The sequence below is a fragment of the Salmo salar genome, chromosome 12 (assembly GCF_965601325.2).
Source record: "Salmo salar chromosome 12, fSalSal1, whole genome shotgun sequence".
NCBI classification, from domain to species: Eukaryota; Metazoa; Chordata; class Actinopteri; order Salmoniformes; family Salmonidae; genus Salmo; species Salmo salar.
This window is the reverse complement of record NC_138302.1, coordinates 65,046,167-65,168,062: the sequence shown is the minus strand read 5'-3', so window position 1 is coordinate 65,168,062 and position 121,896 is coordinate 65,046,167. Positions and strand designations below refer to the sequence as shown.

At 42.5% G+C, this 121,896-nt stretch overlaps 2 protein-coding genes across 7 annotated transcripts; one reads left to right on the top strand and one right to left on the bottom strand.

Moving 5' to 3' along the window:
* The first annotated feature begins 1,639 nt into the window (after window positions 1-1,639).
* On the top strand, window positions 1,640-6,616 carry LOC106565475 (uncharacterized). Of its 2 annotated transcripts, none has more exons than XM_014132694.3 (3): window positions 1,640-1,801; window positions 4,637-4,739; window positions 4,895-6,616. In XM_014132694.3, the coding sequence occupies exon 3, from the start codon at window positions 4,899-4,901 to the stop codon at window positions 5,835-5,837; it is 939 nt and encodes a 312-aa protein (XP_013988169.2). In that variant the 5' UTR covers window positions 1,640-1,801; window positions 4,637-4,739; window positions 4,895-4,898; the 3' UTR covers window positions 5,838-6,616. The 2 variants fall into 2 exon arrangements, with proteins under 2 accessions (XP_013988169.2, XP_045547592.2); XM_045691636.2 differs by having other exon boundaries at window positions 1,647-1,833.
* A 1,336-nt stretch (window positions 6,617-7,952) lies between these two features.
* Window positions 7,953-50,622, bottom strand: LOC106565474 (leucine-rich repeat neuronal protein 1-like). 5 transcript variants are annotated; one of them, XM_014132690.3, is made up of 4 exons: window positions 50,153-50,622; window positions 42,537-42,672; window positions 36,736-36,843; window positions 7,953-11,160 (listed from the first exon to the last, which is right to left on the bottom strand). In XM_014132690.3, the coding sequence occupies exon 4, from the start codon at window positions 10,869-10,871 to the stop codon at window positions 8,733-8,735; it is 2,139 nt and encodes a 712-aa protein (XP_013988165.1). In that variant the 5' UTR covers window positions 10,872-11,160; window positions 36,736-36,843; window positions 42,537-42,672; window positions 50,153-50,622; the 3' UTR covers window positions 7,953-8,732. The 5 variants fall into 5 exon arrangements, with proteins under 5 accessions (XP_013988165.1, XP_013988166.1, XP_013988164.1 ...); XM_014132691.3 differs by lacking the exon at window positions 36,736-36,843; XM_014132689.3 differs by lacking the exon at window positions 42,537-42,672.
* Window positions 50,623-121,896: the final 71,274 nt, after the last annotated feature.

Genomic DNA, 121,896 nt, shown 5'->3' with positions numbered 1-121,896 from the left:
TCATCGGCACCGTCAAGTAGGTCCTGTGGGACACAAGAAACATCAGGGTCTACTAAGAACAAACCATGGAATGAATGACCCTGAGGAGGAGGATCACAATCCTTCTCAGGGATCACGCCATCACAGAACTCCATAAAGACCCGGACCAGGCGAAGGAGGTACGGGGGGTGGCAAACTGGAAGGAAATCAACATCTATACCGCCCAGGCCAAGACAAACCCCAGACCTGTCCTCCGGTCTTCAGTGTCCAGTCAAACACCAGACCTTCACTCGGAGCGAGCTGACCACAGGGGAGTTCCACAATTGACCTCCGGGTCTAGGGCTTCCTTGAGTGGGTGCTTTCTCCTCAGGTTGTCCTTCCTCCCCTCTGCAGATGCAGCACCAGTCCCAGCACCAGACCCAGCACCAGACCACCAGACGAGGCGCAGAGGAGAGACCAAAGATCACACCTTCACCCTAGAGCGAGCATGCCACAGGGAAGTACCAACATTAACCTCTGGGTCTTAGGCTCCCTTGTGATTCTGCTTGCTCCTCAGGTTGTCTTTCTTCCCCTCTACAGATCCCGGCCCAACAACAGTTCCCGGCTCTTGGTTCCCAGTTCCTGTTCTCTTCCAGGCCCACAGTCCCAGCACCAGCACCAACCCCTGGTTTTCCAGCCCTGGTACCAGCACAATTTCCAACCCGGCCCCAACACAAACCTAGGTTTTCCCAGTCCCAGCCCCAACACCAGCACCAACCCTGGACAAAGCACCAACCAGCCACAACTGCCTTCTTCATCCAGCAAATGCCAGCTCAGACCCCCCCCCCCCCCCACCCATTTCGTGACAGAGAGCTGAGGTCATTCAGAACATCATATGTCATGTGAGGTGTTTATAATGGATGCTATTAAGTATTTATTACCACTAGCCTGGGTTTTTCAATTATCTTTATTCTTCTTTCATATTTGATGTAGTTATGTATAAACATGAGGTTATAACCCATTAATATATTAGCTTTTTCAATTATATAAAAATATTTATGCCTATATTATGTCAAAGCAAACATTACGTGTTGATGTGGTTTGCCTGTTGATATGGTGGAGCTCTTTTTCCCCACTCTCATTATTTATACCCCACATAAATGTTGATTGGTTAACACATATTTTGTATCCTTGCTTTTATTAAGATAGGTTAAATCTGAAAAAGATGTCATCCAATCAGCTAAAAGAGTGCCGGTATGTTACTGATCCATCGCCTGGCAGCATCTTGTCACATTTTCATGATCTAGTTTCACTGAATTTCTTGTGCAGGTCCACATGAGCATGTTGACTCACCCAACATATTGCAACCATAAAAACACAAAGATAGCACCTTATTTTACAGTACTGTTTCCACAGTTTTTTTACCTGTGGATACTTTCTGGTACTACTAAAAATGAATCACAATTGATAAACATCTGCTGCTTATTTCAATAGATCCAATGAAAACAAGGTCCATTTTTACTTTGAAATATCTCAGTAAGAACCTGATAACTACATACTGTAAAGTGCTGTCTACTGAGACAGCTCACCATGATAAACAAATAAGGACCGCCAAGAGACAGGTAAAACAGCTACCACTAGTGGCTGTTCAGGCGACATATTAATCTGATCTTCAGTTCTCAGGAAATGAAACTAGATTTCCTGTAAGTGGGATGTGGTTATGGGAATTAGGCTCAATAAATACAGCTACACACATACAATTTGGACATTTCATCAAGGACCTGCCATAAAGTAGTGGGGAGCCATTCACCGAAGGCAACCAATCTGAAATTCTACGAACAAAGTAAGTTACTGGGCTCTACCTTCGGCTGGCACGTAAGTTTGCAATTTCATAATGTAAAAACTGCGCACTGTAATGATGAGCGGCTTGACTCAACCCGGTACCCAGTGGGGCGGGCGGGTTTAGGGTCACAAAATAGAGACACTGGATATTTTAGATAGCCTTCTCGCTCATCTACCTGTTGATGGGCGGAAAGAGATGGTGGGTCTGATTCGGAGATTTCCAGGTTTGTTTTCTGATACCCCTACACGTACAAATTTAATAGAACACGATATTGACGTTGGAGATACTGACCCCATTCGTCAGCGGTTCTATAGTCTCTTTAGAGAAACTGCGTTGTCTGGATGCTGAGGTCAGGTACATGCTGGAGAGTGCGATAGCGGAGCATTCTTTCTCCAGTTGGGCTTCTCCCTGTATCTTGGTCAGTAAACCGGATGGGACAAACAGATTTTGTACGGACTACCGTAAGGGAAACAGTGTCACTAAGCCAGATTAATCAAGTCGGCGCAGCTAAGTTTGTGAGCAAATTTGACCTGTTAAAGGGCTATTGGCAGGTGCCACTGATGAGTAGGGCACGGGAAATCTCTGCGTTTATTACACCCTCTGGTCTGTACTCGTATTCGGTTATGAGTTTTGGCCTGCGTAATGCACCTGCCACTTTTCAGCGACTTATGAACAGGGTTGTCGCCGGTCTGGCCGGGTGCGCTGTTTATCTGGACGATGTAGTGATATATGCAGATACTTGGGAGGAACATTGTCCCGTATTCAAGCCTTGTTCGACCGCCTAGCTGCGGGTTGCCTCACGATCAATCTGGCTAAATGTGAGTTTGCTCAGGCGACCGTTACATACCTTCGAAAGGTGGTTAGGCAGGGTGAAGTGCGTCCTGTTTGGGCTAAGGTGGTAGCTATTGATGCTTTTCCACCACCAACTACTAAAAAGGAACTGATGCGTTTCTTGGGAATGATTGGTTATTACTGTAGTTTTTGTAGGAACTTCTCTACTGGGATTTGCTGAAAGCTAAGGCTGTTTATGTATGGTCTTGTCATTGTCAACAGGCTTTTGAAGATGCAAAGAGGTTGCTTACCTCAACTCCGGTGCTGGCTGCTCCTTGCGTGGATTTGTCATTTACCTTGCAGGTGGATGCTAGTCATGTGGGGGCAGGTTCAGTTTTGCAGCAAGCGAAAGTGTCTGGTGTTGAGAGGCCTGTTAGTTTCTTTTCCAAAAAGTTTAACCATTATCAGTTGAACTACTCGGTCATTGAAAAAGAAGCGCTAGCACTCATATGGACGACCCTCCCACTCTGTCTGCCGAATTCTTTTTTATGCATGCAAAACACTCACTTACACTACTGATTACTGATTACACACACCATTGTTAATTGTATTTAGTTTATTTAATAAATATTTTGTTATTCCTTGTCGCCACGTTGTCTCCCTTTTGTTACGAACTTCGAGCCGGTTCGTGACAAGTATAGCAGGTTGAGAGCTTCAATGCCCACCCCACACCCTGACCTAACCACATAGAGAAACAAACCCTCTCTCTCAGGTCAGGGCGTGACAGCACCGTACTTACAAATATAGTTTGGATTGTATACATGTATTGTAGTTTCACCTGACTGGTATTTTAGCAGGTAGAGTATGGAACTATGGAACAATCAGGGATGTGAGGGTATGAGGTTGAGTCCTTTAAAAGGCATGCTATTTTGAAAATGTATTTTATGTGAAACCACACTTTCTGCGCTGTTCAAATAATTTGGTTTATTTAGTATATTATATATGTCTGTCTTAAGCATCCTAAATAATGCCAGAGATTCCATTTGGAAAAATAGTAAACTTGAAGACAAAAAAGGGAAGATGCAAACGACTCCAACTTACCACTACGAAATAGAGTTTTGATGAAAACAATGGAGAAAAAAAAGTATATCTGATAATTCCAGTAATGCGCATTGTGAACAGATAATGAAGCCCTGTGTTATGAACCGTTTTTCAGCACAATTTGGGTGAACGCTCCAAAGCATTCAGAAAGCCTCGGTTTCCCATCACTAATGATCACCATCCACATGAGCGTGCCACCCGCCTTCAGGCCATGGATGAGGCATGCAATGACATCAACCCAGACCAGTGTCAGGCTTGCAATGCTAAACGTTTTTTCCCCAGGTGCATGAACAATGAAGGCATGCTTGATGCAAACTAGTGCCTACTAACTAGTTTCTTTCATTCATTTATTTTGTTTCATTTCATTTGTTACATTTGATTACTGTACACCTATGTTGTACATGTAATTATATCAGAAAAATGTAGTACATTTGTTGCATCAATGATTGTGGAAGATGTCATCAATGATCACACCTTTGATCACACATGGGATAGAAATGATGGACATTTTGTAGTACAACTGTATAGCCTAATGTGAAAACAGTGTAAAGTACTGTAATTTACTGTACTGTAGCATATTACTTTCAGCACTTCAAAGGGCAATTTAGAAAGAAGTATCTTGCATTGTTTGCTATTGGATTAGCTGGTTGTTGAAACAACTAAATTGAGAAGATATCATTATGTTGTATTTTGGTGATTAAACCAATTCCTTCATATTTCACAGCAAAGTCATATTTTCAATCAATGGTTGTGTGGTGAAAGATGTGGCCAAACAAAATTAATGCACAAGGAAAGGCTTTGAATGTGTTACCCGTTTTGTATTTAGAGTTTTGTAGATTCACCATATACTTGTGAAAATAGAACCAAAGCAATTGATTAAAAAATACAAAAATTACTGTTCTGTTTGGATACATACTGTTGTTCAGATACTTTTATTGAATGTCTGATTTAACTACTGTACAGGTAATTCACTCATTGTGGAGTGAGAAGAGCTATCTACATCTACCAGGCAGCAAGTCTTCCATCGCCTCCACCAATCAGCTATCTTCAAACTTGAAAAAAAAAGGTAGATCATGGTAGCAATGAAAATCTAATTCAAGAGTGAGTATGTGTGTGTGTGCCTGTATGAGTGCGCATGTGTGTGTGAGAGAGGCCTTATTTGTAGCCTCAGAGAAGAGAGTACAGAATTGAATGTTTATAAATGTGTTATTTCTTTCTTAGGGAAATGGAGCGTACTAATCCAAGAAATATAAAGGAGATTTATTTCAGTGGAGAGCATAGGAATATCACCACACTGAAAAATGAGGCGATCCTTTATACAAATGGGTACATTCATAAACCCATTCCACTATACCCAGAAGAACCTGAGTTTCACATATCCAAAGTGGCCCATGTCACCGAAGAATCTAAAATCGATGAAATCTTGGATTCAAATGGATTTAGGGGCAGGGATAGGAGTCTCCTGTGGTGGAGCCTAGCCATCGAGCATGATGATATCAGAGCTGCAGAAGACCGTTACCTGGAGAAGATCTTCCCAGACAGAACACCAGAGCAGAGAGAGGTGCAAAGAGAGAGAGGATCCTTCCTGAATCAGTTCACCACCTCACCTGCCTTTAGGCAGGCATCGCGTTATGGGAACTTCAGGTTCACTCTCAGTCTGTCTGATCTCCTGAAGATGTACAGAGAGCAGATATGTGGTGGAGAAAAGCCTGTCCTGAAAGTGTATGAAACCTCTGTCTACAAACTGGAGATAATGTACTCTGTGCTTGTTCACTCTCCAAGTGTGGATGAGTTTGAGGAGTACCCATTTCTTGGTGATGGTAGTGATGACGCTGTCTGTGGTTACAGGGAAAACGATGTAGAGGGGGAAGGAGAAGGACACATTGTCTGGCGAGCACAAGCCATGTCAGCAACACAAAAAGTTGGGTTAACCATAAATGACATGGACAAAATAGTAGAAACAGATGGTAATGTTTACAAAAAATATTACATGTGGGACCATGTGACCCTGGCGCTCCACCTGCCAGAAGGCCTGTTCCTAAAAGTTGATAGAGAGAATCTGATCAAAAACCTCACTGCTTGTGAGGTTGATGAACCGTTTCTTGGGGGTCATCGCCTGTCCCTCTTAGATGCCCAGACAAAAGTTCAGAGCTTAAACAACTAACTCTGGAACTGATTAACAAAATCAGTCAGGCAGGTTACATTAAATGTTTAAGGATACTCAATTAACAAAACATAAAACCATTATATTATGGTATACCATTAACCATTTTCCTTTTTTTTCTTTCTTTTTTGTACTCAAATTAACTTTTTAGGGGGAAATATTTGTCTCATTCAATATTTGTCTCATTCAATATTTGTCCCATTCATAATCAAATGTCATGCAAATGTAATACAATTTAAAACGCTTATGCCATATTTGTAAAAGCACCAGATGTCAGGACTTTGTATCACCCTATGTAGTGTGACGGTTTAAATCATTTAAGCATCTGTGCAGTTCTTATGAAGAAATTATAAATGCCTTATAAAGCCTTTTTAACTTGTTATTTTTGTGGGACCAAAATGATGTTGTGTTATGTATTTTTAGGTTACTGTGTCATATTGGGGTCATTTATGGTCACTAACAGATTTTGTGTGATGGGACTGCAGTGGCAGTATTTACCACTCATTCCCACTTTCCTCTATACATTTTTGCATGATGTATGTATATTACAGCTTTTTGTTTACACTCTTTGAGTCTCTGTATTGCTCCATAACTATGAGCATCATATAATATTTTCTCTCATCTAATTGAACACAAAAAAGAAGGTTTGAAATGAGAAGGTAGGGCTAATCAAATGAAATGCAAGATATGAACCGTTCTATTAACTGTTGTTTGTGTGCAAAGTTACCCATCAAATCCACACGGTTTGCCTTCTTTGGGAATAAATTATGTAAACGTCATCACAATATTTTCCTGTCATATGTTTCCCTCTTCTGTGTGGAAAAGTTTTATTACACCATTCTGTGACAAAAACAAACAGAAAACGTAATGTATCAGTAGAGCAGAGTTATCAACAGACTCCTACTCATACCCTCCCAGATGGAACCGTTCCAAAAAAAATCATATGGAAGAACTTTATATCTGCTGTTATATATCATTTGGATTTATTGAATAATCTTCATCTATTGTTTTCCTGAAAAATCACTCCTAGTCAAGTATTCAATTTTAGGGATTTCTGAGGCCTTAAAACATCCCCAGTCGCACATTAGTTCTCATGGTCATTTCTTAGTGCCCACTAGAGCTGTCTTGTAACACCCACTAGAGGGCAGCACAGACTCAGAAGTCTATTTGATACGGTGTATGAAAAATATTATCAAGCGCTGCACTGGTCTCTGTCATTTAGATCAGAGCAGTATTGGCTATTCTTCTTGCACCGTCAAGTCATAACCCCTCGCTTAACACATTGTCACCTCATCTACTACTTGCATGAAACTCACAGAGCAATACGACACCTATAAACAGACAGAAGGGGATTGATGGTGTGCCACTAGTGCATAGTACACAGGACACAGGCCTACATCAACAACCCACCACATCTACGACCTCCTGCTACCCTCAATCTGGTCATATCCATCTTCAGACCCTTCCTCACTTCCCCCTCACATCGTCTCTACAGGTATACTACTATTCTCTCTGAGATCTCCCCTGGCATATTAATAGCTGTTTCTCTCTGCATGTTCATAATGTGGGCGTTGTGAGAGGAGTGATTTAGTCAGACCAGGAGGGAACAGTACAAACACCATCTGTAGTCACATGTTAAGAGTCATGTGGAGTGAAGGTGGCATGTTGTATGATATTACCCCAGTTCCTTCACTAGTGAAACATTGATTGATGATGTGTAATGTGGTAATATAGTGGAATAACATGTTTATTCTCTCTCACTCTGATATAGTGTGCACACATGCACTCACTCACTCACGCACACGCAAACACACACGCAGAGCAGACTGAGAGGAGGGGTTAAGCTGACAAGATCTGTGCTCTCTGTATGGCTGATTAGACTCAGGGGAGAGGGCTCTGCTGCACAGTGTGAGTCTGAGCCGTGAGCTCCATGCTAAGATACTGCTTATATTCTGCTGAAGCACATTGGAGGTGAAGTGGAACCGTGTCCTCACGGAAAAATAACCAGAGCCAGGTGATCAGAGGTCAAACAGAGGTATAGTAACAGGTCATGGGCTGCACAATATCATTTCTACTGAGAAATTACTATAACAGCAGAAATAAATATGCAACAACTGATTGAGAGACATTTATATAAAACAAAGCAAAATGTTATTTATTTAAACTTCTTCCTCATATACAACATTTTGCATGTTAAAATCACAACAAAAGTAAGTGGTCAGCAACAGATTTTAGCAAATAAGAAAGAAATAATTCAGAGTAAATAAAAAAGCTACTACTGTACCTAGTTATGTTATCAAACATTCACATTTCTACCTTTACAGCACATTTATCAGCAAACTAATTCCAAAAAAAGAGTTTAAAATGATAGTTGATACAACATTACTGTACAATCGCTAGAGTTATTCAGTAGACAGTATTCGAAGTCTAATCCCCTTAGTCAGCTTTTAATTGAAGTCCATACAAACTCATTTACATTTCAGTGCACAACAGATTACCTGTTTTACAAAAAGAGAGAATAAGCACTGCAATCCCTAACAACATTGCCAGAGGAACCTTTACCTAGACTAATAGTACCTGCTGCATCATCAACAAGACAAAAAGCTGTGCTATCAAAAACGCATCACAGAAATAAAATTCAGCAACTAAAACAATCTGGAAGCTAGACACAGCTGCCATCTTGGAATAGTCCAAACGATAAAAGAGAAAAAGAGAGAGTCAAACAAAGGCGATACGCTATACTAATAAAAATCCTGTCCTTTATCACTCTGCCATGTGTTAGCAAAGCTGAAAAATACCCAAAAAAATTTTTTATGACTTTTATACGACTTTTGCACCAAAATGGCAAAAGTGTGTCTGTGTGCTGGTGGAGGGGTGGCCTGGGCCAGGCCCGCTTCACCACATGTAGTAGCTGCGTGTGGTGTCCACGGGGGAGGGCTTGCTCTCTGTACCGCCCTCCTTGTCCTTCTCACTGTCTGCCTCCCATAGGTTGATGAGGGGCGGGTAGAGCTCATTGAGGGGGATGGAGGAGGTCTTCTGCATGTACTTCTTCAGGGAGTGGTGGTAGTTCTTCCTCTTCCAGCGCCGGGCCACGTACACCCCCACAGTAGCCAGGCTGAGGAAGGCCAGCATGGTGGCCATGACGGCTAGCAGGGCGGCGCTAGGTCTCTGGTCCAACACGTCCAGGGTGAAGGTCACGCTGCGCGTGGTCACGTTGACACACGACTTGTGGGTCTGCAGGTGAATGTTGGACACAGTGAGGCACACCTCGTACTCGGTGGCCGGCTGCAGGTGGGTCAGGTTGTACTCGTGCACGTCAACGGGCACGCGTGCAGTGTAGGTGATGTGGGGGTTGTCAATCTTCATGGTGGCCGATGCCCACTTGAGGTTGGAGGTCATGACGTTGGAGTTGATCTTCCAGGAGACCAGAATGGAGTGGGATTCGGTCTGCTTGACGTAGATCTTCATCACCTCGGCGCTGTCCACCAGGGTGCCATTGACGCGGATGGTGGTGACGCGTGTGTCGGCGCCCTCTGTGTTCTGGGCTACGCAGGTGTAGCGACCTGAGTCCTCCACCTGGACGTGGGACAGTCGCAGGGTGCCCTCACTGCTCAGGTGGTACCGCTCCGACACCGTGTCCACCGTTATCTTGCTCCCCATAGGAGACACCCAGTATATCTCCGGCTCGGGCTCAGCCATAGCCCTGCAGTCCAGGCTGACACTCATGCCCAGCTCAAGACTCAGGTGGCTGGGGAAGGTGTCGTGGGAGATGAAGGGCAGGCACTGCTCTGGGGAGTCCTGCAGCTTCACCTCTCTGACCCGCTGGCCCCGGAGCTCGGGCGGCGAGGTACACAGCATAGCCAGGGGCTCCATGAAGCGCACGCTGGTCCTGTTGGAGCTCATCCATTGGATGACACAGTCGCAGCGCAGTGGGTTGCTGTGCAGGCTGATCTCGCGGAGGTTGGGCAGCGTCTCCACGGTGTGCTGGTAGACAGAGTTGAGGGCATTGTTGTTTAGCATCAGGCTCTCCAGGGAGGACACGTCCCTGAAGGCCGTCCGGTGCACGTAGGACAGCTTGGGGTTGTTAGTGGCCTCCAGCTTGGTCAGCTCAGGCAGGTTGTCCAGGGCGTAATGGTCGATGGATACCAGGTCAGCCATGTTGTTGATACCAAGCTCCTTCAGACGCAGCATGTTCCTGAAGTCTCCCTCATGGATCTTGTGCACTGGGTTCTTGTTCAGGTCCAGGAACTTCAGGTTGGGCACTTTCTGCAGGGCCAGCTGGGGCACCCGGACCAGCTTGTTGTCGTAGAAGGATAGGCTCTCCAGGTTATCCAGGCCCACCAGAGCATTCCCAGGAATGTCAGTGAGGTCCATACAGGCCAGGACCAGGCTCCTCAGGCTCCCCAGGGGCTTGAAGTTCATGTCCAGGATGCCAATGACAGGGTTCTCTCCGATCATCAGGATCTCCAGGTTGGGCGTTGCCTCGAACCAGCGGTTGTCAATAACCCGGAGCCTGTTGGAGTTGAGGTGGAGGCGCAGCAGGCTATGTAGACCAGAGAAAGCCCCGGGGGCGATGGTGCTGATCTGGTTGTGGTTGATGTAGAGCTCCTGTAGGTTGCTGAGGTCCTGCAGGCAGTGGTCAGGCAGCTGGCTAATCTGGTTCTCCTCCAGGTGAAGGGTGGTAAGCTGGTTCATGTTGGCCAGGCCCACAGCCTCCATTGTGCTGAAGTTGTTCTGGGACAGGTCCAGCTCCGTCAGGTTGAACAGGGCCTCTAGCTCCCCGCTGGTGTGGGCGATGGAGTTGCTCTGGAGCAGCAGCACCTGGGTGTCAGAAGACAGGTTGGAGGGGATTTGTGTCAGCCGCAGGTCGTTGCAGTCCACCGTGGCCGCCTCCCTGTAGGTGGACTGGGGGGTGAACCAGGGGCGCACCTCACACACACACAGCCGCGGGCACTCCCCACCCCGCACCAGGGGCAACAGCAGCCCCACACACAGCCATGCCAGCGGGGGCCAGAGGAGGGGGCTTGGAGCCATGTTGTCTGCTCTCTCTGTCTGGTCACACTGAACTTAGAGGAGAGGCAGGGTTCCTGAGGACAGCCTGGAGGATAGGTGTGGGGTCATGGGCATCAGTGTCCTCCCTGTACAGGCTTGTAGTGTTTTTTTTCTAGAGCTGCGGTCCATCCACAGTTAGTGTGAGAGTGCGAGCAGTCCGCGATGATTGCGAGTGTGTGTGCGTTTCAGAAGGGGGCCAGGGGATGTTCAGGGTTGTCCTCTTCCTCCACTCACGTGTTTTTCTCTCTTCTCACAATTCAGCTGAATAAGTCTGCAACACACAGAAACCAGGAGAGGTATTAGAAGTCTGCAACAATGGTGAATGCATTACATTGTTCCATTATCATCCCAGAAACAGATGGTGATTTAGATAAAGAATAGATATAGAGAGGGAGAGGGAGACTGCGAGATAGAGGGGGGCGGTGAGGGATTGAGAGTTCTCGGTGAGAGATAAAAGCCATAAAATATATCAGACAGTGAGTTGCACTTCATTAAACACAGCTGATATTGACAAGGCTTCCCAGCTAGCACATAACATTCTGAGAACCTCTTACATCTTGGTGAGAGCATGGTTGTTCTATAGTTATTTTGCATACAATCTTCCCACAACACTCTGGGGTACAAGATAGTTGCTTGGCTGTGGAACATCCTTAGCCCATTTAGGGACTTTTCAAAAAACATTATTTTCTTGGTATTTCATTACTTTAACAGAACGTTTCTTAAAAGTTCAAACATGGTTACATTTAAAATAAATGTAGGTTATGTTCCAGGAACGTTTGCCAACTGGTTTGACAATGGGAATGCTCTCAAATAGCTCAGAGACCATAACGAAACAATGTTCTTCTGTGGGAATTGTATTATTTCAGCATAACGTTTCCTCATGGTTCTATTTAAAGTCATGTTCTCAAATTGGACGTTAAGAAAACATTCCATAAAAACCACAAGAAAACTTCAGTTATGTTCAGAGAATTTTCTAAGAATGTTATTTAAAAACATATACCATTCTCAGCATTAACAACAACTCTTTCTATTATCTTGTTAACGATGCATTATGCAAAAATTGCTCCGCCATTTCCTGGTTGCTAAAATTCTAATAGTTCGCCTAATGTCACGTCCTGACCAGTATAAGGGTTATTTGTTATTGTAGTTTGGTCAGGACGTGGCAGAGGGTATTTTGTTTATGTGGTTCGGGGTGGTGATTTATGTAGTAGGGTGTTTGATTTATTATTTCCGGGTTATGGTCTATGTTCTATGTTTTGTATTTCTATGTTCTTTTTGGTTTGTTGTATTTCTGTTTAGGTTGATGGGGGGTTGGACTCTCAATTGGAGGCAGGTGCTTTCTCATTGCCTCTGATTGAGAGTCCTATATATGGGTAATTGTTTGTTTTGGTGTTGTGGGAGATTGTTTCTTGTTTTGCCTGTGTGAGCCTGACAAGACTGTTTTGTTGTTCGTGTGTGCTTCGTTTTTGTTATTTTGGTGTTCTCTTTATTTAAAATAAATATCAAGATGAGCATCCACATTCCTGCTGCGTATTGGTCCTCTATCCCCGACGACAACCGTTACACCTAATTTCAGTTTATGTGACAAAACCAACAAGTGTAGTGTAGAGAATTATTGTACCATCTAAACCGCTGTGAAATATATTTTTCATAACCAAAAATATTGCATTTTCAGCTGTTTGAAGCTGGTGTACAAAACCGAAAGAAAAAGCTGCAAAAATTAAACATAAGCACGGCAAGCATATAAATAACGCACATAGAACAGATTTGACTGTTAATAACCTCTTACATCTAGACGTTCCGCTAGCGGAACACCTGCTCCAATATCCAATGATGGGCGTGGCGCGAATTACAAATTCCTCAAATCCAAAAACTAAATTTTTCAAACATATGACTATTTTACACCATTTTAAAGACAAGACTCTCCTTTATCTAACCACACTGTCCGATTTCAAAAAGGCTTTACAGCGAAAGCAAAACATTAGATTATGTCAGCAGAGTACCCAGCCAGAAATAATCAGACACCCATTTTTCAAGCTAGCATATAATGTCACAAAAAACAAAACCACAGCTAAATGCAGCACTAACCTTTGATCTTCATCAGATGACACTCCTAGGACATTATGTTATACAATACATGCATGTTTTGTTCAATCAAGTTCATATTTATATCAAAAACCAGCTTTTTACATTAGCATGTGACGTTCAGAACTAGCATTCCCACCAAACACTTCCGGTGAATTTACTAAATTACTCACGATAAACGTTCACAAAAAACATAACAATTATTTTAAGAATTATAGATACAGAACTCCTTTATGCAATCGTTATGTCCGATTTTAAAATAGCTTTTCGGTGAAAGCACATTTTGCAATATTCTGAGTAGATAGCCCGGCCATCACAGGCTAGCTATTTTGACACCCACCAAGTTTGGTACTCACCAAACTCAGATTTACTATAAGAAAAATTGGATTACCTTTGCTGTTCTTCGTCAGAATGCACTCCCAGGACTTCTACTTCAATAACAAATGTTGGTTTGGTTCCAAATAATCCATAGTTATATCCAAATAGCGGCGTTTTGTTCGTGCGTTCAAGACACTATCCGAAGGGTAAAGAAGGGTGACGCGCCCGGGGCGTTTTGTGACAAATGTCAAAATATTCCATTACCGTACTTCGAAGCATGTCAAACGCTGTTTAAAATCCATTTTAATGCGATTTTTCTCGTAAAAAAGCGATAATATTCCGACCGGGAAAGCCTGTTTTCGTTCAAAGACGAAAAAATAAAAACATGGAGTTGTCTCGTACACGCGCCCCCAGTCTCATTGTTCTCAGATCGACCACTATCCAAATGCGCTACTGTTTTTCAGCCATGGCATGCAAAGTCATCATTCAACATTCTGGCGCCTTCTGAGAGCCTATGGGAGCGTTAGAAAATGTCACGTTACAGCAGAGATCCCCTGTTTTGGATAGAGATGATCAAGAAGGCCAAGAAATAGTCAGAGAGGGCGCTTCCTGTTTGGAATCTTCTCAGGTTTTGGCCTGCCAAATGAGTTCTGTTATACTCACAGACACCATTCAAACAGTTTTAGAAACTTTGGAGTGTTTTCTATCCAAAGCTAGTAATTATATGCATATTCTAGTTTCTGGGCAGGAGTAATAATCAGATTAAATCGGGTACGTTTTTTATCCGGCCATGAAAATACTGCCCCCTATCCATAACAAGTTAAACAGTCATCAGTAGCCGGCCTCCGCCCAGTACTCTGAACCTTACACGGAACCCAAACCGGCTGCGCGTGTGCGTCTCTTGCATAAATGTATTTTGTCCCCCTACATCAAACGCGATCACAACACGCAGGTTAAAATATCAAAACAAACTCTGAACCAATTACATTAATTTGGGAACAGGTCGAAAAGCATTAAACATTTATGGCAATTTGCTAGTTAGCTTGCACTTGCTAGCTAATTTGTCCTATTTAGCTAGATTGCTGTTGCTAGCTAATGTGTCCTGGGATATAAACATTGAGTTGTTATTTTACATGAAATGCACAAAGTCCTCTACTCCAACAATTAATCCACACATAAAACAGTCAACCGAATCGTTTCTAGTCATATCTCCTCCTCCCAGGCTTTTTCATCTTTGAACTTATATGGTGATTGGCATCTAAACATTCATAGTATTACTACACCGACCGGCAACTCAGTTCGTCTTTCAATCACCAACGTGGGTATAACCAATGAGGAGATGGCACGTGGGTACCTGCTTCTATAAACCAATGAGGAGATGGGAGAGGCAGGACTTGCAGCGCGATATGCATCAGAAATAGAAAGGAGTTCTATTTTAGCACTTGGCAATGCAGACGCTCGTTGACGCGCGCGAGCAGTGTGGGTGCAATATTTGAATAACTTAGATCTCAAAATTTATTTTGCAACGCTCGCACACGCAACGCGAGCGGTGTGGTCAGCCTATTAGACTGCTGCCCTATGTACATAGTCATTGAACACTATGTATATACTGTATTCATGTTATATAACTACTGCTGTACACACCTTTTCTATTCACATACTGTCCATATTGTCTATACATACCATTCACATACAGTACATATATACACTCAGTGGCCAGTTAATTAGATACATCCATCTAGTACTGGGTCGGACACCCCTTTGCTTCCAGAAAAGCCTGAATTATTCGGGGCTTGGAAATGTTGCTCAATTGGTATCAAGGAACCCAACGTGTGCCAGGAAAACCTTCCCCACACCATTACACCATCGCCACCAGCCTGTACCGTTGACATCAGGCAGGATGGGGCCATGGACTCTTAAGCCAAATCCTGACTCTGCCAGCAGCATTATGAAACAGGAAGCGGAATTCGTCGGACCAGGCTTTGTTTTTCCACTCCTCAATTGTCCAGAGTTGGTGATCACATGCTCACCGGATCCACTTCTTGTTTTTAGCTGATAGAAGAGGAACCCGTTGTGGTCATCTGCTATAATAACCAATCTTTTTCAAGGACCGACGAGTGCATTCCGTTCTGCACACCACTGTTATACGGAGCCGTTATTTGCCTGTTTGCAGCCCGTCTGTTAGCTTGAATGATTCTTGCCATTCTCCTTCGACCTCTCATCAACTAAATGTTTTTGCCCACAGGACTGCAGCTGACTTGATGTTTTTTGATTGTCAAACTATTTGTCGGTAAACCCTACACCCTATTGTGCATGAAAAGCCCAGGAGGCCGGCCGTTTCTGAGGTACTGGAACCAGTGTGCCTGGCTAGCACCGAAGATCATGCCACGCTCAAAGTCGCTTAGGTCACTTGTTTTGCCCAATCTAACATTCAATCGAACAGCAACTGAATGCCTTGATGCCTCTCTGCCTGCTTTATAAAGCAAACCACGGCCACGTGACTCATTGTCTTGTAGGAGTGAACCATTTTCGTGAACTGGGTGCTGTACCTAATAAACTGTCCACTGATTGTATATTTATATTCCGGACTCTGGTCTGGAAGGTAATTTCCTGAAATTCTATCAATTTTGCCATGGAGTGTTGTACTGGGTATTTAAAGGGTAACTGCACCTGCTGATTTGGCCTCAATTCTTGGCTTGCTTCTCAAGAAATGCTGGTGGCCATGACAGAAGCCAAATGTGAGTTGGCTTGGGGGTGTGGTTTGATATCTGTGTTTCTTGGATGTGTCCTTGCCATCACCAAGACACACCTATCTGTCAGACCTTTCCCGCAGCTGTTTCCCTCCACTCAATCATAACAAACAAACCTCCTGCAGGTTGAGTTCAATACAGTGAGTGAAAAAAGTATTTCATCCCCTGCTGATTTTGTATGTTTGCTCACCGACAAAGAAATGATCAGTCTATAATTTTAATGGTAGGTTTATTTCAACAGTGAGAGACAGAATAGCAACAAAAAAATCCAGAAAAACACATGTCAAAAATTTTATAAATTGATTTGCATTTTAATGAGGGAAATAAGTATTTGACCACTCTGCAAAACATGACTTAGTACTTGGTGGCAAAACCCTTGTTGGCAATCACAGAGGTCAGACATTTCTTGTAGTTGGCCACCAGGTTTGCACACATCTCAGGAGGGATTTTGTCCCACTCCTTTTGCAGATCTTCTCCAAGTCATTAAGGTTTCGAGGCTGACGTTTGGCAACTCGAACCTTCAGCTCCCTCCACAGATGGTCTATGGGATTAAGGTCTGGAGAATGGCTAGGCCACTCCAGAACCTTAATGTGCTTCTTCTTGAGCCACTCCTTTGTTGCCTTGGCTGTGTGTTTTGGGTCATTGTCATGCTGGAATACCCATCTACAACCCATTTTCAATGCCCTGGCTGAGGGAAGGAGGTTCTCACCCAAGATTTGACGGTACATGGCCCCGTCCATCGTCCCTTTGATGCGGTGAAGTTGTCCTGTCCCCTTAGCAGAAAAACACCCCCAAAGCATAATGTTTCCACCTCCATGTTTGACGGTGGGGATGGTGTTCTTGGGGTCATAGGCAGCGTTCCTCCTCCTCCAAACACGGCGAGTTGAGTTGATGTCAAAGAGCTCCATTTTGGTCTCATCTGACCACAACACATTCACCAGTTGTCCTCTGAATCATTCAGATGTTCATTGGCAAACTTCAGACGGGCATGTATATGTGCTTTCTTGAGCAGGGGGACCTTGCGGGCGCTGCAGGATTTCAGTCCTTCACAGCGTAGTGTGCTACCAATTGTTTTCTTGGTGACTATGGTCCCAGCTGCCTTGAGAACAGTTCTTTTGTGTTTCTTCCATTTGCGAATAACCGCACCAACTGTTGCCACCTTCTCACCAAGCTGCTTGGCGATGGTCTTGTAGCCCATTCCAGCCTTGTGTAGGTCTACAATCTTGTCCCTGACATCCTTGGAGAGCTCTTTGGTCTTGGCCATGGTGGAGAGTTTGGAATCTGATTGACTGCTTCTGTGGACAGGTGTCTTTTATACAGGTAACAAACTGAGATTAGGAGCACTCCCTTTAAGAGTGTGCTCCTAATCTAAACTCGTTACCTGTATAAAAGACACCTGGGAGCCAGAAATCTTTCTGATTCAGAGGGGGTCAAATACTTATTTCCCTCATTAAAATGCAAATCAATTTATAACATTTTTGACATGCGTTTTTCTGGATTCTTTGTTGTTATTCTGTCTCTCACTGTTCAAATAAACCTACCATTAAAATTATAGACTGATAATTTCTTTGTCAGTGGGCAAACCTACAAAATCAGCAGGGGATCAAATACTTTTTTCCCTCACTGTAACTACAGCCTGAATGTAAAATTGATTACATTTCGATATTTTTGTCACTCTCCTACACACAATATCTCATAATGTCAAAGTGGAATTGTGTTTTTCGTAATTTTTACACATTAATGAAAGGCTGGAATGTCTTGAGTCAATAAGTATTGATTTTGTTATGGCAAGCCTAAATATGTTCAGGAGTAAAAAGGTGCTTAGCAAGTAACATAATAAATTGCATGGACTCACTTTGTGTGCAATAATATTTTTTAACATGATATTTGAAGGACTCTCACATCTCTGTACCCCACACATACAATTATCTGTAAGGTCCCTCGGTCGAGCAGTGAATTTCAAACACAGATTCAATCACAAAGACCAGGAAGGTTTTCCAATGCCTCGTAAAGACGGGCACCTATTGGTAGATGGGCAAAAAAAGCAGACATTGAATATCCCTTTGTGCATGGGGAAGTTATTAATTACACTTTCAATGGTGTATCAATACACCCAGTCACTACAAAGATACAGGCATCCTTCCTAACTCAGTTGTCGGAGAGGAAGAAATCGCTCAGGGATTTCACCATGAGGCCAATGGTGACTTTAAAACAGTTACAGAGTTTGATGGCTGTGATAGGAGTAACTACAACAACATTGTAGTTATGCCACAATACTAACCTAGTAGACCGAGTAAAAAGAAGGAAGCCTGTACAGAATACAAATATTCCAAAACATGCATCCTGTTTGCAACAAGTCACTAAAGTAACACTGCAAAATATGTGGCAAAGCAATTTACTTTTTGTCCTGAATACAAAGTGTTATGTTTGGGGCAAATCCAAGACAACGTATTATTGAGTACCACTCTCCATATTTTCAAGCATAGTGGTGGCTGCATCCCGTTATGGGTATGCTTGTAATCGTTAAGGACTGGGGAGTTTTTCAGGATAAAAAATATATGTAAAGGAGCTAAGTACAGGCAAAATCCTGCTTTCCACCAGACACTGGGAGATGAATTAATCTTTCAGCAGGACAATAACCTAAAACACAAGGCCAAATCTATACTTGAGTTGCTTACCAAGAAGATACTGAATGTTCCTGAGTGGCTGAGTTACAGTTTTGACTTAAATCTCATTGAAAATCTATGGCAAGACCTGAAAATGGTTGTCTAGCAATGATGGACAACCAATTTGACAGAGCTTAAAGATGTTGTACATTCCAGGTGTGGAAAGCTCTTAGAAACTTACCCAGAAATACTCACAGCTGTAATTGCTGCCAAAGGTGATTCTACAAAGTATTGACTCAGGGGTGTGGGGATATTTCTGTATTGGAAATTTTTTTTAAATGCTAAAATGTCTAAAAACATGTTTTCATTTTGTTATTATGAGGTATTGTGTGTAGGTGGTTGAGAAAAAATCTGATTAATCCATTTTGAATTCAAGCTGTAACATAACAAAATGTACAATAAGTCAAGGGGTATGAATACTTTCTGAAGGCACTAAATGTATATTAGTAGATTAGAGAGAGGTAGACTAAATGTTTGATGCATATTTGATATGTATATTTGTTCCTATCAGAGGTGTATTGGATATGAACTCGGCCACTCTGATGTACAGTATTCTGTGTCTATCTCTTCAGAGATTACCTACATGTTACTCTCTCCCAGGGGAATATCTTCCTATGCTACCGGGCCGGCACAGTGACAGAGGAAGATCCTTTTGTTGTGGCAGCAGCAGCCAGTGCTCGCTGATATGACTGTGGGCACATTACTTACACAACCAGGGCGGGTAGAGAGAGGAAAAACGCTTGGCTCGACATCGTTTTAAAGGGAGACTCGATTTTCGAGACATGTCTCTGGAAAGCACCGGCAACACAGGTGGGTAGAAATCAATTAGAGGCCTGGAACCTCTGAGCTGTGACTTTGCCAGCACCGGGCTGGGCCCAGGGTGATGGGATGGATGTGGGTGGACGGGCAGGGCTGAGGCCAGCGTGTTGGTACTGGCAGGGCTGGTCTGACAGGTCTAGCCCCAGAGGACAGGGAGCATTCAGGAGCCCTTCACCGCCACCATGCTAGCGCCTCACATCTATTTCAGATGAGCCACTGGCACTGCTGCGGCCTCCCCTTTCCCCAACACATTTATGAGGTCCAATTATGGAAATGAAACACAGCAGTTTATTCTTCCTCTCCATTTAAACAGTCAATATGGGATCGTAAGGCCTGTCAGGGGGGAAATATGTTTTTCCTCTATCAGTTTGGTGCTGTCAGTGATAAGGGTATTTCCACTGTAGTGGTGAAATCCACTGTGCTGCTGTGAGAGTAGTGTTCTCAGCAGGTGACAGGTCAATGTAGGTATGATGGGGATGAACTACCATGTACAGTATGATCTGCACATGATCTATGACTATGCCTCTTCTCTGCCTGCCCTGCCTGGGGATATTCAAATCAGTGACAGTGGAAAATAACACTGCATTATCATAAACAGATATGACAGTGATGAGCACAGAGCAGGCCCTAGTAACTCCTATCCATTTGAGCGTATCAGAATATTTCTCACAAATGAAACCAAATCCATCTCTATCCAGGCTAATTTGTTTTCAATACTGGGGAAAAGGATGATTAAATCCCAGCCTTTTAGGCAAGGTGAAACACTTTGTATCTGTTCAGGCAGGATTCAAGTGGGTGAAGATATTACAGCTGAGGATGACAATATATCTCTTCAACCTGGAGGAATAATCAGCCTTCCATAACTCTCCTGGTCCTGTGTTCTCTGGGTCCTGCAGCTCCTACACTGAGAATAAATCCCAGTGTTCCTCAGCCTCCAGTCTAAGTCAGATACTCATAAAATAAGACATTTATCCTCAAAAACACACTCTGCACAGCCTGAAATGGTGTGTGTGTGTGTTTACACATCAAAACCTGACAACCATGTCTCTGAGTTTCAATATTAACATAGAACAGGTTTTGTTTGATTTCTCTCTTTTCTTTCATGTGTGATTTCTCATCTACATTCAGTGCAAATCTGGCAGAAACACAGAGCACGGGGATGTGTGCCTGACAGGAACTCACAGCTTTGATTCAGGATATTGCAGGTGTGGTATTTATACTGAGAACAAAAAAAAACGTAGTAATACAGAAAATATAACAGAATGTCAGTCCCAGTGTTTCATGTCTGCATATTTTAACAATGATAACGACATGGAATCTACATAACCATAACCCAACGCCTGATCAAAGGCCTATCTGCCAGTACAAATTCTCAATTCGTTTTTCTAGTCAGTGTGGGAGAAACAAGGTTCAGTACTATATACTGGATACAATATATGATGTGAAGTCCATTAGAGTATCCATTATCTGGTGAGTACCCTATTTTTATGGCTGTTACCGTGAGAAACTCCCATACCTCTTAGATACTGTTCCAATAGCCATGATGATCTATATCATTATTCAAGTAAAATGCCCCGGGCATACAGAGAGCCATCTCAGTGATTCATATACTGTGACTGAACTGGAACATTGGGGCTTTATATCCTCTTCCTCTTCTCAGGGCTCAGGGCCTGGGAATGGACAATCTAGAGATCTGAAAGTCATCTCTCCCCCTCTATCCATCCATCAACCTATCTAACCATCTATTCATCTACCTATCTACCTACCCATCTATCTGCAGTGAGAGAAAAAAGTATTTGATCCCCTGCTGATTTTGTACGTTTGCCCACTGACAAAGAAATTATCAGTCTATAATTTTAATGGTAGGTTTATTTGAACAGTGAGAGACAGAATAACAACAACAAAAAATCCAGAAAAACTAATGTCAAAAATGTTATAAATTGATTTGCATTTTAATGAGGGAAATAAGTATCTTATGAACAAACTATAGTTTTGGCAAGTCGGTGAGGACATCTACTTTGTGCATGACACAAGTCATTTTTCCAACAATTGTTTACAGACAGATTATTTCACTGTATCACAATTCCAGTGGGTCAGAAGTTTACATACACTAAGTTGATTGTGCCTTTAAACAGCTTTGAAAATTCCAGAAAATTATGTCATGGCTTTAGAAGCTTCTGATAGGCTAATTGACATCATATGAGTCAATTGGAGGTGTACCTGTGGATGTATTTCAAGGCCTACCTTCAAAATCAGTGCCTCTTTGCTTGACATCATAGGAAATCAAAAGAAAATCAGCCAAGACCTCAGAAAAAAAATTGTAGACCTCCACAAGTCTGGTTCAACCTAGGGACCAATTTCCAAATGCCTGAAGGTAACACGTTCATCTGTACAAACAATAGTACGCAAGTATAAACACCATGGGACCACGTAGCTGTCATACTGCTCAGGAAGGAGATGCGTACTGTCTCCTAGAGATGAATGTACTTTGGTGCAAAAAGTGCAAATCAATCCCAGAACCACAGCAAAGGACCTTGTGTAGATGCTGGAGGAAACAGGTACAAAAGTACAGTGAAGGGGAAAAAAGTATTTGATCCCCTGCTGAGGTTTATTTGAACAGTGAGAGACAGAATAACAAAAAAATCCAGAAAAACGCATGTCAAAAATGTTATAAATTGATTTGCATTTTAATGAGGGAAATAAGTATTTGACCCCTCTGCAAAACATGACTTAGTACTTGGTGGCAAAACCCTTGTTGGCAATCACAGAGGTCAGACGTTTCTTGTAGTTGGCCACCAGGTTTGCACACATCTCAGGAGGGATTTTGTCCCACTCCTCTTTGCAGATCTTCTCCAACTCTTACATCTAGGCGTTCCGCTAGCGGAACCCCTAGCCAACAGCCAATGGGATCGCATGGCGCAAAATACAAAAACCTCAAAAATCCAATCATTTCAATGTTTCAAACATACGACTATTTTACACCATTTGAAAGATAAACCTCTCCTGAATCCAACCACGTTGTCCGATTTCAAACAGGCTTTACAGCGAAAGCAAAACATTAGATTATGTTAGGAGAGTACATAGACCAAAATAACCACACAGCCATTTTCCAAGCAAGCATATATGTCAATAAAACCCAAAACACAGCTAAATGAAGCACTAACCTTTGATGATCTTTATCAGATGACACTCCTAGGACATTATGTTATACAATACATGTATGTTTTGTTCAATCAAGTTCATATTTATATCCAAAAACAGCTTTTTACATTGGCGCGTGATGTTCAGAAAATGTATTCCCACCAAAAACTTCCGTTGAATTTACAAAAATACTCATCATAAACGTTGACAAAATACATAACAATTATTTTAAGAATTATAGATAAAGAACTCCTTTATGCAATCGCTGTGTCAGATTTTAAAATAGCTTTTCGGCGAAAGCACATTTTTCAATATTCTGAGTACATAGCTCAGCCATCACGGCTAGCTATTCAGACACCCGCCAAGTTCGGGGCAACCTAAACTCAGAATTAGTATTAGAAATATTGTATTACATTTGCTGATTTTCGTCAGAATGCACTGCCAGGACTGCTACTTCCACAAGAAATGTTGTTTTTGTTCGAAATAATCCATAGTTATGTCAAAATACCTCCGTTTTGTTAGTGCATTCAGGTCACTATCCAAAGGGTAACGCGCGACCGCAATTCGAGACACAAAAAGTCTAAATGTTCCATTACCGTACTTAGAAGCATGTCAAACGCTGTTTAAAATAAATTTTTATGGTATTTTTAACGTGAAATTGCGATAATATTCCAACCGGACAATAGTGTATTCATTCAAGGAGGAAAAGAAAAAACAGCGTGCTCGCGGGAACGCGCATATCCAATCTCTTTGTCCTCAGGCAGACCACTCAGTAACTGAGCTCCTATACTCTGCCCAGAGACAGGAGAAGGCTCAATCCACTTTCTGAAGGCTTTAGACAGCCAATGGAAGCCTTAGAAAGTGCAACGTAACAGCACAGATACTGTAGTTTAGAAAGGGACTAGAAAGAAGAACATTTCTCAGATCCTACACTTCCTGGTTGACTTTTTCTCAGGTTTTTGCCTGCCATATGAGTTATGTTATACTCACAGACACCATTCAAACAGTTTTAGAAACTTCAGAGTGTTTTCTATCCAAATCTACTAATAGTATGCATATTCCCATTTCTGGGCAAGAGTAGTAACCAGTTTAAATTGGGTATGTTTTTTTCATCCAGCCGTGAAAATACTGCCCCCTATCCATATCAGGTTAAAGCTTCGAGGCTGACGTTTGGCAACTCGAACCTTCAGCTCCCTCCACAGATGTTCAATGGGATTAAGGTCTGGAGACTGGAAAGGCCACTCCAGGACCTTAATGTGCTTCTTCTTGAGCCACTCCTTTGTTGCCTTGGCTGTGTGTTTTGGGTCATTGTCATGCTGGAATACCCATCCACGACCCATTTTCAATGCCCTGGCTGAGGGAAGGAGGTTATCACCCAAGATTTGATGGCACATGGCCCCGTCCATTGTCCCTTTGATGCGGTGAAGTTGTCCTGTCCCCTTAGCGGAAAAACACCCCCAAAGCATAATGTTTCCACAACCATGTTTGACGGTGGGGATGGTGTTTTTGGGGTCATAGGCAGCATTCCTCCTCCTCCAAACACGGCGAGTTGAGTTGATGCCAAAGAGCTCCATTTTGGTCTCATCTGACCACAACACTTTCACCCAGTTGTCCTCTGAATCATTCAGATGTTCATTGGCAAATTTCAGATGGGCATGTATATGTGCTTTCTTGAGCAGGGGGACCTTGCGGGCGCTGCAGGATTTCAGTCCTTCACGGCGTAGTGTGTTGCCATTTGTTTTCTTGGTGACTATGGTCCCAGCTGCCTTGAGATCATTGACAAGATACTCCCGTGTAGTTCTGGGCTGATCGCTCACTGTTCTCATGATCATTGCAACTCCACGAGGTGAGATCTTGCATGGAGCCCCAGGCTGAGGGAGATTGACAGTTCTTTTGTGTTTAATCGCACCAACTGTTGTCACCTTCTCACCAAGCTGCTTGGCGATGGTCTTATAGCCCATTCCAGCCTTGTGTAGGTCTACAATCTTGTCCCTGACATCCTTGGAGAGCTCTTTGGTCTATCCCATGGTGGAGAGTTTGGAATCTGATTGATTGCTTCTGTGGACAGGTGTCCTCTCGTCTGATGAAACAAAAATAGAACTGTTTGGCTATAATGACCATCGTTATGTTTGGAGGAAAAAGGGGGAGGCATGCAAGCCCGAAGAACACCCTCCCAACCGTGAAGCACGGGGGTGGCAGCATCATGTTGTGGGGGTGTTTTACTGCAGGAGGGACTAGTGCACTTCACAAAATAGATGGCATCATGAGGGAGGAAAATTAAGTGGATATATTGAAGCAACATCTCAAGACATCAGTTAGGAAGTTAAAGTATGGTCGCAAATGGGTCTTCCAAATGGACAATGACCCCAAGCATACTTCCAAAGTTGTAGCAAAATGGCTTAAGGACAACAAAATCAGGGTATTGGAGTGGCCATCAGAAAGCCCTGACCTCAATCGTATAGAAACTTTGTGGGCAGAACTGAAAAAGCGTGTGCAAGCAAAGGAGGCCTACAAACCTGACTCAGTTACACCAGCTCTGTCAGGAGGAATGGGGCAAAAGTCACCCAACTTATTGTGGGAAACTTGTGGAAAGCTACCCGAAACATTTGACCCAAGTTAAACAATTTAAAGGCAATGCTACCAAATACTAATTGAGTATATGTAAACTTCTGGCCCAATGGGAATGTGATAAAAGAAATAAAAGCTGAAATAAATCATTCTCTCTATTATTATTCTGACATTTCACATTCTTAAAATAAAGTGGAGATCCTAACTGACCTAAAACAGGGAAATTTTACGAGGATTAAATGTCAGGAATTGGGAAAAACTGAGTTTAAATATATTTGGCTAAGGTGTATGTAAACTTACGACTTCAACTGTATCTATCGGTCTGTCTGTCTATACACTGCATCTTTCATATACAGCCATATATCAGGAAATCTACTTTTTTGTCTCTCTCTCCCCTCATCTCTCTTTCTTCCTCGCTCCTTCCCTCTCTCTTCTCTTAAATTGGAGGAGACAGGCGAGGTAATCGCTGTTTTCAATCTGAGGCCATAAAACTCAGACACCTGCCACCAGGCTCCTGGAGGGATGGCAGCTCTGTGGGGGGTTGTATCCGGTCTGACCGAACGCTACCACAGTGTGTGTGTTCATGCGTGTGCGTGCGTGTGTGGGGGGGGGGGGTAAATTGATAATGACAGGTCACCTCTAGGGTTGTTTTGGTGACTGTTTTGCCGCCAGACCGGCAGTCATGAGTCATGACCGCAGTCAAATTCCATGTGACCGTTTAGTCATGGTAACTAGGCTTCTCCAAGCTCTGATGCTGCTGATGGTCATTAGTAGCCTACCAAACTTGCTAACTGCCTGGTACTCGGCACTCTATTGTCCCTCGAATCACTCTGACATCAATGCAAATGTTTTCGAAAATCTAATCAAACACTCCATGAGAGCCCATGAGCTCATGTTGTGCCATATTTCTATTTACATGTTTTTGTCTTTTTTGTTGTTGTTGTTACTTTTACCCCTTTTTCTCCCCAATTTCGTGATATCCAATTGGTAGCTACAGTCTTGTCTCATCGCTGCAACTCCCATACGGACTCGGGAGAGGCGAAGGTCGAGAGCCGTGCGTCCTTCGAAACACAACCCAACCAAGCCACGCTGCTTCTTGACACAATGCCCACTTAACCCGGAAGCCAGCCGCACCAATGCGTCGGAGGAAACACCATGCACCTAGAAAATCGTGTCAGCGTGCACTGCGCCCGGCCCGCCACAGGCACAATATTTCTGTAGTCTATGCAATTGCTTGAGAAAACAGAGTTTTGATAGCCTCTATTAAAAAGAGAAGGATCCCATCAGCTTTCTATAGGCTAGGCCTACTATATTTATTTATCAACTTTCTTAACAATAAGCACATTGCTTTGCCTTACAACAGGAGACTAGCCTACCTGGCTGGCATGAAAATGAACAATGGGAAAAGTATCCTGCATTCACAATTTAGGTGCATAGATGACATGTATTTGTTTACCCATGCCCCTGTTCCCGAGACAGGTGCCAGATAATGTTCCATTCTAAATCAAAACAAATTTCACACATATATTATTTAGTATATGTAAAGACAACATTAAATTAAGAATAGTCTGATGGGTGACAATATTGGCCTATCAGTTGTGACTGATATATTATCACTTGTGAATGATGCCCAGCATGTGCAGTAAGATAAGAAACAGTGCATTACTTTTTTTGCAATTTTTTTCAAATCATAGTCGCACAACTCATGTAGCCTAGCCCATAGGCCAATATGTTTTGATATGGTTTGTATCACAACTAAAGTGGCCAAATAACTTCTTAAAATTAAGCACATTAATCTGCTTTACAACCGTTGAAAAGCCTAACTGGCAATCATAGGCGACGCGTGAGTTTCAAGTTTGGGGAAGATCATTTTCACCATAAAAATGCACCTTTACAATAAAGCATTACATGTATAATCGCATTAGCGGTCACTTTTGAGAACAGTGTTTTCCTGCTAATTGATTGCATTTGGTAACGTTCACGCTTATAGCCTACTGTTGTGTGCACATTGCTGCACTTATAATGTGAACAAATAGCCTAATAGTTTAGCAAAATTTTAAGCTAAATGTCCTGATCTGTTGCATCAGCCTCATTGCTTTTAAAACGTTTTTTTGATGCGAGTGGTTGTATTCATTTGGGATATATACAGTTGAAGTCGGAAGTTTACATACACCTTAGCCAAACTCAGTTTTTCACAATTCCTGACATTTAATCCTAGTAAAAATTCCCTTTCTTAGGTCAGTTAGGATCTCCACTTTATTTTAAGAATGTGAAATATCAGAATAATAATAGAGAGAATGATTTATTTCAGCTTTTATTTCTTTCATCACATTCCCAGTGGGTCAGAAGTTTACATACACTCAATTAGCATTTGGTAGCATTGCCCTTAAAATGTTTAACTTGTGTCAAATGTTTCGGGTAGCCTTCCACAAGCTTCCCACAATAAGTTGGGTGACTTTTGCCCCATTCCTCCTGACAGAGCTGGTGTAACTGAGTCAGGTTTGTAGGCCTCCTTTGCTCGCACACACTTTTTCAGTTCTGCCCACAAATGTTCTATGGGATGAGGTCAGGGCTTTGTGATGGCCACTCCAATACCTTGACTTTGTTGTCCTTAAGCCGTTTTGCCACGACTTTGGATGCTTGGGGTCATTGTCCATTTGGAAGACCCATGTGTGACCAAGCTTTAACTTCCTGAATGACGTCTTGAGATGTTGCTTCAATATATCTATGTAATTTTCCTCCCTCATGATGCCATCTATTTTGCGAAGCACCCCCACAACATAATGCTGCCACCCCTGTGCTTCACGGTTGGGATGGTGTTCTCCGGCTTGCAAGCCTCCCCCTTTTTCCTCCAAACATAACGATGGTCATTATGGCCAAACAGTTCTATTTTTGTTTCATCAGACCAGAGGACATTTCTCTAGAAAGTACAATCTTTGTCCCCATGTGCAGTTGCAGACTGTAGTCTGGTTTTTTCTTCCTTGCTGAGTGGCCTTTCAGGTTGTGTTGATATAGGACTCGTTTTACTGTGGATATAGATACTTTTGTACCTGTTTCCTCCAGCATCTTCACAAGCTCCTTTGCAGTTGTTCTGGGATTGATTTCACTTTTCGCACCAAAGTACGTTCATCTTTAGGAGACAAAACGCACCTCCTTCCTGAGCGGTATGACGGCTGTGTGGTCCCAGGGTGTTTATACTTGCGTACTATTCTTTGTACAGATGAACGTGGTACCTTCAGGCATTTGGAAATTGCTCCCAAGGATGAACCAGACTTGTGGAGGTCTACAATTATTTTTCTGAGGTCTTGGATGATTTCTTTTGATTTTCCTATGATGTCAAGCAAAGAGGCACTGAGTTTGAAGGTAGGCCTTGAAATACATCCACAGGTACACCTCCAATTGACAAAAATTATGTCAATTAGCCTATTAGAAGCTTATAAAGCCATGACATCATTTTCTGGAATTTTCCAAGCTGTTTGAAGGCACAATCAACTTAGTGTATGTAAACTTCTGACCCACTGGAATTGTGATACAGTGAATTATAAGTGGAATAATCTGTCTGTAAACAATTGTTGGAAAAATGACTTGTGTCATGCACAAAGTAAATGTCCTAACCAACTTGCCAAAACTATAGTTTGTTAACAAGAAATGTGTGTAGTGGTTGAAAAACGAGTTTTAATGACTCCAACCTAAGTGTATGTAAACTTCCGACTTCAACTGTAACATCCCACAAGTGTCCCAGAGAATGTTTGGGTTATTTATTTATTGCACAGAAGGACAAGTTGACCAATAGAATAGGTCAACTTTTGTACTATGGGGGATAGTAGATTGACATAGGCTAATGCTTTTGCTGTTCGTTAGGCCTACTCATCTTGTTGGCTGACAGAAAGTTGGCAAAATGTGGACAGTTTTTCTAACATCTTCAATTTTGCAATGTGAGTGAGTGTGCTTCGGAGCACAGCAGCCGGGAGAAGGGCATTATAATTATTATATTCATCCCAAGGGCACAACGGCCACTTTGGCCGCAAAAGGAATGGATTTTTTAGGGGGCACTACGGCCACATAAGGGGGATGACGCCGGTAAATTTGAGGCATGGTGAGAATATTATCAAGTGCTTGTCAAATTGTGAATGAGAGACTGATGAAGTGTGTGCAGCCTGCACAAGAAACAAAATCAGAGCTCATGCCTTTCATGCAACTTTTTCCAAATCATAATTAGAGTTGCATCATGCAGCCTTAGAATGAATTCAAAATCAAAACATATAGCCCAACTTTTGTATCACAACTAAAGTTGCATAAGTAGCTCTATTTCAAGCATATAGGTGGACCCGTTTCTTTGTTAACTGCTTAACACAGAATAACCGCATGTGTGCACTTCCTTGGAAATCATTTGGAGAATATATTATTTATAATTTATTCAGCTATGTTCAAATGTATTTTTCATACTATAAAATAATAAAAAATAATGCCATGGAATTCTAAGCAAATCTTGTCTGCTAAATGAACTAGTATAGCCCATAGCCATATCAGGGCCTAACATAAGGAAAACTCAGAGTATGCTATTCTGCTCTTCTGAAATAGACTACATTTTCTTCATATCATGTTTCTTTAGACCTGTCTGAAAGAAATAATGGATTTATTGGGACGGTGTAGGCTATATTAAATGGATTTTTAGACTTTTTAAAATGTAGGATGTTCCAAAGGTCTGCATCAGTGACTAGTAGTCTATGCGTCGAAGCCAGGAGAACGTGTTTATGTTAATTGACGGTGAATTACTGTGAGACCAGCAGTTATTTGCTTGACAATCACCGGCACACAAAATGTCATGACCGCCACAGCCCTAGACAACTCCCATGGAAACTGGAGGCAAACAAGCCCAGAGGTGCCCTCCCTAATCATCAAAGCCCTGAGAGACTACCAAGCTGTCCATTGGGGCCTGAAAACAGAACACTCTGACTGTCAGTGGTAAGTGTAATGAAAGTTGTCACACTAAGCAAAATGACATCTCCCCAACCCACAGAGTGGTCTGAATCAGGGGAACAGATGTTCCTCACACTGACACAGCAGCACTAGGCACTGTTGACAGGACCCCTTCCTCTCAGCTCTGCTGCTTTCAGATATGGCGGCTAAATGCTGTTTAATCCTGGATGGAAAAAACTTTATCGCTTCAAATCCTACAAACTATCCACATTCTGATGGTAATCCTTCAGTCAATCCACATGTTTTTTGGGGTGTGCTCTCTGTCACAGTCTTACCCACTAAAGTAAAATATATACTGCTCAAAAAAATAAAGGGAACACTTAAACAACACAATGAAACTCCAAGTCAATCACACTTCTGTGAAATCAAACAGTCCACTTAGGAAGCAACACTGATTGACAATAAATTTCACATGCTGTTGTGCAAATGGAATAGACAACAGGTGGAAATTATAGGCAATTAGCAAGACACCCCCAATAAAGGAGTGGTTCTGCAGGTGGTAAACAAAGACCACTTCTCAGTTCCTATGCTTCCTGGCTGATGTTTTGGTCACTTTTGAATGCTGGCGGTGCTTTCACTCTAGTGGTAGCATGAGACGGAGTCTACAACCCACACAAGTGGCTCAGGTAGTGCAGCTCATCCAGGATGGCACATCAATGCGAGCTGTGGCAAGAAGGTTTGCTGTGTCTGTCAGCGTAGTGTCCAGAGCATGGAGGCGCTACCAGGAGACAGGCCAGTACATCAGGAGATGTGGAGGAGGCCGTAGGAGGGCAACAACCCAGCAGCAGGACCGCTACCTCCGCCTTTGTGCAAGGAGGAGCAGGAGGAGCACTGCCAGAGCCCTGCAAAATGACCTCCAGCAGGCCACAAATGTGCATGTGTCTGCTCAAATGGTCAGAAACAGACTTCATGAGGGTGGTATGAGGGCCCGACGTCCACAGGTGGGGGTTGTGCTTACAGCCCAACACCGTGCAGGACGTTTGGCATTTGCCAGAGAACACCAAGATTGGCAAATTCGCCACTGGCGCCCTGTGCTCTTCACAGATGAAAGCAGGTTCACACTGAGCACATGTGACAGACGTGACAGTCTGGAGACACCATGGAGAACGTTCTGCTGCCTGCAACATCCTCCAGCATGACCGGTTTGGCGGTGGGTCAGTCATGGTGTGGGGTGGCATTTGTTTGGGGAGCCGCACAGCCCTCCATGTGCTCGCCAGAGGTAGCCTGACTGCCATTAGGTACCGAGATGAGATCCTCAGACCCCTTGTGAGACCATATGCTGGTGCGGTTGGCCCTGGGTTCCTCCTAATGCAAGACAATGCTAGACCTCATGTGGCTGGAGTGTGTCAGCAGTTCCTGCAAGAGGAAGGCATTGATGCTATGGACTGGCCTGCCCGTTCCCCAGACCTGAATCCAATTAAGCACATCTGGGACATCATGTCTCGCTCCATCCACCAACGCCACGTTGCACCACAGACTGTCCAGGAGTTGGCGGATGCTTTAGTCCAGGTCTGGGAGGAGATCTCTCAGGAGACCATCCGCCACCTCATCAGGAGCATGCCCAGGCGTTGTAGGGAGGTCATACAGGCACGTGGAGGCCACACACACTACTGAGCCTCATTTTGACTTGTTTTAAGGACATTACATCAAAGTTGGATCAGCCTGTAGTGTGGTTTTCCACTTTAATTTTGAGTGTGACTCCAAATCCAGACCTCCATGGGTTGATAAATTGGATTTCCATTGATTATTTTTGTGTGATTTTGTTGTCAGCACATTCAACCATGTAAAGAAAAAAGTATTTAATAAGATTATTTCATTCATTCAGATCTAGGATGTGTTATTTTAGTGTTCCCTTTATTTTTTTGTGCAGTGTATTTCCATTTCCTCTGGTTTGAGTGAAACTCTTCCATATGTGGCTCCGTGTGGCTCAGTTGGTAGAGCATTGTGGGTTCGATTCCCACGGGGGACCAGTACAGAGAAAAAAAATGTATGAAATATATGCATTCACTACTGTAAGTTGCTCTGGATAAGAGTGTCTGCTAAATGACTAAAATGTAAATATAAGTAACCAATAGACTGATATTCCTGTGAAAGTGGCCAAACTGCTAAAAGAGTAGAACCATTATGGGGGGATTAAGGCTAGTCTACGATATCATCCTATACTGTTTATACTCTTAATCTACAGGATATACATAACAATGCCTCAGGAGCATGTTATGTCCTGACCAGTAAAAGGGGTTATTTGTTATTGTAGTTTGGTCAGGGCGTGGCAGGGGGTGTTTGTTTTGTGTGTTTCGGGGTTTTTGGTTTATCTTCTACATTTTCTATTTCTATGTGTTTATCTAGTGTTCTATTTCTATGTTGGGGTTTTGGTAATGACCTCCAATTAGAGGCAGCTGGTTGTCGTTGTCTCTAATTGGAGACCATATTTAAGTGGGTTAGTTTTCTCTTGTGGGTGGTTGTTTCCTGTATAGTCTGTGCACCTTACGGGACTGTTTTCGTCGTTTGTTTTGTTTAAGTGTTTTTCTTAAACCAGATACACAGAGATTTAGTGTTCACACATTCTTTGAACTTAACCCAGAACAGCCCAAAAGAGGAAAAACAGGTACAGGTGAGGGATAAAGGACAGAGTGCAGAGATGCAGAGCAATGTAGGGCAGCTAGAGCGGTTAAACCGTTGGGCCAGTAACCGAAAGGTAGCTGGTTTGAATCCCCGAGCTGACAAGGTGAAAAATGTGTCGATCTGCCCTTGAGTAAGGTACTTAACGCTAATTTGCTCCAGGGGTGCTCTACTACTATGGTTAACGCTGTAAAACAACACATTCCTCTGTGCCTATCTGGTGTATGTGAAAATAAAAAAAATTGACTTGAATTTACACTCACCTATCATATCTCACTACACAAACAAATGCCTTCGTCACAGAAGGAATCCCAAGCCCTGTTTTAAACCTAGTTCAACTCTATTCCTAATGTGAGTGTCTTCGGGGGCCCTGGCAATTTGTGTGAGAGCTTGAGGCATTCGGGTACAGCAAATTGTCCAGTGTTCAATAAGCTTTGCTGGGGTGCAAAATGAAGTGTCATTCCTATTGGAATCCAGCCAGGGTTGGAACTTGTATTCACCTGCAACCTGCACTCAGAATGACCGCCAGGTTAAGGATCATTGAGAGGAAACTACCTACGACATTTAAACTGGAGCAAACAATTCAATAATGGGTGCAAAAAGTATAACTAACTGATTGGATTAGTTTAGAAAAATGCATTCTATTTATCTTTGTGTAGCATAAGATTAATCAATCAATCAATGCACATGCACAAACATAGATGTTGAAACAAACAATTCTAAAACTCAACCTGCAATAGAGCATGCTGAGAAATATGATGATGGATGTAGTTTTGGTTCAAAGTGATGTGTATGAGTTTCAGGCCCCTGTACTGGAGTAAAACTGGGCCTCAAAATATAGCCTTATGAAATACATATGTTATTGGGTTAAATAATAATAAAATATAATAACATATCTGCTTGGGATCTCACTTAGTGAAGTCCATAAGACTGAAAACGGAGGCACGCAACAACCATGCCTCTGTCACTAACAAATACAGTCATGGCTGGTAACTCTACAATTTACTTGAAAGGCAAGGCACTGGGAAATATGTGAATAAGGCTTTACACTCAGCAGTGTGTTAATTTAACACTGTTCTGGTGTCTATATGGGTCCACAGACTCAACACTTTCAGTGTTGATTTAACACTCTCAGTAGCTAGGTTTCTATCCTATTGGTGACAGATTTTCATGTGAATATTCAAACATCCTCATAAAAACAATATGCCCATTTTCCCACCAGAGATGCTTCCATCAAATTGACTTGTTGCGGATAGAAGGCTGAGTGTGATGACGTAGTGCACATAAAAATAAGTTTTGCGGTTAAATTCCCATGTACCAAATAAAAAATACAAGTTAAATGGGTTTCCATCGCATTTTCAATTCTACTGATGGTTTTGTCACAACAAATGTTGTGTTACATGGCGAATGTGCCCACTCTGGTCTTACGCTCTAGCCAACAGCCCGCAGACAGTGTGGGAAGGCTACCTACAGTGAGGGAAAAAACGATTTGATCCCCTGCTGATTTTGTACGTTTGCCCACTGACAAAGAAATGATCAGTCTATAATTTTAATGGTAGGTTTATTTGAACAGTGAGAGACAGAATAAGAACAACAAAAATCCAGAAAAACACATGTCAAAAATGTTATAAATTGATTTGCATTTTAAAGAGGGAAATAAGTATTTGACCCCCTCTCAATCAGAAAGATTTCTGGCTCCCAGGTGTCTTTTATACATGTAACGAGCTGAGATTAGGAGCACACTCTTAAAGGGAGTGCTCCTAATCTCAGCTTGTTACCTGTATAAAAGACACCTGTCCACAGAAGCAATCAATCAGATTCCAAACTCTCCACCATGGCCAAGACCAAAGAGCTCTCCAAGGATATCAGGGACAAGATTGTAGACCTACACAAGGCTGGAATGGGCTACAAGACCATCGCCAAGCAGCTTGGTGAGAAGGTGACAACAGTTGGTGCGATTATTCGCAAATGGAAGAAACACAAAAGAAACGTCAATATCCCTCGGCCTGGGGCTCCATGCAAGATCTCACCTCGTGGAGTTGCAATGATCATGAGAACGGTGAGGAATCAGCCCAGAACTACACGGGAGGATCTTGTCAATGATCTCAAGGCAGCTGGGACCATAGTCACCAAGAAAACAATCGGTAACACACTACGCCGTGAAGGACTGAAATCCTGCAGCGCCCGCAAGGTCCCCCTGCTCAAGAAAGCACATATACATGCCCATCTGAAGTTTGCCAATGAACATCTGAATGATTCAGAGGACAACTGGGTGAAAGTGTTGTGGTCAGATGAGACCAAAATGGAGCTATTTGGTATCAACTCAACTCGCCGTGTTTGGAGGAGGAGGAACGCTGCCTATGACCTCAAGAACACAATCCCCACCATCGAACATGGAGGTGGAAACATTATGCTTTGGGGGTGTTTTTCTGCTAAGGGGACAGGACAACTTCACTGCATCAAAGGGACGATGGGCGGGGCCATGTACCGTCAAATCTTGGGTGAGAACGTCCTTCCCTCAGCCAGGGCATTGAAAATGGGTCGTGGATGGGTATTCCAGCATGACAATGACCCAAAACACACAGCCAAGGCAACAAAGGAGTGGCTCAAGAAGAAGCACATTAAGGTCCTGGAGTGGCCTAGCCAGTCTCCAGAACTTAATCCCATAGAAAATCTGTGGAGGGAGCTGAAGGTTCGAGTTGCCAAACGTCAGCCTCGAAACCTTAATGACTTGGAGAAGATCTGCAAAGAGGAGTGGGACAAAATCCCTCCTGAGATGTGTGCAAACCTGGTAGCCAACTACAAGCAACGTCTGACCTCTGTGATTGCCAACAAGGGTTTTGCCACCAAGTACTAAGTCATGTTTTGCAGAGGGGTCAAATACTTATTTCCCTCATTAAAATGCAAATCATTTCAAAAAAAATTTGACATGAGTTTTTTTCTAGATTTTTTTGTTGTTATTCTGTCTCTAACTGTTCAAATAAACCTACCATTAAAATTACAGACTGATCATTTCTTTGTCAGTGGGCAAACGTACAAAATCAGCAGGGGATCAAATACTTTTTTCCCTCACTGTACATGATGAGATTATTATGGATAAGAGCAAGATTATTTTTATTTGTCAAACGGCAGCCAAGCATCATTCATCATCTGGTTGGGCAAACAACAACAAAAACATTTGGGGATGCATGCCAGCAAAGCCACTACACAACACTAAACAAGATATTAATTGCACTATAACGGTGACAAACGGTGCCCACAAACTCTTAGGGCCTACATAAAGCTGTCCCAACAGCAGAGTCCCTACAACAGTCCCAACACCTTCCCATTGCTACACCTGGCTATCAGCGGAGCCTTGTCTGGCATTCAGCCTCATTTACTGCCTTTAAAATAAACATAGCTGATAAGGCTGACTTGCTTAAACAAATGTGGTTTCTAGTGACAATTGACATGTACAAACTATGACATAACGGGACGACAAGCATAAAAGATGATCGAGCTAGGACGGACGTAGTCAATATAACTATTTGTTCAGCACTTTTGAAATGTACAGCGACAGAATTCAGAACATGGGCCGTTCTTACAGTGTTATCCCTGTACACCAAGTCAGAACCGTAGGATAAATAAAAGGGGCATATAAGCAGACAATGAAAGCTCTTACAATATTCGATGACTACATATCTCTAAAACAGGTTATATGCTACATGTGCACCACCAAGTCAGAACATTAGGCGAAATTAATAGGGGACAATATATCAAATTATTAGGGTGAGGCACATGGGCTACTAACAGCTTACTACACAACATACACTTAGTATTACTTTCTTAGCCACAGTATACATATCTCCCTGGCATATTAGATAATTTATGCAGCAGCATACAAGACATTTTTGGGCTCACCTTGTGCTGTGCTCACTTGAACAGGAAGGTAGCGCGGCGGTCCTTCATTGGCTAATTTTGTCATCAAAGTCTGGCATTCTCTGGATTTATGGTGCTTTCAAGACAACTCTGAAAAAAACAAGGTCGAATCATGATGACGTCAGTAATCTTCAGGTCGTAGCTCTAGAAAGAGGCCTGATTTCCTTGCTTGCAATTCTGAGTTGGATGACCAAAACATATTTTCCCAGTCAGAGCTAATTTTTTCCAGAGTTCCCAGTTGTCTTCAACTCACTGAAGTCAGATTTCCCAGTTCCGAGTTAACAGTTGTTTTGAGCACGGCAGAAATCATGCTGGATTGACAGCATGGCCAATGTTGAATGTTTAACATTTTAAACTTGGAAAAGAGACCCTTAAACCCAGACTTGGGAACACAAACCCACTTAACTGAATAGCAGGCTAGTGATTGCTTTGCAATGCTTGCAGTTAGCCACTGATTCTTTCCAAACCACTCATTGTTGAGTTTGCGATTTCCAACTTGTTGTGTAATGTTTATGTCCAATACGTTGTATCTATAATTTCTTTTCATTATTTATCTTCATATGACAAGGATTAAAAAGGATTTGCCAGTAGATTGTTGACTTGATTCATGATGATGACTGCTAGCTAAGATTTTGAAAGTATGATGTTGATATGATCAGTCCAATCAAAGCTACTGTAGATATAAAGTGATTTGACGTCATTTTATCTGTGACCAATAACCTTGAGCCTTCTTGGATGGGCACTTCTAATGTAACTCTATGGCAGCACCCAAGGGACTTGAATTTTCGAGCTCTACCCTTTTGGCGGTGACATAGTGTCCCCATGAGTGACAGAACACCGAGCCAATCACGGCGCAACTAGAGAACATTACCAACCCCTACACTCTGTATCTTCTGCTGGCTGCTCCACCACCACAGAAAGCACTGAGCTGGGCTGAAACACCTGCATTTTGGAGCTGCCATCCTCAATAAAGCAAAACAGAGACCATGTTTGTATGCCGCTTTATTAACTCAATGATTTTAGATTTTTTTTACATTGTTCGAAAACTGATATGTGACACGTATTAATGCCAAAATAAAATGCTAAATAATTTTTGGGGCTAAAATTGTGGGGCTCAAAACAGGTGAAGCTCTGCCCAACCTTCCGTGAATGATGGGTCGCCACTGCCTGAGTGCCTGAACCATGAAGCTAATCTCACAGCCTGGGGAAGCACAGAACAGCACACTCAATTGCAGTTTACACTGAGGTACACACACAGGCACGCACAGACACAAACACACCGATTATGCTCACACACACAAGCTCACAAAGGCCCGCATACACACACACACACATAACTCACTCAACAATACACACACACACAAAGAGTTTAAGAGCTATACATACAAACACACATAAAGACGTATACCACAACATGAACACAGGCACCTCATCAGCAAAACAAGTGCCTGCGAATCATGAACACCACCACCCACTCATACTGTACATGCTGTGGATGTACATAAATTGCATACATAGTCCTGGTCCTAGTACTGGTGCACAAACAGTTTCTTTCACACACACTCCTACTCACACCTCCACAAACCAGTAGTACACTGAAAGGGCAGATATCCCTCATCATCCAGGCATTATCCAGCTGGTTCAGAGCAGGCCTCAGGCATGCAGGGGGGGGATTTACTCTGCCTCTTCATTCTGTCACAGCCTTTATGTGTTTTAGCTTCCTTAAAACACACATGCATGATCACGCGCACCATACACAAAACCTTACAAACTCACAAAAACAAACAAACACTCAACACAAACACACAACCATACTGTACACAAAATCATACACCAAACACACACACATACACACCTCATACCCCTGTAAATATGTTCACCCAGCTTAGTGCCTTCCCGACCAGAAAGGATAAGGCAGGCAAGTAGGACGAGATGTCATTTAGGTATCATCAGCCCTGTCTATTTGATTCCAAGGCCTCATAAATGCATTTATTACCCGAGTCTCCAAACAGCACAGGGACTAATGAAGCTCATCAAAGCCACAGCAGCAGCACACAACCAGGAGAAGACAGATCTGGTCCCTTATACAGGGTTAGGCTGTGTGGGTCTCTCTCTGTACCCACATAGAGCTCAGCTCATTGGTTCTGGGGGTAATAAGTTAACAGACACCCTGTTTAGAGCTCTGAACAGAGGTCAGGAAGTCTTAGACCAAAGATGGATGCTCTTTTTCCTGCCCTGGTGAGCTTTTCGTGACAGCATTAGGTTTCCTTGGGCTGAGTCCACTCTGCCAACATAAGCACTCACTGTTCCACAAAGACATCAATAGCTAAAACCTTCTCAATCGCCGAATCTGGACACCAAAGTACAAAGGCTAGCATATGAATAAAAATGAGCCAAATTGCTTTTTATCCATTGGGGAGGAGACAGTGTATACAGAGTGCCTGTCTTCAGTATCCGTTTTGCTCAGTGACTTAACCCTCGGCTTTCAGATGCTGGCTGGTACCAATCAGCAGCCACACAACAGGCTCCCTCACATTCATGCCGTCACCATGGTGACCGGCTATGCCACATGTCTGTTTCATACCCAAATGAGGAGACAGCTGTGTGTGCCATTAGGTGTCGTAGAGCGAAAAGCAAACAAGAACTGCCACTAGCACGAGATCACAACCATAAACATCCATATGCAATGACCGAATTAAACAACAGACACCATCAAACGAAAAGGCTGATAATTGCTATACCAACAGACAATGGCTCCCACTATAGCGTCGCTACTTTCAGTCTCCCGCTACCACAACAAAGAAACAAGGGACTGCTGTTACCTAGTAGATTCTACTGCCTACATCTACAAACGCACCGCAGCATGTCTCCTTCCCAAACAACAACTATTACTGATGAAACACAGCATATCACAATACAGCAACCACAGCCAAACCCACCATTCCATCACTATTATTAGTTTTCAGTCACAATACTCCTATATTACAGCTCCATACACGAGTCCCCAGCTCCGCCATGTGCTGCTGACAGCCGGCCTGCCAGGCGTGTGTAGCTGATGGGCACTGCATGTCCTTGCTGGGCAATTCCACGGAAACAGAATTAGACGTTGACTCAGATTTTTCACTTTAAAATGTATGCCAAACAAAAACCATTGATTTCAAAGTTTAACAAACCATACAACTCTATGCATAAGGGCTACTTTGAACAATTTACACCGAAAATGCCACAAAAACACATTGACTGTAAGAACTATGCTGATGCAAAGTTTGGTAAGATTAAGATTCAAAGATGTCTGCAAAAACAATGGGGTGTCAGCTGTGCTATGATATGACACCTTGAGTTAAAAAAAAAACGTTTTGGGGTTATTGAACTACAGTAGGGGAAGTGGATTTACATCCGGTGATGGAATTACGGTAACAGAATTACATCATGGGTCCCTGATCTGTACTATATAGAAATGCATAATTATGGATATGAATATTATTCTCTTCATGGTTATGTATCCTGAATAGGTACACAAAAGTAGAAATATGCAATATCCTTCTTTTGCATATTTGAGTATTGTTCTACACACTGGCTAGTATTGTAATGAGCTCGGCCCCCAAACAAGAACACATTTGGTTGGTCCGTACCAGACCTAATCTGAAACAATCATAGATGTCTATGCTTCACACGTTTGGACACCCCAGTACAGCCCAGTAGAGCACAGTAGAGTACAGTACAGCACAGCAGAGTACAGTTCAGTAAAGTAGTTAAATACAGTACATTATACTGTAGTCTATGTTAATGCCCTATAATGTACTGTACTCTATTCTACTGTACTTTACTGTTCTGTTCTCTACTATGCTCTACTGTATAGTACTGTGCTTTCCAAATCTGTGAAACATAGATGCTGGTGCAGGCTGCCAGTGCAGGCTGACCAATTTTAAACTACTTTTCACCTGCTGTCGGTCGGTGCTCAGTGGGTGAGGATGCTTGTAACAGTAAATGGAAAGAGGGTAGGTGTCAGTAACAGCCGGGACAGGTGACATTAACTGGAGAGAGTGAGAGAGCGAGCGAGACGTCTATACTGTTTTCACAGTCTTGGTTTGACCACCAGATAACAGAAAGAGAAAAAAAACTGTTATGAGCTAGGCTTGGGCAGTAAACCGTATATATACCGTATACCAACAGGGTATTTGGAAATAGCCATGGGATGGTTTTTCAATATCGTCAATACCGTTGATAATATATGAAGTGTTTTCATAAATGTTAATATTTGTAGCTAGTTTTTAAGTAAATACCTGCAGTCAACTTGTGCAATACGTTATGAGATGAAGAAGATTGCGTTCTTCATTTCACCTGTCACATAATTTTGTATTATGAAGTATTGTTACCGGTAGTCCACAGGCGCATAGTTTGTTTACAAGCACACAACGACAAGAGACCAGAGTCTTGTGAGTCACTCACTGTTGTGCAGCAAACGCCAGGTGATCTAGTTGCAGTATGGAATTCACAACTAAATGTTTGCCAGCTCGATATCTTCTAACTATTAAGTTAACTGTCTAAAATGTGCTAAAAGCTCTGCAGTTGTACATTTGGTTTGCTAATTTAGTAGTTAGTTAGATATCTAAGAAAGCTAAGAAGTTGGCTTCTTCCAAAATCAAGCTTCGCTTGGTAACACCAAAGAATCACCTCCTGGATCAAGAGCCTTGCTGTCTAATATTTGTTTTGTGTGTGCAGCAAACTGTGAGTAGCATTTCTGAGTTACATGTATAACTTTGTGAGCTAGGATGTCTGTCTTGCAAATAGTTTCGGTCAGAAACTGTATAAAATGTTTGCAAATGCATTCTCTATGGGATTTTACATGTACTTGTTAGCATTGCTAACCTTCACATTACAGAGGCTATGTGGGGTTTGAAAATAGCACCCCTTGTGTTCAGTGCTGGTATGACCGGATATCCTGGTATGGCACAAGGTTGGTATGAAGGTATGACAATCTGGATACTGCCCAAGCCTATTATGAGCTGAACATACAGTAACAGTATGCCAGTGGAAGGGAGGACAGTAGCAGGTGACCCAACTGTGGCTTGTGACTACTATGATTTCCCTTTGTAGCCAATTCAACTGCAGTAATTCCGTTACCGATTTTTCGGTAATTCTGTTACCGATTTTTCAGTAATTCTGTTACCGATTTGGTAACAGAATTACGAGTTTGAATTATTCATAAAGAAACTTGATATAAAAAAACTATAACTAATTGGTGGGTCTTCCTTTACTTGCTGCTTCTGTGAACGTTCATTATCCTTCCTCATCATGAGGGAGAGAAATTAGAACTACAAGGTAAAAGGAATTGTGTTGTAAACTTAATTAATCCAAAACAAAATATGTGTTGATATTAGTTGGCATGGGTCTTTGATTCAACATTATTGTGTTTTGATGTATTTCTAATACCTTTTAAGACTTTTTCTGTTAGATGTTGTCTAAGACCCCTTTTCCATGTTAGACCAGAAATCAAAGCCTTTGCTTATTCCTGGGAAATGGTTGAAAAATGTATATATACCTTAAATTCTCAAAAATATACACTCTTAGCTTTCATTTGACACCCAATTTGACATGTTCCTATGAACTTCACTTGAAGGTGCTCATAGGTTCATTTTGCAGCAGTCATAAAACATACAAACAAAATCACATATTAAAAAGCAACAGCAAATAGCAAGGGATATTTACAAGCAAGTAGCCTGGGTAAGTGCATTTTCATTAGTCTGAGTGAGAGGCACCCTGTTCCTGCTGCATTGGCCTACCTGAGAGGCACGCTGCTCCTCCTGCATTGGTCTGCCTGAGAAGCACCCTGTTCGGGCACCATTAGTATGCAGGCGTCCCGCTCCACATCACACAGGGCTTTGGTGCAGCTGGTGGAGGCAGAGCAGAGGTGTGGAGCTGAGAAGAGGAGGAGGAAATGTGTCTGTTCAGCCAGAGAGAGGAATGAGGGGGAGGGGACTGAGGAGCAATTCTCCTTCTGAGGAGCACTACTGCTTCTGAGCCAATAGGAATCCTTCTCTGCTCTTCCATTAAGCAATTGGTGGCCTCTCAGGGGTGCGTGCTTAGTCCTCTCCTGTACTCCCTGTTCATCCATGACTGTCTGGCCACGCACGACTCCAACACCATCATTAAGTTTGCCAACGACACAACAGTGGTAGGCCTGATCACCAACAACGGTGAGACAGCCTATAGGGAGGAGGTCAGAGACCTGGCAGTGTGATGCCAGGACAACAGCCTCTCCCTCAACGTCAGCAAGACAAAGGAGCTGATCGTGGACAACAGGAAATGGAGGGCCGAGCACTGCCCCATTCACATCGACAGGGCTGCAGTGAAGCGGGTTGAGAGCATCAAGTTCATCGGTGTCCACATCACTAAGGATCTATCACGGTCCAAACACACCAACACAGTTGTGAAGAGGGCACGGCAATGCCTCCTCCCCCTCAGGAGATGAAAACATTTGCCAGATCCTCCAAAAGTTCAACAGCTGCACCATTGAGAGCATCTTCACTGGCTGCATCACCACTTGGTATGGTAACTGCTTGGCATCCGACTGCAAGGTGCTACAGAGGGTAGTGTGTACAGCCCAGTACATCACTGGGGCTGAGCTCCCTGCCATCCAGGACCTCTATACCAGGCGGTGTCAGAGGAAGTACCTCAAAAATTGTCAAAGACTCCAGCCACCCAAGTCATAGACTGTTCTCTCTGCTACCACACGGCACCAAGTCTGGAACCAATAGGACCCTGAACAGCTTTTAACCCTAAGCCATAAGACTGCAAAATAGTTAGTTAAATATTTCACCAAATAGCTACCCGGACTGCATTGACCCTTTTTGCATTAACTTTGACTCCTCACATACACTACTACTACTGTTTACTATCTATCACTTTATTCCTAGTTATATGTACATATCTACCTCAATTACCTCGTAACCCTACACATCGACTCGGTACTGACACCCCTTGTATACAGCCAAGTTATCGTCACTCATTGTGTATCTATTACTACTTTTATTATTACGTGTTTAATTTTTCTATTATTTCTCTATTTTCTTTCTCTCTGTATTGTTGGGAAGGGCCCATAAGTAAGAATTTCACTGTTAGTCCACACCTGTTGTTTATGAAGCATTTGACAAATAACATTTGATTTGTTATGGTGATATCACTTTTAACAAGATACAGATAAAACACATATAATTATGCTAATAGCATCTAATGTGACACGGTTTAATGAATACTTTTGTTAGCGTAGGCTAATGTGAGGCAGTCTTGTATGTTTCAGTAACTGAAGCTATTCAGATCCAACATGGGCGTTTCACAAATGCCTAATTCCCTATGGAACAGAGATGGTGCTGACAGTAACAATTTCTCTCTCTCACACAATCTCTCTCTCTCTCTCTCTCTCTCCTCTCTCTCTCTCTCTCTCTCTCTCTCATGTATATATATATATATATTATATATGAGAGAGAGATATCACAATATCTATATATATATATTCTGTCTCTCTCCTATTTTTTCTCATTCTATCTGCAACGGCAAAGAAAAGCCAATATGTCCTCTGAGCATGGATCAATCATGCTGACTTTGGCAAAGTCCTTCAACATTGCACCAATAGAGAGACGCAAGTCCAATATCTCAAAGTATTCCCATGTGGGACAAAGCCTAAATATATCACCACAGCACAGTCAGGCATGTAGATTACACAATAAAATTCTACTAAGTAACATGACCGAATACAAACAGTGTAGCTATTCCCTCCGCAAGGCAATCAAACAAGCTAAGCGTCAGTACAGAGACAAAGTGGAGTCGCAATTCAACGGCTCAGACACGAGAGGTATGAGGCAGGGTCTACAGTCAATCACGGACTACAAAAGAAAAACCAGCCCCGTCGCGGATCACGATGCCTTGCTCCCAGACAGACTAAACAACTTTTTTGCTCGCTTTGAGGACAATACAGTGCCACTGACACGGCTCGCTACCAAAACCTGCGGGCTCTCCTTCACTGTAGCCAACGTGAGTAAAACATTTAAACGTGTTAACCCTCGCAAGGCTGCAGGCCCAGACGGCATCCCCGGCCGCGTCCTCAGAGCAAGCGCAGACCAGCTGGCTGGTATGTTTACAGACATATTCAATCAATCCTTATCCCAGTCTGCTGTCCCCACATGCTTCAAGAGGGCCACCATTGTTCCTGTTCCCAAGAAAGCTAAGGTAACTGAGCTAAATGACTACAGCCCTGTAGCACTCACTTCCGTCATCATGAAGTGCTTTGAGAGACTAGTCAAGGACCATATCACCTCCACCCTACCTGACACCCTAGAACCACTCCAATTTGCTTACCGCCCCAATAGGTCCACAGACGACGCAATCGCCAACACACTGCACACTGCCCTAACCCATCTGGACAAGAGGAATACCTATGTAAGAATACTAGTCCAATCATAACTTCTCAGTCCATATTCTGATTCTGAGTACCCCAATAACAGTAAGTGCTCTTTGTAACCAGAAATATAGTACAGAGATGCTAGGATCCATTACCAATCCACATACAGTGGTATGAGAGCAAAACCAAGCAGTCAGCATCTCTGAATGCCCATTCTCTCTCTCTGAGATTTGAGTCATAGCAGCTGCTTGTCTCTCAGAATAATGCCCATTAATTCATTCCCTACCCAGACATTAGATGGGTAGAGTTTGATAAACAGCTGCCTCAGACAGAAACATCTTTACAAAAACCTCACAATGGCGTGACATATTTCCCTCACCCCTCAACTTGCAGTCACAATGGGAGAGGGTCGATCCCCAGCTACCCCCCCTCAAACACCCCACAGTCACTAAACCCCAAAACTAGAGCCCACAGTGCAGAGTCAGTCACAGGCTTTCTCAATGGGTCTCAACGACTTGTGTTGTGAACACATGCACACATGCGAGTGCACACACACACATGCTGTGTTAAACACGTCTTTGAGTTGGCTGGTTCTCACGACTCCTGAACTGCTGGCGGAGAATACTGCTTTGCGCGTGTGGGTGGGGGAGGGCACGGCATACTCACTGCCTGTGCCAGGCCTTCTTCCTAAAGCGGGTTATACCTAATAGCTTCTTCCCCCCTCCTCACCACTCTGGCTAGAGTACATCCATATACGTCAGCATTCAAAGTTTTCCCAAGACAAAGCCCTGGTTCAGTTGGCAAGCCCAACGAGGACAGTAGTGAATAACAGGATAATTTAAATCAACTGAGCCTTGGCCAATGAATTTCGCACATTGCCAAATCAGGCTCAATTGAATAAAAATGACAGAAACTGCAATTCCTTGAAAACAAAAGCCTTACAAGGAACCCAAACTGGCTACACCACACGCGATCACGACACACAGGTTAAAATATCAAAACAAACTCTGAACCAATGACATTAATTTGGGGACAGGTCGAAAAGTATTAAACATGTATGGCAATTTAGCTAGTTAGCTTGCACTTGCTAGCTAATTTGTCCTATTTAGCTAGGTTTCTGTTGCTAGCTAATTTATCCTGGGATATAAACATTGAGTTGTTATTTTACCTGAAATGCACAAGGTCCTCTACTCCGACAATTAACCACACATAAAACGGTCAACCAAATTGTTTCTAGTCATCTCTCCTCCTCCCAGGTTTTTTCATCTTTGGACTTATATGGTGATTGGCATCTACACTTTCATAGTATTACCACGACACGCGGCAACAGTTTGTCTTTCAATCACCCACATGGGTATAACCAATGAGGAGATGGCACGTGGGTACTTGCTTCTATAAACCAATGAGGAGATGGGAGAGGTAGGACTTGCAGCGCGATCTGCGTCAGAAATAGGAATGACTTCTATTTTAGCCCTTGGCAACGCAGAAGCTCGTTGGCGCGCGTGAACAGTGTGGGTGCAATAATTGAATAACATGCGACGTGTCCGGTCTGGTCAGCATGTGAAACTGAAAAACGAAACCCTGCTTAACTTTTATGTTGATTGCCTCTGTAACTGTAGGACTGTTCATCAAACCAAGTATGATCCAGCTTTCAATCCAATCCTCAACACTACCAAGACTTGACTTGTGAAGGTTTGATTGAATGTGGCCCTGAGTCACTCAAAGCAACTTTAGCTCTGTGGCTTCAGCTTCAGAGAGAGTAGTAACAGGTGCCACTGTCCCGCAATAGCTGCAACAACAGACCCGATGAGGATGAGGAATCAATTTACAAAGGTGACCCAATTTTTTTTGTCACCGCCCCTACCAGCTCTGCCCCCAATTTATCTTGAGCAACCCATTGTCTTTTTCTTTTCCTCCGAAGACTTCTTGTCGAATTTCTCCACAGAGCAGTCGAGACATCTGCCAGGATCCTCACACTTTTGTATGCAAATTAATGTGATAGAGCATAAGAGACCTTAGCTGCCAGTCAGCTGTTTCAGCTGCTTTCCCTGTGACCGTGTTGTGTGTGTGGCAATAATATAGGCGACATTCTGACAGATTATTTGTTTAGAATTTTTTTCTGCTCTTGTTTACAAAGCGGTTTATAGTGGGTTATTTTACAGTGAGTGCACGTTTGTCCACAGTGTTAAATCAACACTGAGAGTGTTACATTTAACACTGGTTCAGTGTCTATACAGGTCCACACTTTTCAGTGTTAAATTAACACACTGCTTAGTGTAAAGTCTTATTCGCATATTTCCCAGTGCCTTTCTTGTGAATTTTAGAGTTACCACCCATGACTGTATTTGTTAGTGACAGAGGTTGTTGCATTCAGCCATTCTCAGTCCAGTAGCCTTCACCAACTGAGATCCAAGTTAATATGTTATCTTTAAAGTTAAATTATTTGTAACACAATACATATTTCATAAGGCAGGGATCATCAACTAGATTCAACCACGGATGGTTGGGGGCTGGAACATAATTACAAATAATTTGCAATTACAGTCTTGCAGACCTTTGGCATCTTAGTTGTCAATTTGTTGAGGCAATCTGAAGAGATTTCACCGCATGCTTCCTGAAGCACCTCCCACAAGTTAGATTGGCTTGATGGGCACTTCTTACGTACCATCCGGTCAAGCTGCTCCCACAACAGCTCAATAGGGTTGAGATCCGGTGACTCTGCTGGCCACTCCAATATAGACAGAATACCAGCTGTTCTTGCATAGTTTGGAGCTGTGCTTTGGGTCATTGTCCTGTTGTAGGAGTAAATTGGCTCCAATTAAGCGTTGTCCACAGTGTATGGCATGGCGTTGCAAAATGGAGTGATAGCCTTTCTTCTTCAAGATCCCTTTTACCCTGTACAAATCTCTCACTTTACCACCACCAAAGCACCCCCAGATCATCACATTGCCTCCACCATGCTTGACAGATGGCGCCAAGCACTCCTCCAGCATCTTTTCATTTCTTCTGCATTTCACGAATGTTCTTCTGATCCAAACACCTCAAACTTAGATGTGTCTGTCCATAACACTTTATTCCAATCTTACTCTGTCCAGTATCTGTGTTCTTTTGCCCATCTTAATCTTTTCTTTTTATTGGCCAGTCTGAGATATGGCTTTTTCTTTGCAACTCTGCCTAGAAGGCCAGCATCCCGGAGTCGCCTCTTCACTGTTAACGTTGAGACTGCTGTTTTGCGGGTACTATTTAATGAAGCTGCCAGTTGAGGACTTGTGAGGCATCTGTTTCTCAAACTAGACACTCTAATGTACTTGTCCTCTTGCTCAGTTGTGCACTGGGGCCTCCCCCTCCTCTATCTACTCTGGTTAGGGCCAGTTTGCGCTGTTCTGTGAAGGGAGTAGTACACAGTGTTGTACGAGATCTTCAGTTTCTTGCCAATTTCTCGCATGGAATAGCCTTCATTTCTCAGATCATGCACAACAAGGACTTTTCTAAGTGACCCCAAACTTTTGAACGGAAGTGTATATATTTTTTTGGGGGGGTCACTTAGAAATGTCCTTGTTTTTGAAAGAAAATCAATTTTTTTGTCCATTAAAATTACATAATTCACCTTTGTAAATTGATTCCTCATTGGGTCTGTTGTTGCAGCTATTGTGCGACAGTGGACCTTTTTTTTTTTACTGGGGGGAGGGCAAAGTAAAACCACTTGCGGGCCAAATTCGGTCTGCAGGATAACAGTTGGTGAACCCTGTCATAAAGCCTTATTTTAAGGGCTTAGTTTTACCCTAATACAGTGGTCTGAAACTCATGGTTTACAGGCAAAATCAGGCCTGCAAGTCACATTACGCTGGCTTGCAAAGTGATGTGTAATACGTATTGGAATTCAGCCAGAGTGGGGGTATCCAACATTTGGAATTTTTATTCACCTTCAACCTGCATTCAGAATGACTGCTAGGGTTGGGAAGACTAAGATATGAGACTACCTAAAGCTATAAACTGGAACAACCCTTTCAGATACGGGTGCAATAAGTGCAAATAACAGATTATTAGTTTTGAAAAAAATATGTTATGTATATTTGAGTAGCATAACATGAATTTAATTAATCAAAAACATACATATTGAAACAAACAATTTAAAAATCTACCTGCAATAGAGCATGCTGGGAAATTTTATAACGATTGGTGTGGTTTTGGTTTAACACTGGTTATTAACACCAACACTGGGGTTCATTTACATCAATGACTGTTAATTTAACACTTACTGAGTTAATTTAACACCTGAATCAACACTAGAAATGTGACACTGAAAAATCAACGCTAGGTAACACTGTGCAATTTCCTGTGTCAGTGTGTCATCCCTCAGACAAAATCGACATGAATTCGCATTCTCAATTGATAGTAATGAATTAATTATATGCACATACATATCAGACTACATCCTCCATATTATTTGCCACATGTGGGCTACTGAATGCGGATCACAGTGCCCTTGCAAATCCAATGGGTGCACTGATGCTGAAGCTAGCCCTACCATTTGATGTGAGATTCAGCCAGCTTCTACAATATTAATATCAACAGCAAGGGTTCCATATACCAAAATAAACAAAGAGCTTAGCCTACATATAAGACCATAGCCTACATATTTTATTTGGACGATATGCCAATTGTGCTGTCACCACCACATTAGAAAGAATAATGCAACATCTTTCCTCTCCTCAGTGACAGTCGCATTCACTTCAATAAGTGAGGAGTGCAGTGAATATAGGAGGCATATTTGTTTGAATCCTTTGGCAAGGCGCAGATAATTTCAGAAATAAAATATTCAGACCATGCCTAACTATTCCGTAAATCACCGTTTCCAATTAAATTCATGATTTTATATCTGTGAATAATATTCAAAAGCTAAGCATGCGATTCTCATTAATTGACTTATTTCACAATGGTTAACCAGATATGTAAATTGTAGCATAGGTCCTACATATGAAAATGAGCCATTGGTCTCACCTTAGCATTTTATCAACCACAAGAATGCCTCTCCCCCTGTACACACACTTAGCTGCTCCAGGCAAAACAGGCAATTTGAGCGCTCAGTCTTGAAAGATAATATTACTATATCTATGAAAAATAAATAATACAATATTTAACTTAGCAAAAAGCAACGTCTCTTCACAGAGGATTAGTTTTGATTTCTTCAGCAGCCGTTCTTCTGTCCTCTGTGCTTCGCCCGCGGCTGACTGAATAGCTTTATCATCGCCACTGGTAACCCGGGCACAGCGCTTGCCTTGAGCTCGCGCTTCTCTGAGCTCGTACCCTCCTCCAAGTAAACATGCAGAGAGCACCTGGCGCTGACCAGAGCAGCGAGTCCTGTCAACTGATTTCAAACGCGAGATTGGTCGTGCGGCAGTGTATGTCATCACTGCCTGGTGCCCAACTAGACGACCTCACCATCTGCTCGAGTTCTGCTCTGATGGGAACAAAAGAAACTCGCTGGGGGAAACTACGAAGCAAGGGTGAGGTTGGCGTGGCAAGGGATAAAAGGGTTTACTGAGTGTCGAATGGACATTTCTGACACTCATTGTTTAGAAGTTACAGTGTTTGTCAGAAAGTGTCCAATGTAAGGTGAAGTGAGTCAATGACCTCTAAAAGGAACTAATCTCGCATGAATCCAAAACCTAGCCTACAATGAATCTACATAATGACCTTGGAAAAGGTTTGGTGGCATGAGGCTCTGTATCGGGCTACTGGATTTGAGTTATGTTGAGGTGGTGTACAGTAAATCTAGGGTGTGGCAATATTTTGATGTCAAATTGTCTGGATGTGTGATGTTTTGGTAATCTGTGACTAAAATATCCCTACACAGCTATGATATATAACCTTACCAGCACACAATATAGAGAACATGCACCCGTGTGCCAAACACAGTAAAATTACATTTATGTGCAGTTCAGAGGAGAGAATGTTGACAGGTGGAGAGAACATAATCTCTCTTTCTGCTTCCTTCCTTCTTCTCCTAGGATAGCTTTGAAGTGACAGTGCTTCATCACATTCTGTTTCATCTCTTAAAGCTGCCTGCTTCCACCTGAGCTGATGCATTGAGACTGAAGGACCTTGCAAGGCACAAGTGGGATCATTCTTGTGCTTGAGACAGACATGATAGGATGAGTGCAGCTTTTCTTCTGTCTGTTGATATTGTACTGGCATGTTGCACTGTTGAGTGGTAAAGGGTCACAGACTTCGGTGGAGAAATCACATGAAGTCAGAACTTCCTGACATGTGTGAGAACATAAATCTGATAATAGACCATTTCAGCGATTGTCACACTTTTTCCGGTCATTGATTCAATGTCTTGAGCCCTCATACTAACTTTTATTCACATTGAACATCATCGTCAAATCAAATGTTATTTGTCACATGCGCCAAATACAACAGGTGTAGACCTTATAGTGATGTGCTTACTTACAAGCCCTTAACCAATAATGCAGTTAAGAAAATACCTAAAAAAAGTAAGAAATAAAAGTAACAATTAATTATTTGAATCAATATTGCACTTCAATGTATGATCAACAAACGGATCCATACGAGACAACTTCAGAAAGGAAGAGCAAGAGCGGTGGTTTTCACATCCCTATTTAAGCGCCCACACCAGCAGAAATCCAATTTTATGAGCTGAAAGACAATGGCCAGAGCTTACCCATCATGTTGTATAACGATGTACGTCAATAGGTCATCGTTTTAGTCAAAGTATTATGTATTTGGTCTTGAAGAGAGAAATCTGAAGTGGGACATTCGTGGAAATCCGTGTCAATGCCATGTCTTTTCCTATGAGATGATGTGCAAATTCTTTTCAGCCAAAGTTTCATTTCAGGGCTAGGTTTTATTTGATTGTTACCAGTTACCACCCACCTACATGGCGTTGTTTTTTAATCAGAAACAGCTGCAATGTTCTTCCTCTTCACAACTGAGCTGAACCAAACAGCCTTGTGTCCACTTGGCCGCCTGAGCAATGGAGTAAATACAAATAGGGGGTCCAAACGTGTTTTTCACTTATTGTTGAGCTAGTCTGTATAAAAAATATATACAGTATACCTGACTATTTTATAATTGGTATAAATGCGTGATATGATTGAATTTTGCAAACCCCACTTCCCCAGTCACCCCAAGATGAATGGTTTTGACCACTAAAGTTTTGCTTCACTACACCCTTGGCTCCACTGCTTTGATAGGTGCAGCTAGAATCCACAAGTATCTATATCCTATAATGAAAAGACACAGTGGCGTCATTAGGCCTGAACTTTCAAGGCTTCAGACCCAGATGTTTTTGGTTTCGACCCTTTTGATGGTCTATAAAAAATGTATTATAATTTAAAAAAATATGCACAAAATCAAATGTGTTTTATATACACTACCGGTCAAAAGTTTTAGAACACCTACTCATTCAAGGGTTTTTCTTTATTTTGACTATTTTCTACATTGTAGAATAATAGTGAAGACATCAAATCTATGAAATAACACATATGGAATCATGTAGTAACCAAAAACGTGTTAACCTCTCTAGGGCCAGTGGGATTTCGTCCCACCTACGTAACAGCCAGTGGAATCCCGTGGCGCGTTATTCAAATACCTTAGAAATGCTATTACTTCAATTTCTCAAACATATGACTATTTTACACCATTTTAAAGACAAGACTCTCGTTAATCTAACCACACTGTCCGATTTCAAAAAGGCTTTACAACGAAAGCAAAACATTAGATTATGTCAGCAGAGTACCCAGCCAGAAATAATCAGACACCCATTTTTCAAGCTAGCATATAATGTCACATAAACCCAAACCACAGCTAAATGCAGCACTAACCTTTGATGATCTTCATCAGATGACAATCTTAGGACATTATGTTATACAATACATGCATGTTTTGTTCAATCAAGTTCATATTTATATCAAAAACAAGATTTTTACATTAGCATGTGACGTTCAGAACTAGCATACCCCCCGCAAACTTCCGGTGAATTTACTAAATTACTCACGATAAACGTTCACAAAAAACATAACAATTATTTTAAGAATTATAGATACAGAACTCCTCTATGCACTCACTATGTCCGATTTTTAAAATAGCTTTTCGGTGAAAGCACATTTTGCAATATTCTAAGTAGATAGCCCGGCATCACAGGGCTAGCTATTTAGACACCCACCAAGTTTAGCCCTCACCAAAGTCAGATTTACTATAAGAAAAATGTTATTACCTTTGCTGTTCTTCGTCAGAATGCACTCCCAGGACTTCTACTTCAATAACAAATGTTGGTTTGGTTCAAAATAATCCATAGTTATATCCAAATAGCGGCGTTTTGTTCGTGCGTTCAAGACACTATCCGAAAGGGTAAAGAAGGGTGACGCGCCCGACGCGTTTCGTGACAAAAATATTCTAAATATTCCATTACCGTACTTCGAAGCATGGAAACCGCTGTTTAAAATCAATTTTTATGCCATTTTTCTCGTAAAAAAGCGATAATATTCCGACCGGGAATCTGTGTTTTAGTACAAAGAGAGAGAAAATAAAAACATGGGGTCGCCTCGTACACGCGCCTCAGTCTCATTGTCCTCTGATAGACCACTTACCAAAGGCGCTAATGTTTTTCAGCCAGGGGCTGCCTCGACATCATTCAGCTTTTTCCAGGGTTCTGAGAGCCTATGGGAGCCGTAGGAAGTGTCACGTTACAGCAAAGATCCTAAGTTTTCAATAAAAAGAGTCAAGAAGCCCAAGGAATGGTCAGAGAGGGCACTTCCTGTACAGAATCTTCTCAGGTTTTTGCCTGCCATATGAGTTCTGTTATACTCACAGACACCATTCAAACAGTTTTAGAAACTTTAGGGTGTTTTCTATCCAAAGCCAATAATTATATGCATATTCTAGTTTCTGGGCAGTAGTAATAACCAGATTAAATTGGGTACGTTTTTTATCCGGCCGTGTAAATACTGCCCCCTAGCCCTAACGGGTTAACCTGTTATGGCTAGGGGGCAGTATTTTCACGGCCGGATAAAAAACATACCCGATTTAATCTGGTTACCACTCCTACCCAGTAACTAGAATATGCATATACTTATTACATATGGATAGAAAACACCCTAAAGTTTCTAAAACTGTTTGAATGGTGTCTGTGAGTATAACAGAACTCATATGGCAGGCCAAAATCTGAGAAGGTTTCATTCAGGAAGTGGCCTGTCTGACAAGGTGTCGTTCTTCTTGTCTCTGTTTATTGAAGAGTGAGGATCTTAGCTGTCCCGTGACACTTCCTACGGCTGCCATAGGGTCTCAGAAGGCGGTAAAAAGCTGAATCGTGGCTTTGCAGGCTCTGGCTGAAACAAAGTAGCGCGTTTGGGTAGTGGCTGGTTACAGTACTGTGAGACTCAGGCTCGTGCCCGCGTCGACCGAAAGCTTTGTTTACTTTCCTCTGTTTAGCTAAATGGACATTCCCGGTCGGAATATTATCGCTTTTTTACGAGAAAAATGGCATAAAAATGGATTTTAAACAGCGGTTGACATGCTTCGAAGTACGGTAATGGAATATTTAGATTTTTTTTGTCACGAATTGCGCCATGCGCACGACCCTTATTTACCCTTTCAGATAGTGTCTGGAACGCACAAACAAAACGCCGCAATTTGGATATAACGATGGATTATTTTGGACCAAACCAACATTTGTTATTGAAGTAGCAGTCCTGGGAGTGCATTCTGACGAAGACAACAAAAGGTAATCAAACTTTTATAATAGTAAATCTGATTTTGGTGAAGGCTAAACCTGCCGGGTGTCTAAATAGCTAGCCCGTGATGCCTGGGCTATGTACTTAGAATATTGCAAAATGTGCTTTCACCAAAAAGCTATTTTAAAATCGGACATATCGAGTGCATAGAGGAGTTCTGTATCTATAATTCTTAAAATAATTGTTATGCTTTTTGTGAACGTTTATCGTGAGTAATTTAGTAAATTCTTAGCAAATTCCTCCGGAAGTTTGCGGGGGGTATGCTAGTTCTGAACGTCACATGCTAATGTAAAAAGCTGGTTTTTGATATAAATATGAACTTGATTGAACAAAACATGCATGTATTGTATAACATAATGTCCTAGGTGTGTCATCATATGAAGATCATCAAAGGTTAGTGCTGCATTTAGCTGTCTTCTGGGTTTTTGTGACATTATATGCTAGCTTGAAAAATGGGTGTCTGATTATTTCTGGCTTGGTACTCTGCTGACATAATCTAATGTTTTGCTTTCACTGTAAAGCCTTTTTGAAATCGGACAGTGTGGTTAGATAAAGGAGAGTCTTGTCTTTAAAATGCTGTGAAATAGTCATATGTTTGAAAAATTGAAGTTTTTGTATTTTTGAGGAATTTGTAATTCGAGCCACGCCTATCATTGGATATTGGAGGAGGTGTTCCGCTAGCGGAACGTCTAGATGTAAGAGGTTAAACAAATCAAGTGTTGCAGTCAAACAAATCAAGTGTTGACTGTGTTGCAGTCATTTCAGTCGCTGTATTAGCTGACATGTATAATGTTGAGTCATCCGCATACATAGACACTCTGGCTTTCCTCAAAGCCAGTGGCAACTCATTAGTAAAGATTGAAAAAAGTAATGGGCCTAGAGAGCTGCCTTGGGGAATTCCTTATTCTACCTGGATTGTGTTGGAGAGGCTTCCATTAAAGAACACCCCCTGTGTTCTGTTAGACAGGTAACTCTTTATCCACAATATAGCAGGGAGTGTAAAGCCATAACACATACGTTTTGCCAGCAACAGACTATAATCGATAATTTCAAAAGCCGCACTGAAGTCTAACAAAACAGTCCCCACAATATTTTTATCATACATTTTTTAAATATATAAGGTCCCACAGTTGACAGTGCATGTCAGAGCAAAAACCAAGCCATGAAGTCGAAGGAATTGGCCGTAGAGCTCCGAGACAGGATTGTGTTGAGGCACAGATCTGAGGAAGGGTACCAAAAAAATATGCAGCATTGAAGGTCCTCAAGAACACAGTGGCCTCCATAATTTTTAAATGGAAGAAGTTTGGAACCACCAAGACTCTTCCTAGAGCTGGCCACCAGGCCAGACTGAGCAATCGGGGGAGAAGGGTATTGGTCAGGGAGGTAACCAAGAACAATATGGTCACTGACAGACCTCAAGAATTCCTCTGTGGAGATGGGAGAACCTTCCAGAAGGATAACCATCTCTGCTGCACTCCACCAATCAGGCCTTTATGCTAGAGTGGCCAGACGGAAGCCCGGACATGAACCTGATCAAACATCTCTGGAGAGACCTGACAATAGCTGTGCAGCAACGCTCCCCATCCAACATGATAGAGCTTGAGAGGATCTTCAGAGAGGAATGGGAGAAACTCCCCAAATAAAGGTGTAGCCAAGCTTGTAGTGTCATACCCAAGAAGACTGTAATCGCTGCCAAAGGTGTTTCAACAAAGTACTGAGTAAAGGGTCTGAATACTTATGTAAATGTAATATTTCAGTTTTTTTATAAATATAAATATGTTTTTCTAAAAACATACATTTCTACAAACCTGTTTTTGCTTTGTCATTATGGGGTATTTTGTGCAGATTGATGAGGGAAAAAACAATTGAATCAATTTTAGAATAAGGCTGTAACGAAAAAGTCAAGGGGTCTGAATACTTTCCGAATGCTCTGTATGTGCCGCCCAGACAATATTACAGTAGATTAGATATTGGTAAATTTAGCTATAGTATCGAGTTAGGAAGCAAGCCCGATGAACTAAACCAATAATCTTTCTGATGACACCAACAGATTTCATCACTTTGCTGCAGACAAATACCAAAAGATCATTTTTGGGTGGAATTTTCCTTTAACAAGTCACATTATAAATTGCATGGATTCACTCTGTGTGGAATAATAGTGTTTAACATGATTTTTGAATCACTACCTCATCTCTTTACCCCACACATACAATTATCTGTAAGCTCACTCAGTCATGCGATGAATATCAAACACAGATTCAACCACAAAGACCAGGAAGGTTTTCCAAGGTCTCGCAAAGGGCACCTATTGGTAAATGGGTAAAAAAGCAGACATTGAATATCTCTTTGAGCATGGTGAAGTTATTAATTACACTTTGGATGGTGTATCGATACACCCAGTTACTACTGGTGTCCTTCCTAAGAAAGTTTTGATCAACAACATTGTAGTTACTCCACAATACTAACCTAATTGATAGAGTGAAAAGAAAGAAGCCTGTACAGAATAAAACATATTCCTACAAGGCACTAAAGTAATACTGCAAAAAAAATTGGAAAAGCAATTCACTTTATGTCCTGAATACAAATTGTTATGTTTGGGGCAAATCCAATTGTCTCGTCCTGACCCTAGTAAGATGTCATTTTCTATAGTAGATTAGGTCAGGGTGTGACAGGGGGTGTTTTGTGTTTTTCTATGTTTTCTATTTCTAGGTTTGTGTTCTAGGTTTTCTATTTCTATGTTGTTGTTTTTTGGGTCGATCTCCAATTGGAGGCAGCTGGTCCTCGTTGCCTCTGATTGGAGATCATATTTAAGTAGGGGTTTTTCTTCCTGGGTTTTTGTGGGTAGTTGTTTTCCGTTTTGTCTATGTACCTGACGGAACTGTTGGCTGTCGTTTTTGTTATTTTGTTTAAGTGTTATCATTAAAAGGAAATGCAGTGGGGGGAAAAAGTATTTGATCCCCTGCTGATTTTGTGCGTTTGCCCACTTACAAAGAAATGATCAGTCTATAATTTTAATAGTTGGTTTATTTGAACAGTGAGAGACAGATTAACAACAAAAAATCCAGAAAAACGCATGTCAAAAATGTTATAAAATGATTTGCATTTTAATGAGGGAAATAAGTATTCTTTGTCAGTGGGCAAACGTACAAAATCAGCAGGGGATCAAATACTTTTTTCCCCCCACTGTATGAGCACTTTACACGCAGCGCCTTGGTCCCCTTTATACAACCCGCGTTACACCTATACAACACATTACTGAGTACCACTCTCCATATTTTCAAGCATAGTGGTGACTGCATCATGTTATGGGTATGCTTGTGATCGGTAAGAACTGGGGAGTTTTTCAGGATGAAAAGGAATGTAATAGAGCTAAGCACAGGCAAAATCCTAGAGGAAAACCTGGTTCAGTCTGCTTTCCACCAGACACTGGGAGATGAATTCACCTTTCAGCAGGACCGTACTCTAAAACACAAGGCCAAATCTACACTGGTGTTGCTTACCAAGAAGACAGTGAATGAATCCTGAGTGGCCGAGTTACAGTTTTGACATAAATCTGGTTGAAAATCTATGGCAAGACTTGAAAATGGTTGTCTAGCAATGATCAACAACCAATTTGACAGAGCTTGAAGAATTTTGAAAAGAGTAATGGGCAAGTATTGTACAATCCAGGTGTGGAAAGCTCTTAGAGACTTACCCAGAAAGACACAGCTGTAATTGCTGACAAAAGTGATTCTAACATGTATTGACTTTTTATTTGTTAAAATCCATTTTGTGGATAAAATTTTGAAGCTTAAAAGCTTAAAATATTTCTTCACTAAGCGATTCAAATAGCTCTGATGTCTTTCCTTGCATTTATTATAGAAATGTTTTTGTTATGATGGAGTCAGCATAATTTACCATATATTGAGCTGACCCTAGTTGACTAATGCACGTCCGATCAAGGACATATTGACTGAAATATAAACATATCACTCCCACTCTCTCCAGTTTGGTAAACATTGAGAGCGTTCTGAGTGGATTCAGCGGTCACTCAGTGATTGCTGACCTCTCGACCTATAAGGTCAAACAAACCAATCATAATTTCACCCCATTATCCTGCGCAGTGTGTGTGTGTGTGTGTGTGTGTGTGTGTGTGTGTGTGTGTGTGTGTGTGTGTGTGTGTGTGTGTGTGTGTGTGTGTGTGTGTGTGTGTGTGTGTGTGTGTGTGTGTGTGTGTGTGTGTGTGTGTGTGTGTGTGTTTATGGGCATGTGTTTATGTGCTACCAGGAAAGGCGTTGTGGTATTTCGTGTGGTTATTAGATTTCAGATCACAGAGCTGCAGCTCCACATATCCCTCTGGGAACACCATGCACAGATAAACATGCACCCCTCGCTCTCCTCTTTTTCCTCTTTCACCGTCTCTCTCTCTCTCCACCCCTCCATCCATCTCTATTCATTCTGTTGAAGGGAGAGACAGCATGTAATTAGCAGCGAGTCCGTTTTCAGTGAAGGATGAATAAAATATGAGTAAGGGATGATTAGATGACTGTTTAAATGAATGAAAAGGATCCAGAAAGAAGCCAGGAAGGAGACTATCTTATGTGACTCTTATTATGCAGATATGATACAGTATGACCAGGCGAATTGGGTTTTATCTGGCCTACAGATATTTTGATGCACAAACATTGTCTTGTCATGTTATTTCATCTGGACTAAATGGAGAGTAAACTCTTTTGCACTAAGAGCAGCCGGTATGAGGCGGGTGCTATAGGGACACTGGGCATTGGGTACTTGGATAAGATCATTCATTTAATCAGTCTAATTGGGTCATGTCATGAGTCAGATAAAGAATAGATCCCCAAAACAGCACAAGGCTAAAAACACACACAAACACGTTAGTATACTCTGTTCTGCACAACCACAGTCTACTTGGACTGGACAGTTCATTGTGGTTAGGTTATAGCACTTGTTATAGTAAAATTATCTAGAATTGTAAGATCTGATATTTTTCTCAAAAGTCATCATAAAATGCAACAGCATTACTCCACCTCTAATTGAGACAGGAATCTGAAAATGGAAATGTGGTTCTGAGAAACTTAAATCAGCGTGACAATCTGCACACACACTGTGTGATTCTGGGCCTTAATGGAAATGGATATAAACGTTTTTTGATTGCACTCCTTATCTTATCTGATTGAATTAGCTAATTGGAGACAGCTTGGTGGTGTCGTCAGCTGCAACTGTAGCAGATGCCTCCTCCTACCAACATGTTTAGCACATCGCCACCTTGTTGTGACATACTGTCACACACCCACGCCACCCGGATGCCAGGAAAAATAGCTGACGACAGTTGACTGATGTCGCTGCAAACACACACACACCCCAGTAAACTCTGTGAGTGATGTGTCTGTGTCCGTCTCTGTCATCATAGTGAGATGTAGTTAGCAGTGTTGGGGGAAGCTACACTAAAAATATAGTTTACCAAGCTACCAAGTATGTCATACTAGAAGAGTTTTAAGCTACATTAAATCTACACTTAAGAAAAATATAGTTTACTTAACTAAAGTTACTTTGAAAAACTAGTTTGTGAACAATTATCATATCTGAAATGTCAGATTACAAATTGCAAGAACAGATCACTCGAGAGTTAGATATTAACAGAATGTGTCATTTAGCCTATTAAACACAAAAATCAAGTGAGTGAGAATTAGGTTGCCTGGCTGCCCATCCACATCAGTGGCGGTCAGTGCCGTTTAAGTGCCGTTTAAGATGAGGGAGGACGATTTTATTTTCATGAGCATGGCCTTATTTCTATTACAGCATACTGGATGACTCTTATTCATATTTCATTCACCCAGCTCAATGTAACAGTGATAGGTTTAGGCTACTACATGATACTCAAATTTTCCCTATAACCAACATGAGGTTGCTACAACCTAACCTATGATTGAAATTTTACAACATAGGTGCACACAGGTCGACAAACAAATTTGAGATGACAGACAGGGACACAGGAACAGACAGTGACATGCAATACCGCCTTGCACACTCTTGCCTGCATCTAGCTGATATACGGTGCAATCATTAATCCAACAGCTGCAAACGAAAGTTTCTATTGGACAAATTCAGGTATGTTTATCCCCGTTTTGTTCCGTTTGCTTCCGTTTAAGAAATGTTTTTCAACAGAGTCGGCAAATTAATACACCCCTGATCACGCGTAAACACGGTTTACAGTTTCATAGCAGCCACGTTGTATTCCTTATCACATCTATGCGCTCTCCTCCTGTCACCTCTTCCGTTCCCTTGTGGACTTCAATGCTCAACACATCAGCTGTAATATGGCGAAAAACAATTCCAAGCCAAACACACAGCCTACATTGTTGTCACCATATTAATTAAAGTAATGTCATAGTCAGTATAGCTAATAGAACTAATGCATTAGTAAACCCCCTACAATCATGCAGTAACATTACAGTGTACAGTCGGTAAGCAGTGACACCAGCGGTCCCCAGTGGCAATAAATGAGTAATACCAAACGCTTACCTTGACTTGAAAGAGTTCCAGTGTTGTGTTGGAAAGTCATAGCCAGCTAGCTAACATAGCATCCCTCTATTTGAGCGGAGTGTTTGAGTAGGCTAAACTAGCTAGCTGCATTTACTTGCTAAGTAAGTGAAACTGAGTGAAAAAAAGATTCTCTTTCGCTCTTGTTTCTCCTTCATTTTGGAAGAAATTAGTTTGTTAAAAACTGTTCAACTATTGTCTTTCTCTCTCTTTGAGTCAACTACTCAAAACATTGTATACACTGCAATGCTAGATAGCTATAGCTTATGCTTTCACCCTAGACTCATTCTCTGATCCTTTGATTGGGTGGAAAACATGTCAGTTCATGCTCCAAGAGCTCTGATAGGCTGGAGGACGTCCTCCGGAAGCTGTCATAATTACTGTGCAAGGCTATGGAAGAGGGTGAGAACCATGAGCCTCCTAGGTTTTGTGTTGAAGCCAATGTACCCAGAGCAGGACGGAAGCTAGCTGCTACACATGGTGCTACCCTACAGAGTGCTGTTGAGGCTATGTTTTACGATTTGAATTTGTATTAAATTCACTGAGGAGGATTGTCCTCCCCTTCCTCCTCTGAGAAGCCTCCACTGATCCACATCGTTCCTACCAAATGTTTGTTGCTGTCAATAGAGCAGCGTAATAAGTCATCAGGCAAAGAATAAGGCAGGTTTGATGCCGAAAAATAAAAATGATTGCCTACTTTACCATATTTTCTCTTCTTTTTGCAAAAAGTAGTGTGTAGTTTCAGTAGTTAGCTACACCACTGGATGGCAAAAAAGTAATTAACTGCTGAAAACACTACCAAGATTTGAATTTAGTTCAACTACCATCAAACTACAGCAAAATTAAGTTACTAGTTGAACTACATGTAGTTCACTACTCCCCAACACGGGTTGTCAAATCTCCATTGTTGAATGTGGCAAGGAAACACACAAGGTACTGTAAGTACTGTACAAGTATATCATGTCCTGTCTCCCAGCTAGACAATCAGCAATCACCCAGAGAGAGAGGTCTCTGAGGATGAGCTGGATATTTGCCTTAGTTCATGTTTAAACAACAACAGGAGTTCTTCTTATGCTCGCTGAAGACTTAGTGTGACAGGGTATTGTCTCAGTATGAATGTTATCAGTGTAAGCTGTCCCTGTGTATTACCACTGTGTGTAAACTGTGTCATAGAGAGCTATTTTAGTGGTATTGATGTGTGTGTGCCATAGAGAGCTATTTTAGTGTTATTGATGTGTGTATGTATGCCTGCAAGTGTGCGTGTGTGTGTGTGTGTTAATCCTGTGTTGAATGACAGTATCAGAGTGAGCATCAGTGTGAGCTGTCCCAGTGGTATTGATGTTAATGGCCGTTTAAGTGAGGTCCTCACTGCCGTTCCACCAGTCACTACGTATTAGGCTTCAAATTAGACCCTTCCAGTCTCCAACCAATCTAAGCCACTTAACAAGAAAATCAACAGATCCCTTTATAATTGCTCCTGAGCAAAGCAATTTACCAAGGACTCTTGGGGTTTGATTTTCATTTGCGTTTGTCAAACACCCGCCTCGGTTCATTTGTTTTAGTCCAAAAAGTAATTGAAATAGTTTTCTAAAAGTCACACGCACAAGCGTATTTAGCCGAATTGGCTGTCTGTGGCTGTTTGCTTGATGTGAAATAAATTGATTAAATGATGTTAAAAAAGTGGAAGTTAAGGAATCTGGTATAGGGCCATTATTTGAATGGCAAATTAGAATAATAGCAGCCATTTGCAAATTACACTGTTCCCAATATTTATCCAGGCTAAGTGGCTGCAGGCAAATGTGTAAAACCTTCATTTTTTTTCAATTTATCCTCAATAAACAGAGCATAAATATTTAATTGGCAAGTGGGAACAGTAGCATTGTAGAACACTACTATTTACGAAGGAGGGGAAACAAACTGTCTGTGACTCCATATGTAATAGAATTACATCCTGTGACATGTCAAGCAGTTTACTTGGCATTACATAGCCTACTGCCTAATCCAAGCATATGTGTGCACCGTGCACTCTTGCTGATGTCAATGCAAACCAAGTTTGACCAGAGGCACATACCACGACTGAAGACAATTGCAGTTCTATTTAAGTTGAAATCTGGAGAGGTAATGGAGTTATGTTGGAGACATGATGTGATATTTTCTCCAGAGGACTTTTAGCCATGCAGAAATGGGCCATGTTAATTAGGGCTAGGCCCCTTTTTTCTCCACTTCCTGCCTGAATGACGTGCCCAAAGTAAACTGCCTGTAGCTCATTGTTATTCTCCTACATTATTTTAACATTTCTACACTTTGAATTCCTTTCTCTGCATGTTGAACAAATGAATTACTCAAATCGATGGCGCCAACTAAACAGACTTTTTGGGATATAAAGAAGGATTTTATCTAACAAAACGACACTACATATTATAGCTGGGACCCTTTGGATGACAAATCAGAGGAAGATTTTCAAAAAGTAAGTGAATATTTAATCGTTATATGTGAATGTATGAAACCTGTGCCGGTGGAAAAATATTTTGATGTGGGGCGCCGTCCTCAAACAATCGCATGGCATGTTTTCGCTGTAATAGCTACTGTAAATCAGACAGTGCAGTTAGATGAACACGAATTAAAGCTTTCAGCCGATATAAGACCATTATATGTACCTAAATGTTTAAAATCCATAATATTTATGATTATTTATTTGAATTGCACGCCTGTAACAGGGTGAGTGACTGGTTGCCGGGAAGTCAGGCGCAGGAGAGCAGAGATGGGTGATAACAGGAGAACTTTAATTTACACCCTGGCCCAAAGGCACAGGCGAGGCAGCACAAAACACAACCACGGTAACATGAACCGGATTAAACAAAACAAACAAACCTAGCGCAAGCCAGCCTGTAGCGTAACACCCTACACAAAGAACAAGTCCACACACAGACTTGGGGGAAACAGAGGGTAATATACATTTAGTCTGGTGAGGGAATGTGAATCAGGTGTGCGGGAAAACAAGACAAAGCAAATGGAAAATGAAAGGTGGAGCGGCGATGGCTAGAAGACCGGTGACTTCGACCGCCAAATGCCGCCCGAACAAGGAGAGAGACCGACTTCAGCGGAAGTCGTGACAGCGCCCTCCAGTTTCACTGGAAGTTGTCCTGCTAGTGGGACACCGATCCTTAAGAAGTTTTAATAAAACAGCACTACAGTACTCTGTAGACTGCAGAGACAGTCCTATCCAGCTCTGTCTGCCCTTGGCCTAGCCGTCAACTGAATGCAGGTGGTGAGCACATTTGAACACAAGAGGCACTAGTTGTAAATGTTGACTGATATAGAAAACTGACCTTATTTGTCCTTGTAGGTGTTGACTGGTTTGTAATCTCAGACAGAGAGATCTTGAAGACCACGCTCCTCTAGGGCTGAACTGAAAATACTTCAAAGCACTTTGATAGAGATGGCATAGGAAAAGGAAGCAGAGCCAAATCAAATAGTAAAATTTGATAATAGCTGTCATAGTTGAAACCGGTAGGTTCTTAACTCACTCAGTGTACGTAACAGGAACCACATAGAACAGCGCCCGTTGCGCACACCATGTCACTTCAACATGGAAATGTGGGAATATTTGGTTGAGACGTTGAGCAATGAGATTTCATCCTTCAGTCACCCACTCAAAAAGACAGCCAGAAGTTTGTTGAATTCCCAAAGTGTTATCACTATGCTTTCAACCATTTAAAAGCACAACAAAGTTTAAATGGGAATACAATGTCAGATATTTTGTATTTAAAGAACTTCATGTGTTATTACTATGCTTCAGGTGATAGCACAACCAAATTACCTGGATTGCAGTTGAGATTATATTAAAGTATACAACATAGTGCAAGTGATCAATGCTGTTTGATTATTATAGCAATTGTAAAGACCTGTCACTGGTGTAGAGAGGAGTAGGCAGAAGGCAGTCACAGGTTTAGAATTACTGAATTTATTTAAGGTGAAAGACCGGGGCAACACTGCGGTGACGATTGACCTGCGCCTTCTGCCGGAGGACGATGCGCTGGAGACGGGTGTGCACGGTGTTCCATACCTCCTCGGTGTGCCAGAACCAATCGTCCACCGCAGGAGCCTCAATCTGACTCCAGTGCCAGGGCCGGCTGATAGCCTAGAAAACACTGAAAGGGTGTGAAGTTAGTGGATGAGTGACGGTGGGAGTTTTGTGCATATTCTGCCCAAGGCAGAAATGCAGCCCCCTCCCCCAGCCAGTCCTGACTGTAACCACGAAGGTACCTATCCAGTTCCTGATTTACCCTTTCCACCTGCCCATTTGATTGGGGATGGTACCCGGAGGTGAGACTGACCATGACCCCCAGTCGTTCCATGAAGGCCTTCCTGACACGGTAGGTGAACTGAGGACCACGGTCATAAACGATGTCCTCCAGGATCCCGTAGTGCCGGAGTACATCAGAGAAGAGAGGTTCCACGTCTGCAGGGCCTTAGGGAGACCATGCAGAGGATTCAAACGACAGGCTTTGGAAAACCGGTCCACAACGACCAGGATGGTGGTGTGCCCCTCCGAGGGGGGAAGGTCTGTGACAAAGTCCACGGAGAGATGGGCCCAAGGGCATTGTGGAACTGGCAGCGAGTGGAGTTTGCCATAGGGGATGTGTCTAGGTGTCTTGCTCTGTGCGCAGGTGGAGCAGGAAGAGACGTAAACCCGGACATCCCGGGCCAAGGTGAACTACTAGTACTTGGCAGAGAGACAGTTAATAGTATGGGCTATACCCGGGTCCCCCGACACAGTGCTGTGTGTGCCCAGGCGAGGAGAATGTCCCGCACATCAGAAGGCATGTAGATACGCCCCTCGAGACAGTGGGCAGGTGAGGGCTACTGTCGCAGGGCTCGACGGATGTCCGCAACCACATTCCACACGTCAGGAGCCACAATGCGGGACAGGGGAATAATGGGTGTCACTTTCTCCCTCTGATCCTCTGTGTCATGCACCCGGGACAATGCATCGGCCTTAACATTCTTTGATCCCGGCCGGTAGGAGAGGGTAAAGTCAAACCTGGCGAAGAATAGGGCTCACCTGGCCTGACACGGGTTCAGCCTCTTCGCTGCTCAAATGTACTCCAAGTTCCGCCAAGACAAGGAATGGGTGTTTATCACCCTACAGCCAGTCCCGCCATGCTTTCAGTGCCTTCTTGACGGCCAACAACCACGATCCCCCACGTCGTAATTCCGCGGTAGATTGCTTCCGTAGGTAGAAGGCACGTGGATGGAGTTTAGGCAGCGATCCAATGCGTTGGGAGAGAACAACCCCTACTTCAACCTCGGAGGCGTCCACCTCCACGATGAAGGGCAGAGACGGGTCCGGGTGAGCCAGAACAAGTGCGTTAGTAAAACGTTCCTTGAGTGCACGGAAGACGGGAGGGAGGTGAGAGGGGCCACCAGTCTGCTGAAACCCCTAATGAAGCGCCTGAAATAGTTGGCAAAACTAAGGAAGCACTGCACCGCCTTGAAGTTGTATTGAACAGGCCATGACCGAACTGCACTGACTCTCTGCTCTTCCATCTCCACTCCCGCGGTGGATATCCGATAGCCCAGGAAGGAGACCGCCTGCTGAAAGAAAAGACACTTCTCCGCCTTGGCGAGCAGGTGATGCCCTATCAGCCTCTCCAAAATGAACCTGACATGAGAGACATGTTGCTCGCGTGTAGTACACCAAGATGTTGTCTATGTACACCACTACACAGCGACCCAACATGTCTCTAAACACCGCGTTAATGAATGATTGAAACACAGAGGGTGCATTTGTCAGGCCATAGGGCATTACCCTGTATTCGTAGTGCCCGGTGCTGGTGCTGAAGGTGGTCTTCCGTTCATCCCCCTCTCTGATGCGCACCAGGTTGTAGGCACTGTGTAAATCCAATTTAGTAAAGTACTTAGCGCCGTGCATCTGTTCGATCAAAATGGGTATGAGAGGCAGGGGATAACTGAATTTAACAGTAGCCTTATTCAGTGTCCGGTAATCGATATATAGGGGCGGAGACCTCCCTCCTTCACAAAAAATAAGCTGGAGGCACCCAGGGAGGTGGACGGATGGATGGATCCTTGGGCCAGCGCCTCCTGGACATAGGCCTCCATGGCTTCGGTCTCTGCATGCGACAGAGGGTAGATGTGCCCCCGCGGGAGGGTAGAACCAGACAGTAGGTCAATAGTGCAGTCCCATGGGAGATGAAATGGCAGGCACGTGGCATGAGTCTTCGAAAAGGCCACCTGTAGGTCCCGGTAATCCTCCGAGATAGGGACGTGGGTGGCCTGGTCCGGACTTTCCACAGAGGTGGCACAGATTGACCCAACAACCTTCTCTATGTCCACGATATACTAGGGTTATGCAACTGTAGCTAGGGGAAACCTAAAACTACGGGGGTGTAGGAGAGTCTAAGATGAGGAAAGTGATACGTTCATGGTGGTTGTGGGTAATTGAGGGAAATGGAATCGTGGTCTGGCGCACCACTCCTGTTCCTAGGGGACGGTTGACTAGGGCAAGGACTTGGATGGGGGTTTGTAAAGGGACTAGAGGAATGCGTAATGATAAGGCCACTGACCGGTCTATGAAATTGCCTGCATCACCTGAGTACACTAGGGCAGGACTCAGTGGGGGGCCAGGATACTCAGGGAAAGTGACAGGGAGGAGGACGGGCTTAGTGGACAGAAAGGATCAAGGCACGTCCACGCCTACCTGGGAAGGTGCAGGAGCGCTCCTCGGTTTGACGCTTCCTCGCCTGGTTCTCCTTCTGGGACAGGTGTTCCAGGGGTGGTCTGACTCCCAGCAGTATGAACAGAGAACCTGTTGACGGCGGTGTTGACGTTCCTCATGGGGAAGGTGCGTCGTGCCCACCTCCATGGGCTCAGTCTCGCTGGAGGTTCCTGGGAGAGACCCAAACCCCCGGGATGGGCGACGACAGGCATGCAGGAGATTATCCAGGCGGATGGCCGCGGCGATGAGCTGGTCCAGCATGAGGTCCTCATTGCGACAGGCCAGCTTGGTCTGGACATTCTCCTGCAGCCCACTGCGGAAAACCGTCAACAGGGCCTGGTCGTTCTAGCCAGTGTACGTAACCACCGTCCGGAAATCCAGAGCGTACTCCGACGCTGCCCTGGACCCCTGGCGTAGACAGAGGAGACACTCACTTCCCCCTCAGCCGCCATAGACCTGTGACCTTTCTTGAACATGCATGCTTTCTACGACTACATAAGAAGACATTTATTGTTACTATAGGCTAACCTCAAAATGTGGCCATGGATGTGTTGCTCATTTTAAGGTTGAATAAATACTGTTACATTAGTTTGTAAGAAATAATGTTAACTTTAGGCTATTTACAGTATTACAAAAGTAATATTGCATTTTGTTTGGTTGACAATGCAACCAAATATAATAATTTAAAGGATATCTAATGCTTGGATAGTTTAATCTGAGCCACTGGATTAATCCTATTTTTATTTTTATTTTTTGTTTAGTTGGAGACATGAATCCAACATATAATTTGTTAACTTGTCGACAATTTAATAGGCTATTTACTGTATTGCAAAAGTGATATTGAATTGCATTTGATTGTCAACGCAACCAAATATCAACATTTGAAGGAGATGTATCTTTTGTGTCACTGAGTCTGGCTTTAATTCCACTTTGTCTACAAATGTGTAATTAATATGTTGGATTCACATCTCCATCTCAACCAAGAATCAAAGTTAAAGAATAGGACTAATTCAAATCAAGCTTTATGTGAAGTGCATTTTAATCCTATTCTTTACATCTCCTTCAAATGTTGATATTTGGTTGAGTTGACAACCAAACACAATTCAATATCCATTGGATTGACGTCTCCATCAGAACCAAAAATTTTAAAAAAAGGACTAAATCTAATCAAACTAAAATGCACTTTAAATTAGAGGTCGGCCGATTAATCGGCATGGCCGATTAATTGGGGCCGATTTCAAGCTGTCATAACAATCGGTAATCAGCCTTTTTGGACACCGATTATGGCCAATTACATTTTTATCCACGAAGAGACTACATGGCAGGCTGACCACCTGTTACGCGAGTGCAGCATCAAAAGGACCTTGTGGCTGTAAGGAGCCAAGGTAAGTTGCTAGCATTAAACTTATCTCATAAAAAACAATCAATCTTCACATAATCACTAGTTAACTACACATGGTTGATGATATTACTAGGTTAACTCGCTTGTTCTGCATTGCATATAATCAATGCGCTTCCTGTTAATTTATCAACGAATCACTGCCTACTTCAACTTCGCCAAACGGGTGATTATTTAACAAAAGCGCATTCGCGAAAAAAAGCACAATCGTTGCAATAATGTACCTAACCATAAACATCAATTTCTTTCTTAAAATTAATACACAAGTATATTTTTTTAAACCTGCAAATGTAGTTAAAAGAAATTCATGTTAGCAGGCAATATTAACTAGGGAAATTGTCACTTCTCTTGCGTTCAGTGCAAGCAGAGTCAGGGTATATGCAGCAGTTTGGGTCGCCTGGCTCGTTGCGATCTGTTGAAAGGCCATTTATTCCTAACAAAGATCGTAATTAATTTCCCAGAATTTTACATAATTATGACATAACATTGAAGGTTGTGCAATGTAACAGTAATATTTAGACTTAGGGTTGCCACCCGTTCGATAAAATACGGAACGGTTCCTTATTTCACTGAAAGAATAAATGTTTTGTTTTCTAAATTATAGTTTATGTATTTGACCATATTAATGACCAAAGGCTCGTATTTCTGTGTGTTTATTATATTATAATTAAGTATATGATTTCATATTTGATAGAGCAGTCTGACTGAGCGGTGGTATGCAGCAGCAGGCTCGTAAGCATTCATTCAAACAGCAGCTTTTAGCAATGCTTGGAGCACAGCGCTGTTTATGACTTTGAACCTATCAACTCCAGAGATTAGGCTGGCAATACTAAAGTGCCTATAAGAACATCCAGTAGTTAATGGTATATGAAATACAAATTGTATAGAGAGAAATAGTCCTATAATTCCTATAATAACTACAGCCTAAAACTTCTTAACTGGGAATATTGAAGACTCATGTCAAAAGGAACCACCAGCTTTCATATGTTCTCATGTTCTGAGCAAGGAACTTAAACGTTAGCTTTTTTACATGGCACATATTGCACTTTTACTTTCTTCTCCAACACTGTGTTTTTGCATTATTTAAACCAAATTGAACATGTTTCATTATTTATTTGAGACTAAATTGATTTTATTTATATATTATATGTTGGGGATAGGGGGCAGTATTTGCACGGCCGGATAAAAAAACGTACCCGATTTAATCTGGTTACTACTCCTGCCCAGTAACTAGAATATGCATATAATTAGTAGATATGGATAGAAAACACTCTAAAGTTTCTAAAACTGTTTGAATGGTGTCTGTGAGTATAACAGAACTCATATGGCAAGCCAAAACCTGAGAAGATTCCAAGCAGGAAAGTGGAAATCTGATTTGTGGAATCACCTTTGAACTTTGCCTATGTAACACACCGTGAGTTAGGATTCGTTTAGCACTTCCTAAGGCTTCCACTAGTTGTCAACAATCTTTACAAAGTGGTTTGAGTGTTCTCCTGTAAAAACTGACCGAACAAGAAGCCTGGAAAGTTGGTCATAGGCGGATGGCCATGTCTACTATGACGCGCATGCGTGTGGGGACCCTTTCATTCCGAAACGTTTTATAAGACAATGCAATCGTCCGCCTTCAATATTATTGAAGTTCTGATTGAAAAAGGCCCTAAAGACTTATGCTATACAACGTTTGACATTTTTGAACAAACGTAAATATAATTTTTTTGCTCTTTCGTGGCGACAGTCCCACGGGCTTCGGTACATTTTGAGTAGCCTACAGAACGCGCTAACAAGAAGGAACTATTGGGACATAAATTATTTACTTTTTCCAACAAAACTACATTTGTTGTGGACCTGGGATTCCTGGAAGTGCCTTCTGATGAAGATAATCAAAGGTAAGTGAATATTTACAATAGTATATATGATTTTAGATGGCTCCAAGATGGTGCTAACATGTATCGCCTAGCCTATTTTTCTTAGCATAGCACCCCGTTTATTGCAAAGTGTGATTTCCCAGTAAAGTTATTTTGAAATCTGGCAATGCGGTTGCATTCACGAGATGTTAATCTATAATTCTTTGAATGACAATATTATAATTTACCAATGTTTTCGAATAGTAATTTTGTAAATTGTAGCGCTGATTCACTGGCAGCATTTGAGGGAAAATATTTTCTGAATTTCACCGCCACTGTAAAATGCTATTTTTGGATATAAATATGAACTTGATGGAACAAAAAATGCATGTATTGTCAAATATAATGTCCTAGGAGTGTCATCTGATGAAGATTGTCAAAGGTTAGTGCATCATTTTAGCTGGTTTTCTGCTTTTGGTGACGCCTGTCCTTGAATTGACAAAACATTACACACAGCTATTTTTAATGTACTGTCCTAACATAATCTAACTTTATGCTTTCGCCGTAAAGCCTTTTTGAAATCGGACAAGCCTCCTGCATGGTTAGATTTAGTGGTTAGATTAAGGAGATGTTTATCTTTCAAAGGGTGTAAGATAGTTGATTGTTTGAGAAATGTAAATTATTCGATTTATTCTGTTTTGAATTTTGCGCGTTGTTTCTTGTCTAGCAATCCCGTAATCGGGATCCGAACGGGAAGGGGTATCCCCAACACTACTGAGCTTAGTTAAAACCCTGGATGGGAGTCCAAATGTATAGCTGTAGCAAGATCGACTCTCCAGTAAGAGGTGCTGACCAGCCTATTGTTATTTTTTCAATAGTGGATATAACGTTGAAGATCTGACATTGTTTCAAAGGAACAAATTCAACATATTATATACAAGGTTTGTCTATGTTAAAAATGCGCCGAATACAACAGGTGTAGACCTTACAGTGAAATGCTTACTTACAAGCCCTTAACCAACAATGCTTTAAAGAAGTTTAAAAAGAAGAAAATAAAGAAGCGTTAAGTAAAAAATAGGTAATAAAAGTAACAAATAATTAAACAGCAGCAGTAAAATAACAATAGCGAGGCTATATACAGGGGGTACCGGTACAGAGTCAATGTGCAGGGGCACCGGTTAGTCGAGGTAATTGAGGTAACATGTACTTGTAGGTAGAGTTAAAGTGACTATGTATAGATAATAAACAGAGAGTAGCAACAGCATAAAATAGGGGTCTGGCAGCTCCGAACAGGCGGGCCACTCTGGCAGCTCCGAACAGGCGGGCCACTCTGGCAGCTCCGAACAGGCGGGCCACTCTGGCAGCTCCGAACAGGCGGGCCACTCTGGCAGCTCCGAACAGGCGGGCCACTCTGGAGGCCTAGTCCTGGGAGGTGGCACCGGACGGACCAGGATGGGGAGACCCACTGGTGGCCTGGTCCGTGGAGCAGGCACAGGACAGACCAGGATGGGAAGACCCACTGGTGGCCTGGTCCGAGGAGGGGGCACAGGCTTAACCAAGATGGGGAAACCCACTGGCGGACTGGTCCGAGGAGGAGGCACGGGCTTGACCAGGATGGGAAGACATGCAGGAGGCCTGGTTCTGGGCGTAGGCACAGGACGTGCAGGGCTGGGAAGACATGCAGGAGGCCTGTTTCTGGGCGCAGGCACAGTCTTCAACAGACGGCCAGCATGCACCTCAGGACGAGTATGGAGAACTGACTCAGGTGACATCAATTCACTGACACGCTCCGTAGGGCGAATGCCGTGCCTTATGCACCAAACCAGCAGGTCTCTCATCTCTCGCTCCTCCAATCTCCCCATCAACTCCTTCACTGTCTCTGCTTCGCACCCTTCGCTCACCTCCAACGTCAACCCGACTGGCTCTGGTTCCGACCTCGGCACCGCCGACTGTCCCGTGTGCCCCCCCAAAAGAAAATCTTGGGGCTGCCTCTCGTGCCTGTTGCGCTCTCTCTCCTCATACCATCGCCTCTCCGCTCTCGCCGCTTCGATCTCCCACTGCGGGAGGCGATATTCCCCAGCCTGAGTCCATGGTCCCTCTCCGTCCAGTATTTGTTCCCACGTCCATGAGTCCATCATGCTGCTCTCCTGGTGCTGCTCCTTCCTCCGCTGCTTGGTCCTTGTTTGGTGGGTAATTCTGTAACGACTGCCGTGAGAGAGAGTGGACCAAAACGCAGCGGAGTTAGTGTTCGTCATATTTAATTGAGCAAGAACACTATACAAAAACAAAACAAGGAAACTGACAGCCAAACAGTCCTGTCAGGTGAAACACAGTGACAGAAATAATTACCCACAAAACCCCAACGGAAACGCATGCACTTATGTGTGACTCCCAATCAACAACAACGAACTTCAGCTGTGCCTGATTGGGAGCCACACACACGGCCCAAAACAAAGAAATACAAAAACATAGAAAAAGAACATAGAACGCCCACCCAATGTAACACCCTGGCCTAACCAAAATAAAGAACAAAAAAACCCTCTCTATGGCCAGGGCGTTACAGCTGTCCTGATATCTAGAAGCTATTTTCGGTCATAAGACATGGTGCCAGAAACATTATGTACCAAATAAGTTACAAATAATGCAAAAAAACATACACAACAGCACAATTGGTTACGGGTTCGTAAAACGGCAGCCATCTCCTTCGGCGCCACTCTGTGCAGGATTCCACCTTCAAAACAACAGTTTCCGTTGATTACTTTTTTCAAATAGAATGTATTTTCCACGTAGATTCCCCTCACAATAATTTTACAAATTACCTTGAAACAGCGTTGATTCAACCAGTTTGCGCCCCGTTGGCAGGCACAAAACTATACAGTAGGTAGATCACTGTATGTTGGGTTGAAGTCTGGTGTGCTGAGCTGAGACTGGGGGAGGAGTATGGAAAAAGAGACATATGAGAGGAGGAGAGCAGAGGGATGGGGGGATGAGTTGAGTTAGGGGGTATTTGGTATTTGGTAAAAGCATTAGCTATTCTTCCTGGAGTCCACATGAAACATGACATAATACATAGTACAGAACATTATTAGTTCAAGGACTGAAATACATACATTTAAAATGTCACACATAGCCTACATATCAGTACATTCACACAATATCTAGGTCTAATACATAATACAGTGCAAATTACAATACAAGATGAGTAAAATGCCTGTGTCTCTTCACAGTCCCCTTTGTGAAGTAAGATGTTATTTAATCTGGTTTTACTACTAGCTTGAGTTACCTGGTTTGGCAGCGAGTTCCATGTCGTCATGGCTGTATTTAGTACTGTGCATTTCCCAGCCTCTGTTCTAGACCTGGGGACTGTGAAGAGACCTCTGGTTGGATGTCTTGTGTTGTACCAATGAGCGTCCAAATTGTGTGCGAACTGCTTGAACAAACAGTTCGGTACCTTCAACACATCATTACCTCGCACAAAGACCAATAGTGATACAGTCAGTCTCTCCTCAACTTTGGGAGATTGACATGCGTGTTACTGGCATTTGCCCTCTGTGTACATCTAAGTACAATACGTGCTGCTTTGTTCTGGACTAACTGCAATTTACCTATGTCCCTCTTTGCCTCACATGGCCACACAGCTGGGCAGTGGTCCAGGTGTGACAAATCTAGGACCAGTAGGACCTGTCTGGTTGACTTAGAAGTCAAGAAGGAAGAGCAACGCCCTATCATGGACAGACTTCTTCCCATTTTGCAACCATTGAGTCTATATGTTTTGTCCATGACAAGTTGGTATCTAGGGTTACACCCAGCAGTTTAGTCTCCTCAACTTGCTCAATCGCCACATTATTCAATAATATATCTAAATGAGGTTTAGCATTGAGCAAGTGATTTGTCCCAAAAATTATGCTTTTCATTTTTTAGATATTTAGCACCAACCTATTGCTAGTTATTATTCTAAAACTGACTGGAGCTCTATGTTAAGGGTGTCAGTTATTTATTTTATTGTTGCAGCCAACATGTATACTCAGTGGTGTAAAGTACTTCGGTAAAAATACTTTAACCTGTTAGGGCTAGGGGGCAGTATTGACACGGCCGGATAAAAAACGTACCCGATTTAATCTGGTTACTACTCCTGCCCAGTAACTAGAATATGCATATAATTATTGGCTTTGGATAGAAAACACCCTAAAGTTTCTAAAACTGTTTGAATGGTGTCTGTGAGTATAACAGAACTCATACGGCAGGCCAAAACCTGAGAAGATTCCATGCAGGAAGTGGCCTGTCTGACAAGTTATGTTTCATCTTGGCTCTTTTTATTGAAGACTGAAGATCTTTGCTATAACGTGACACTTCCTACAGCTCCCATAGGCTCTCAGAGCCCGGGAAAAAGCTGAACGATATCGAGGCAGCCTCTGGCTGAAACACTTTATCGCGTTTGGCAAGTGGCCGATCAGAGTACTATGGGCTTAGGCGCGTGCCCGAGTCGACCCCATGCTTTATTTTCTTTCGTCTGTTTACCTAAATGCAGATTCCCAGTCGGAATATTATCGCTTTTTTATGAGAAAAATGGCATAAAAATCTATTTGAAACAGCGGTTGACATGCTTCGAAGTACGGTAATGGAATATTTAGATTTTTTTTGTCACGAATTGCGCCATGCTCGTCACCCTTATTTACCCTTTCGGATAGTGTCTTGAACGCACGAACAAAACGCCGCTATTTGGATATAACTATGGATTATTTTGAACCAAACCAACATTTGTTATTGAAGTAGAAGTCCTGGGAGTGCATTCTGACGAAGACAGCAAAGGTAATAACATTTTTCTTATAGTAAATCTGACTTTGGTGAGTGCTAAACTTGCTGGGTGTCTAAATAGCTAGCCCTGTGATGCCGGGCTATCTACTGAGAATATTGCAAAATGTGCTTTCACCAAAAAGCTATTTTAAAATCGGACATATCGAGTGCATAGAGGAGTTTTGTATCTATAATTCTTAAAATAATTGTTATGCTTTTTGTGAACGTTTATCATGAGTAATTTAGTAAATTCACCGGCAGTGTTCGGTGGGAATGCTCGTCACATGCTAGTCACATGCTAATGTAAAAAGCTGGTTTTTGATATAAATATGAACTTGATTGAACAAAACATGCATGTATTGTATAACATAATGTCCTAGGGTTGTCATCTGATGAAGATCATCAAAGGTTAGTGCTACATTTAGCTGTGGTTTGGGTTTATGTGACATTTTATGCTAGCTTGAAAAATGGGTGTCTGATTATTTCTGGCTGGGTACTCTGCTGACATAATCTAATGTTTTGCTTTCGTTGTAAAGCCTTTTTGAAATCGGACAGTGTGGTTAGATTAACGAGAGTCTTGTCTTTAAAATGGTGTAAAATAGTCAGATGTTTGAAAAATTGAAGTTTTTGCATTTTTGAGGAATTTGAATAACGCGCCACGGGATTACACTGGCTGTTGAGTAGCCCATAGAGGTTAAAGTACTACTTAAGTAGTTTTTTGGGGTATCTGTACTTTACTTTACGATTTATATTTTTTGCCAACTTTTACTTTTATTTCACTACATTCCTAAAGAAATAATGTCATTTTTACTCCATACATTTTCCCTGGAACTGAAACGTACTCATTACATTTTGACAGGAAAATGGTCCAATTCATGCACTTATCAAGAGTAGGTCATCCCTACTGCCTCTGATCTGGCGGGCTCACTAAACACAAATGCTTTGTTTGAAATTGTGTTGGAGTGTGCCCCTGGCTATCTGTATAAAAACAATTGTGCCATCTGGTTTGCTTAATATAAGGAATTTGAAATGATTTATACTTTTACTTTTGATACTTAAGTATATTTTATCAATTCCATTTACTTTTTCCGCCACTGTGTATACTGTTAAGTCATCAGCATACATAGAAACACAGGCTTTATTCAAGGTCAGTGGAAGATCGTTAGTAAAAACAGAAAACAATAATGGCCCTAGCCAGCTGCACTGCGGTACACCAGACTCAACTAAATTTGCATTAGAGAGGCTTCCATTAACAAAAACCCTCTGTGTTCTATTAGATAGGTAACTCTGAATCCATAATAAGACAGATGCTGCAAATCTATAACACCTACGTTTTTTCAGCAATAGGTTATGATCAATGGCAGCAAAAGCTGCACTGAAATCTAACAGAACAGCTGTCATAATCTCCTTACTATCAATTTATTTCAGCCAATCATCAGTCATTTGTGTCAATTTCTTTCAAAAATGTGCTAATCACTTGTAACAGGCTGATTGGTCGGCTGATCGAACCATTAAAGGGTGCACTGCTATTCTTGGGTAGCGGAATGACCTTTGCCTCCCTCCATGTTTGAGGACACACACTTTCTTCTAGCCTTAAATTGAAGATGTGGCAAACAGCATTCCGCTACCAAGTCTAGAGGGGGCAAAGATTCACAGAGTGAAGGAGTTTCACTAGCAGGCACTCATTTGGCTCTCACTCTCATGTCTGTCTCTCTCTTTGTCTCTCTCTTTGTCTCTCTCTCTCTCCCCCCTTCGTATAGGTTGCTGGGCAGATTTGAGTTAGGGTGGGGGATTGGCGTTATAGTTTAGTTAGTCTATTCCCTGGGGTTAATTTGAGGGGGTGAAGGGGGAGGGGTGGCCTCCTTTGACTGTCTGCGTTCTGGCGACAAAGTTATCTATCTTCTTTCTTTCTCGTCTATCTTTCTTCCTTACCTCATGGAAAATATATGCCAATCTTTTATTAAGCTGAAACAGATCTATTGTTAATGTTGAACAATAACGAAGGAACATGGCAATATAATGGTGAAAATAGAAAATGTATTATGCATGTCTGGTTGCGATCACATCTGATTATGAGCATGTTTATGCATGTCTGTGTGTGTGTATACGTCCGTGTGTGCGTGCGTGTACCTGTGTGTGGACGTGTGTCTGAAGCGGTCTTCTTCAGAAGGTAAATCCTATAGAGTCTTAAGAGTCAGACGGTGAATGGTATAATTTAGCTCCATTTCCTGGCCGGCTTATATCAATAGAGCTTGATGGTGAGTTAAAGAGTGTGAAGAGTGTGGGCGGCCATTAGCCATTATAAATCACACGGATTCCAGATAGATGGAGAGAGGGGGAGAGAGAGAAGGAGAGGGAAAGAGCAAGTGAGACAGAGAAGAAAGACAGAGACAGAGAAAGAGAGAGAGGGGAGCAGTAAAGGGGCGTAGTGAGAACACTCCTGCGACTTTACCTGAAAATGACTCTCTCTCTCTCTCTCTCTCTCTCTCTCGCTCTCTCTCTCTCTCTCTATCTCTATCTCTCTCTCTCTCTCTCTCTCTCTCTCTCTCTCTCTCTCTCTCTCTCTCTCTCTCTCTCTCTCTCTCTCACACACATATCCAAGCTGCCTCCAGAAACAGATGAGCGGCATCGAGGCTAAGACTGAATTAGGTTAGACTTGATTAGATCATACCGGGAGCTGGCCTGACTGAGATGAAACTGGTGGTAGATCTAACCAAATCTACGCCATGCAGCCCTCTCTTAGCCTGGACTCCAGGGTGAGTTATTGTTGCTAATAAAGCAGAAACCGACACCCAAACGTTGTCTGTTTTCCAGCATAACTATGAGCCTCATGTGCTCTCCCTATGGGGTCGTAACAATGACACTGCTGAATAACACTTCTATAACCTGAACAAAGATTACCAGATGCTATTCAGACACAAACAGTTTAGGGTTTAGTGCACTACTTTTGAACAGAGCCCTATGGTCAAAAGTAGTGCAATACAATATATAGGGAATAGGATGCCATTTAGGACAGACAGTCCCTGAGCCTTGAGCCCGATAGTGGATCCAGATTAGAGTGCACTGATTGGAATGCATTTGTTTTGGGTTTTTTTCATAAAAAAATAAGTTCATTAGATAAATCAATGAGGGTCGGTCTTCAAAGAGAAACTCTCCACTGATGCCAGTGTGGGAACTTCTCTGAGCTGGGCCTCATTTGCATAATTATTGAATATTAGTTTCCATAAACAGCCAACATGGGGCCTACTCCGACAACAAAGGCACACGTGCTATATACTGATGTACTTTGATGTGCTCTTCAGAGCACTAGATATTTTCTAGCTAAAATTACACAACCAAAACCTGCCCTGATAGTACCAAACAGTACAGTATGTGCTGTTGACTCTCAACGAGGCCACTGTTTCAGTGTACTGCAGTTTATTCTTGTTGGTTTGGAAGACGACGCTGCCCTACTTTGCAGTGGCCCACTGCTGTGTCTAGAGAGGGTATTGAAGAGCACAGATACAACCACCCCCACAACCACCCACAAGAAATCACTGAGTGCACCTCCTCCCCCCTTTCCCTCCCTCTCCTTCCCCCCATGACTGAGTACAGTGGGTTTCATCACTCAGTACATCCAGAGGAACATGAAGTTTAAATATTAACCATATCTTCTGCCTGGAAACGACATACGCTCCGGGACAGCAGTGCAGATGGTGGGGGGCCTGCACCAAGACTCCATGGCTCAATTTCTACACATTAACACTGGTCCAGAGTCTGACTCTATAGAAACGAACCTGGCCCCAAAGCAAGTTACCAAAGGTCCAAAGGTTAGTCCTGTGTTCCAGTCCTAGAGGAGACTGATCCTGAGCTGATCTTAGACCAGTGCTCCAGGCACCGTCTCCTCTCTCCCATTTGAGTCTTTTGTTTTACTTTCTATCTCATTCTCCCATACACCCTGAAGGCAGTTGGAGTGAAGGCTTGGATGGATTTCTAAAACACAAGTTTTTTTTTTAAGTCAGTGAATGGATAAAGCTGTGACTGAGCCAGCCTGCTAGCAATGACTACCCTCTGAGGAGAGGAAAGGAGAGAGTAGGAGAGGAGATGAGGGGGGAGAGCAGAGTGGAAGAGAAGAAAGGGGAGGAGAGGAGGAGCTAGGAGAGAAGAGTGGTCCAGGGAGCCAGCATGTAGCTGTCCCTGATATCAGCAGTGGGCCTCGGTCTGCTACTGCTGACAGGATGAGAATACAGAAAAGAGCAGGGGCACCCGTACAGCTGACTGAGACCACACAGAGAGAGAGAGACAGACAGAGAGTGAGAGGAGAGAGGGGCCGAGAGAGAGAGAGAGAGGCAAAGAAAGAGACAGACATGAGAGTGAGAGCCAAATGTTTGGGTCCACAAAAGTGTTGTTTTGGTAACAAATGTTCCCAGTGCCAACAGAGACCAGCTGGGACACACAACACAAGGCTTCTTAACATAACCATGGACCCAGCCCAAAGAGACACTCTCCGGTGCCAAAGGTAATCCCTCCTGGCAGCAGACAGCAGACAGCGCTCTGTAAACACTTTCACATTATACTCTTCCTCCTCACAAAGTGTCTCTGTCTGCCTGGCTGCCTGGCTAGTGGTAGCTAGCCTAGCGTCCAGCTATATGGGGCGGCAAGTAGCCTAGTGGTTAGAGCGTTGGACTAGTAACCGAAAGGTTGCAAGAATGAATCCCTGAGCTGACTGGGTAAACATCTGTCGTTCTGCCCCTGAACAAGGCAGTTAACCCATTGTTCCTAGGCTGTCATTGAAAATAAGAATTTGTTCTTAACTGACTTGCCTAGTTAAATAAAGCAAAAACAATAGCAATATGTTTATATCATGGAAATTAACTTGTGACTTGTGCAGTGCAGGTCTCATTCCCCAGTGGTTCCATTTGGTATTTAAATGGGTCAAGTGGTGGTGATTTATTCATGCTCTGGGTCTTTAGTGCCACTCAGCCTGGCTGGCTGGCAGGACAGTTCTGTGCTGTGTGCTGTCCTCCAGCCCCTCACATAAACTCTCCCTCCCTCCTTCCCCTTTCCCTTCCCTGTCCAGTCCAACATACCAACTCCACAGCCACTGAAAGCGAATCTGAAGATTTATGTTACCTAAGTATATAGCACAGTATGCATAGAGTCATATAAGTCACAGGCTATCATACAACGTGAGACATGACTCTAAAAGGCTCTGCATGGTCAGTCCGACATCTGAAGTGGCCGTACAGCATTTACTGTGATGCAGCCTCCAAAGATATCAGGGCTTTCATACTTTTTGCTTGCGCTTAGTGGAGCAGAGCAGAGCAATTGTGAAGGTAGTTGTCAAGGATGTAAGTTTATTTATACAAGACGTACCGCCCCCACCTGCCGTCAACCAATCATGTCAATGCGGAGCTATACGGAGCCCTGTGCATTGTTAAAACATTTGAGAGGCGCTCGGCGATGCAGTACGGAGCTTTGGCCTCTACATGCCCACGGAGGCTCCGCAATTGCGTCACACTATCCATACAAAGCCTCCGACCACATTTTCAGGATCAAGCATAAATTGGCTTTAAGTGCTGTGCCAAGATGGAACCACCCATGCAATTCAGCACCATGGACAGGTGAAGAGACAAAAACACATTTGCATACACTGTAAGGGCATAAATACTGAGTGAGTTGACCTAAATTGTATTATAGTATAAATCCCACCCACGCACAGTGAACAAGACACACACACACATGAAAATATGCTATAAGCACACACACACACACACAAACACACTCGCACACAGAGGGAGGAAGGAAGCATCGTATCCCATAAACAGATGTCCACTGACTGTCAACAGTCCTGCTGCTTGTCTGTATTGCAGGCTGCAGCCATTACATCTCCCTCCTTCTCTCCCTTTCTTCACTCACTCACTCACTCACTCACTCACTCACTCACTCACTCACTCACTCACTCACTCACTCACTCACTCACTCACTCACTCACTCACTCACTCACTCACACTCTCTCTCTCTCTCTCTCTCCCTTCTGCATATCTCGCTCTGTCTCACTCATTCACTCCGCATTTCTGTATCACTCTCACTCATTCTTTCTTTCTCTCTTTGCTTTTAGTCTCAATCCATTCATTCAAAAACTACACCCCTCCTTATTCACAAAAAGGAGGGCCACAAAACCCATCAGACAAACTCAAGTCAATTTCCACACTGAAAGACCAGCTTGATAAAATAATCCAACTGTCTTGAGTCTTGCCAAGCCCCAGCCCTGGAGACATCAGGTTTAGAGCTGAGACATTAGAATACGTTTCTATAGCTGATATAGAGAGTTAAAGCCCAGAGATTAACATAGACCATAACTAGGACCCAGAGTTTTTCCTGATCATGGGAGATTCTCAATTAGGAAAAAGTATGTCCTGTTTCCTTTCCTCGACTCCTTTCCTCGATTACCTGTGAACTTTTTCAAAAGGAGGTGAGGAGAGGACAGAGGAAAGGACGTGAGGAATTGAGTTTCACTCCATAGCTCTATAGTTGATGGGTGACAACAAAAACTGGATGGCAGAGTGTTGAAATGCCACATCAAGTAGAAGTCATCCATCTTTATTCCTCTGTTGGCCTGGGTTTGTCTCTTTCCAGGGCTAACCGCTCAAAAGCAGAAGGATGAAAGAGAGAGCTCAGTGTCTCAAGGGGTACATACAACTTAGACACCAAACCGGTTTGGATTGAGCTGCAAATGCAAAAAGCCACTACCCTAAAATATTGATTCACTGCCTCTACTAACCTACAATATTTATATTGTCCCCTGCAGACAATCTTATATGTTCATTCACTCATACTATGATCATCTTCTCCTGTTTCTAGTTGAATACCATATACTATACACTGAGTGTAAAAAACATTAGGAACACCTTCCTTATATTGAGTTGCACCTCCTTCTGCCCTCAGAAATGCCTAAATTAGTCCTGGCATGGACTCTACAAGGTGTCAAAAGCGTTCCACAGGGATCCTGGCCCATGTTGACTCAAATGCTTCCCACAGTTGTGTAAAGTTGGCTGTTTGTCCTTTGGGTGGTGGACCATTCTTGATACATACGGGAAACTGTTGAGCGTGAAAAACCCAGTAGCGTTGCAGTTCTTGATGCACTCAAACCGGTGTGCCTGGCACTTAACAGTTTGTACTGTTAGGCGACCTAAACTGGGATATGCTTAACACCCCGGCTGTCCTACAATCTAAGCTAGATGCCCTCAATCTCACACAAATTATCAAGGAACCTACCAGGTACAGCCCTAAATCCGTAAACACGGGCACCCTCATAGATATCAACCTGACCAACTTGCCGTCTAAATACACCTCTGCTGTCTTCAACAAGGATCTCAGCGATCACTGCCTCATTGCATGCGTCCGTAATGGGTCCGCAGTCAAACGACCACTCCTCATCCCTGTCAAACGCTCCCTAAAACAGTTCAGCGAGCAGGCCTTTCTAATCGACCTGGAAGGATATTGACCTCATCCCGTCAGTAGAGGATGCCTGGTTGCTCTTTAAAAGTGCTTTCCTCACCATCTTAAATAAGCATGCCCCATTCAAAAAATGTAGAACTAAGAACACATATAGCCCTTGGTTCACCCCAGAGTTGACTGCCCTTGACCAGCACAAAAAACATCCTGTGGCGTACTGCATTAGAATTGAATAGTCCCCGCGATATGCAACTTTTCAGGGAAGTCAGGAACCAATATACACACAGTTAGGAAAGCTAAGGCTAGCTTTTTCAAACAGAAATTTGCATCCTGTAGCACTAATTCCAAAAAGTTTTCGGGCACTGTAAAGTCCATGGAGAATACGAGCACCTCCTCCCAGCTGCCCATTGCACTGAGGCTGGGAAACACTGTCACCACCGATAAATCTACGATAATCGAGAATTTCAATTAGCATTTTGCTATGGCTGGCCATGCTTTCCACCTGGCTACCGCTACCCCGGCCAATAGCTCTGCACCACCCGCAGCAACTTGCCCAAGCCCCCCCCCCCCCCACCGCTTCTCCTTCACCCAAATCCAGATAGCCGATGTTCTGAAAGAGCTGCAAAATCTGGATTCCTACAAATCAGCTGGGCTAGGCAATCTGGGCCCTCTCTTTCTAAAATTATCCGCCGAAATTGTTGCAACCCCTATTACTAGCCTGTTCAACCTCTCTTTTGTATCGTCTGAGATCCCCAAAGATTGGAAAGCTGCCACGGTCATCCACCTCTTCAAAGGGGAGACACTCTAGACCCAAACTGTTATAGACCTATATCCATCCTACCCTGCCTTTCTAAAATCTTCAAAAGCCAAGTTAACCTGTCTGGGCTAGGGGGCAGTATTTTTACGGCCGGATGAAAAACGTTCCCAATTTAAACAGGTTACTACTCTGGCCCAGAAACGGGAATATGCATATTATTAGTAGATTTGGATAGAAAACACTCTGAAGTTTATAAAACTGTTTGAATGGTGTCTGTGAGTATAACAGAACTCATATGGCAGGCAAAAACCTGAGAAAAAGTCAACCAGGAAGTGGAGGATCTGAGAATTGTAGTTCTTCTTTCTAGTCCCTTTCGAAACTACAGTATCCGTGGGGTTACGTTGCACTTCCTAAGGCTTCCATTGGCTGTCTAAAGCCTTCAGAAAGTGGTTTGAGCATTTTCCTGTCACTGGGCAGATAATAGGAGCTCAGTTACTGAGTGGTCTGCCTGGCAACAAAGGGATTGGATATGCGCAGTCACGCGAGCACCCTGTTCCTTCTTTTTCTCCTTGAATGAATACTCTATTGTCCGGTTGGAATATTATCACAATTTTACATTAAAAATACCATAAAGATTTATTTTAAACAGCGTTTGACATGCTTCTAAGTACGGTAATGGAACATTTTGACTTTTCGTCTCTGGTTCAGCGCTCGTGCGTTATGCCTTTGGATAAGTGATCTGTACGCACGAACAAAACGGAGGTATTTGGACATAAATATGGATTATTTGGAACAAAAACAACATTTCTTGTGGAAGTAGAATTCCTGGGAGTGCATTCTGACGAAGATCAGCAAAGGTAAGAGAATATTTCTAATACTAATTCTGAGTTTAGGTTGCCCCGAACTTGCGGGTGTCTGTATAGCTCGCCGTGATGGCTGAGCTATGTACTCAGAATATTGAAAAATATGCTTTTTCCGTAAAGCTATTTTAAAATCTGACGCAGCGGTTGCATCCAGGGGTAGTCTATCTATAATTCTTTAAATAATTGTTATGTATTTTGTCAACGTTTATGATGAGTATTTTTGTAAATTGATGTGCACATTCACCGGACGTTTTGGTGAGAATACATTTTCTGAACATTACGCGCCAATGTAAAATGCTGTTTTTGGATATAAATATGAACTTTATCGAACAAAACATACATGTATTGTGTAACATAATGTCCTAGGAGTGTCATCTGATGAAGATCGTCAAAGGTTAGTGCTTCATTTAGCTGTGTTTTGGGTTTTATTGACGCATGTCCTTGCTTGGAAAATGGCTGTGTGATTATTTTTCTCTATGTACTCTCCTAACACAATCAAATGTTTTGCTTTCGCCGTAAAGCCTTTTTGAAATCGGACAATGTGGTTACATCAAGGAGAAGTGTATCTTTAAAATGGTGTAAAATAGTTGTATGTTTGAGAAAGTTGAATTATGACATATTGTTGTTTTTGAATTTGCCGCCCTGATATTTCACTGGCTGTGTTCCGCAGGTGCTAGCGTCCCACGTAGCCCATAGAAGTTAACCTGTTTGGGATAGGGGGCAGTATTTTCACGGACGGATAAAAAACGTACCCGATTTAATCTGGTTATTACTCCTGCCCAGAAACTAGAATATGCATATGATTAGTAGATTTGGATAGAAAACACCCTAAAGTTTCTAAAACTGTTGGAATGGTGTCTGTGAGTATAACAGTACTCATATGGCAGGCCAAAACCTGAGAAGATTCTATATGGGAAGTGCCCTGTCTGACCATTTCTTGGCCTTCTGTAGCCTCTTTATCGAAAATACAGGATCTCTGCTGTAACGTGACATTTTCTAAGGCTTTAATTGGCTCTCAGAAGGTGCCAGAACGTGGAATGATAACTCTGCAGTCTCTGGGCGAAAAACAGTAGGGGTTTTGGAGAGTGGTACTTCTGAGAACAATGACACTGGTGCGCGCGTGCATGTGACGACTCCATTTTTCTTCTTTCAGTGTTTGAACGGATACAACGTCTCCCGTTTGGAATATTATCGCTATTTTACAAGAAAAATCACATAAAAAATGATTTTAAACAGCGTTTGACATGCTTCGAAGTACGGTAATGGAATATTTTGAATTTTTTTGTCACGAAACGCGCCGGCGCGTCACCCTTTGGATAGTGATTTGAATGCACGAACAAAACGGAGGTATTTGGATATAACAATGGATTATTTGGAACCAAAACAACATTGGGTGTTGAAGTAAAAGTCCTGGGAGTGCATTCTGACGAAGAACAGCAAAAGTAATCCAATTTTTCTTATAGTAAATCTGAGTTTGGTGAGGGCCAAACTTGGTGGGTGTCAAAATAGCTAGCCATGATGGCCGGGCTATCTACTCAGAATATTGCAAAATGTGCTTTCACCGAAAAGCTATTTTAAAATCAGACACCGCGATTGCATAAAGGAGTTCTGTATCTATAATTCTTAAAATAATGATTATGTTTTTTGTGAACGTTAATCGTGAGTAATTTAGTAAATTCACTGGAAGTTTTCTGTGGGTATGCTAGTTCTGAACAAAACATGCTAATGTAAAAAGCTGGTTTTTGATATAAATATGAACTTGATTGAACAAAACATGCATGTATTGTATAACATAATGTCCTAGGAGTGTCATCCGATGAAGATCATCAAAGGTTAGTGCTGCATTTAGCTGTGGTTTTGGTTTTTGTGACATATATGCTAGCTTGAAAAATGGGTGTGTGATTATTTCTGGCTGGGTACTCTGCTGACATAATCTAATGTTTTGCTTTCGTTGTAAAGCCTTTTTGAAATCGGACAATGTGGTTAGATAAAGGAGAGTCTTGTCTTTAAAATGGTGTAAAATAGTCATATGTTTGAAAAATTGAAGTTTTTGCATTTTTGAGGTATTTGTAATTCGCACCACGCTATACCATTGGATATCTGTGAGGCGTTCCGCTAGCGGAACATCTGTCCCTAACAGGTTTTAACAAACAGATCACTGACCATTTCGAATCCCACCATACCTTCTCCACTATGCAATCTGGTTTCCGAGCTGGTCATGGGTGCATCTCAGCCACGCTCAAGGTCCTAAACGATATCATAACCGCCATCGATAAAAGACAGTACTGTGCAGCCGTCTTCATCGACCTGGCCAACGCTTTCGACTCTGCAATCACAGCATTCTTATCGGCACACTCAATAGCCTTGGGTTCTCAAATGACTGCCTCGCTGGTTCACCAACTACTTCTCAGATAGAGTTCAGTGTGTCAAATCAGAGGGCCTGTTGTCCGGACATCTGGCATTCTCTATGGGGGTGCCACAGGGTTCAATTCTCGGGCTGACTCTTTTCTCTGTATAAATCAATGATGTCACTTTTGCTGCTGCTGATTCTCTGATTCACCTCTACGCAGACGACACCATTCCGTATACATCTGGCCCTTCTTTGGACACTGTTTTAACAAACCTCCAAATGAGCTTCAATGCCATACAACACTCCTTCCATGGCCTCCAACTGCTCTTAAATGCAAGTAAAACTAAATGCATGCTCTTCAACCAATTTCTGCCCGCACCCGCCCTCCCGACTAGCATCACTACTCTGGATGGTTCTGACTCAGAATATGTGGACAACTACAAATACCTAGGTGTCTGGTTAGACTGTAAACTCTCCTTCCAGACTCACATTAAGCATCTCAAATCCCAAATTAAATCTAGAATCGGCTTCCTATTTTGCAACAAATCCTCCTTCACTCATGCTGCCAAACATACCCTTGTAAAACTGACTATCCTACCGAGCCTTGACTTCAGCGATGTCATTTACAAAATAGCCTCCAACACTCTACTCAGCAAATTGGATGTGGTCTATCACAGTACCATCCGTTTTGTCACCAAAGCCCCATATACTATCCACCACTGCGACCTATATGCTCTAGTTGGGTGGCCCTCGCTGTATATTCATCGCCAAACCCACTGGCTCCAGGTCATCTATAAGTCTTTGCTAGGTAAATCCCCGCCTTATCTCAGCTCACTGGTCACCATAGCAGCACCCACACGTAGAACGCACTCCAGCAGTTATATTTCACTCGTCATCCCTAAAGCCAATACGTCCTTCGGCCACCTTTCCTTCCAGTTCTCTGCTGCCAATGACTGGAACGAATTGCAAAAATCAATGACGCTGGAGACTTATATCTCCCTCACTAACTTTAAGCATCAGCTGTCAGAGCAGCTTACCGATCACTGTACCTGAACACAGCCCATATGTAAATAGCCCAGCCAACTACCTCATCCCCATATTGTTTTTTGTTGTTGTTCGAAGCATGTCAAACACTGTCTAAAATCAATTTTTATGCGATTTTTCTGTTTTCGTTCAAAGACTCAAAATCTAAAATGGACTCTTCACGTGCACGCGCGCCCCCGTCTCATTGTTCTCCGATCGAGCACTTACCAAATGCGCTATTGTTTTTCAGCCATGGGCTTCAAAGTCATCATTCAACATTCTGGCGCCTTCTGAGAGCCTATGGGAGCCATAGAAAATGTCACGTTACAGCAGAGATCCTCAGTTTTCAATAAAGAGAGAGTAGAAGGCCAAGAAATGGTCAGAGAGGGCACTTCCTGTACAGAATCTTCTCAGGTTTTTGCCTGCCATATGAGTTCTGTTATACTCACAGACACCATTCAAACAGTTTTAGAAACTTTAGGGTGTTTTCTATCCAAATCAAACAATTATATGCATATTCTAGTTTCTGGGCAGTAGTAATAACCAGATTAAATCGGGTACGTTTTTTATCCAGATGTGAAAATACTGCCCCCTACCCTAAAGAGGTTAAGTTAAACCCTTATTTGTATTTCGTGTTAGTTTGTGCCGTATGCTTTTGGGTCGCCAAATAAAAGGTTCCATTTTGCTACCAACTATCTGCTCTCCTGCGCCTGACTTCCTACAGCCCTTCACGCATACCATTACACCTCCCTAATCTTACTACATTTGCACACACTGTACATAGATTGTTCTATTGTGTTATTGACTGTACGTTTGTTTATCCCATGTGTAACAAGTTCTCAACTGGCCTACCTGGTTAAATAAAGGTGAAATAAATATTTTTTAAATTACTACCATACCCCGTTCAAAGGCACTTAAATATTTCGTTTTGCCCATTCACCCTCTGAATGGCACACATACACAGTCCATGTCTCAATTTTCTCAATGCTTAAAAACCCTTCTTTAACCTGTGTCCTCCGCTCCTACACGTATTGAAGTGGATTTAACAAGTGCCGTCATTACGGGACCATAACTTTCACCTGGTCAGTCTATTTCATGGAAAGATGGTTTTTTGTACACTCAGTGTATAGTACCTGTGTCTATTTCTAACTCCAACCTCTTGTGTTCACTCACTGCTGCTGCTCAATTCACATGCTTTCAGACTGCACTCTCCAGAACAAGAGTCTGCTCCAGAGTTGGTGCAGCACTCAGCCTCCTTGCCCTCTCCCTTTGAAATCATCCAGTGCAGTAGATTACAATGAGTGAAATCTCAGTCACTTGCATCAATGAACAATGGGTGAGAATAGGGCCTTTGGGGCTGGCTCAATATTCAGGTATGCTATTCACGCACAATCATGCAGCCTATGGCTGTGATGCTGCCCTGAGCATAAGACAATCATGAGGACACCCCCTTAATTGGGTAAAAGGAACATTATTATTATTATTATTATTAATAATACATTGGACTTTGTTATTATTATATTGTCTACGTTCCAGAACATTTAGACAATGATGACTCCACGCCAATTAATTAACAATATATTGAAGTGCCATACAGACTGGGGTTGCTTCCTTGTAGGGCTACAGCACATTGCATCCCTATGGGCTAAACTGTTTAGGATAGATGGCCAGTTCCATATGGACTTCCATACAATTCCTTTTTATTTTTTATTATTTTAAATATTCCAGTGTTTAAGGTAATTTAGAACATATTGCAAATAATAATGAGGATATTTGACTGTTAAGGGTTGCATTTCTGTTGTTATATTTAGCCTACTGTTTTAAAACCTATTTCATGTTTTACTTTCTTTCTTTCTCAATACATTTAAGACCATAAAAAATATGCTGCTTAAGAGCTTTCATAGGTGAGGCTCTCTGAAACCCTGTAATGATAGTGCAGGGCGGGAGTAACCGGGGAGGGAGGGCTTGGGGGTGGGGGAATGGCTAGCGTTGCCATAGTTTTTTTTAAACAATTCCAGCTGTCTTGATATCCTAGCAAGAAATAATATTGATATAGCAATGTTCCAAGAAACACACCTGCTCCAAAAGGACGCACATGGAATAAAGAACAATTTGTACAAACTGGCTGCTTTTTCATCAGCCCCAAATAAAACTAAAGGTGTAATCATACTGATGCATAAGAAACTCAAAATTACCATCTTGGGTAAAGGTGAAGACCAAGAAGGCAGAATCACTTTCCTTAAATGTATCCATAATGGAAAGAAAATTGCCTGTATGTAATGGTTGTAGACGGTGCACAGTGGTTGTAGAGGGTGCAACAGGTCAGCACCTCAGGAGTAAATGTCAGTTGGCTTTTCATTTGAGCATTCAGTGTTCGAGACAGCAGGTGCGGTAGAGAGAGAAAGATTAGAAAACAGCACGTCTGTGACAAGGAAGCACGTCTGCTGAACAGGTCAGGGTTCCATAGCCGCAAGCAAAACAGTTGAAACTGGAGCAGCAGCACGACCAGGTGGACTGGGGACAGTGAGGAGTCATCAAGCCAGGTAGTCCTGAGGCATGGTCCTAGGGCTCAGATCCTCCGGGAGGGGAGGGAGAGAGAGAGAATTAGAGGGAGCATACTTAAATTCACACAGGACACTGGATAAGACAGGAGAATTACACCAGATATAACAGAGTGACCCTAGCCCCCCAACACAAACTACTGCAGCATAGATACTGGAGGCTGAGACAGGAGGGGTCGGGAGACACCGTGGCCCAGTCCAACGATACCCCAGGACAGGGCCAACCAGGCAGGATATAACCCCACCCACTTTGCCAAAGCACAGCCCCCACACCACTAGAGGGATATCTGAAGACCACCAACCTATTACCCTGAGACAAGGCTGAGTATAGCCCACGAAGATCTCCTCCACCGCACGAGCCCAAGGGGGTGCCAACCCGGACAGGAAGATCACGTCAGTGACTCAACCCATTCAAGTGACGCACCCCTCCTAAGGACGGCATGGAAGAGCACTAGTAAGCCATTGACTCAGCCCCCGTAATAGGGTCAAAGGCAGAGAATCCCAGTGGAGAGAGGGGAACCGGCCAGGCAGAGACAGCAAGGGCGGTTCGGCACCCCAGTGCCTTTCCGTTCATCTTCGAACCCCTGGGCCAGACTACACCCAATCATAGGACCTGCTGAAGAGATTAGTCTTCAGTAAAAACGTAAAGGTCTAGACCGAGTCTGCGTCTCTCACATGGATAGGCAGACCATTCCATAAAAATGTAGCTCTATAGGAGAAAGCCCTGCCTCCAGTTGTTTGCTTAGAAGTTCTAAGGACAACAAGGAGGCCTGCGTCTTGTGACCATAGCGTACGTGTAGGTATGTACGGCAGGACCAAATCGGAGAGATAGGTAGGAGCAAGCCCATGTAATGCTTTGTAGGTTAGCAGTAAAACCTTGAAATCAGCCCTAGCCTTAACTTAGGGCTAGGCCCCTTTTTTCTCCACTTCCTGTCTGAATGACGTGCACAAAATAAAATGCCTGTAGCTCAGGCCCTGAAGCCAGGATATGCATATAATTAGTACCATTGGAAAGAAAACACTTTGAAGTTTGTAGAAATGTTAAAATAATGTAGGAGAATATAACACAATAGATATGGTAGGAGAAAATCCAAAGAAAAACCAACCAGATTTGTTTTTTGGGAGACCATCCTCTTAGAAAGGCAAGAGAAAAGTTATATTGAAAATTATGCAATTCCTATGGCTTCCACAGGGTGTCAGAAGTCTATGTTCAAGGTTTCAGGCTTGTAACTTCAAAAACGAATAAGAAATATCAGCTTTAGCAGAAGGACACAGTCTTGGAAATTCGTGTTTGCGCGCATGAAGACATTACGCACATCCTAAATTCAGTTTCCTATTGAACATACTTCTTTCTGTAAGAAATATTATAGTTTGATTACAATTCAGGGTATCTGAGGAGTAAATAGAACCGTATTTTGACTTGTTGAAACAAAGTTTAGGGGTAGATTTTCAGATTCCTTTCTCTGCATGTTGAACGAGTGGCTTACTCAAATCAATGGTGCCAACTAAACAGACTTTTTGGGATATAAAGAAGGATTTTATCTAACAAAACGACACTATATGTTATAGCTGGGACCCTTTGGATGACAGTCAGAAGAAGATTTTCACAAAGTAAGTGAATATTTAATTGTTATATGTAAATGTATGAAACCTGTGTCGGTGGAAAAAATATTTTGATGTGGTGCGCCATCCTCAAACAATCACATGGCATGTTTTCGCTGTAATAGCTACTGTAAATCGGACAGTGCAGTTAGATTAACAAGAATTTATGCTTTCAGCCGATATAAGACAATTATATCTACATACATTTTTAAAATCCATAATACACTGCTCAAAAAAATTAAGGGAACACTAAAATAACACATCCTAGATCTGAATGAATGAAATAATCTAATTAAATACTTTTTTCTTTACATAGTTGAATGTGCTGACAACAAAATCACACAAAAATAATCAATGGAAATCCAATTTATCAACCCATGGAGGTCTGGATTTGGAGTCACACTCAAAATTAAAGTAGAAAAACCACACTACAGGCTGATCCAACTTTGATGTAATGTCCTTAAAACAAGTCAAAATGAGGCTCAGTAGTGTGTGTGGCCTCCACGTGCCTGTATGACCTCCCTACAATGCCTGGGCATGCTCCTGATGAGGTGGCGGATGGTCTCCTGAGGGATCTCCTCCCAGACCTGGACTAAAGCATCCGCCAACTCCTGGACAGTCTGTGGTGCAACGTGGCGTTGGTGGATGGAGCGAGACATGATGTCCCAGATGTGCTCAATTGGATTCCGGTCTGGGGAACGGGCAGGCCAGTCCATAGCATCAATGCCTTCCTCTTGCAGGAACTGCTGACACACTCCAGCCACATGAGGTCTAGCATTGTCTTGCATTAGGAGGAACCTAGGGCCAACCGCACCAGCATATGGTCTCACAAGGGGTCTGAGGATCTCATCTCGGTACCTAATGGCAGTCAGGCTACCTCTGGTGAGCACATGGAGGGCTGTGCGGCCCCCCAAAGAAATGCCACCCCACACCAAGCAGCAGAACATTCTCCACGACGTCTCCAGACTCTGTCACGTCTGTCACATGTGCTCAGTGTGAACCTGCTTTCATCTGTGAAGAGCACAGGGCGCCAGTGGCGAATTTGCCAATCTTGGTGTTCTCTGGCAAATGCCAAACGTCCTGCACGGTGTTGGGCTGTAAGCACAACCCTCACCTGTGGACGTCGGGCCCTCATACCACCCTCATGGAGTCTGTTTCTGACCATTTGAGCAGACACATGCACATTTGTGGCCTGCTGGAGGTCATTTTGCAGGGCTCTGGCAGTGCTCCTCCTGCTCCTCCTTGCACAAAGGCGGAGGTAGCGGTCCTGCTGCTGGGTTGTTGCCCTCCTACGGCCTCCTCCACATCTCCTGATGTACTGGCCTGTCTCCTGGTAGCGCCTCCATGCTCTGGACACTACGCTGACAGACACAGCAAGCCTTCTTGCCACAGCTCGCATTGATGTGCCATCCTGGATGAGCTGCACTACCTGAGCCACTTGTGTGGGTTGTAGACTCCGTCTCATGCTACCACTGGAGTGAAAGCACCGCCAGCATTCAAAAGTGACCAAAACATCAGCCAGGAAGCATAGGAACTGAGAAGTGGTCTGTGGTCACCACCTGCAGAACCACTTCTTTATTGGGGGTGTCTTGCTAATTGCCTATAATTTCCACCTGTTGTCTATTCCATTTGCACAACAGCATGTGGAATTTTTTGTCAATCAGTGTTGCTTCCTAAGTGGACAGTTTGATTTCATAGAAGTGTGATTGACTTGGAGTTACATTGTGTTGTTTAAGTGTTCCCTTTATTTTTTTGAGCAGTATATTTATGATTATTTATTTGAATTGCGTGCCCTCCAGTTTCACCAGAAGTTGTCCCGCTAGCTCCTATCCCACAGGAAGCCAGTGTAGAGGGGCTAGCACTGGTGTAATATGATAACACTTTTGGGTTCTAGTCAAGATTCTAGCAGCCGTGTTTAGCACTAACTGAAATGTATTTAGTGCTTTTCCGGGTAGCCGGAAAGTAGAGCATTGCTGTAGTCCAATTATTTTTTGACAAAAAGTTTCAGATTTTTGCAATGTTACGAAAATGGAAAAAAGCTATCCTTGAAATATCCTTGATATGTTCGTCAAAGAGAGATCAGGGTCCAGAGTAAAGCACAGTTTTATTTGAGATGACTGTACAACCATTAAGATTAATTGTCATATCCAACAGAAGATCTCTTTGTTTTTTGGGACCTAGAACTAGCATCTCTGTTTTGTCCGAGTTTAAAAGTAAGAACATTTCCGCCATCCACTTCCTTATGTTTGAAACATAGGCTTCCAGGGTGGGCAATTTTGGGGCTTCACCATGTTTCATCGAAATGTACAGCTGTTTATCGTCCGCATAGCAGTGAAAGTTAACATTATGTTTCCGAACGACATCACCAAGAGGTAAAATATATAGTGAAAATAATAGTGGTCCTAAAACGGAACCTTGAGGAACACCGAAACTTACAATTGATTTGTCAGAGGACAAACCATCCACAGAGACAAACTGATATCTTTCCAACAGATAAGATCTAAACCAGGCAAGAAGTCTTCCGTGTAGACCAATTAGGGTTTCCAATTTCTCCAAAAGAATGTGGTGATCGACGGTTTCAAAAGCAGGACTAAGGTCAAGGAGCACGAGGACAGATGCAGAGCCTTGGTCTGACGCCATTAAAAGGTTATTTACCACCTTCATGCGTGCAGTCTCAGTGCTATGATGGGGTCTAAAACCAGACTGAAGCGTTTCATATACATTATTTGTCATCAGGAATGCAGTGAGTTGCTGCACAACAGCTTTTTCAATTTTTTTGAGAGGAATGGGAGATTCGATATAGGTTTGACTAATTCAAGAGAGGCTTTATTACTGCCACTTTTAATGAGTTTGGTACACATCCGGTGGATACGGAGCCATTATTATGTTCAACATAGGAGGGCCAAGTACAGGAAGCAGCTCTTTCAGTAGTTTAGTTGGAATAGGGTCCAGTATGCAGCTTGAAGGTTTAGAGGCCATGACTATGTTCATGAATGTGTCAAGAGATATACTGTAGGATAAAAAAACTTGAGCGTCTCCATTGATCCTAGGTCCTGGCAGTGTTGTACAGACTCAGGACAACTGAGCTTTGGAGAGAAATACACAGATTCAGAGGAGTTTGCGTATATTATTACTGTCCAATATCATGGACAGTAATGGTTTGAGACCATTCCAAGATTTGAAAGATACATAAACATTACCAGGCAACTTTTTTTCTCCAAATTTACAACTTAGGTCAGCTATGCTGTCTTATGGAGTCCCTCTGGAAACCAAACTAACGAATCATCCAATGATGGGATTTATAATAAATTATCTGGGCTCCCGAAAGGAGTGAACTCTATAATATATAAACAACTTTTGAAAGCTCATATTCTGAGCTAGCCATTAAAAAAGTATGGTCCACAGATCTGGTTTTCATGTGGGGAGGATGCGGGCAGGTGGATGGGGACTGAGGGGGAGGGGTGGGGGGTCTTTGTATGCATTTATATGAATGTTTTTGTATCTGTAACCTCCCTCTGAAAAATACAAATAGGGCCTTTGTTTTGTGCATTCAGTCACTACAGAAAGGTACCAAAAGACCACACACAGGCACATCACACACAGGCACATCACACACAGGCACATCACACACAGGCACACAGGCACACACACACACACACACACACACATACACGCACACACACTCTGAAAACAATATTTAGACAATGAAGTGAAATTGTGTTCTCTCTCTTTCCCTCTCTCTGATCCTTTGTTTTAGAAAGGTTCAGGTGGCTGCTTTGATTCTCGCTTTCTTCTTTTCGGATGGGAAGGGTGCAGTGTGTTAATTTAGCTCCCCTGAGAGCTCTTCTGGTGGAGGGAGAGATGGAGGGTATGGTTTCACTAAGGTTTCATGACGGTTTACCCGCAATTTGCCAACACACATAAAAAGAAAAGACCCATCCACCCCCCTCCGATGCGGCAAACAGCTAGATATCCTTATCAATGTCACAATGCAGACAGCCAGGTACATTGCTTCTCTCACACCTTGTACTGTACACGCATAGTTCTACGTTCTCATTGCTCTTTGTATCTATCACAGGTCTGATGTTGCCATTTTCCTACAAGAACCTCACCAGACTGTCTAGTATACCTCAGCTGAAGACAGATAAAATTACTTTATTTTTGTATAGAGCACCACTGTATCGTTCCAACAACAGCGAACTATTATCACTTCTATTTATACCGAAGCATGTCTTGCATTTTCCTCCGTGGTTATTTGCATAGCTACACAGTCCGGCCACTTAATCCATGATTCTACCCTTCTTCCCTCCAGGGAAGGACACTGACACACCCCACCATCTGGCTTTTAACTCCAAACTCACTGGGTGAGATGCCCAGATAAGCAGACACTGTGAGCTTGCAGTATATATTGACAGTATTTTAACGATTTCTGTCTGGAATAGCTGGGCTTGTTTGTACAGTGAGTGACAGTGTTGGGATGTGTTGCATACGCACTACTGTGTCAATACCTAGAGGTCAATGTTATATAGGTTAGAATACCAGGTCTGATTCAAACCCTGATGCACATTTACCCCATTCCAAAGACAGTTCAGTCATTCCACTCACCAAGCTAAATGGCCTGTCTAGTTATTTTTGGGCAACGGTCTTAGACAATATCCTTGTCTATAAGCCTGGTATATGAGGCAATGGCAACAGCTACGCATGGCAGCCAATATAGTAGCCTGATCCAAGTCCTCTAATCATGAGAGCAAAAGTCAGAGCCAAAATTCCCACACAGGCCACATTGGCTATGTCCCTGGAGATTTAGGGCAGCTAGATAATGGAGGAACCATCACAGTGAATGGACAGCCCCGAAGTCTGGGCTTATATCTCAATAACACCAACCAGGAAATCCTCAGTAACAACAACCATACCAACACAACACAACACCCACTCAGAGTGTGTGTGTGTGCGTGTGTGTGTGTGTGTGTGTGTGTGTGTGTGTGTGTGTGTGTGTGTGTGTGTGTGTGTGTGTGTGTGTGTGTGTGTGTGTGTGTGTGTGTGTGTGTGTGTGTGTTCATTTGTTGGGTCTCTGGGACACAGCAGACCAGATGGTCCCTTGAGCCCTATCCTCATCCATATTCATGAAGCAGGGTTTGACCCCACGACCTCTGAATGGGTCACCTCTGACCCCGGGCTCTTTAGGGTGTCAATAGATATGGGCCGGGGCTGTGGCAGACCCATCACGCAAATTGCACCGACCCCCACCCCCGAATCCCACAACGGAGTGCTTGACCTCTTCATACTGAAGGCATCTGAGGGGCTATGTGAATGCCTGGTTAAGCTCAACCTCGGCATGCCTTCACTGGGGTTCCCAGGCTCGGCTGTGGGGCCTATCTGGAGGTGAACATCTGCCCTAACCAGAGAGGGCCTATAGAGGACTTAGACAGAGGGAGAGGGGTGGATGATTAGCAGGGTACAAAGCCAATTAGATATGGGGATGTGCTACTGGAATTAATGGATAGCGGGAAACAACGCAATCACGCATGATGCATTCTCAGTATGCAAAAATAGTATGTGAATTTTTTCAAATCAGGTATGGTTTAAATGTCAAGATGTTATACTCATTTCGGCTCTTCATCTATCAGAATTCAATACTCACATTTTCCACAATGCACTGGAAGAGATGGGCTAAGAGTGACAGTCCCTAGTTCTTTTCAAGTACCCAAACAACAAAACTAGGCCACTTAATTGGGAAGATGTCAAATTGCAAAGCTTCTGCAGATGTGTTAAAAAAAAAAAAATCTTTTAAAATGATAAGGAGAAGTGCATCTTAGGCTACATCTTTGAAAAACAGAAGTCTTTATTATTATTATTATTTATAGATTTCTTATACCCAAAGTGAATTTCTGTTTTGACACTGAAAAATGTTTCTTGTTCTCTTAGCATTCAACGGAGCTTGTAAGCTAAATACTAAACCATCTTTTGATTTCTGAATGTGTCGGCACCACATTCAGGTGGTATGTTGGGCCAGCAGCATACCACCCTGCATCCCACAGCTCACTAAGCAGAGTTTGTGCTGGTTTATCCCTGGATGGGAGGCCAGATGCTGCTGGAAGTGTTTTTGGAGGGCCAGTAGGTGGCACTCTTTCCCAGGGCAGTGATTGGGGATATTGCCCTGTGTAGGGTGCTGTCTTTTGGATGGGATGTTAAACAGGTGTCCTGACTATCTGTGGTCACTAAAGATCCCATGGCACTTATCGTAAGAGTAGGGGTGTTATGCCGCGTTCAAAACAACTGGGAACTCGTAAAAAATACAAGGTCAAATCTTGACGTCAGTGATCTTCAGGTTGGAAAGTCAGAGCTCTAGAAAGTGGCCAGAGTTTCCAAGTTGGATGACCGTTCACATCATTTTTTCTGAGTTCCCAGATGTTTTGAACGCACTTAATTCGGAGATTTGTGAGTTCCCAATTGTTTTGAATGTGGCGTTAAGCCCGGTGTCCAGGCGAAATTCCCAATCTGGCCAAAATACCATCATGGCCTCCTAATCATCCCAATCTTCCAATTGTCTCATTCATCCACCCTCCTCTCCCCCGTAACTATTCCCCAGATTGTTGCTGTAAATGAGAATGTGTTCTTAGTCAATTTACCTGGTAAAATAAGGCAAAAAATAGGGATGCACCGATTTGACATTTTTGGCCGATACCGATATCTGACATTTGTCTTGCCAAATAAAACGATACCAACATCGATAACCGATATGAAAAGAATTTGCGGCCTTTTAAGCATTCTAGTACAGTTAAATAGTTAACACACACATGGACGCAGTGGTCTAAGGTACTGCATCTCAGTGCAATAGGCGTCACTACAGTCCCTGGTTCAAATCCAGGCTGTATCACTTCCGGCCGTGATTGGGAGTCCCATAGGGCGGCGCACAGCGTCGTTCGGTTTTGGCCGGGGTAGGCCGTCATTGTAAATAAGAATTTGTTCTTAACTGACTTTCCTAGTTAAATAAAGGTTACACACACACACACCACACCACACTGACCTAAAAGTTACTTTGTTGGCATTTACGTATGTCCCCATTACCAGTAAAACATAATTAAAACCTAGTTCTTTCACTTACTTGCTGTGCTGTATCATTGTTCATTTGTTTCAGTCGTTTCATTCTCAACCAGGATTTCATCATACATGTCAAGCAGTGAAGTTTCAGCTCTGTCTGTCTGTGGTCTCTCTTCCTTGGTGCACACTGTCACTGTGTCCGTTTCCATCTTTTCCAGCTGTGTATGTAACATTTCACGTAAACCCTGTTTCTTGTCTGCATCGAAGTAGCGGTCCCTATACCTAGTATCGAGCATGGTGGCAACACAGTAAAGAGGCTCAGATAGAATGCCACCGAATCTCTTCACAGTACTTTTGTACATTTTAACCCCACGGTCTGTGTCGGCAGTTTTGTTGAGTAGGCGTTTCAATGCCATGACAGAGGGTATCATGTCTGCTGTAGACGCTGTTGATTAGCTTATTTCTCGAGTCAGTTGTTCTAATGGCGCTAGGAGTGTGTTCATGTTTCCAAGTTTCAAACATGTTCTCAAATGTCATTGAAATGGCAGCAGCGGAATGAGAACCAGCCCATTCTTGAGTATGCAATATGGCTTTCCTCAGTACAAAATCCTCGTCAACCTACTGTGCTGTCAGACTCAGCATGCTCATGGGGCTGACATCGCTGGTCCAAATGTCAGTCGTGAAGCTAATAGCAGTGACGCCCATAGCAAGTAGCTCATGGATGTGTTTCAACAATACTGTGTAACTCCGGTAGGGCAACATCTGAAAGAAAATAGAGCCCACTTGGTAGTGTGCCTGTGCTTGACCAGTCGGCGAAAGCCAACATAATCCACGACAGAGAATGATTGATTGTCAAGGGCGATGAATGCCATTATCTTGGTGTTAATGGATATCGCCTTTGAGTCGTCTCGCTGTAAATGTTTTACTCTTTAAAATGACTGCTTGACTTGAACTTGTTTAGTTGTTGGAAGTGTGCGCTTAGTATTTTCCTGCTTTTGTTCTGCGTAGCGCTGTATTTTTCGTGGCGTCATTACGTCATCTACTTATTATATAGATATGCATGTCAGCTTTGACATCGGTTTTGCACATCGGTGTTAAACTAGACATCTGGCCAATGTTGGCATTTTTAGCTAATATCGTCCGTTTCCGATATGCTCACCGATATATCGTGCATCCCTAAAAAATACACTCGGGATGTGGCTGCATTATTGGTGTCATGTTAATTAGACCTTTTCATTTGAACATATGGATTGTCTTCGTTTTGTAGGCTAGGCTACCTATTTATTTATTGACTTTATGGATCAAGCCTTAAGTAGTCATTCTGATCTCTTTCCCACTGATCAGTGCTTTAGTTTACTATGTTGCTGTCCAGCGGTTCTGAATTTGCAATGCACCCGAGTGTCCATGTTTTTCTGTGCAATTGCCTTTTGATTTGATCATTTGAAAAGTGTTGGTGTGTCGTGGTAATACTATGAAAGTTTAGATGCCAATCACCATATAAGTTCAAAGATGAAAAAGCCTGGGGGGAGGAGAGATGACTAGAAACTATTTGGTTGACTGTTTTATGTGTGGTTAATTGTCGGAGTAGAGGACCTTGAGCATTTCAGGTAAAATAACAACTCAATGTTTATATCCCAGGACAAATTAGCTAGCAACAGCAAGCTAGCTAAATAGGACAAATTAGCTAGCTAAATTGCCATAAATGTTTAATACTTTTCGACCTGTCCCCAAATTAATGTCATTGGTTCAGAGTTTGTTTTGATATTTTAACCTGCGTGTCGTGATCACGTTTGGTGTAGGGGGACAAAATAAATGTATGCATGATGGCGCACGATGGCGCACGCGCGCAGACAATTTGGGTTGTGTGTAAGGGTCTACAGCCAGCCGCCAGAGAGAAGCAAATGTAACCACAGGACATGTGACAGAGTTGATGGAAACCCTATGTTCATCAATGGACAGAAAGTTCCAGAGAATAGAATATAATCACGTGCTATCAGAAACCGCTACACTAGACCCCAGGTTTAAGAAGTTAGCCTTCAGTGATGCCAGAGCGATTGATGAGGCTCTTCAAAGAATAACCTTAGCAGCAGGGAAGGACAGCCCTAGCAGTCAGCTGACTCAGCCACCAGGGCAACAGGAAGAAGTGGGATCAGATGGAGCAGAAGCACCAACAGTAGTGCCATGAACGTCTTCTGTTTGGATGCTGTTTGACGAGAGAGCAACTGGGGATGCAGCACGAGGGAATCCCTCAGCAGATGCCATAATGGAGGTCCGATCCTATTTGGAAGAGCCCCTCCTCCAAAGATCTGCAGATCCTCTGAGCTGGTGGAAGAACAAGGCCTCTGTCTACCCACGGCTCACTAAAGTCATGACAAGGAGACTCTGCATAGTGGCCACATCCATTCCCTCTGAGAGGGTCTTCTCGAAAACGGGACAAATAATTACTGAGAGAAGAAACCGCATCAGCCCCTCGAAAGTGAGGCAGCTTGCATTTCTGAATGTAAATCTCTCATAACAGAAAATTATGGTCAGCATTGCTGTGTGCTGCTGGTTATAACATGGAAATAAAGAAGAGAGAGAAAAGAGGGACCAGTTTAATGTTTTAAGTGGGATACTGCAGTTTTTCACATTGTTATTTATTTTTCTTTGATATGGTGCAATATTCTATTATTATGTTGTTCAGATTGTATTCGTTTTGAATTGTTACATTTATATGCACTTTGGTTATACTTTAAATACACATGTGTAATAGCATCCTTCTTTTTTACATTTATTTCAATTTGTGGGATGCTGCAGTTTCAAAATTGTTATTTATTTTTCTTTGATATGGTGTAATATTCTATTATGCTGTTCAGATTCTATTCGTTTTGAATGGTTAGATTTATATGCACTTTGTTTATATACATTAAAATTGTATATTTTAAACTGAAATGTTTAATAGCATTCTTTTTCATAACAAACCAATGCATTTTTAAATACATTGTGGTTAAGGTAGAGTATGATTTCATTTAATAATTGAATTAGAATTGTTTTAACACCAATCATAGTCATACTATCGCAAACTGTTTGACTTGAAAAAATACAATACATGTATTTTTTAAAGAGCCAAAAGCGCTGTCTTTTTTTGGTGAGCTGAGCCAAACGAGCCGGCTCACTGAAAAGAGCCGGAATGCCCATCACTAGTGTATATTACAGCACTTTGGTTTCACTAGTAAATTTGTCGAAATGGAACCAAGTTATCTGTTTCGGTCTTCAGTCCTTTTTAAATAGAATAGATTTGGGCTATGGTATTGATTGAATGTGATAGTCTGCCATTAACCAGCCTGAGTATGCCTATAACTCCATTCCTATTATATTCCGAGTTTAGAGAAATGAATCAAATTGGAAATAAACTATTATCAGGCTGGTTAATGCGATGCATGTCTGTTGAATTTTGAAAAATCCACCCGCACTCGGCCCCACCCACTCAGCCAGCCAGGAGCCGCTACTGCGTTATGGCCGTGGCATACTGAATACTTAGTAAACGGTACATGCTAAATAGTATGCGACGATAAGTACATAGTATGCAGTTTAAGTATGTAGTACGCTAGTATGGGTATTCGGACATGGCTCATGACAACACTGGAGCCGAGATCATATGGGAGATGCAGCATGTATCTCCATGCTCACTATGCTATTCTGCTAAAACAATGGCCTCCAACCAGCTCCAATGCCTACACAGTACCACCATACATTCAGTGGTGTAGTGCATGGTAAACGCAGCAAAAATGCATTGAAAGTATAGGGAGCGTAACTTTTTTCACTGCAACCGGCGATCGGTTTACCCACCACTCCATCAATGCATACATTGTTGCATCTTATAAACTCTCTTCAGAACATTTTACTGTTTCATGGATCTGGGCCATTATTTACTAAGGGTTAAGGTTGTGGTTGAGGCTAGAGTTAAGGTTGAACCAGGACATGAAGCTAGGGTTAGGGTTGAGCCGGGATGTGGATATGAAGCTAGTTATCTCACATGAAATAGTATACTATAGTATACTATTGTATAACTGCTATAGTGTTCACTGTAGTGTATTTGCAGACTTTACTGTAGTATTCACGTTGTAGTGTATTTGCAGACTAAAGTCAGCAAAACCACAGTTACATTTAACTATGAAGAAACCAACTGGAGATACATTAAAAGATCACATTTTCCTTAACCTTTAGGTAGGAAGATATGTGTCTTAACCAATAGGACAGAGGTTCTCCTTTTTTCTGTAACCTGTGAAGTTATTTTTGATGGCGATGCTCCAAGGCATGCGTCGAAATCGCAAAACAGTGTACTTCAAAGCGGTGGGCCAATGCCTGTATAACTTTATCAGAAGCACGTGATCAATGATGTCCGAAGCTGTGTTTTGTCAAACAACCACCTAACTGGTTTGGTAGAAGACAAAAAGGCTACACTGCACACATGCTACGGGGTGTGGGACGTCATCTATAATAATTTGGCTGCTTTAAAATTATTTTGACCAGCAGGTGCTATTAGTGTACACTGTGTTAAGGAAAGGCTTGAGTAATGAACCTGTTTTCGACACAATTGGCTGGAAAACGTCAACGCTTCAGAAAGCTTAATTTCCCCATCACTAGATATTATAGCAACACTGCTCACTGCATCCAAGTTTCTTGACAGGCATTTCAAAGAGCTGTTTGTCAAGGGGTGACAGGTAGCGTAGTGGTTAGAGCATTGGGCCACTAACTGAAAGGTTGCGAGATCGAATCCCTGAGCTGACAGGGTAAAAATCTGTCCTTCTGCCCCTGAGCAAGGCCGTTAACCCACTGTTCCTAGGCTGTCATTGTAAATAAGAATTTGTTCTTAATTGACTTGCCTGGTTAAATAAAAAAAGGTGAGCTCAGGAATATATGCTCCCTGCCCACTCAGCCTGTGTTTTCAATCTTCCTGATAGTAAGAGAGGAAAAAAAGTTATTTTAAAAAAAATTGCATTTTTATACCCCCAAAATATTATTGGAGATATTTTAGTCACACAAAATGGGAAAATATGCACATGAGGCGATATCTAAATATGCACATATTTCCAAATTGCGCAAATCCATTTTCTGGACACTGGATAAAGTCAACAATTCCCACTGGGCAAGTCTGGAGAATATATCTATGGATAACCACACCAAATTTGGTGAATGCAGATGCTTCTGAAGTGGAGAAAAATGTGTTGGCTTGTTTGAATAGTCTGACTTTCGGGAAATGGCAGTTAAAGACAAGTACACTGAATTTAGACTACCAAGCGCCAAATGCCTATTTAGACCCAATCACCATCTCGTCAAAGTAAGTTATAAAATATAGTCCAGTTTGTAAAATTCTCTATGAAATGGGTTTTTCAATTATGTGTAATTTAATGTAGTGAGCTTTGAAATTATTGATGTATGTCCATTTTAAAGTGGTTCAAAACCATTAAAATGTTGATGTTGACGGTAATACGATAAACTAAAGAAAATATACATTTTGTCAGTGTTGATTTAACACTGGAGAATGTTTTGTGTAGTAAGTACTACACATGATCAAGGGATACTACAGTGTGTAGTACAGTATTCTACAGTATACTACAGTTTACCATAGAATTACTGTAGTATTTCTTCATGTTGGTAGGATTAGGGTTAGCGATATGGCTAGGCTCAGGGTGTAACCTGGGTGTGCACATGAAGCTAGGGTTAAGGTTAGGGTTATGGCTAGGTTTAGGGTTGAGGCGAGGAGTGGACCTAAAGCTAGGGTTAGGTTTTTTGTAGCTCTACACATGGCATTCATTACTGACGGAAAACACACACACTCTTAAAACCAACCTAAAAGCCACTTTCTACCAGAGTGAAGACTGATTGGACACAGAGCCATATGCCTGAACAAAAGAGCCACAAAAACCACATCTTAGGTTTTCTGAATGGCACAAAAGACACAACCCCCCATCGTAAACAAACACACGACCAGAACAGGGGGTCAGAAATAGACTAGGGGTTAAGACAGGGGGAATGAGAAGTCCCAACCCCCTTTCATGGCACAAAAGTGGAGCCTCCTGCTGATGAACAGTATCATGTGACTGGGTGTGTACAACCAGCAGCAGAAACTTGGGCCGACCGGTTATTTATTACTGATGTTATCTGGAGTCTATTCCAACACAGTATTTTACAATCTGACTAATTGGCTTTACATTGCATGGGACAAATACAGACTCCAGTGGATTACATTTCTGAATTGTGTTTAATGTATCAAAGGGAAAGAAAATTGTTTGCTTTCCCAAATTTGTGGGCGTGTGTGACGGCCGTCGTTAAAGGTGGACCAAGACGCAGCGGGAATATGAATGCTCATCTTTTTTAATTGCAATAAAAGTGAACACTACAAAAATAAACAAATAACGACCACACAGTTCCGTAAGGCCTGGTAGCTAAACAGAAATCAATCACCCACAAACCTCAAAGGAAAAACAGGCTGCCTATGTATGACTCCCAATCAGCAACAACGAACTACAGCTGTTCCTGATTGAGAGCCACACACGGCCAACCAAAGAAACAAACCAACATAGAAAAATAAACATAGAACGCCCACCCATGTAACACCCTAGCCTAACCAAAATAGAGAACTAAAAACCCCTCTCTATGGCCAGGGCGTTACAGTACCCCCCCCCAAAGGTGCGGACTCCGGCCGCAAAATCTGACACTAAAGGGGAGGGTCCGGGTGGGCCTTCCTACGGCGGCGGCTCTGGTGCGGACCGTGGACCCTGCTCCACCCTCGGCTTAGCCCACTTAGGTGGCGCCCCTGGCTGCGCCGGAGGACTGGCGGGCGACCCTGGCTGCGCCCGGCTGGCGGGCGTCCCTGGCTGCGCCCGGCTGGCGGGCGGCTCCGGACAGGCGGGCGGCTCTGGCGGCTCCGGACAGGCAGGCGGCTCTGGCGGCTCTGGCGGCTCCGGACTGGCGGGTGGCTCTGGCGGCTCCGGATTGGCGGGCGGCTCTGGCCCAGGATTCACCAGGCTGGGGAGACATGCAGGAGGCCTGGCTCTGGGCGCAGGCACAGGACTCACCAGGCTGGGGAGACCCACAGGAGGCCTGGTCCGAGGAGGAGGCACAGGATGTACCAGGATGGGGAGACCCACTGGAGGCCTGGTCCTGGGAGGAGGCACAGGATAGACCAGGCTGGAGAGACCCACTGGAAGCCTGATGCGTGGTGCTGGAAGTGCCAGTTCGGGGACACGCACCTCAGGGTTAGTGCGGGGAGCGGGCACAGGCTGAGTTGGACTGGGCTGCCGCACTGGAAACCTGATGCATGGTGTTGGTAGTGGAAGTGCCAGTTTGGATACACGCACCTCAGAGCTAGTGCGAGGAGCAGGAATAGGACGAGTAGGACTGGGCTGACGCACTGGAGGCCTGGTGCGTGGGCCTGGTACTGTCTTTACCAGACGGCTAGCACGCACCTCAGGACAAGTATGAAGTACTAACTCAGGTGACATTATTTCTAGGACACGCTCTGCAGGGCGAATGCCGTGCCTAATACACCAACACAATAGCTCTCTCATATTCTTCTCCTCCAATTTACCCATCAACTCCTCAACAGTCTCTGCTTCGCTCCCCTCCAATTTTACCCCGACTGGCTCTGGTTCCATCCTCGGCTCCGCCGATCTATCCATGTGCCCCCACAAAAAAAATCTTGGGGCTGCCTCTCCGGTTTGAACGCTATCGGCGTTCCACTGTAATATTCCCGGTCCTCCTTTGCCTTCTTCCATGGGCCCACTCCGGCTCTGATCTCCTCCCAGGTCCACAAGTCCATACTGCCCCTCTCCTGGTGCTTCTCCTTCCTCCGCTGCTTGGTCCGTTGTTGGTGGGTGATTCTGTAACGGCTGTCGTTAAAGGTGGACCAAGACGCAGCGGGAATATGAATGCTCATCTTTTTTAATTGCAAGAAAAGTGAACACTACAAAAATAAACAAATAACGACCACACAGTTCCGTAAGGCGTAGTAGCTAAACAGAAAACAATCACCCACAAACCCCAAAGGAAAAACAGGCTGCCTATGTATGACTCCCAATCAGCAACAACGAACTACAGCTGTTCCTGATTGAGAGCCACACACGGCCAACCAAAGAAACAAACCAACATAGAAAAATAAACATAGAACGCCCACCCATGTAACACCCTGGCCTAACCAAAATAGAGAACTAAAAACCCCTCACTATGGCCAGGGCGTTACAGCGTGGTTGCGTGAAATGACGTATTATTACCTGTATATATTGACTCGGACTATACTGGACAGGTTAGGTGAAAGCAATGATAACTGGAGAACCTGACCCTATACATCACACAGAATACAAACCAACAGTCATTTACCCGCCAACAGAACTAAGAAAATGTGCTCTGGGAGCCACAAATACATACACAACATGAGACAAAATAAAACACTCGCTCAAGTCAGGGATATTTGGAAAAAAAAAAAAAAAAGACTTTCTCTTTATTCATGTTACATGCGTCAACCAATGGTTGTGAGCCACGTCATTAATGTGGCAGGCTGATAGGTAAAATACCTATCCAGGCGTTGTAAGATCTGTCAGGCAAGGAAGAAAACAATGATTCCATAAGAACCAGTAAACATTGTTGAGAGAGAGAGAGAGAGAGAGAGAGAGAGATCTGTGTGGGCAGTACAGCTCCAATGCCACCTCTGGCAGACTGCATGGCCTCGTGAGGACTAGGAGGCTCATCCATATAAGCTGATTACGTTGCCCCCAGAGACCCCCATGTTCTGTATCACTTTATTTTAGGTAGCCACGTATTATGCACTAATTATGTGCACAATGGCAGCTAATTAGCCAAGTATTTATAATTGATATCCTCAATGTATTAGGCACTGGTTCAGCTCTCTCTACAGCAAGACTTTCAGAGGGTGTCTGGTTGAGTCAGAGTTTCTCAGCATTTCACAACATCACACACTCATGACATCACTGACACATGGCAGACGGTCCTGTATATGCCCGTCATTCTTCCCTACACCCATTCCATGTGATGTGTGTCACCGTTAGCGGAGTTGGTTTTCAGGGATACAGCAGCTAATTTAACATAACTTCCTTTTACGCTGAAAACTGGATGTGGGAACTCCGCTCAGGGATTGTTTTTTATGCCTACTACGTTAGGTTACACCCATAGAAATAGAATGGAATATAATTCTAATTTTGCGGTTTGCGGCAGGTAGCATAGTGGTTAGAGCGTTGGACTTGTAATTGAAAGGTTGCAAGATTGAATCCCTGAGCTGACAAGGTAAAAATCTGTCGTTCTGCCCCTGAACAAGGCAGTTATCCCACTGTTCCTAGGCTGTCATTGTAAATAAGAATATGTTCTTAACTGACTAGCCTAGTTAAATAAAGGTAAAATAAACACCAACAGCTGTTAGGAAAAAATGTTGTGTGTGGTGATGGTGACAGGGAGGTAGCGATGTCACCATGCTTTGACAGAGTGTGGTAAAGAGTCGTTTAGGAGCGTTCACTCCAGGTTGCTGCTGGGGTAGAATTAATCAATTAATCACTGCATGTAATAGTGCACTCCTGGTGGTAAAACTAATGAAACACTCAAAGAACAAGCATTAATTTATACACCCTCCATTTTCTGCCTTTCAATTCAATGACTTACACAGTAAAATCAAAGGTGTACGTTTAACTCTGATAATGTACAATGTACACTATTTTCAAGTGGCATATGAGTCCCACTGTACTGATGTTAAAATAACACTGTTGAAAGTGTAATGTTCTCAATTTTACTCTTACAGTGTTCAAATAAACTTGATTGCGGTGTTCACATAACTCTACTGCCAAAGATGGGCAAAAATGACAAAATACTATAAAAAATACCATAAATATCAATATATCAAAATAAACTATGCAATAATTGTATTTTGAAATGTATTTAATTAAAATACATGTATTTTAGATTTTAAACTGAAGACAGACATTTGCAAGTACCCGGGCCGAACAGCAACAACATTCTCAGTAACGGTTACAGAAACGTTTTATTTGCTATAACTGTGATATGTTGTTGTTTATCTACCTTAGTTGAATGCACTGACTGTAAGTCACTCTGGATAATATTGTCTGCTAAATTACCAAAATCTAAATGTATATGTGAAAATAAACATACCAAAATGAACTGCAAGGGACGCTGGGTATTGCTATTGGCCTTGTTTGGGGGTGGAGCTCATTAGAACAATACTCAGCATCCTTTGCAAGTGTTAATTTTTATATACAGTATATTTATATTTAGTTCATTTAGCAGACGGTCTTATACCAATTCAAGGTGAAGGGGGACCACAAAATTGTGAACTGCTATAAAAAAAATGGTATAGAAAAGTATTTTGAAAATACAAATGACAGCTCTTGTATGCATCCTGTCACAAAATACATTTGAGTTTAGTTCAGCACAGGGTAATACAAATTACAAAATATATATTTCAAATACATGTGACAGAAAAAGTGCCCATATCTGGTCTACTGTAGAGCAATACGCAACACCTACAGTGTAAAACAAAACACTTGATTTAGAGTAAACTGGACTGACTTTGCTCAGTGCTGACACTGACTTTTTCAACGTAACATGCTGACCACACAGCTCGCGTCACGTGCACGAGCGCTGCAAAAACGAATGTACACATACATGTTATTCTATCATTACACCCACACTGCTCGCTCGCACGCGTCAACGAGCGTCTGTGTTGCCAGGAGCTAAAATAGAAGTCGTTGCAAGTCCTACCTCTCCCATCTCCTCATTGGTTTATAGAAGCAGATACCCACATGCAATCTCCTCATTGGTTATACCCACTTGGGTGATTGAAAGACGAACAGTTCGGTCGTTGTCATGGTAATACCAATCGCCATATAAAGTCCATATGAAGTCCAAAGAAGAAAAAGCGTGGTAGGAGGAGAGATGACTAGAAATGATTCGGTTGACCGTTTTATGTGTGGATTAATTGTCGGAGTAGAGGACCTTGTGCATTTCAGGTAAAATAACAACTCAACGTTTATGTCCCAGGACAAATTAGCTAGCAACAGCAAGCTTGCTAGCTAAATTGCCATAAATGTTTAAATGTCCCCAAATTAATATAATTGGTTCAGAATTTGTTTTGATATTTCAACCTGTGTGTCGTGATGTGGGGGTACAAAATCTATTTGCACACGATGGCGCACGCGCATGACCAGTTTGGGTACAGTGTGAGAAATTAATAAGTAAATAATGTTGGGGTGTTGCTTTAACACTTTATGGCGTAAAGCCCATTTTGCATATTTCCCAAGGTGCCTTTTATTTTTGAGTGAATTATAGTTAACACCTATGACTGTATTTGTTACTGACAGAGATATTGTTGTTGAATTTTTTTTCTTGAAGGCCTGTGGCTTTCACCAAGTGAGTTCCTATGTGAATGTTATCATTAAAATTAAACTATAATACATTACATATAAGGCCTTACTTATTGGCCTAGTTCCCTCAAACTCAACTCTGCGCCTTGAAGCCAGTTCCACTCCTTTTTTTCATTGTTACATTATGCGGGTTTACAAAGGTAAGTGTAATTCCTAATGGAATCCAGCCAGAGTTAAGATATCCAACAGTCTGAATTTTTATTTACCCTCAACCTGCATTCAGAATGACTGTCAGGGTTAGGAAAATATATGTTTTTTTTTTATAACGACCTGATGCATTTAAACCGGAACAACCATTTTAGTAACGGGTGCAATAAATCTAACTAACTGATTTGGAATTAGTTTGGAAAAATGTGTTATTTATCTTGGTGTAGCATAAGATTAGTCAATCAACGCAGATAAAAACAATCCTAAAAAGTCTACCTGCAGTAGAGCATGCTGAGAAATATGATTTTAATGGGTATGGTTTTGATGGGACTGTTTTACTCTCCACAATGTAAATCAATAACTCTGGTTATTAACACCAACAATGGGGGTTATTTTACACCACTGAGTGTTTATTTCACTCATACAGAGTGAATTTTACTCCTGAATCAAAACTAGAAATGTTACTGGCCAATTTGATGTGTGTTAGGGAGCCACAGCGATCACAGCCCACCGATGCTGAGATATGATCCATGGTGCAGCGGTCACCAGTCCCACTCTGGACACATTACTGGGAATGGTAAGTGTTGGATAATGGTGGGAAAACAGGGGCATGGAGGCGCTAAATGAGGCCCCAGCAGCCGGAACAGGAGATGCTGCATTAGGCCAGTATTGGAGCACTGAGAGGCCTGCTTTAGTGGATGAGCCTCTCCATCTCCGGGTGATGTTTTCTGGGTGATGGCAGAGGTAAGGGTACTCCATCCATGACCAGGTAACAGCTCCTACTGATTCACAGTAGACTGGTAGGAGGAGAAGAACATAGATCATCTTTCAAATTAAGATGAATATGGTCAAAATATCTGCAATGGTTGATGGTCTAGAATTCTGTCTATTATCTGCATAGATGACGGATGTCCAATGTTTCTATTCTGTCCAGGTTATGTGTATGCTGTAGGTATCATGCTTAGGGCATGCTTTTTTTCCACGGTATGGGTCTGTAATATGACTTTGAGGCATTTAAAACATAAGAACACACTGAGAGTGTGAGGGGATAGAGACATCATACATCACGGCTTTATATCTTTATGTGACTTTTGCGACCTTTGTAACCTCTGACCCCTCCTTCATTGACCCATCAATACCTCCCTCATCTGATTGACAGGCCCCATTAGAACAGGGACTAGCTTTAATCAGTAATGACATGGAACTCGTTAGCGACGTTACATATATTTTGTATGTGATTCATCAACTCACTCTAAACACTGTGCTGTCATCACCAGCCTGTGTTGGAAGAGATAGATAATCTCCTTGCCAACATGTCCATTTATAAATTAAATCAGATTTAGGGCTCTATTCAGTCTGTAAAGATGAAACGTTGCAGATTCTGCAATATACATTTAAAGGAAATTTCAGACTGAACCAACATATGCCGCGTTTACCGTGAATGTAGTCTCCGCTAAAGCATGAACATTGCCTTTACTATTCTATCACGCTGTAAAGCTGAATTTCTGCGATGCGGATTGAATAGAGCCCTTATTCTTTAGGTGGTTGAACTCTAATTGCAGTAATCAGGTGATCAAAATACAGAGCTCCTAAAAAAATACTCATTCCATTTGACCTGGATAAGTTAGAGTCGTTATGGTCCCTGTGAATTGCAGGGTTACAGCACACCAGAGGTCAGTCACATAGGACACCAGAGGTCAGTCACACAAAGCTTGTCGCAACTCTCCACCCACATTCTTTACAAAAGTGAACAATTTACTGTGAGATCATATTTTACATGCTGTCAGGAACTCAAAGCAGCAGGAGGGGTGAAGTCAGGCGCAGGAGACCAAGGTCCGTGAACACACGTTTTAATAGGCAACAGTCCAAAACTGCCAACAACATGTAAGGCAGGGTGAAAATACAATAACAGTAAGAGCCCGAAAACAGAGGGCGCAGCCCAGAAAACTCGTATGCCTTAACACACAAAAATGCAGAGGGAATGCCTAAACCCCAACCTAACCAAACCAGACAAAAACAATCCTGCATAATCCCCAAACCTAAACAGAGAGACTAAATAACCCCCCCACTAACGAGCACACATAAACCAGACCTCACCAAAAGAAAATGAAGAGGATCGGTGGTAGCTAGTAGGCCAGCGATGACGACCGCCGAGCGCCGCCCGAACGAGGAGAGGCGCCACCTTCAGTCGACGTTGTGACACATGCACAGGCCATGGTAACCTAAAGACGGAAGGAGTGAGAGACAAAGAGACGGGGAAAGACAAAGTAAGAATCACACTCACAGAGAATGAGTAAACTGTTTCTGTGTTGCTCCGGTTTTTTGTTCCTCCCACAGTTCCTGCGGAGAGAGGCTGCTCATGACCTCACCCACTAAAATGTGTCTGTGTATCCAGCATCCCTGCAATATTACACACAAACCAACCCTTTCACCCATGCACACTCAAACACCTGACACACTCTAACTTGTTCGTTCGTTCATAGGCAGGCAGGCAGGCACGCACGCACGCACTCACTCACTCACTCACTCACTCACTCACTCATTCCCTCTCTGTTTGTGTGAAAGCGGGATGATGTACCTGTCCGTCACTCGATGGTGATGGATGGGTTCCACTCAGTGCCTCCCCACCGTCAAGAAAGGACCCGAGAGAGACAACCTTCATCTATATTCATCATCCTCATCTATATTCATATAGTCTCATTAATATTCATCAGTGGTTACACAGCTTTGATTAGTGAGCTCTGTGTGTATACCCATAGATAATAATTTAACAGTTAACGCTCAGATTGGGGAACTTTGGAAGTTCGCCTTCAACCGCTACCTTTTCAGGTAGACTACCCTCTATTATACTCTATTCTCTGTTCACCTCATAGTTTGTGTGAAGACAACGAAACCTAGATTGTTGTCTTTACTTTAAGTTAAATAAAGATTAAATTAAATAAATGAATAAAAATAAATTTACTGAACTGAACCTGGTGATGGTCTACATCTTTAGAGCTGGGTTGGTGTGCCGAGAAATTGCAATGGACAAGGAAGTTATTGTGAGCATTATTTTGCCTCTTAACTTCTCTCATCCAATGAAAACATGTCGAGAATTGGCTCTGAACTAGGATAACCCTTGAGATGTTCAATGTGTAAAACTAAGGCTGGTCAAGGCAACTCCAGAAGAGATAAATAATTTGACAACAACCCTGCCTCATCTCTGACCCAACCAAGTTTAATCAAAGCATTTACATAGGGGATGTTTTATGTGTGTCTAATTCATTCACACTATGTAGTCATAAATCTACACAGCGGGATTTATCGGGTTTTCCTTCCCGCTATCTCCTCTGAGACTCTGAACACTGTTGGCCCACTGGGGCTGTAACTGAACACATATTAAAGTTTGCCTGTTTTAACTTGAGGGTTTTAATAAGGACTTTTTACTGGGGTTTTAGACCAAGGGCACATTAATATGTATGAGGATAGGCTAAGCTATTGATAGTGGATTGGTTAGAGAATATGCTATATGTGGGGCTTCCTGCTCACTGTGTTTTGGTTTACACACTTTTTTTTATCACATCTGTGTGTCTAGTTAGAGACAACACAATGTTGTGTTACTTTTAACACAATCACTGTGTTGGCACAACATGATTTCTGTAAATCTTTCAACACATTTTGTGTCAATTCCTGCAATTATTGTGTTAAAAGCTTAAAACCATACAACACACCCTAGATGTTTTAGATTATTGACCTATCCAAATGTAGTGTGCATCTACTGTACATCTACTGTGCATCTACTGTACAGGTCTAAAAAGAACAGATTTTTTCAAGACATCTGTGTGTGTTGTTGTGTGTATTGGGACGACACATGTTGTTTTACTTTTAAGACAATCACCGTGTTGGGACATTTAACACATGATTTGTGTACATTTTTCAACACAGTGGTTATGTTAAAAGTAACACGTGTCATTCCTAACTATACACGTGTTAAAAAATGTGTTGTTGTTTACACATATTGCCTTGTATTTCACTTAAATCCACTTAAAAATTATGTAAATGACTGGGGAAGAGTAGCCATTTATTTAATTAATACAGTGCTCCATATTCAAAATCTTACATGAAACAAATTCTGCACATGCAAAATATCCTTCTTAAAAGCTTTCAAATGTGTTAGACATTTAATCCAGCGAAACCAACTCAGACAATTCTGGACCTGATATTCTGTATGACAATACATATATCATAAGGCCTAGTTTCAGATTTATACTAGTGGCCTAAAACCCATGGTTTACAGGTCACATCAGGTCTGCAAGTAGGGTTGAAATATTCCAGTACCTTTCCCCCAAAAAATCCTAGTTGAAGGATTCTAGATTTCCTGCTATATATTTCAACTATGTATGGCAAGAGTGAATGTCTGACTGCAAACGTTTTATGAGGCTTCTTTGAGCCCCAGCTAGTTCTAGCTATGTTAACAATCTAATTACATCATTGTTTTTGCAAGACAGCATGGTGGTATCGAGAATCCTCACGACCAAGTGAAGAATTTTGTAGTGTGACACCCCGTCTGTGGCAGATTGTTTAGTGTGCGCACCACTACATTGGCAAGACAAAAAACTTACAGGAAATGGTTGTTCAATTTGTTTTATTAATTCTCAGCTATGTTAGGATTTAGAAAGAAATGTAGTATGCACCCAGCATAACTGATTAGATTTGTTTAGATAAATGAATGTTATTTATCTTTGTGTAGCATAAGATTGATCAATTAATCAATGTACTTGCAAAAACACACACACACACAAATATATATATATATATTTTTATCTCTCTGCAGTAGAGCATGCTGGGAGATATCATAATGATATTGATTATGGTCAAAATTTGCCTAACTAACCTAACTTCTTGAAAACTGAGACGTTTTATATTTTTATAAATCAGGTCTAAAAAGTTGCAGTTTCAGCTCTGCATTAGCATAAAATGGTCACTTCATAAAGAGTACATTTACCTTGTTTGTTGTTTTCTATACCTCCTGCTGGCTGGCTGAGGCTCACTCCAGGCTGTCAGTGGTCACTTCACTTTACAGAGTGTAAGGGCCAGGGTCTGTGGCCCCGGCATAGATCCGTGATGACTTTGGATCTGCAATGTGATTGGTCAATAATCTAACATCTAGGGTGTACAAATGTACACAAATCATGTTGTGTCAACACGGTGATTGTGTTTAAGGTAACACAATGTGTTGTCCCTAACTAGATAGACAGATGTGTTAAAAATAACCCATATTTTCTAAGAGTGCAGTCCTGGAACTTCAACATTTACTGTGTTATGACTGACTATAGGGTTAGGAAAGTTTAGGATATTTAGGCTATTTCACACAGCAACAAGTCACAATTAATCAATCAATCACATTTATTTGATAAAGCCCTCTTTACATCAGCAGTTGCCACAAACAGTAATCCAGCCTACACCCCAAGTGCAGGAAAAGCAGTAGCGAGAGCGCATTGGCCATGAAACACTTCCTAGAAGAAAGGAACCCGACAGTCACCAGTCTCTGAGAAGCAGGGCTAAAACAGTTCCTATTTCACTAGTAGGCAACACTGCCCAAAGTACAAGGAAAAGGACAACATGTTTGCTACTGGTTATATGCCTGTGGTGATAACATTGTGGCAGAGTGCACTAGGTAAGGGTTGGCCCATTATTGTGTAAAGTCTCTCTTTCATTTCCACCCTATTCTCTGTAGTCTGCTCCATGTCACAGCTAGAAGCTGTCATTCATTCAGAACGTTTGAGAGCCCATAAAATAATGAATCACAATCTGAAAGTCAAAAGTTAATATGGGATTCTTCATTTTGTAAAATTCCAACGAAACGCTCAAAGCCTCAGATATTCCAGGCAAACCTTGAACAGCTTAAAAGACAGAAATCAAAGGGGGAAAATAAAGCCTTTATGAAACGTTCGTGGCCTAGTTGTAGTCTGTGAAATTTGACTGCAGTTCAGAAGTTCTGTCAGCCCAAGGTTGTTTAGACCTCATTAAAGTCTAATCACTGAGGTACACAAATTATGATTCATAAAAATTGGTGTGCGTGTGCTTGTACGTGGGTATACGTGTGTGTGCGCTTGTGTGTTGTGTGTGACAGAGAGAGGGAGTGTAAGTCATAAGAATGTGTGGAAAGGTCATACTGTTAAGATGCAAATGCAAAACGCATGAGAGAGTGCCTCCTCTCTTGTGCACACAATCTCCCTCCTCTCCCTCTCCCTAATACTGCAATAATAAAGTTATTATAATTGTCATGACAATAAGATGGCAATAAACCTATTAATTTAAACAAATATAATATGTTAGTATTGATAGAGATATATATCTCTCAGCTCTGCTTCACGGCTACACAGTGGGCACTGGGCAGCGCCTGCCTCTCTCTCACTCTTCTCTCTCTCCATCTCTTTCTCTTCTCTTTCTGTATCTCTCTCTCTCTCTCTCTTTCACCCTCTCTCTCTGACAGTGGGTATCTCTTTACACCTTGATGCAGAACATGTCATTTTCTTTTGTTGAGGTATTCACATTGCCTGTATTAGACTTGCTAATTCGGTCATTTTCTCTGTTCATTGTTGAATGGACCCATAAATATGAATACTTCTCCATTCCCCTGTGACCAGTCATGTGCTCAGGGTAACGGTCACTAATGTTATAAAGCTGCAGTCAAATAGCCGAGTGGCCTCACGGCTGGAATGTTATTAATATTTTTCATAATTTCATTTAAAAAAAATTAATTAGCTGCCGAAAAAAATCAAGTGTTTCTATGTCAAACAGTGTTGTTATATTTCAGTCTTCTGTGATGTATATAAAGTGTAATATTGGATGCAAACTTAAAATTGAATACATATCAACTCTATATCTGACATGGTACAGGTGTCTTCTTTTGTTTCAAAGTAGATTTGTTTAAAACTACCAAGAAACCCTCTGTGTGGCTCTGATTTAGTCCACTGCAGTAATTCATTAATTGGAGGAATAATGCCACCACTCACCTCTCGGAAGGGCAGACGAGTTGTGATGACATCGCTGTCACTCCCAATTACTCATGTATAGCAGCTAATATAGCAGCTCATTTGACTGCACGGATCAGCATTGGAACATTGTGTCCACTGTTCTGAAATGACATGTTCAGTATAATTGTTTATGTAATCGACATTTACATGTTGAGGGATTTGCTTTAATTTTTGAATAACAGAAAAATTACAGGTTGAGGGTTTGCGGTGCAGGACTGGCTCTGACCTCTTGTCATTTCAGTACAGAGATCTTAAATAAGACCCTAATCAGCCCCTATCCTGTACTGGCAGACACGCAAAGCAATGGCTCCTGGGAGCAATCACATTGTGTGATTTAATGTTAACAAATCACATGACATTTGCTGCTACAAGTGAAAATAAAATGTGAAGGAAAGAACAGTATACAGAGTCAAAAACACACGAGTGCACAAAAACAAGGGCATGATAAATTATTTATCGCTTTTTCCATTGCAGTCCGTCTGAACAGTGCAGCAGGGCACGTCATTTTTATTTTTAATCCCAGCCCCCATCCCCACAGGAGGCCTTTTGCCTCTTGGTAGGCCATCATTGTAAATAAGAATGTGTTCTTCATTGACTTGACTAGTTAAATAAAGGTTAAATAAACTCAACAAAAAAAGAATCGTCCCTTTTTCAGAACCCTGTCTTTCAAAGATAATTTGTAAAAATCCAAATAACTTCACAGATCTTCATTGTAAAGGGTTTAAACACTGTTTCCCATGCTTGTTCAATGAACCATAAACAATTACAGTTTTGCTCAATTGCTAAAACACAATTTCTGAAACCTTGCTCCATTTCCTGAAAACATTAAACACAAAACCTCATCTTCAAGCACTATTTACATAACCTCTGACTCCTCTCGCAAAATGAAACATTCGCCTCAAAACAGTTTTACCTGTGTTCAAAATCAAACACTGCTCTCAAATCATAAACAAAGTGATCAAAATGATATACACTCTCAAGCAGTCAGTAAACAATACACCGAAAAATAGAAAACACATTGTTCAAAACATACAATTCTCAGGGAGAAGTACATTTTTAATCTAAAAAAATATTCATATTTTTCCGTCATTGTCTTTTGATGAACGAAAACATGTTCTATCATAGTAGCTCAAAATTGATCAGAAATTACTACTCTGCTTTGCTCTTTGCAATTTTGTTTTTTGTTCTTCCGCCTCCTTGTACCCCTATTTTTACAGTACTGTACCCTGCATCTCACAAACTTGTCCTTTGTCTCTGTGATACTGTAATTCTTGTTCTTTGTTGATATGAACCTGCAACCAGTCAAAATCTATTGAGCAGTCAGTACTGTTAATAAATGGAAAGCACCATGTTCAGGGCCATACAATTTGTCCATTGTACAGTATACAGACTACAATGCACTGTACTACAGTATACAATACTAAAAGGGACAAAAATCAAAGGAGTAAACATGTGATCAATGTGCTTGTTCTTGTCATTGGGCTGGGTCAGGCCAGAGCACTTCGTCGACATCACAAGCAATATTGTCCCTCCTGAGGCAACGGGGGAAGAAGCCTCTTGTGTGCCGTATCCAGCCCTGACATGATTCCTCACCTATATCACCACAGGCTAAATCCATGGCTTGCAGCAGATTTACTCTGGTGTAGGGTTGTCTATCATACACTTTCCATCTCCAAGAGGAGAAAAACTCCTCAATCGGATTCAGGAAAGGCGAGTATGGAGGGAGGTACAAGTTCATAAACTGCCCATTGATGTTAAACCATTCCCTTACCTGAGCAGCTCGGTGGAAACTGACATTGTCCCACACTATCACATAGGTGGGGATGGGATTCTCATTTAGCTCTTGACCCTGCTGCTCTTGAACCTGCTGCTCAAATAAAATATCTCTTAGATTGGCAATAAATGTTAGAAGGTGCTGGGTGTTATATGGCCCGAGTGTAACATCGTGATGTAGAACACCATGGTTGCTGATAGCAGCACAGATTGTGACATTGTCACCTCGTTGACCAGGGACTTCAACAATGGCCCGTTGTCCAATCATGTTTCGGCCTCTCCAAATGTCTACTGAAACAGCTGCATATAGTGTAGTACAGTAAATTTGCAATTACAAAAATACAGTAGTATACTGTACCTGTTCTCTTCTCTGAATGTCCTTACTATGGTGGACACAGAAAATTGGCTCAAATTGGGTTGCACTCTAAGTCCTGCTTCCCTCATTGTCAGTCCATGGACAAGAACATGGTCTATAACTGTTGCTCGAATTTCATCAGATATTTCCACTCTTTGTCTTCCTCTTCCTCTTCGTCCTCCTCTTCCTCTTTCTTGCCCTCCTCCTCCTCTTCCTCCTCGTCGCCCACCTTGCATACGCACTCGTCCTCGTCCTCTCACATTGTTTCTTCTATCCATTCTCAGACTTTCTCCTTCCCACCTTCAACAACCTGTTTGCTCTCTGAACTGGCTTATATTGGTTGTGTCGCATCATTTGAAACAGGTTAAATCCATTTTGAGTGGTTGTGTTCAATCAATGACATGTTTTCTCTATTTGTATTTGATTGTTGCCACTTGTGTTTACCAGTATGGATGACATGTGCATTAGAGTGCAGAATGTGTTTTGAGAATGAGAACGTGTTTAGAGTTTTGCTGAAAAGTCTAAGTGAGATCTGCAAATTGTGTTTTACCATGTGAAATGGTTTATGGTATTAACAACAGACTGCATAATTAGCTAAATGAGTCCAGGCAACTGAGAACTTTGTTCAGCCAATGGGCTTTAGTGTTTTAGCAATTGAGAAAAACTGTAATGAACATGCACCTGTGGAACGGTCGTCAAGACACTAACAACTTACAGACGGTAGGCAATTAAAGAGGTTGGTCAGAGTTATGAAAACTTAGGACACTAAAGAGGCCTTTCTACTGACTCAGAAAAACACCAAAAGGAAGATGCCCAGGGTCCCTGCTCATCTGTGTGAACGTGCCTTAGGCATGCTGCAAGGAGGCATGAGGACTGCAGATGTGGCCAGGGCAATAAATTGCAATGTCCGCACTGTGAGACTCCTAAGACAGCGCTATAGGGAGACAGGACGGACAGCCGATCGTCCTCGCAGTGGCAGACCACGTATAACAACACTTGCAGGACAGGTACAGGATGGCAACAACAACTGCCCAAGTTACACCAGGAAGGCACAATCCCTCCATCAGTGCTCAGACTGTCCACAATAGGCTGAGAGAGGCTGGACTGAGGGCTTGTAGGCCTGTGGTAAGGCAGGTCCTCACCAGGCATCACCGGCAACAACGACGCCTACGGGCACAAACCCACCATCGCTGGACCAGACAGGACTGGCAAAAAGAGCTTTTCGTCGTGGTTTTGTCTCACCAGTGGTGATGGTCAGATTGGCGTTTATCGTCAAAGGAATAAGCGTTACACCAATGAGTGGGATCGATTTGGAGG

Coding starts and splice junctions, on each gene's coding strand:
- LOC106565475 (XM_014132694.3), top strand. CDS start 4,899: ATGGAGCGTACTAATCCAAGAAATATAAAGGAGATTTATTTCAGTGGA.
- LOC106565474 (XM_014132690.3), bottom strand. CDS start 10,871: ATGGCTCCAAGCCCCCTCCTCTGGCCCCCGCTGGCATGGCTGTGTGTG.